The sequence below is a fragment of the Periophthalmus magnuspinnatus genome, chromosome 6 (genome assembly GCF_009829125.3).
Source record: "Periophthalmus magnuspinnatus isolate fPerMag1 chromosome 6, fPerMag1.2.pri, whole genome shotgun sequence".
NCBI classification, from domain to species: domain Eukaryota; kingdom Metazoa; phylum Chordata; class Actinopteri; order Gobiiformes; family Gobiidae; genus Periophthalmus; species Periophthalmus magnuspinnatus.
The window spans coordinates 8,539,001-8,682,027 of NC_047131.1; the positions used below are offsets into that span (position 1 = coordinate 8,539,001).

The 143,027-nt window shown below is 41.8% G+C and overlaps 7 protein-coding genes across 8 annotated transcripts; 5 read left to right on the top strand and 2 right to left on the bottom strand.

Annotated features, from left to right (window-relative positions):
- The first annotated feature begins 2,917 nt into the window (after window positions 1–2,917).
- On the top strand, window positions 2,918–10,324 carry cav2 (caveolin 2). Its single transcript, XM_033968568.2, has 3 exons — window positions 2,918–3,158; window positions 4,409–4,596; window positions 7,645–10,324. Exons 1-3 carry the CDS (start codon window positions 3,006–3,008, stop codon window positions 7,793–7,795), a joined length of 492 nt encoding a protein of 163 aa, XP_033824459.1. The 5' UTR covers window positions 2,918–3,005; the 3' UTR covers window positions 7,796–10,324.
- An 8,456-nt stretch (window positions 10,325–18,780) lies between these two features.
- Window positions 18,781–39,558, top strand: cav1 (caveolin 1). Its single transcript, XM_033968567.2, has 3 exons — window positions 18,781–19,126; window positions 23,448–23,615; window positions 35,984–39,558. The coding sequence occupies exons 1-3, from the start codon at window positions 19,094–19,096 to the stop codon at window positions 36,323–36,325; spliced, it is 543 nt and encodes a 180-aa protein (XP_033824458.1). The 5' UTR covers window positions 18,781–19,093; the 3' UTR covers window positions 36,326–39,558.
- Window positions 39,559–48,297: 8,739 nt separating this feature from the next.
- tes (testis derived transcript (3 LIM domains)) lies at window positions 48,298–66,712 on the bottom strand. The gene is made up of 8 exons (XM_033967834.2): window positions 66,530–66,712; window positions 62,706–62,791; window positions 58,536–58,642; window positions 57,070–57,845; window positions 55,371–55,772; window positions 52,345–52,560; window positions 51,031–51,189; window positions 48,298–49,038 (listed from the first exon to the last, which is right to left on the bottom strand). The coding sequence occupies exons 1-8, from the start codon at window positions 66,554–66,556 to the stop codon at window positions 48,847–48,849; spliced, it is 1,965 nt and encodes a 654-aa protein (XP_033823725.1). The 5' UTR covers window positions 66,557–66,712; the 3' UTR covers window positions 48,298–48,846.
- Window positions 66,713–71,139: 4,427 nt separating this feature from the next.
- On the top strand, window positions 71,140–79,676 carry cpa5 (carboxypeptidase A5). The gene is made up of 11 exons (XM_033967835.2): window positions 71,140–71,246; window positions 73,205–73,283; window positions 74,159–74,293; window positions 74,880–74,984; window positions 76,096–76,197; window positions 76,289–76,390; window positions 76,779–76,889; window positions 77,460–77,550; window positions 78,023–78,222; window positions 78,452–78,536; window positions 79,492–79,676. The coding sequence occupies exons 1-11, from the start codon at window positions 71,182–71,184 to the stop codon at window positions 79,674–79,676; spliced, it is 1,260 nt and encodes a 419-aa protein (XP_033823726.1). The 5' UTR covers window positions 71,140–71,181.
- Window positions 79,677–79,978: 302 nt separating this feature from the next.
- cep41 (centrosomal protein 41) lies at window positions 79,979–88,512 on the bottom strand. The gene is made up of 11 exons (XM_033968317.2): window positions 88,313–88,512; window positions 87,106–87,169; window positions 86,957–87,004; window positions 86,683–86,744; window positions 86,505–86,574; window positions 85,581–85,683; window positions 83,697–83,845; window positions 83,542–83,609; window positions 83,321–83,435; window positions 82,605–82,817; window positions 79,979–81,092 (listed from the first exon to the last, which is right to left on the bottom strand). Exons 1-11 carry the CDS (start codon window positions 88,343–88,345, stop codon window positions 81,001–81,003), a joined length of 1,017 nt encoding a protein of 338 aa, XP_033824208.1. The 5' UTR covers window positions 88,346–88,512; the 3' UTR covers window positions 79,979–81,000.
- A 243-nt stretch (window positions 88,513–88,755) lies between these two features.
- poc1b (POC1 centriolar protein B) lies at window positions 88,756–109,286 on the top strand. 2 transcript variants are annotated; one of them, XM_033968319.2, is made up of 12 exons: window positions 88,756–89,027; window positions 89,679–89,763; window positions 90,298–90,469; window positions 91,203–91,382; window positions 92,297–92,401; window positions 92,694–92,809; window positions 93,148–93,281; window positions 93,609–93,677; window positions 94,153–94,305; window positions 94,933–95,007; window positions 108,062–108,283; window positions 108,714–109,286. In XM_033968319.2, exons 1-12 carry the CDS (start codon window positions 89,013–89,015, stop codon window positions 109,113–109,115), a joined length of 1,728 nt encoding a protein of 575 aa, XP_033824210.2. In that variant the 5' UTR covers window positions 88,756–89,012; the 3' UTR covers window positions 109,116–109,286. The 2 variants fall into 2 exon arrangements, with proteins under 2 accessions (XP_033824210.2, XP_055078387.1); XM_055222412.1 differs by lacking the exon at window positions 90,298–90,469 and having other exon boundaries at window positions 108,714–109,239.
- A 22,947-nt stretch (window positions 109,287–132,233) lies between these two features.
- On the top strand, window positions 132,234–139,944 carry dusp6 (dual specificity phosphatase 6). Its single transcript, XM_033968087.2, has 4 exons — window positions 132,234–133,294; window positions 134,521–134,694; window positions 134,899–135,162; window positions 138,161–139,944. Exons 1-4 carry the CDS (start codon window positions 132,892–132,894, stop codon window positions 138,472–138,474), a joined length of 1,155 nt encoding a protein of 384 aa, XP_033823978.1. The 5' UTR covers window positions 132,234–132,891; the 3' UTR covers window positions 138,475–139,944.
- The last annotated feature ends 3,083 nt before the right edge of the window (window positions 139,945–143,027 follow it).

The window sequence follows — 143,027 nt, forward strand, 5'->3', positions numbered from 1 at the left end:
ATCTTCAGCTCCACCTTTGATGGTCCCCAAATGGAGACAACAGAGGAACCAGAATGTAACACAAAATAACAACTGTTTCTTTTATATTACAGTGTAGTTTTAAACTAGTTCTGATCTCAATCCAGACCACCCAAAAACGATTCAGATGAAATTGGTGCATGTGAGTGTTGGTGGTGACTTGCCCAAAAGCACAATGGCAGTATACTAAGGAATGCTTTGGATTAGATGGTGAACTCTCTTTTTATTCAGAGTGATAAAAACAAACTTGGGGTTTGAGACTGACTAGAGTCAAACTTTTATCTCCTATCTGTGCTCCTGAGGTTAGGTTTCCATGGTGACAGGTTGTTAATATGAAAGGTGTAATTAGATGCAATAACTAAATATGTCCTGGGTTTTTCCACAAGGGTAAAGGGAGAGTTCAAGAACAAATTTTTGTGGGTTAGAAAAGGGCCTGGAGTTATGGCCAAACAGGTCTAAACAAAGTGTAAACAAGGTCTAAACAAGGTCCAAACCAGGTCTAAACCAGGTCTAAACCAGGTCTAAACCAGATTTAAACCAGATCTAAACCAGGTCTAAACCAGGTCTAAACCAGATTTAAACCAGATCTAAACCAGGTCTAAACCAGGTCTAAACCAGATTTAAACCAGATCTAAACCAGATCTAAACCAGGTCTAAACCTGGTCTAAACCAGGTCTAAACCAAGTCTAAACCAGATTTAAACCAGGTCTAAACCAGGTCTAAACCAGATTTAAACCAGATCTAAACCAGATCTAAACCAGGTCTAAACCAGGTCTAAACCAGGTCTAAACCAGGTCTAAACCAAGTCTAAACCAGATCTAAACCAGGTCTAAACCAGGTCTAAACCAGGTCTAAACCAGGTCTAAACCAGATCTAAACCAGGTCTAAACCAGGTCTAAACCAGGTCTAAACCAGGTCTAAACCAGATCTAAACCAGGTCTAAACCAGGTCTAAACCAGGTCTAAACAAAGTATAAACCAGATCTTAAACAGCTTTAAACACAGTATAAGCACGGTATAAACAAGGTCTAAACCCAAGTATAAATCAGTTCTGAACCAGGTCTAAACCAGGTCTAAACAAGATCTAAACCTGGGCTGAACCAGTACTAAATGAGGACTATACAAGATCTAAACCAACTTTCCTGGTGGAAGATCCGGCAGCTGCTTGTTTCTATGGAGATGTTATGGATTTGCCTGCAATATTTCACAGTATGGCATTAAACAAATCTACCTCCATGGAGACAAGCAGGTGATCCTGACCCACACCTGAATAGAATAGATGACTCTGCCATACTGTGGAACATTCTGGACAAAGCCATTACATCTCCATGAATGCAAGGACTACAAATTTACAGTGTGGCAGAGTGGTTATCCTGTCTCCTCCCCCCGGTGAGGAGGTTGTGGGTTAGACTCCTGATCTCTCTGAGTGGAGTGTGAATGTTCCCCCTGTGTTACCGTGGCAGAGTGGTTATCTAGTTTCCTCCTCTCTGTATAAGGAGGTTGTGGGTTAGACTCCTGCTACCTTAAATGCACACCGTAGGCTGTTCCCAAAGAAAATAAGCCGTTCCTTCCTGGTACGAGCCCCGCCCTGGTCACTACTTTCCACAGGCGCTGCCCAAAAGCACAGAGGAAACAGTTATGGTTGGAAAGAAACAAATGACCTAATGCTTCAGCTAAACGTACAAATGAATTCTGTGTTTTATATTTGAAACGTAGGATTTTTACTACATTGAGCAGGAGGGTTACTCTACTGAAGATAGTAAAGGCGCTCGACCTGATTTTTACATCCTAATTACTCACCACAATGAGTTTATAAGCCAGCAAACTCATCTAGACCTTATGTGATATATCTGTACTGGGGCTAGTTTTGGTCAAATACATGCAAAAAAAGAAAGAAAAATAATCAGGTACAGGGCCTTTGATGAGAACAATATGAAACACAGCTCTTTTGGTGAAAACATGTGACATTTTTCCACCTCCCTAATCAGTGATAAAGAAAAACATTCCAAAAGGTTTTTATTCATTGCTCATATAATGAAAACTTTGTGAAAGTATTCAAAGTATCTGGAATACAGTACTTTGATTGGACCATGTCAGAATACTTTACAAAACTCATTTTAGTATTTTGTAACTAAATAGACTCAAGTATTATTAAAATTTCAATCTTTAGACACTAGAACAGGGGCCTCAAACACATTTTCACCAAGGGCCACATCAACAAAATGGCTGCTCTCAAAGGCCCAGATGTAAAATTTATCTAACAAATGTTTTAACTTGTTAGTTAACGTATGTATTACTTATTCAAGTTACAAATATTGCCTTTGCATCTGTCTAGATGTAAAAATATGGCTGTGTAACTGTGTATCTCCTGATAAAATGACATTTTAAGACCATCATACCTTTTGATTTACCCTGTCGAGGGCCACATAAAATGATGAGGAGGGCCACATTTGGAACGCGGGCCTTGAGTTTGTGAGAATGTGAATTTCAGCATTAAATAGTAGTACTTTCTTTTCTATTCCCATGTGTCCTTATATCTGTGTAATCCCTCAGTAGGTTCATAGTGGTCCATTGGTGTATATGTGTCTTATACGTCTGATGCCACTCAAGATCATTCTAAAGATATTCAGGAAAGATTCATTTCTGTCCTATGAATGTGACTTTTTTAGTATCAATACCAGCTCAAATGATTATCAGTATCGATATAGTAGTCCTATCTGATGTTCGATACTTCTGACAGCCCTATAGGTGTGAAGTCTCTCTCGTCTCATAACATGCTGCACTAGTCTCTTTATCCAAACATGACATCTATTCTTGGCGCAGCGCTAATGTGCGGGAGCTCCCTGAACAGTAGCGTCACTCATCACTGCGCGCCCCCCACGCTGCGTGCTTTCTGCTCTGTGGAGGCGGGAGCGCGCACGTCATCCATGAGCGCTGCGTCAGGGCTGAGCGGCGGCTGGACTCCTCGCCTCTGCCCGCTGCTTCACCATGGGTCTGGAGAAGGAGAAGCGGGATTCCAGCATCATTATGGACGAGGATGAGTTTAACCGCTCCATCGAGCCGATCCTGTCCGGGAAACAAGCGCTGTACGCGGACACGCCGGGCACACGCGACCCGCAGGACATCAACGCGCACCTCAAGGTAACAACAACAAAGTTTACAAAAACTCAAAGCGCGGCTGTCAGATACACTTGAATGATTTAAAACCCACTTGTAAACCCGCATTGTGTTCTGGTTATGATTTGTGCGCGCGGTGAATACCTGGAAGTGCCGCGCGTCAGGAGCGGAAAAGAGCGCGACGCGGCTCAAAGCGGCGTTGGACGGATCAAAACAAAGTCAATACAGTGAATCCAGAGAGTGGTGCGGCATAAACGACCAGTCATGCGTCAAATGTTTGGAGAAAGCGACCAGATACCCGTCAAAAAACTACGCGTCTCTGGTCTCGTAGTATCTGCAGTATCCGAGTACTTTAAGCCTATGGAAACAGTGACTATAATTGACACACAGTATATGTTCTTTGCATTGGTATGGTACTTCTCCAGTTCTGCTGCATGGAAATATTCAGTCACTTTGGCTTTTAAGAGTGAGAAAGCCAAGCGCCTGTAGCACACTGGCTGCTGCACCTTCATCATGATGTTGTAATGTAAAACCTGATTTGTTGAAGAGGCCATTAAAACTGTAAAATGCAAAGTAGCACTGAGAAATAATATTGTACTGGCCAAACTTTACACTCCCGATATGTTTGTTGACTCAGATCCAAGCTAAAAGAACAGGTTGTGCTCTGTAGGCCTGTACGATGCAGCTTCAAACTTGAAAAATCAAAACAAAATAGCAACTTCTGCCATAAAACTAAACGTCTATTTTGCTCGTTGGCTCAGTGTGGCACGATCCTACAGGCAATATATGCTCTCTTAGTGTCCTTGAGCAAGACACTTCTCCCACCTGCCCTGTATGAATGTGGAGTGTGTGCGTGTCGGTGGTGGGAGGGGCTGATGGTGCAGATTGGTGGCCTCACTTCTGTCAGTCTGTCCCAGGGCAGCTGTGGCCGCAATGGTAATTTACAAAGAACAAAACAGTGAATCAATGGAAAATGGTAAAAAGTTACTTTGAGCAACAACAACTGTTATTTGCAGCTAAAGGTAGGACCAAACCAGGACTAGACCAGGACAAGACCAGGACTAGACCAGGACAAGAATAGGTCTAAACCAAGTCTATGCCAGGACCAAACCGGCACTACACTAGAAATAAAGCAGCACAAAAACAGGACTAAACAAAGACTAAAATAGGATCAAACAAGGACCAAATCAGGACCAAACCAGGACCAAACCAGAACTAAACCAGGACCAAACCAGGACCAAACCCCAATAGTCTGACGTAGCCGCTGTTTGCAGGTGGTCTTTGAGGACGTGATCGCAGAGCCGCAGTCGTCTCACAGTTTTGATCGTGTTTGGATTTGGAGTCACGCCGGATTCGAACTCGTAAAGTTCCTGTTCTACCGCCTCCTGTCCACTCTGCTCGCGGTGCCCCTGGCCTTCATCCTGGGACTGCTCTTCGCCATCCTCAGCCTCATCCACATATGGTAACGACCGTGGCAGAGTGGTTTGCCTGTCTCCTCCTCTCTGGAAGGAGGTTGTGGGTTCAAATCCTAAAATCTGCTTAATCTGCAGCATTGTCAGCTTAACCTCCCATGCAGAAATTATTACATTACTATGACTAGAGTGTAAAAAGTGTCTTGCCCAGAGACACAAAAACATAATAGTAGTTTGGTTTGGGACAAAATCTGAACCGGCAACTCTTTAACAATAACTTATTTAACATTTTGCCATAACTGCAAATTCAGCTGGAGCTGTTCAAAATGAAATCATAACCATGGCTTTTGGGACAGTGTGTTTGACCTTATAAGGAGAATGAAAACAGTGCGTCGGAGTAAATATCGTGTTAGCGTGTGTTGCTAACGGTAACGGGTTTGAATGTGTTGTTGTTTCAAAGAGAAGTTGAAAAAAGCGAGATGAATACTTGGCCCTGTCTGAAAATCTGAAGAATTTGAAGAGTTTGTGTCAAAGTTGACGTCAAGAGCTGAACAGTAAAGAACAAGAACTGTAGACGAGATAAAGGGAGAGGGAGGAGGGAGGGAGAGGGATGAGGGAAAGAGAGAGGGAGCGAGGGAGGGAGGAGAGAGAGAAGAAGCAGGGAAAGAGAGAGGAAGGAGAAAGGGAGGAGAGGAGGAGAGAGGGAGAGCAAGAGGGCGAGAGAGGGAGAGCGAGAGGGAGAGAAAGAGGAGAAAGAGAGGGAGGAGAGAATGAGAGGGGAAGAGGGAGGGAGGAGAGAGGGTGCGGGAGGAGAAAGGGAGAGAGCGAGGGGGGAGAAGAGAGAGAAAGAGAAAGGAAAAGACGAGAGAGAAAAGGATGAGTTAACTGGGGAAAAGAGAGAAAGCAAGGAGGGTTAGACTCACAGCACTTATAGAAACATGGTCCATTTGACATTTGACCCATCCTTCAGTGTCTCTGGGTTAAACCTGTTAGGAGCAGTGGACCCGGGATCCAGGATATGAGAAGAGAGAGGGCTAACCACTCTGCCACTGTGACTCCAAACATGTTCTCCAACTTCATGCTTGTTTTTTAAAATCAGACCTATTGTGCAGAATGGACGTATCAGAGCTTTTTAGCATGTTATAGTTATTTCCTGTCAACATTTACTCACCTGAAGTTGTATTTGAGTGATTCATGTTTGAGCATTCTTTAATTTTTTTTTTAATGAATATTGTGATTTAAAATGTGTAAATTCTATCATAATGATCCACAGGTGTCATAGATTATAATTATAGAGCAGACACAAGCACAATAGGTCCGCTTTAAACACAAAATATTTTAACTTGACCTAACGTGAAGTTCTCCTCATTCATAAATCATAATTTTGTTGGAGTCAAAGGGTTAATTTACACCTGCGGCTCCTCCTCTGGCTCAGCTCTCAAAATGAATCATTAAAATGTCAAAAAACTGTCCAAATTTTTAAAACATGTCCAGTTGATTCTCAGGTGAAATCAGGAGTTTAACCCACAACCTCCTCACTGAAAGGAGGAGACAGGATAACCACTCTGCCACACTTCTGAAGTATAGACCTTTACTATTACTGCAGTTATGAAGTAATTTTTCCAGCCCAGTGGTGGAAAGTGTTTGGAATGTGTAGTCCCTGTGTGAAAATGAGAAAAAACCCTGTTAGTTTTCCAGAGTTTAGGAGCTGAGTGGAACATTTTTAAATAAAGTTTTGAGTTTGAACTCCAGGAAGTGGGGTCAAAGTGCACGGGTTCCTTCACAGATGTACATAAACATGGAGGGAGAGGTGTGGAAGAAACGTTTACTCAAGATTTGTTTGTTCCAGGGGTGATTTGAGGTAATGTCACGAAGGAAAAACAGCTCAGGGACTATAAATCAGGTCTTTTACAGTACGGAGGTTGTGGGTTAGATTCCTCTCTGTGTTGCTGTGGCAGAGTGGTTATCCTGTCTCCTCCTTTCACTCAGGGGGTTGGGATTAGTAGTAACTTTGTGCAGCAAGATGAATTCTCGTGATATGTGTGAGCGATCTGGCCTGGCTCCTGCTGTTGTGTTTGGGACCACCTGTGGTTTTGACCAATCACAGAGCAGCATTGTGGTTTGGGCGGAGCCGAAGTTGACGCGCCCAATGAACCAAAACAAACACGGTGACGCTGATGAGTACAATACAGACTGTTTAGTTTGTGAAAATGGCACAGAAAGAAGTGCTTTGTGCTTTTGTGGAGGAAAGACGTCTGTGCTTTTCTAAAACTGAGTTAGATTTTTTGTCTTAGTTTGCCTTTGTGACACTTTGACCAATCAGATTCAAATATCTGTCTGGATGTTTCACCTTTTCATGATCAATTTCTGTGAGAGTTGTTACAGTAAAATGTGTAAAACTCAACTCACAGAGCGTCACATCAGCCTCGTGTGAGCCAGATTCAGTAGCCATTGTAGTAGTAGAAGTAATACTACTAGTATTGAGTAGTTATTGTAATAGTTGTAGTTGCACTAGTAGCAGTAGTAGTAACCATTGTAGTAGTAGCAGTAACATCACTAGTAGCAGTAGTGGTAACTGTAGTAGTAATAGTAACAGTAGCAGTAGTAGAAATAGTCTTCTCCCTTCCGTCCATCCTGGTGGTTCCGTTTATACACAGTAGTTGTAACAGTAGTAGTAGTAGTAGTAGTAGTAGTAGTAGTAGTAGTAGTAGTATTAATAGTCCTCTCCTTCCCTCCAGGCTGGTGGTGCCGTGCATACACATTAGTAGTTGTAGTAGTAGTAGTAATAGTAGTAGTAGTAGTAGTAGTAGTAGTAGTAGTAGTAGTAGTATCAATAGTGTTCTCCTTCCCTCCAGGCTGGTGGTCCCGTGCATACACATTAGTAGTTGTAGTAGTAGTAGTAGTAGTAGTATTAATAGTCCTCTCCTTCCCTCCAGGCTGGTGGTCCCGTGCATACACATTAGTAGTTGTAGTAGTAGTAGTAGTAGTAGTATTAATAGTCCTCTCCTTCCCTCCAGGCTGGTGGTCCCGTGCATACACATTAGTAGTTGTAGTAGTAGTAGTAGTAGTAGTATTAATAGTCCTCTCCTTCCCTCCAGGCTGGTGGTCCCGTGCATACACAGTGTCCTCATGCTCCTTCCTTCACTGAAGATCATCTGGAGAAGTTTGATGGACTCATTCGTGTCTCCACTTTTCACCAGCGCTGGAAAAATCTTCTCCTCTGTCCGAGTCACGGCTGTGGAATACTGACCCGGATCAGATTAAACGAGCCAGGACTGGAGCTAAACTAACCCCACTGTTTCCACCACTGGGACCAGGACTCGAGAGCCAAACTAGGACCAGATCTGGACCAAAAACATATACTGTCAATTTAAAGTCTTAAATAAGTTAAAATAGCTTGAAGAGGAAGAGGTCAATGGTACAAGTTACATTTTACTGATATCTGATACTTAAAGCTTCACCATGTAACTTTTCTGGTTGGGGATCTGCAGTTCTCGTCTCCATGGAGATGTTTTTGCTAATTCCATTCAATTACAATTTTGTATTGTTCAAAAATACCTTAAAAACACACGCACCTTCACAGACCTGACTTGTAATCTGGTTTTCTTGTTCCATGGAGATATTTTAAGTGTAATGCTGTACTGTGGAAAATTCTATGCACAGCTGTGAAATGTCCATGGAGACGAGCTAAACTTACATAGTGTTCTTTTAAAATAATACTAATAAGTAAACATGTACAATTGAACTTCAACTCAATTCAAAGAAGATATAAGTCATTTTTTATTGGTAAATATAAAATCTACAAATAAAAATGGTTCTGGAGCCATTTGAACTTATTTAAGATTGCAGCTTTTCCAGTTTGATAATTTTGTACTGACCTTTTAACAACATTACTAACTCAAATACACGATATCGAGAAACATGGAAACATGACAAAAGTTTAAAAAATGGAGAATCGTTGTTGTAGTCACATGACCAGGTAATTTTATGTTTTTATTGACACTGCCGAACGCATGTTTTTATGACGAGGGATGGCGAGAGTATTGGTTTATCGATAATTGTTTTTGATAAATACTCCAAAAATGTCACCCAAATGTAAAGTACTTTTTATTTTATAATACTTTCATTAAGCTATAGTCACAATCTAGAGGATTTGACAATGAAAGTGAAATAAAGCTGAACTACGTAGCTTTTACAGTGCTGGGCCTGACACCTGCTTGTCTCCTTGGAGATGTTATTGCTTTGAATTGCGGAGAATGTTACACTGTATGGCATTAAACGTATCTATCTTATCCACGTTACAGTTCAGATTTGTGGAGAAGCGACACCCCTCACTGTACAAATACATGTTTTACAGGCAATAGGTGAATGCATCCTAGTTAGGTCAGTTTAATGCCATACTGTGGACTATTCCAGCAGAAAAGTTATGTAGTTTAAAGGTTTGGATGATTCTCAAAAATCATCCAAATTGGTGGGATAAAACCTGTTGTAAATATAAATTATAATTTTAAACCAATCAAGAAGCAATTTGTAAAGAAAATAAAAAAATATGTTGAAAATTACAGGAAGTGGAGAGTTCTGTTTTAGAGAGTCCCACATTGATGACATCACACCGGGAGAATTCTGTCTAAAAGTTTGGCACAATAAGCTTTGAGCACAACAGCGCCCCACAAACTCACTGTTAGCGTCACTACTTCCTGTCCAATTGTATTTTTATGGTGTTTTTTGCCGAGTCACCCTAAAATGAATAAGTAATTAAAGATGAAGCAGTGGACAGGATGCTGCGGATGTTAAACACTCGACAAGACAGACGTTTGTGTCTCAATGCTAACGCTAATGCTAATTTGAGCCATAATAAATATTTAAAAAACACCACAAACTCAAGTATTCTGCATATAAAATAATTGGGTAGTCTTTATTTTAATGAATTTGAATTGAATCTGTTATTTATTTTATGTATTTAATAAAATTTTAATAAAAGTGACTATTAGCTTTGGGACAAAGTAAGCTAGCTAGCGTGTTGCCGTGCACAGGTCCTAGTTACCTACAAGAAACACATTTTTTCTGATACTTAAACATTATTTCAACAAAATAAAGATATCCTCTAATATTTGTCTGATAAAAATGTCTGTGTACATTAGAGGAGTTTGGGCCCAGTGTTCTGTATGGTTGCTATGTGGTTGCTAGGTGACAGTTATGGAATCCTCAGTGTGATGTCATGATTTCCAACCAGGAAGTAAAATTTTAAACCAAAAAAATGACCAAAAAACTGGGAAAAGAACTGTACTTTTTTGTGTGAAATCTTAAATATTCTGATCTTAAGTGTGTTTTAGTAAAATGAGTAGTTTTACTGGTCATAGGCTCTTTAAATGTCATGTGACTATTGTTGGATCATAATGGTAAATCATGATGTTTTCTAATAGTTATACTAAAAGCTTGATTTGGTGACTTCCTGGTTCACATGAGACAGTTTGCTGTACACTCATATTTGCTTGAATCGAATGAAAATATTTGCTCCAACAAAATTATAATCTGTATATAACGGCTTTGCTTTGAATAGTTTGGAGGAATAACGTCTTAAACAGAGAGATTTATAATGTCAAAATGAACTGGTGTATTATATTTTTAAAGGGCTAAAATGTAAAATAAAAACCTGTTTATTGTTCTGTTAAAGCCAGAGTCACTTTAACATTTGCAACTGACAATGTAAAAAGATCCGTGACCCTCCTCATCCTGAGTGTTTCTGTGGAGCATTCAAATAAAACACATGGAAACTGTATTTGTCCTGGAAGTATTCACTAAACTATATTATAGTTTCTTTCCCTCTTTCTCTTCCTTCAACCCATATTCTTTCTCTCCTCTCTCCCTCCTCTCTCTCCCTCTGTCCTTACCTTACCTCCTCCTTGTCCCTCTCCTCTCTCTCCCTCCTCTTTCTCTTCCCTCGCTCTTTTTTATTCTCTCCCTCTTCCCCTCATTTTACCTCCTCCTCTCTCCCCCCTATTTCTCTTCCCTCCTTCTGTTCCATTCTCTCTCTCCTCTCCCTCTTCCCTTCACTTTACCTCCTCCTCTCTCCTCCATATTTCTTTTCCCTTCTTCTGTTCTATTCTCTCTCCTCTCCCTCTTCCCTTCACCTCACCATCTCCTCTCTCGTCCCTCTTTCTCTTCCCTCATTCTCTTATATTCTCTCTCTCCTCTCACCCTCCTCTCCCTCTTTCCTTTTCTATACTTCCTCCTCTGTCCTCCCTCTTTCTCTTCCCTCGCTCTCTTATATTCTCTCTCCTCCCTCCCTCATCTATCCCTTTCCTTCACTTTACCTCCTTCTCTCTCCTCCTCTCTTCCCTCATCCACTTATATTCTCTCTTCTCTCTCCTACTCCTATTTCACTTCTCTCTCATACCTCACCCCTCTACCGCCTCCTGTCTCTTTCTACCGCTACCTCTATCACTTCCTCATTTCCATTCTCTCCCTCCCCCCTCTCCCTATTCCTATCTTTCTATCCCTCGTCTTCCACTCTCTTTTCCCTCTGACACCTGCCTCCTTTCTCTCCGCACCCCTTACTCTCCCTCATTCTCTTCCTCACTCCTTTTATTTTTCTCTATCACTGCTCTTCTTCTCTATCCCTCTCATTCTCTCTCTTTGTCCCTCTCCCTCTCTCCTCCTCTTCCCTCTCTCCCCCTTCCCTTTCCTCTCCCTCACTCCTTTCATTTGTCTCTATCCCTCCTCTTCTTCCCTATCTTTCTCCTTTGCCTTCGCTCTCTCCTCCCCTCCATCTCCTCCCCTCCCTCTGTTCCCTCTCCCCTGCTCCGTCTCTCCTCCTCTCCACTCTCTTCCCTCCCTCTCCTCCCCCTCTCCTCCCTTTCCCCTGTTCCCTCTTTCCTCCCCCTCCCTCCCTCCCTCCCTCCCTCTCTTCACAAACGTACAGTACATCTCTCTTGTTGAGATGAATCACAGACTTGTTTCAGTGGAATAAACCTGGGGCTGAACAGCTGCAGGGTTCATCTGTGTTTAACTCATTTAAGAGTGACTTTATAAGAACTACACTGAGCACAAATCTGCTATTATCTTCTACTTGTAAAAAAATTTGTATTGGTTTATCAATTTCCTTTCATTTTTCTCATAGACTTTTGTAAAATTTCAAATATTAAGATTTCAAAAACATCGCAGAGGTTAACTAGCTACATGCTAACTAATATCCATAGCACCGTTGTTGTCCAAAAAGCTAATACAAAATGCAAGATTGGGCAAAATGTTAGTTAAGTTATTAAAACTTATCGGTTCATAAAGTTTCAGAAACAGATTTGAAGTAAAACGTCTTGTGGTCATGAGTTACCATGGAGCTGATCGGCCCTGAGCTTTCACACTTTTAATATTAATGTTTTTCAGAAAGTCTATGGAGAAAATGAATGAGACAATGAAGGTCACTGTCGAGCTCCATAACCTAAAGATGCATTATGTAACTTTTACTGATGGGTCTATCACCTGCTTGTCTCCATGGAGAAGTTATTGCTTTTCCGAGAATGTTCCACAGTATGGCATTAAACGTTCCTATATTCTTAGAGTTAAACAGCTGGCGCCACTAGGCCAAGTTACAGATCAGATCTGTGGAATGCATGTTTTTCTATGTATTTCTGCGCAATAAAACATCTATTCATGGGTTTCGTCTTCCAGTTATATGCAAGATTATGATGACTTTATCTCTCTCAGAAGATATATTTTGTTGTTGATCACTATAGCAACGGTTCTAATTTTACATCACTCTAGACCCATGAATAATTGAATAAAATGCAAAATAGATCAGTTTAATGCTATCCTCTGGAACATTCCACGCAAGCAATAACATCGCCATAGAGACAAGATGATGGTGTACGGTTCAATAATAGTGTTTTACCTAGAATGTTCCTCAGTATGGCATTACAGGATAAATGAACCCTTTTGCATTCTTGCTGAAAATATCATGAAAAACAAACATTCTTGCTGTGAGTGAGGCTGTTTCTCCACAGATCTGACCTGTAACTTTGCTTGATGGTTTTACCTGCCTCTCTGCATGAAGACAGACAAGGTTAATGCCATACTGTGGAGCATTCTAGGCAGGGCAACAACATCTCCAAGGAGAAGAGCAGGGACACTCCACCAGAAACGTTACATAGTGAATCTTTAAACCAATCAAAGTCATTCAAACATGAGTTTTGAAAACACAAAACACCATTGTATAGAGCAGAGGATGCAAAGCTGATTAAATAAGCTCTACACAAAAGCTGTTAGGCATGCAAGACATAAATGAAAGAAGATTTAGAGCAGAAATGAAGTGTTGTGAAGATGTTTGGGGCACCACCTTATGACATCACTGAGTGGAACAGAGTGTTTTTTAGCTCTGGAGAAAGAAACACTACATATGCAGGATTACTCAAACATGCTAAATAAAACAAAACAGAACTCGAGGTGTTTCAGCTTCTTGTAGGTGACATTTTGAGGACTTTTTACAGTTCAAAAGATAAGATTTAGTTTAACTTGCCAATTACTAAGGAAACTGTAGGCTACAAAATTCTCCTCATTCTGAAAGCCATGGATAGTGTTTGAGGATTTGCTTATTGTCTGCGTGTGCATTCAAAACAGAATGAATATCCCAGCTCTTCTGGTCCTGATCTGGTTTAAATCCCTGTGTAGACCTGGTTTCTGGTTGAGTCCATTGTTCCTGTGACACACCTCTCTCTGTTTTGCTCTTTGTGTAGTGCAGTCAGTGAGCCCTTAGGAAACGAAGAGACAGCTACAGCAGACAAAACTCTGCTCTTTTCACACACTGTCGAGAGCAAAATAAGACTTGAATTAAAGGTGTACATAAACAATGATCATAAAATTTGCTTTAAGAGAAGACTGCAGAATAAAAACCTTTCAGTCGTATGCACAGCTAAACAGAACTGTTTTGAGCCTGGATTTAAACATTGTCAAAGTAGAGTCCTGTCTCACATCTTCAGGAAGAATGTTCCAGGTTTTAGATGCAAAAAACTGAAACACTGATTCTCCATGTTTAGTCCTGACTCTGGGCAGCAGCAGGAGGCCGGTCCCTAAAGCCCTCAGAGTCTATTTTTTGAGCCACAGGAGCCAGTGCAAAGACCTGAGCACAGGACTTATGTGCTTGTACTTCCTGGTTCTAGTCAGGACCTGAGCAGCAGTGTTCTGGATGTACTGCAGCTGTGTTAAGGCTCGTTTGGAGAGGCCAGTGAGCAGGACGTTACAGTAGTCTAACCTACTGGAGACAAATGCATGGATAAGTCTCTCTAAGAATGGTTTTGAGTTCATTAATAGTTCTAGATTTCTCACCTGATTTGAAGGTTTTAGAGAGAGAGACTGGAGGTGACTGCTGACACTTTCTCTATGTTTCTGTGGGTCAAAGATGATGACTTCAGTCTTGTTTAAGTTTATCAGGAGAAAGTTGTTTTTCATCCACACACTGATCTGTTTAATGCAGTGGCGGAGTGAATCCACTGGTCCATATTCTCCTGCTGTAGTGAGACATAGATCTGAGTGTCATCTGCAGAGTTGTGGTAGGACACATTATTGCTGCGAATTAACTGACAGTATGGCAGCATGTAGAGATTGAACAACAGGGGTCCCAGGATTGACCCCTGGGGCACCCCATAGGTCAGAGACATTTTATCTGAGATAACAAAAGCTGAAGTTAAATCTGTCAACTGGACAAAATGTTTTGTCCTGTTGACAGATTTAACTTTGGCTTTTGTTATGGATCAGACCTGGATGACTGAAGGATTACGCAGACAGATTTTCCAGTTTCAACAATGTACTCCCCGTCTTTAGACATAACTTCAGAGTAAAAAGCAGGCAACACAATCGGGCCAAGTTATGGGTCCAATCTGTGGAGGGACAACCCCACTAACAATAAGAATGAATGTTGTTTAAAGTATTTTTCAGCAATAAAAACACCTGTGATTGAATAAATAGGTAGATGAGTTTAATGTGGAACATTCCAAGCAAATCATTCACATCTCCATGACAGTGCTCCCTCTAAAGAAAAAGTGACAATGTGCCTTGAGGAATAATTATACCTTGTGTGGTCTGAAGTTTTCTTGAGATCAGATACATTTACTCTATTAATATTATCAGATATGTTTGAGCAGGTATTTTTGATTGGTTCAAACATGAACGCATGAATCACTCAAAATACAACTCTGAGCAGGCTCACCATGGGAGCTGTCATCATAACATGGTTCAAAGCATTTGGTTTTTCATTTTAACAATGCTGAGATACAATTTATTGAAATGGTCAGCTTGGGTGTTTTTAATGGAGAGGTCTAGAGCCAATCCTCTGTCAGTAAAAACATGTGGTTTGAAGCACATGGAGCTTTGGAGGAAAACATTTGAATATTTTTGGTTTAAAATGGCGGCTATTCAAAGTCCGCCTGGTTAATGTTCAGGTCAGAAAACCAAAATTATAGTTCTTAATAATATCTAAACTTTAAATGTGTAATATGCGTTTTTTTCTGGTGGAGCATCAGCCACCTGCTTGTTTCCATGGAGACATTTGTTGCTTTGTTTAGTATATCGCATTAAACTTATCTGGAAACATTCAGGCCAAGTTACAGGTCAGATCTGTGGAGAGACACCCCACTCAAAGTAAGAATGCATGTTTTCATAGTGCATTTCTGAGCAATAAAACATCTGTAACTGATTGAATGTGAGATAGATCGGTTTAATGCCATACTAGGGAACATTTCAGGCAAGTAATCAAATCTCCATGGGAACAAGTAGGTAGGAGATTCTCCACCAGAAAAGTGCTTTAAATATGTGTGTGTTTGTCAGTGTCATATCTTCAGTTCTGTGGCACAGCTCCAGCTCCAGTCGTTTGAAACCAGTCCTGCTTCTCCTGAGTTCAAGCGATTCACAAACACTGACTTTGGTTAAACAATGAATGTAACATTATTAAACAGGTGAGGTAAGGCGTAGGTCAGAGGACAGGTGAGTGACGGGTGAGGTAAGGCATAGGTCAGAGGACAGGTGAGTGACGGGTGAGGTAAGGCATAGGTCAGAGGACAAGTGAGTGACAGGTGAGGTAAGGCATAGGTCAGAGGACAGGTGAGTGACAGGTGAGGTAAGGCATAGGTCAGAGGACAGGTGAGTGACGGGTGAGGTAAGGCATAGGTCAGAGGACAGGTGAGATAGTGACAGGTGAGGTAAGGCATAGGTCAGAGGACAGGTGAGTGACAGGTGAGGTAAGGCGTAGGTCAGAGGACAGGTGAGATAGTGACAGGTGAGGTAAGGCATAGGTCAGAGGACAAGTGAGTGACAGGTGAGGTAAGGCATAGGTCAGAGGACAGGTGAGTGACAGGTGAGGTAAGGCGTAGGTCAGAGGACAGGTGAGATAGTGACAGGTGAGGTAAGGCATAGGTCAGAGGACAAGTGAGTGACAGGTGAGGTAAGGCATAGGTCAGAGGACAAGTGAGTGACAGGTGAGGTAAGGCATAGGTCAGAGGACAGGTGAGTGACGGGTGAGGTAAGGCATAGGTCAGAGGACAAGTGAGTGACAGGTGAGGTAAGGCATAGGTCAGAGGACAGGTGAGTGACAGGTGAGGTAAGGCATAGGTCAGAGGACAGGTGAGTGACAGGTGAGGTAAGGCGTAGGTCAGAGGACAGGTGAGATAGTGACAGGTGAGGTAAGGCATAGGTCAGAGGACAGGTGAGTGACCGGTGAGGTAAGGCGTAAGTCAGAGGACAGGTGAGTGACAGGTGAGGTAAGGCCTAGGTCAGAGGACAGGTGAGATAGTGACAGGTGAGGTAAGGCATAGGTCAGAGGACAGGTGAGTGACAGGTGAGGTAAGGCGTAGGTCAGAGAACAGGTGAGTGACAGTTGAGGTAAGGCGTAGGTCAGAGGACAGGTGAGATAGTGACAGGTGAGGTAAGGCGTAGGTCAGAGGACAGGTGAGTGACGGGTGAGGTAAGGCGTAAGTCAGAGGACAGGTGAGTGACAGGTGAGGTAAGGCCTAGGTCAGAGGACAGGTGAGGACACGTGAGGTTAGGTATAGGTGAGTGACAGGTGAGGCAGTGCCAAGTGAAGGCAGGTGAAGTCAGGTATACCACGATGATTAAAAAAAAACCTCTTTTAGACAATAGAATGTGATTTTCAACATTAAATGGTAGTACTTTGTTTTCTATTCCCATGTGGCCTTATATCTGTGTAATCCCTCAGTGTGCAGATAGGTTCCATTGTGGTCCATGTGTGTATACTAGTCTATGTGTCTTATACTTGTACATAGTTAGCATTATACAAGTACACAAAGAGGTTTGAATCTACTCAAAAAAGTACAATTACCCCAAAATTATAGTAATAGCATTTGTATTTAGTTACTTCTGCCTCTGGGCACAAGCGGTAACAGGTGACAACAGGTGAGGACAGGTGAGGACAGGTGAGGACAGACGAGCTCTTCACACTATTACACTTTCAAACATATTTACAGTGAGACAACTTCAAAACAGCTCTCACCTCGAAATAGGGTCAAGGATCAAAACAAGTGTGTAAACACATTCTGCAAAATTTAAAGGCACTCTATGTCACTATTCTGGGAGGTGATCTGCTGCCTTCTTGTCTCCATAGAGATGTTATTGCTTTGCCTGGAATGTTCCACAGTATGGCATTATGGCATGGTGACAGGTGTTTTTATAGGTCAATATTGGGAGCGGGTAGATCTGGCCTGTATTTTGCCCTTGTGGCGTCACCAGTGTGTCTGCAGTAATGCGTTTAATAAAAATGCTTTAATCTTGTACAGCGTTTTTCCAGACGCTCAAAGTCGATTTACAGTTTTGTGCATTATTCATTCTCAGACTGACCACAACACTCAAACACACCACATTTATACTGGGGAATTTGGGTGAAGCGTCTTGCCTAGGGACACAACAGTTTTTGCCTCACTGTGGCTCCTGGTTTTCTCAGCAGTCTCTAGGCCCAGCCCTGCTTATCTTCAGAGATCTGATGAGATCAGGCTTTGACAAGGACAAGGAGGTTGTCAAAAATCATAACAAGATTTAAAGTTCTCACATCGATCTCTCTCCCCCTCTAATCTCTTCTCTCCTGAGTCTCTCTCACACTTTCTCTCCCTCCCTCCCTCCCTCCCTCCCTCAGTCTTGTATGAGTTCTATCACTTTCGCTGTGAAGGCTGCAGCTGGAGCAGAGTCAGAGGAATGTAAACAGACCAGACCCACCTGTGCTCACAACAACAGCCTTACTGAGACATTAACTTTACCGCACAATTGAACACAACAACTTTACAGAGACACAAACTATAGCTCACAGTCGACAGGAGAACTAAATAAAAACACAACAAACACAAGAGCTGACTGCGTATAAAGGTGTACTGTGTAACTTTTCAGGTAGGCGGTCTGCTGTCTTTTTGTCTCCATGGAGATGCAATTGCTTTGTCTGGACCACAGCATGACAACAGTGGGGTTGCCTCTCCACAGACCTAACCTGGAAGTTTAATGCCAAACTGTGGAACATTCCAGGCAAAGTAATATGATCTTCAGAGAGACAAGCAGGTGACACAACAGGAGTACTTAATATTCTGATTCAGTCCATGTAATATAGTGGTGGTAGAGAATGGCGTTTAGTCAATTAATTTATAAAATATATGAAATTTAAAATTCTCAATTCTTCTCCCCTCTTCGGCCAGACTCTGGTGGTGACCCCTCCCCTCGCCTGTCCCCTCCCTTGACCCCTCATCTGTCTCCCCTCTCCTCACCTGTCCCCTCCCTTGACCCCTCATCTGTCTCCCCTCTCCTCACCTGTCCCCTCCCTTGGCCCCTCCCCTCACCTGGCCTCTCACCTGTCCCCTCTTTGAACCCTCCCCTCACCTGTCCTTTATTCAGTGTCGCCTGTGCGCTCTGCTCTTCTTCTGTCAGGCCAAAGCTCACACATTATCAGTACTGTAGACAGCATCTAGTGGTGATACGTGAGAATACAACAATCTAATTACAAATAGGGACTAGCCTGGATTAGTGCAACACACGTCGACTTTAATTCTGACTGGAAATCTGCCACTGTTTGAATGAAGCTGCTTTTATTGATGGATGGTTCTGCAGTGGATGGATTTGTTCCAACTGTACTGTTCAAACCTCACATTCTCCTGCCCTGGGCGCGGATCTGTGCCATAGGAAAGAATGTGGTGATGTTCTGTTCCTTTCCTCGTGTCTCCCTCTCCTCTCTCTCACTCTCCTGTTCTCTCTGTTTACTCTGCGGTGCTTCCTTGCGGCTACGTATTTCCCCACACCGGCTTTCCATGCGCCTTTTACGCCCACTTTTCCCCGAACAACCCGCGCCCTGTGCCCGGTCCAAACCACCTCATCAGCCCCAACCATCACTGCCTTAGTACCGGCGCACTCTCCCTAAGCTCCCGGGTCTAACGCACTGCTCTTAACCCGACTCTCGCTTCCTGATTCCCGGCTGACAGAAGAGGAGTTGCCGGTGCCTCCCACTTCGCTCGGAGCGCTTATCCTGTCTCCTGTCGCCGTGTTTCTTCGCACTAAGCACAGTGGACTGGCAGTATGACAGGAGGGCTCAAGGATTCTGAACCCGAGGTAATTTTTAGCGCTTTTAAACTGGCTTTTTTTTCGCTCTCTCTGCGCTTTTTTCTTTCTTTGCGCTGTGGCACGCTTGTGAGGAATGTGTGAGCCCATTCAAAGCTGTTTAGAGGCGAGCTGAGAAATTGACCTGCGGGTTTACCAGCGCTTAATGATCGCTGAACTGTGCGCCTTTTACGCATGGGAGAGATGGTGATGGAGAGGTTTCGTGCGTAAAAGACGAGCGCACACAAGACGCGTTGTATTATAGGCACGATTACACCCACTTATGGCGCACTTTATTTAATAGCACCGTAGCCAGGGCAATATATTTACTTATTTAGACCAAACGTTTGGTCTTAAAGAGACAGGAACCCCATTTTTATCTTAGATTGGTTGCACACTTAGCGGTAAACTCAACATTGGGACGACTTTTAGTTAATACCTGCGTTACGATGTACTTTGTATAATATTTCAAAACTAATTAGAGTCCTGCATTACTACTACTTTCACTCTGAGTTTATATTAAGGTTAGAAAGACGCACTCCCACTCGCCAAATGATAAAGTAACCCTGCTCGTATTTTCATGTATTTGTAGATTTTATCTGGATTTGCCGTGTACTTTTGGGACAGTAGTTGCAGTTGGCGTTTACTTCCCAGACTCCCTTGGGAAAATGCCAGTTTTAGTCCATGGAAACCCGAATTTTCCAATGCTCTCATATAGTCCTCCATTCAGTCATTGGCTTTGGTTAATATAATGAATTCAGATGCAAAGCACACGCAAATTTAAACAGACACAATATGGAAAGTGATTTTACTACAAGCAGCATTTGGTGTTCAGCAAACACATGCAAACAAAATACTAATGCTTTGCCAATGTTCCGCAGTATAGCATTAAAGCTTAAAACTCTACTAATCTACTCTAATACTGCTCAAGAATACATGCGTTCTTACTGTGAGCCGGGTCGCCTCTCCACAGACGTGATCTGTAACTTAATAGATCTGGTGGTGTCACTTGTTTGTCTCCATGGAAGTAGATAAGTTTAATGCCATACTGAGGAACATTCTTAACAAAACAAAAACATCTACATTTTAGCAGTTTGCGTTCTACCCTCCAGTAAAAAGATTGCATACAGTGACCTTCAACTGTGTCAGATGCCCTCCCATCCTCTTATATCCCTGTAATGTCAGACTGAGATGGGGGAAGGTCAGATCTCTAGTTACTCTGCAGATATTGTGGTGTCGTTGGATAAATATAGCGAGAGAATCGACCTTGTCACTCATAAAAATGGGTTGTCAAAAGTATCAGAAACAGACATTAATCGATATTAAAACTAGTATCAAAACTAGACACTCGTTTGAGCAGGTATTGATACTGAAAAGTCACATTCACAGGACAGAAATGAGCCTTTTCTGAATATCTTTCGAATGATCTTGAGCTGTATCAGAGCAAGTATAAGATGCATAGACTAGTATACACCCACAGATATACACAGATATAAGACACATGGGAATAGAAAAGAAAGTACTACTATTTAAAATTGAAAATCACGTTCTATTGTCAAAAGAAAGTGTTTTTTTTTGTTGTTATCATCGTGGTATTGGAATCAGTATCGAGTCTATTCCTTAGTATTAAAATTGAGTTTGCATTGTTATTATCGTGACACAGTAGAGTGGACAGCTATGGGTTAAACAGCACATACACACTGACTGCTGTTTTCCATACTCAGGTATTGTGGTGATGTCATGCATTCTTCTTGTTGCCTGGTTTCCGACACTAACTGTAAAAAATGTACAAGGGGAGCCACATTCTTAGTTTAGTGTGTTGTTTTTTTCAGTGAATGTTAACAAACTTTTATTTCAAACCTGATTTATGAGCCCATCATTCTGCTGAGGGACATTTACGTAACCATGGATACACTCAGGATTGTACCATTTGTTTTAGTTTTATTTAAAAGGTGCTCTGCCTGATTTATATTGTTTTAAACACGTGAAAAACAGAACTAGTTTATTTTAAATGGTTTGCAGTGGTTCAGAGTCCAAAAGTTATTCTTCACTTGCCTTATGCATTCAGAGCATCCTAATTATTCACCATTATTCACCTTGTGCCTTGAGCTGTTAATAGACGATATCTGTACTTGGACAAGACACATTTTGCTCGAATGTATGGGGGAAAAAATCTGGTTCAGGGAGCAGGCTTTCAACAAATTCTCCAGTGTGTGAAAACGTTATATTCGCTATTTTAATCAATAAATATGCAAAATGAAAAATGTAAATATATGCATAATAAGAACATAGTCAAAATATGATCATGTTATATCAGTAAGTGACGCAACCGCTACTTCTGGTTCAGTCCTGGTTCAGTCCTGGTTTAGTTCTGGTTTAGTCCTAGTTTAGTTCTGGTTTAGTCCCGGTGCAGTTCCGGTCCAGCCCTGGTTCAAGTCTTGGTTCAGACTTGGTTTAGTGTTAGTCCTGGTCAGATACTGGTTCAGATCTGGTTCAGCCCAACTGTTCATAATCCTTTTTTGTTTTAAACTTGGAAATTTGAATTAGCAAGTAGTTGATGTGAGAGGTTTAATTTATCCAGATATTGATAACATAACATTTACTTTTACTTTTAATCTTGTAATCGTAACCAGCAAAGTTACACAGTGAACCTCTAAATTCACTTTTACTTCACGTGTTACAAATAAAAAATAAATATACTTTTTATCATTGAAATGACAAATTTTTCTCATATATTTGATTAAAATGTCCCAATACAGATATATTTTATAAACAGCTTTCAGCTCGTGAGGTCAAAATAAGTCTGCTGTGTGTTGTCTGCATCTCATTATAGTGTTTTCTTTTTTAAAATTGTCCAATTATTAGGAAGTGTGTAGCATCCTAGTTATTGTTAGCTCTACTGTGATCTCTGAAAGTTGTGAAAAAACCTTATAAACTCATTGTGTTGAATAATTGAGAGTTCTGTAAGCATAAGGTGAGTGAGGAATAACTGTGGACCAAACCATTTAAAGTGATCCAGTTCTGTTTTTCACATTCTGAAGAGTGTCTTTGATGAGCGTAACTGCTCCAAACTCCTCCCTCACTCTGTGACTGTGACCGTGACCGGGCATGTTCACTGTAACATTACACACAGAGATGGAACTCAGGCTTTGGCACAGAACGTCTCCAGCTCCACTCAAAGTTCAGTTCTGACTTGTCCTCCATTAAACCCAAAATACTCATATGAACAACTGTGGAAGAGAGCCATGTGGTAACTTTGGTAACTTTGGCAACAGTGACAACGCCTCAAGTAAAAAAAAAGGTGCACTGTGTTACCTATGCGTTGGAGGATCCGCCACCACCACCTGCTCCGTATCCATGGAGATCTTATTGCCTGGAATGTTCCACAATGCAACATTAAAGATCCTGTATTATGTAAAACGGACTCTTGTGAACTTTTGGCCATGTTATAATGTTACTACCTCCTCAAAAACATACCTGTAGTTGTGTTTTGTTTCATTCACACATGTTTGAGTAACACATTATTAGTCTGTCACATCTCCAAAACTCAAAATGCTCTGTTCCACCTTGTGATGTCATGAAGTGGTAGTTTTCCAGTTAGCAGCTCCTTTTAACTTTAGTTCAGTAGAGATTGGCAATTCCAGGTCTGAAATGATCCAAATGATTTTAGTGAAGGTGTGTGGAGTTTAAAAACACAGTGGAGCACTTCCTGTTTTACCACATGATGACATCACAAGGTGGAACAGAGTGTTTTCTGTTTGAGAGAAGAACTCAGCTGAAATATGCAGGATGTATGTGTTAAACATGTGTGAATGAAACAAAACACAACTCCAAGAGGGAACAACATTATAACACAGATCAGAAAATAGCATACATTTAGAACATTCCAAGCGATGCAAAGACTTCTCCATGGAAACAAACAGGTGGTAGAACCTACAGAAGAGTTACACAGTACACCTTTAATACTACGTTTTAAGAAATATCGGCGGTGTATGCATAAACTTTCATTTGCCAACTGTAGCTAATGCTTTGGCACATTTTTGGCACCGTTGCGCACTTGGCCTGCCTCCTCTCTGTTATCAAACTTCTCTCTGTTTGTGTGTGCGTGTGCGGTGACGCCCCCTGGTGGTGCATCTGAGGGCGTGTCTCCAGACCTGACCCATCCCTGCTCCTCCTCTGCGCTCGTGCTCTGTGCTTCTGTAACCGTTATGCACACTACCCCACGCGCTCGGGTCGGGTCCATCTCTCCCTCCTCTCTCTCTCCCTCCTCTTTCTCTCCTCTCGCTTCTCTCCTCTGTTCTGACTCTCCTCTCGCGTGTGCGCACTTTTCCAGGAGTTTCTGCATTCGCCGTTCATCCGAAAACAAGGAAATATTTACAAACCGAACAACAAAGACATGGACAACGAGAGTCTGAACGAGAAGACGATGGAGGACGTGCACACCAAAGAGATAGACCTGGTCAACCGGGACCCGAAGCACGTGAACGACGACGTGGTTAAGGTACGTAACCTGTTCCATTTCTGTGCGTAAAAGTGTATCCAAAACTCCAAAACTACGATCCTAAACACCTGTCCATCTTCTGATTGTCCTGTCCCGAGAGTCCCGCTTATTTTGAGTCTAAGTGTCTACTCTGAACTTGATGCTGTGAATTTTAAAAAGTGAATTTTTACATAGAAAACTTTTTTTTTTCTTATTTACAACAAAACGCACTGGCTCTCAGCGTTGTACTGTTGGCACATATTACTGTCCTGGTCCCTCTGTGCGTAACGACTGATAAAAACTAAACATTATAAAATCATGATGGTGGTATTAAATGTATGATCTATGAGCTTAAATTTCATGTTCCAATACAACGTGCCTATTTTATTGTACTATCTTCACGCTCTCCAAAACACTTTTACGCACAATCAAAATAGCGACTTAAACGCGCGTAATCGTGTTGGAATCGTGGTCTACTTTACAGTTGTGTTGCCCGGAGAGTTTTATTATAAATGAACGCGGGAGAGAGAGAGTGCACGCGAGTCCGAGCTGTCAGAGAGAGAGAGAGGGGAGTGCGCTTGGCTGGATTTGCCGTATTAGGAGAGGAGACAGGCGCGCGGGGAGAGGAGAGGGATTACAGGGATAGAGGCGCTTTGAAGACGACTCACGAGCTGTTGCTGGTTGTCATGGAAATGTTAGTCAAATTTAGTGAGTTGGTTCAAATATTTTGGAATATAAAATGCCTCATCTTAGTCATGGATGTGCAATCTGTACTTAAAGGAGCACTACGGAACTTTCAGTGGTAGAAGTACTCAGTTTTAAGAACAGATACCACAGCAAAAAAAAAAAATAAAATAAAATAAAATAAAATAATAATAAATTAATTAATTAAAAATGCTCAAATGTAAAAGTATCACATGAAAAATTACTTAAGTGAAAGTATTAAAGTACCAGTTTAAAAAAGTACTTAAAGAGTAAAAAGTATTTCTCGCAGGTTTTGAGGTCTTACAAAGCTTCAATTACATTACAATCAGTAAATTCCACCACCAGAAAAGTTACACAGTGCAGCTTTAAAGGTACAGTATGTAACTTTCTGGAGGTGGCACGTCACGTACATGGAGTTAAAATCATACTTTGGAACAGTCTCTATGGTGATAGAAATGCCATACACTGGAATATTACAGCCAAAGGAACAACATTTCCATAAAAACAAGCAGGAGAAAGCCAAAAGGAGTCAGGTTTGTGGAGATGCAAGCCCACTCAGTGTAAGGACGTATGTTTTTCAAAGCAATAAAAACAACCAAAATATTCAAACCAAATATGGTTTAGCTAAAAAGTTTCATAATTCATAAAGTTGTTTCAGAACAGAAACCTCACACGAGTCCATTTTGTGTGATATAAGACCGTTAAAGTTCCAGCGTTCATAATAAACCGTAGGAGGAGGTTAGATTTGAAGAGCATCCTGACAGTGCATTCTTTGGGACTCCCTGTAGACCGCTCGCCTCTCGCCTGATTTAGACTTGGCATATGACATCATGAGACTCGATGTATTCCCTGGCTACAAATATGTGTTTATCATAGAGAACATCATTGACATTCTCAGAGGTGGAGAGGCTAAATCATATCTGAAGGAGCTGCAAGAAACACAAATATTCAGATCGTTTCATATTGTAACATAAAGCTCATGTCACTTTAGACTCACTCACAGAGGGACGAGGAACCACAACTTTTACTTAAGTAAGAGTACTTTTACTCTGTACATCACATTACTCAAGTAAGAGTAAAAGTATGGGGTCTGAAAACTACTCTGAGAATGTAAAAAAAATGTAGCCTTGATTAAATATTTCATTTTTAGATTATTTTAAAACATTTGGAACCATTTGCAGAGGCAGACATTTGTAACCGTTGAGTCTAAAGGAAGTCGCCGTGGAGTTGGGGGGAAGTGGCTTTGATTTGGCTCGTAAAGCTCGTCTATTTCTGTGGCGTTCTGGTTACAAAGACGCTGGTAAGGGTGACTCATCCTAACTCTGGTATTTGGGGAATAAATTGTTAGTGAAATACATGTGTGCGTTTGATAAACTCCCCGAAAAGTGCTGGATGTTTGAAGTCAGCGGTGCCAAGTGGTACCGGCCTCACGCCCACAAACGCCTTAACTTTAAACAGGTGGACTCGATCTCTGTGTGTTTATCCCGTAATCTGTTTTATGATGGATTAGGCCCCAGATGGAGGCTAGATTAAAAGTGCACTATGTAACTTTTCTGGTGGAAGGTTCGCTAACTGCCTGTTTCCAAGGAAATGTTATTGCTCTGCCTACAAAGTATCGTATTAAACTTGTCTATCTTTTGTTTATTCATTCAGTTACAGTTCAGATTGCTAAAAAATACTTGGCGTCATGGCGTTAAATGCTTATTTCCATGGAGATTGACAGGTTTTATGTCATATTGTGGAACATTCCAGGCAAAGACATAATATCTCCATGGAGACAAGAAGGTGACAGATTCCCCCTGTACATGTGTGTGGAGATTTTTCATGTTTTGGACATTCTTTCCATGTTGCTGCAGAGCTCTTGTTTATTGTGCTTGAGGCTCCAGGGCAGGGCATCTGACTTTGGGATGGGCTGAGGAGGAGAAGGTGGTGTGAGTCAGGAGCAGCCCAGAGGAGGGAGCAGCCGAGGTCTAGGAGAGAGTGAGGGGGAATTTTAAGGTTTAAAGAATACATATTGTGCTTGTGTCTGCTCTTTAGCTATAATCTATTACACAGTGGATCATAATGTTATAATTTGGACATTTTAAATCACAATATTCACCTAAAACAACTTAATGAAAGCTCAGACATTCAGCTTCAGAGGGTCATTGAGAAGGAAACATCTATACCATGATTAAAAACCCTGAAAAGTCAATTTTGCAGAATGGGTCTGATTTAGTCTCTTATGCACAGACCTCTATTAATTTCAAATCTGAACAGTTTGGGCTACGCTCTCTTCCTGTGTCGTGTCTCCTCAGCTCATTTAAATAGATTTCGGCGCTTCCTACTTGAAGCAATAGGACAACAGCGCCATCTGCGATCCGACTTATTCACAACAGTATCCCAGGTGCGAGAGAATTGGTATGCCCCCTCGTCCCAATTCACAGTCTGATTGGCACGTTTCTGTATCTCGTTGGACTCCCTGATCCAATGGTGGGACTTGTTAGTGTTGTCCCAATCCATGAGATGGTTGTCTCTCTTCCAGTCGTCTGATATCATGAACTGAAGCTGTTCTTGGTGGTGGTGTTTCATTGTTGTGCAAAATATTAGTCTGTGTTCCATCAAATCAAACTTTTGGCTGTCAAACCACATTATAACGTTTAGTTGTTTAAGGAAATCAGATTCTAACAAATATAATTCACAATACTACTACTACTACTTCTCCATATTTTGCTCTCCTTTCTCTGAGATTTTCAGATTTGGATTTTGGATTTCAGCAGACAGTCCAAAACATGTTGAGCACAGATGTAGACGTAGATCTGGAGGTTTGGTTAAAAGAGGGGGCCTCAGAGCAAGGAGCGCCCCAGCCCAGGGTGCAGCTCTCTGGGACGAGCTCTTAGCCATTCCTGCTCCTTCTAGTGGTTGGTTTTGGAATTTATGTTCAGATGATTTAAAAGCTTTATATTGTAACTGTTTCAGCATTAATATAAAGATGTATATACAGTAATTTATGTTTAAAGACTAATATTGAAGAGTTTGCACGGATTTTTTTCTTATGCTAAACCTTTTGGCCTTGTTTGGACTTGTTTGTTCATGAGACCTTTGGATATTTTTGATTACATTACAACCCTTGACTTTTCAGTGTTGCTGTTTTATTGGTGTGGGAGTTGTTGAGTTTGTCTATGAAAGTTTTGGCTTGAGATTATGTCAGAAAGGGGGGTTTGGAGCAAGGAATACCCCAGTGAAGAGTGCATAAAGTTAGGATAAAGTGTGTGCAGGACGTTGTGTTGTTGTAGGGGGATTCAGAGCGGAAAACATCCCAGAAAAGAGTGTGTCAAGGTAGGGTAGGATGCGGGTTGGTCTGGGGGTGAGTCTGGAAGTTGGGTTGAGTTAAGGGGGGCTTAGACCAGGGAATACCCCAGTGAAGAGTCATAAAGCTGGGATAAAGTGTCTGCAGGATAGGGGGTCATTCTGGAGGTTGTGTCGTTGTAGGGGGATTCAGAGCAGAAAACATCCCAGAAAAGAGTGTTTCAAGGTACGGTAGGATGTGTGTTAGTCTGGTGGTGAGTCTGGAGGTTGGGTTGAGTTAAGGGGAGCTTAGATGAGGGAATACCCCAGTGAAAAGTGCATAAAGTTGGGATAAAATGTGTGCAGGATAGAGAGTCATTCTGGAGGTTGTGTCATAGTAGGGGGATCCAGAGCAGGAAACACCCCAGTGAAGTGTGGTATGCATCTGGTGGAATAAAATATGGGCTGGTCCGGAGGTGGGTCCGGAGGTTGGGTTGAGTTAAGTGGAGCTAAGAGCGGGGAACACCCTAGTTAAGAGTACTCAGCTCTGGGATAAAGTGTGTGCAGAATAGCATGTGGCTCTGGAAGTTCTGTCGTAGTAGGGGGATCCAGAGCAGGGAACACCGCAGTCAAGATTACATAAGCGTGGGATAAAGACTGTCCAGGATAGGGAATCATTCTGGAGGTTGAGTGAGAGAAGGGAGGGGGGGGGGCCTCTGGGTGGGATAGGATATGGGTTGGTCTGGAAGTCGTGACAGACAGAGAGGGGGGCTCGGACCAGGGAACACCCCAGCCGAGGGTGCGGTCCTGGGGATATCCCTCTCTCCTCTCCCTCCCCCCTCTGGCTCCAGAGGCAGACGGGACATTCCTCATATGATCTCACTATGCCCTCGTCTCCTCCCTCCCCTCTCCCTCTCTCCCTCCTCCCTCGCTCACACTCACACACAGAAAGGAGGAAAAAGCAACAGTTTCATCGCGTTCTATAAATAAAGACCGCTCTGTTCTCAATCTGCAGTATTTTCCATGTGAAGTGAAGCCAGCTCCTCTCTTCTGCTTTACGAGTTCTGGACCGGGTCTAGGGGTTGGAGGCTCGGGGCTGTTTGGGAGGAAAGATAACTGCGGAATCTGATATTGGCAAAGCTCTGGAAATTTCAGGGCACGATGAACTCAGTGTCTATGAGAATGTGGGGCCGTCTAAAATAATGATATCCACAGACTAACCGGTGCTGTGTGTAACTTTTGTGTCGTCTCCATGGTATTAAACCTGTTTATCTTGATGCATTTAAGCAAGGGAACAGAAGGCAGGTCAGGTCTGTGGAGAGGGGAACATGCTCACAGTAAGAATATGTGCTTCTTAAAGGTCCTATATTACGCAAAATTGACTTTTGTGAGATTTAAGTCATGTTATAATCTTGTTTCCTCATCAAAAACAGACCTGGAGTTGTGTTTTGTTTCAATTACACATGACTGACTAATCCTGCATTATTAGTCTGTGCGTTCAAAGCTCAAAATGCTCTGTTCCACCTTGTGATGTCATGAAGTTGTAGTTTTTAAGTTAACAGCTCCTTTTACTGTTGGGAATTCCAGAGCTGAAATCATCCAAATGATTCTAGTGAAGGTGTGTGGAGTTTAAAAACACAGTGGAGCACTCCCTGTATTACCACATGATGACATCACAAGGTGGAACTGAGTGTTTTCTGTTGTGTGAATGAAACAAAACACAACTCCAAGTCTGTTTGTGATGAGGAAACAAGATTGTAACACAGAAAAACAATACAAATAGTGTAATATGGACCCTTTAAGGTGTTTATGAGCAAAAAAAAAAATCTTTTGAACAAGAAACTATGAAACTCTTTGTTCTTGATAAAGTCTGACCTGAATTATGTGAGAGAGTTTGGGATCTCCTCTGTGTTGGGTTAGTTGTATTGGGTTGTGCATGTGATGCTGGGTCACATGATGCCTCCTCCTGTTTGGTCTTGAGTCTGCAGTGTGAGACTGAGTCAGAGCTGATTCTCTTTAATCATCTCCATAATGTCTCTGTTATTTCACATCACATGCGCTTTAAAATATGACCAGGACTAAATACACTAAATACTGAACAGGTCTGACGCAGTGAGTGCAACTGTGTGATGACGTCATACTCCCAGATGGAGACAAGAGACAGATGATGACACTGTACTTTATCATGAAATATCCAAAAAGGTAAATTCACAAATAGTGAACGCACAGACTGTATAAAGAAGTGGACTAAGTGAGAGTGACGTCACTGCGTTTGGCTCCAGTCAAATGAAGCTTTTGAAGAACATGGGGCCAAGTTGCATATTAGGAATTCAGACCGCAAGTATCATAGCAACCAAAGAGCCAATCATATTTTTTGAAGCATAAACATTTGCCATAAACTGTGCAAATAAAAACTGCTGAATAAATATATCCACACCCCTTTGGTTTCATAGTAATATCATGTCTTCAGTCAATATTTGATAATATAATAAGGATACATGTGCTGTCTCTTGCCACTGCAGTAAACATGGTGGTATTACATAATCATTTCCGGCGACAGTAGCTCAGTTGGTGGAGCTTTTGTTTACTGATCTAAAGGTTGGTGGTGCGATTCCAGCTGCCACAGATGAATGCTGTTCTTGAGCATTTAACTCCCATCGCCCCCAGTGTCTATGTACACTGATGTGTGAATGTGTGAGTGGTTCTTTCAGTTTCCTAATCCTGGTTTGGTCCTGGTTTAATCCTGGTTTATTCCTAGTTCAGTCTTGGTTTAGTCCTGGTTCAGGCCTGGTTTAGTTCTAGTTTAGTCCTGGTTTAGTCCTGGTTTAGCTCCTGTTTAGTTCCGGTTTAGTCCTGGTTTAATCCTGGCTGAGTTCTGGTTTAGTCCTGGTTCAGGCCTGGTTTAGTTCTAGTTTAGTCCTGGTTTAGCTCCTGTTTAGTTCTGGTTTAGTCCTGGTTTAATCCTGGCTGAGTTCTGGTTCAGTCCTGGTTCAGTCCTGGTTTAGTCCTGGTTCAGTCCTGGTTTAGTTCTAGTTTAGTCCTGGTTTAGTCCTTGTTTAGCTCTGGTTTAGTTCCGATTTAGTCCTGTTTAATCCTGGCTGAGTCCTGGTTTAGTTCTGGTTCAGTCTTGATTTAGTCGTGGTTCAGTCCTGGTTTAGTTCTAGTTTAGTCCTGGTTTAGTTCTGGTTCAGTTCAGTCCTGGTTTAGTCCTGGTTTAAATCTGGTTCTGTCTTGGTTTAGTCCTGGTTCAGTCCTGCTTTAGTCCTAGTTTAGTCCTAGTTTAGTTCTGGTTCAGTTCTAGTTTAGTCCTGGTTTAGTCCTAGTTTAGTCCTGGTTTAGTCCTGGTTCAGTCCTAGTTCAGTCCTGGTTTAGTCCTGGTTCAGTCCTGGTTTAGTCCTGGTTTAGTCCTGGTTTAGTCCTAGTTTAGTCCTGGTTTAGTCCTGGTTCAGTCCTGGTTTAGTCCTGGTTCAGTCCTGGTTTAGTCCTGGTTTAGTTCTGATGGTTCCTTGATGTAAAGTGCTTTGAGCCTTGAAGGAGGAAAAGTGCTTTATAAAAATATAACCATTTACTCAAGTAAATGTGTAAAATCTTTTACTTTTTCAGTGTATCCCGCTGTGATGAACCCAAACCAGTGTAAATGAAGCATGGTTAGCATTTATGGTTAGGGTTAGACAAATTCCTCTTCTGTCCTGTACTGATGGACCTTAATTATATCCAAACAGATATGGACAAAAGGCTTCTCATCCCTCGACCTCCCTGACACTATTACCAGCTCTTGAGTTATTTGCTGAGAACTATTAGGAGTAATCCAACTCATGTGAGCTCTGAGTCAGTGACTTCCTGGTGACAGTCGTCATGGGGATAATATTTATAAAGTAAACAAAGATATTATGGTCTGTATATCTGCTCTTTAACAGATTAAGGTCAAACTGAGACGTGTTAATGGTGCGATAACCACTCTGCCACAGTCACACAGAGAGATCAGGAGTCTAACACACAACCTCCGCACTGAGAGGAGGCAGGATAACAGAGTTCCCTCTTTCTAAATGTAGCTGTGGTTTTGGGGGAGTCTCCAGACCAGACAGGGTCCCTCCTGAGTCCTGCCTTAGTCCTGGTTCGGTTCCACACTGGATTCTTTGTGTTATATTTAACTCTTAATGAGAGTGTGCACTGAAGGGATTCCCTCAAACGCAGCCTTTTCCACTTGCACGTTTTCCAGACCTCTTCTGGTAGTCCTGGTCCTGTCCTGATTCCGTCCTGGTCCTGTCGTGGTCCTGTCCTGGTTCTGTCCTGGTCTAGCCCTGGTCTAGCCCTGGTCTAGTCCTGGTCTAGTCCTGGTTTAGTACTATAGTTTAGTCTTGGTCTAGTCCAAATTCCATTTTCTAGTTGTGGCTCCATTACCTGCTTGTCTCCATGGAGTTGTTATTGCTTTACATGTAATATTCCACAGCGAGACATTAAACTTTCCTATCTCCATGGAAACAATCAGAAGCAGATGTTACAGGTCATATCTGTAGAGAGGTGAAACAGCTCACAGTAAAAATGCATATGTTGCAAAATATTTTTAACACCTGTTATTGAATAAATGCAAGATAGAAAGATTCAATGCCATACTTTGGAACTTTCAAGGCAAAGTTCAACAGTATGGCATTAAACCTATAACATAAGAGTGGTCTAGTCCTGGTTTAGTCCTGGTTTAGTCCTGGTTTAGTCCCCTCTGGCCCTCCTCACCTCACAGCACCTCTGCATCTCACATTGAAACTATGTGAACCACGGAAAGTTTGTTTTTTCCTGAATTTAAACCAAACGTTGTAAACTTTAACAAGAGACAAACCGCAGAGCTGGCCCCACAGAGTGCCCCAGATGCCCTCCCTGTGCGTCAGAATCCCTCCCCATGTGTCAGATGCCTTCCCATCCTCCTATATCCCTGTGTGTCCAATGCCCTCTCATCTTCAGTCTGTGCCAGATGCCCTCCCATCCCCCATCAATTCAAAACATGCACAGTATGTCCTGCAGCTGAGGTCCTGACCAAGACGAGCTCAAGATCTGGAGATGTGTCCACTGCTCCTGACAGATTGGCCCTGCAGCATTGAAGGATGGCTCAAATCAAACCTTAACCATAAAAGTCCCGTTTCTCTCCAAGTGCGTCAGATGCCCTCCCATGCTCCAGGTTTAAGTGAGGTCTCTCATTTGTTCTGATCAGAAAAACAGTGGAAAGAGTTTTTAATGAGAGACTGGAAACTCTGCAGAGGTCTGACATAATCCACTACTCACGGCTACAGAGGCCTACAGTCTGGGTTAGTCCTGAGATGGACCTGGTTTAGTCCTGGTTTAGTCCTGGTTTGGTCTTGGTTTAGTCCTGGTTTAGTCCTTGTCTAGTCCTGGTTTATTCCTGGTTTAGTCCTGATTTAGCTCTGGTTCAGTCCTGTTTTAGTCCTGGTTTAGTCCCGGTTTAGTCCTAGTTTAGATCTGGTTTAGTCCCGGTTGAGTCCTAGTTTAGATCTGGTTTAGTCCTGGTTTAGTCCTGGTTTAGATCTGTTTAGTCCTGGTTTAGATCTGGAGGAGAAAGAGGGGGAGAGAGAGGGAGGGCGGGGGAGAATAGTCGATTGAGACTCATGTGCTTGTTTTATTGATAAATCATATATTGGGGAGAGAAAGGGAAGGAGAGAGAAGCTGCTACTGAGAGACAGACATAAAAGAGTAAAACAGTTACAAAGAGAAAGGAGAGAAAAAAGACAGGGCGTGGAGATAAAGAGTGACAAAAGACAAGAGCTGGCATTGAGGGATTGAAGAGAGAAAGGGGGGGGGCAGAGATAAGGAGGTGGAGGATATAGAGAGGGAGGGGCGAAAGAAAGAGATCATGGAGGAACAGAGGAGAGAGAGAGAAGTAAAGACGGTATAGAGTGTCTCGGTCACTTGACCCTCTTAAACTCTCTGGTTTTAATGCTGTCTGCTCTGTTTGAACAACCTGTGTCTGTACAACTGCAGAGTCAATATTAGAACAGAGAGAGAGAGGAGGAGAGGGAGGGAGGAGAGGGAGTGAGGAGACAAAGGCATAGTGAGAGAGAGAGAAAGAGAGAGAGAGAGAGGGGGGGCTAAGAAGGTGGGGGGAGGAGAGAGGAAAGAGACAGAGAAAAGAGTGGAAGAGAGAGGAAGGGAGAAAGACAAAGGTATGTAGAGAGAGAGAGCAAGAGATAGAGAGAAAGTGGGGCTGAGAGAGAGGCAAATGCAGGGAGAGAGAAAGAGAGTGAGATAATGAGGGAACTTTAAAAATATTGCAAAATAAATAACATTTATCAAACTGCAAATAGATCATTTCCAGAATGTTTTAATTAAGTGTAAACTCTTAAAGATGATGATGATTTATTTAAAGTGGGGGCATTATGTTAAATGGAGATATCTACCATGTTATAACGTTGTTCCCTCATCAAAAACATACCTGAAGAAGTTTAGATGTCACCCATGCATGTTTGAGTAATCTAGCGATCTCTCCCAGGTCGTATTCAATCCTCCTTAATGTCAGCTGAAAGATTCTGTTTGATGCTCCGCCCACAAACCTACATCACCCATGCTCCCACACAACAATCCTCTGTAACTATACAAAAACATGATACAAAAGTACAGTACGACTTCACAAACCTGATGTGATGTGCAGTTGTTTCATTAGTTAAAAGAACACTGATTATAATGTGATATTGCTCTGAAGGGGGAGCGACTTAGCACACGGAGCAAAGAGGGTGGACAGTCAAAAATGAAACTGAAGCTTATAAACATGTTAATGTGTTGTTTGGTAAATATATCATTTTCAAAACAATAAAATGAAAAATGGTGATCTGAATATGCTTCCCAGATGCCCTCCCAAATCTCTGCCCCTGTCTGCCCTAGTTCAACCTGAGTGCACTTTTGATCAGGGGAGGAAGAGGAGGAAGAGGAGGTGGAAGAGGAGGTTTGGGTGTGGTCCGTTTCTCGAACTGATAAAACCTGATGATTTATGATGAAAGGATGAGCTGATTCTGCAGATGGAGAGGTGGAGAAATGTGACATGATAAATCCATCTGTCATCAGGGGAGAGAGAGAGAGAGAGAGAGAGAGCGAAGGAGAGGTGTAAACATCCTAGTGTTGGTGATAATGTGTTCCATGTTTTGCAATTAAAAACAATGCCACAAACACTTCACGTTACAGTTTAATAATCGGTGAAGTGAATCTGTGGAACCTGTCTCCACCACAACAGCTCCCATATATCCACATATGTGACACACACGGGACTTTTGGACCAGCTCTCATATGAATGTCTGTGTAAATGTGGATACTAAATGTTGTGGCATCATTTCTTAATATGGAACTCAGCTCCAAATCCACCCCTATAAACTTCAGCCTCGATGAGCTTCATTTTACTGGAGCCGAACACTATGACGACGTCACACTCACTTAGTCCACTTCTTTATACAGTCTATGTGTGGCACTCAGGCCCCTCAACAAAAATTTGGGGGCTTGGGGCAACAGACCCCTTTGTCCTTCCCCTGTCGACTCCCCTGCACAGGCACAGGGCAGCATCACTTCTCTGATTACAATACTGTCATACCAATAATGAGTTATTATCATTATTATTAATCTAACCTCCCCCCCCCCTCTCTTTTTTCTCTCCCCTCTCTCTTTCTCTTGCCCCTCTTTCCCTTCTCTCTCCCCTCTCTTTCTCTCACTCACCCCCCTCTCTTTCTCTCTCCTCTCTCTTTCTCTCCCCCTCCCTTCTCTCTCTCACTCCCTCTCTCCCCTTTCTTTCTCTCCCCCCTGTCCTCCTCTCTTGCTCTGTCCCATCACTTTCCCTTGCCCCTCTCTACCCCCCTCCCTCTCTCCCCCTCCTCCCTCTCTCACTCCCTCCCTCTCTGTCTCCCTCCCCTCTCTCTCTCCCTTCTCTTTCTTTTGCCCCTCTCTCACCGCCCTCTCCCTCTCTCTCTCTCACTCCCCTCTCTCTTTCTCTTCCTTCCTCCTCTCTCTCTCATTCCCTATCTCTCTCCCCCGCCCCTCTCTTTCTGTCCCTCCCTCCTCTCTCTCTCTCTCCCCTCTCCTCCTCTCCCTCCCTCCTCTCTTTATCTCTCTCCCTCCTCCCTCCTCTCCCTCTCCCTCCCTCCTCTCCCTCCTCTCTCTCTGTCTCTCCCCTCTCCTCCCCCTCCCTCCCTCCTCTCTCTCTCCTCCCTCTCTCTCTCCCTCCTCTCACCCCCTCCCTCCTCTCTCCCTCCTCTCTCTCTCCCCTCTCTCTCTCTCTCTCTCTCTCTCCCTCCTCTCTCTCTGTCTCTCCCCTCTCCTCCCCCCTCCCTCCCTCCCTCCCTCCCTCCTCTCTCTCTCCCTCCCTCCCTCCCTCCCCTCTTTCTGTCTCTCTCCCTCTCCCTCCCTCCTCTCTCTCCTCTCTCTCTCTGCAGGTGGACTTTGAGGACGTGATCGCAGAGCCCGCTGGCACCTACAGCTTCGACGGCGTGTGGAAGGCCAGTTTCACCACCTTCACTGTGACCAAGTACTGGTGCTACCGGCTGCTGACGGCGCTGGTGGGGATCCCGCTCGCCCTGGTGTGGGGCATCTTCTTCGCCATCCTCTCCTTCATCCACATCTGGGCCGTGGTGCCGTGCGTGAAGTCCTACCTGATCGAGATCCACTGCGTCAGCCGTGTTTACTCCATCTGCGTGCACACCTTCTGCGACCCGCTGTTTGAGGCCATGGGGAAGTGCTTCAGCAACGTCCGCATCCGCACCACCAAAGAGATATAAACAGATCTGAGAATATCGCAAAATATCTGAAAAATATCATTACAAGTATGGGATACACTTTTGAATAACTACACCGTAATTAGCCAGTCATTAGCTAGAGACACCAAAACTCCGCCCACAATCACATTTCAAATAGAGCTGTCAAACTGGGCGGGGGCCTGGAGGACTAAAGGGGGGAGGAGGGGCGGGGCCTGGAGGTATAAGAAACAGTGTGATTGGTCGAACAGGTATCCACACTTCAAACTCCGCCCCCACAGCCAGGTGTTTGTCATCAGAAACACCTGGCTGTAATCAGGGCAGTCCTGCGTGATGTCACATAGTACTTGTAATCGTAGTGGCCACTGGGGGCAGCACACACACATTCTGTTCATTATGAATTAAGTATTTCTCCACGGTTTATTAAGGCTGATTAACGTGTAGTTATCATAAAGTGTTACCAAAATATGTTTAAATGTGTAATATGTAACTTTGTCTTTTGTTGTTTCCATGGAGATGTAATTGTTTTGTCTAGAAAGTTCCACAATATGGCATTAAACCTGTTTACCTCCAAGTTACAGGTCAGATCTATGGAGCAGTAAGATTATATGTTTTTGAGCGACAAAAACAGGTGTAATTAAATAAATGTAAAATAGATCAGTTTAATGCCATACTGTGGAACATTTCTGGCAAAAAATGATCATCTCTATGGATACAAGTAGTGGACCGCCAGCAGAAAAGTTACATAGTTCACCTTTAATAAAATATATCTGCAGAGAATATGTGGGAGGAGATTTTGGGGTTGAACACAAAGGAGAGATACAATTTTGAATTTTAATTTTGAAATTTATTTTTGAAAATTATTTTTGAATTTATTTCTGAATTTTATTTTTTATTTTATTTTTTTTATTTTTGGGGCTGTGTCGTCAGTCCTCTTTGGTGCTCGTTCGGTCCGGAGCTGTCTGTGGAGAGCTGGGTTAACAAAGCCGGGATTAAACTAACCCTGAGTCCACAAAACGCAAAACAAAGCCTGGATCAGGGCTGTCCCCGCTGTCCTGGGATGACCCGAGAGTTTAACCCAGATGCCCTCCCAAAAACTGCCCCTGTCCTCCTGGAGTTATGATGCCCTCCTGTGAACTGTCACCGTTGAGTTTAAACCTGATGCCCTCCCCAATATGCTCCAGATGCCCTTCCTTAAAGACCTCGCCATCTCCCTTGAGTTTAAACTGGATGCCCTCCCCTGACCTCATCTTTTCTGCTCTGGTTTGGCTCGATTTTAACCCAGGTGCCCTCCCACAAACTCCTATGTCCTGGTTTGGCCTCAGTGAAAGCTTGTTTAACCCGGATGCCCTCCCGAAACCGCCCCTGCCTGTTCTAGTTTTGTCCAGTTTCAACTCTGACGTTCTCCCTCCAAAAAAACAGCAGCTTCTCTCCTGTTTGAACACTTATTTTTAACCCGGATGCCCTCCCATAAACTGCCACCCAACCTTCCCCGGTTAGATCCATGTTTAACCCAGATGCCCTCCCCAAAACAGCTCCCGTGTGCCTTCAGTTGCCCTCCCACAACCTCCGCCCTCCCTAAATGTTGACTCACTGTGCCTTTGAGTTTGGATCTGCGTTTGTCCCGTACTCCTCCTCCCCCGTCTGCTCTGGTTACACCCTTTTTTTTTCTTTTTTTTTTTAACCCAGATGCCCTCCCTGAACTGTCTCTGCTCTGCTTCTGTCTGACACTGAACTTACGCCGCCCTATAGCCTGCATCGCCGCTTGAACGCATCTTTCATTTTGATACCGGAATATTTTAAGGACTAACACAAGCCGATGTGAACGAGAGACTTACGTGGACCAGCGGACTTCCCGGTTTCTTCAAGACCAAGCTGGAAAATTTTGGGAATTTTGGATACTTTAATCTACACACAATGCTAATTCTTACACTGGTTTAATAAGGTGTTACGTGAAAAGTGCTTTAGTTTGGAGATTTATTTCCAAAACTGCAAATGTCCCATAGCGTTCTACAGACCCCTCACGCCATCTGAAATTCCAGCATGAAATTCCCAGATGTCAGTGTATGATTCCATTGTATTTTTAATATGGAAAACCCAGTTGGCCTTGACAGGACAGGGGGAAACGGTCCTATTGTCCATTGTTTAAAGTCCATATTTGTGAAGTGGCTTTTCAAAATAAAACGTTAAAGTCTCCATGTGCCAAAGTGAAGTGGCTTTTCAAAATAAAATTTAAATCTTAAATCTGCTTGAACATGTAACGCTTTTCCGCACCTCGTCTTTATTTAACTGCAGCACTTGTTTGACACTGCCTATGTGTATTTGAGTTATTTCTGTTTTGGACCAGTTTAAAAAAGTATATTAATTTGTTTAGACCTTATATTTTAGTTTCTAAAGGTTCTCGTTCCAGTGCAATAATCTGGAGGAATAGTTTGGGATTTTTAATAGCACTAATGTCACCTTTGATTTACAGAAAATCCAACTTAAATTCTTAAAAGTGCCTTCAAATTCTGCTTAAAGAGGAATTATGCAACTTTGAATCATTCTGCATTGTTTTGAGATTTTAAAACAACTTCTGCACGCATTAAACTTGGAATTTTAGGTAGATTAAAGCCATAACAAGGTAACATTTCATCTCCATGGAAACAATAATATGCCGTACTACAAGAAAGAGAGGCAGGTCTATGGAGAGGCAAGCCCGCGCAATATAAGGATACTGCTTTTTTTTTTTTTTTTTTTTGCAGCTCTACTAAAATCATTAGGTTTACTTCGAAATGAAATGTTACACAGTGTAGCTTTAATGTAATTATGTATGTACAGTACAGAGAATATGCCAGATCACTAACCTTACAAAATCCTTACATTCGAATGGGAAAATTTGGATCTATGTTTGTGCCAGATGCCCTCCCCCACACTCCCCCGTCAGCTCGGGTTTGATTCTTTTTTTTAACCCGGATGCCCTCCCCGAAGATAAGCCAAGTTGCATACGTCCTCTTTAAACTCAGTTCCGTTTTTATGCCTTCAAATGTACCATGCCTTCTCTGTACGTGGTTTAGCGTCCATAAAGTTGTAATGTTTGATTCATTTTGTCTCGTAAAATGTTTAAAGTGGCTCTTACGCTGAGTTCTGGACTAAACCTGCTTCTCTCCACTGCTGTCCATGTTTTTGTTGAACTGAAATTTTAATTTTTGTATTTTATTTTGTGAGGATTTCCTGCTTTTGACTCACGCTGTGCACATTAAAGTTTGATATTGTCACTGGGATCTGGCCTCGTTTTGTTTACGTTTTTAATGAACATCCATGCATGTTTGAGTAATCTAGTGATCTTTCCCAGGCTCTGTTTGAACCCTCCTTATGGTTAGCTGTACGATCCTGTCCAAGACTCCTCCCACAAGCCCATGCTCCTGCACGATAATTCTCCATACATATACAAAAACATGATACAAACTGTACACTACAACTTCACAAATCCAATGCAATGTGCTGTAGCTTTATTAGCGTTAATATTGTTTTGGGTGAATATACTTTTTCCAGAATAATAAAAGGTAACATGGTGATCTAAATATGTTACGTGTTAGCAGCACAGACTGTATAACGAAGTGGACGAAGTGAGTGTGACGTCACTCACAGCGTTCAGCTTCAGTCAAATGAAGCTCATCAAGGCTAGAGCAGTTAGAATTTAGAGCCGAGTTTCGTATTGGGAATTCGAACTGCGAGTATCATAGCAACCAAAGAGCCAATCCAGAGCGAGGCTGTTGAAGATATCGCCCATTCCCGCCCACACTGCTGGTTTAGCAGGGAGCAGGTGCCTAGCAACGCTGTCAATCAAACCTATTGCTAACGCTAGTGAGAGCGACCTCGGGGAAAGAAGGCACCTGATTTGTCTGTTATTAATGTTCATATCATGATTTAAGGACACAATAGCAAAATAAAAATCATGTAGAGCGGGTTAATACGAACATTTATGTCCAAAATGACGAGTCTGACAGCAGCAGTTACAGAGAGAGGAGAGCCAATTTTTTAATGTAAAGTGAATTGGAGCCAGAGACGACACAGCCGGAAGCGCATCCAGGCTTACTTCCTATCCAGTATGCAGTGACTAGCGTGTTGGCTACGTCCAGTTATATACAGTCTATGGTCAGCAGTTAACACCCACAGAAGTAAAGTCCCTCCTGTTTAAACGTGTGGATGATCTGGAGCTACAGTGTCAGAGTGAGTCATGCTGCACTGGACCTGGTTTAATTCACTACTTTAGCCAGTTTATCCCATAAATGAAGACATTTTGCTGTTTGCATCTGGTTTCCTAGCAACTGACGGCAGATCTTCCACCAGAAAAGTTACACAGTGCAGCATTAACAGACTAAACATGAAAACTAAACATGGAACATTCACAAATCTCATCTTTAACCTGTTTCATTTGATTCATTCGTTTGTTTACAGTGGAGCAGTTTGCGTCCTTGTTTCCCCTCTGAACGTCTGCTCTGAAGAAAACAAACCAGGAAGTGTATTTATCTGAAGAGAAAGAAGAGAGAGAGGAGAAGGAGAGGGACAAAAAGACTGGGAGGAGGGAAGAAAGAGAGGGAGAAGGAGAGAGGGGGAGCAGAGAGAGAGAGGGAAAGACAGAGAGAAGAGAAGGAGACTGAGAGAGAAGGGGAAGGAGAAAGGGGGCAGAGAGAAGGAGTAGGTGAGAGAGAGAGGGCGAGAAGTAAACAATGTGAAAGAGAGAGAGAGAGAGAGAGAGAGAGACAGAAAAAAGAGCAAGAGAGAAAAAAAGAGGGAGAAGAAGAGAGGGGGAGCAGCTAGAAGAGGGAGTGAGAATGAGAGATGGTGGAAGTAAAGGAAAGAGAGAGGAGAGAGGGAGAGATAGACAGAAAGTTAGAAGAGAAGGACAGGGAGAAAAAGAGAGGGAGAAGGAGAGAGAGAGGCAGAGAAAAGAGGTGGAGAGAAGGAGAGATAGACAGAAAGAGGGAGGGAGATAAAGAGGAAAATAGAGACAAGAGAAGGAGAAAAAGAGAGGGAGGGGGAAGCAATGAGAGGGCAGAGAGAGAAGGGGGGAGAGGGAGAGAAAGCGAGAATGTGAATGAGAGAGGAGAGAGTGAGAGAGGCGCGTGCCCACAGCTCCACTGCAAGACGCATTTTTTCCGAACCCTGGCATTACGTCTCCAAGGCAACGAGAAACACAAATAAGAACTACCGAAAATACTACTGGAAATATACACACTGTGAGAGAGAGAGAAGGATGAGAAAAAGAGAGGGGGGGAAGAGAGAAGAGAGAGGGAATCCAGAGGGAGGGGGGGGGGGGGGGGTGAGAAAAGAAAAGGGGAGGAGAGGAGAGAGGGAGAATCTAAAGGGAGAGAGGGGGTGGGAAAATGGAGAGAAAAGGAGATTTTAAAAAATACATTGAAATGAATTAGTCGTCAGTGATGATATAAACTTAGCTGTGCAAAAGTTACAGGACCAAGACTGTACCGGGACTAAACCAGGACTTAACCAGGACTAAACTAGGACTGAACCAAGACTAAACCAGAACTAAACCAGGACTTAACCAGGACTAAACTAGGACTGAACCAGGACTAACCAGAACTAAACCGGAACTAAACCAGGACTAAATCAGAACTAAACCAGGACTAAATCAGAACTAAACCAGAACTAAACCAGGACTAAAGCAGGACCAAACCAGGATTAAAGCAGAACTAAACCAGGACTAAAGCAGAACTAAACCAGGAATAAAGCAGAACTAAACCAGAACTAAAGCAGAACTAAACCAGGATTATAAGAGGAGAAAGAGACGAACTGTCTTGGGTTATATCAGGTCTACACCAGACCTACCAGGACTAAACCAGGACTAAACCAGGACTAAACCAGGACTAAACCAGGACTAAACCAGGACTAAACCAGAACTAAACCAGGACAAGACTTGGATAAACAAGAGCAATATAATTAACCTTACCGAAATAGCCACTTTGTTTATTACAGCAGGATTACATTATAAAGATGTGCGCCCCCTACTGGACTACTCATCTAGTCCTGATCCAGTTCTGGTCTGGTCCTGGATTAGTCGTAGTCTGGTCCTGGTCTGGTCCACATTTGGTCCAACTCTGGTTTTATGCAGACCACGTGAGCTTTAAAACAGAGCCATGTGAAGTGGTTTCTGAAGCAAAACAAAGAAATCTGGTCTTAAAAGTCTAATTCTTTTATTCAGGCTTTGTAGAACTTAACTTTAGTTTTCACGTTATTTAAAGGGCCCATATTACACTATTATCTGATCTATGAGTTATTTCCTCATCACAAACAGACCTGGAGTTGTGTTTTGTTTCTTTCACACATGTTTAACACATAAATCCTCCATATTCTCAAAACACTCTGTTCCACCTTGTGATGTCATGTGGTAATACAGGAAGTGCTCCACTGTGTTTTTAAACTCCATAAAACTTCTCTACTGAATTAAAGGTAAATACCACTTCATGACATCACAAGGTGGAACAGAGCATTTTGAGCTTTGGAGATTTAGACAGACTAATAATAAAGGTATGTTTTTGTAGAAGTAACAGCATTATAACATGTCTTAAAGCTCATTAGAGTCTAATCACCATAACTATTGTGTAATTTATCCACATTTATACTTAACATTGTGGTTGCTACGTAAAGTACCTCGACAAATAATAAACTTCACCAACATTTTTAACAAAACTACAAAAGACTTGGCAAGATTCTTAGCACGCTCATTGTTGTTGGCACTAGTGTGAAGTCAAAACTCCGCTCTGGTCTCTGAGAGTTGTGAAAAGTGCTAATAAACTCATCATGGTGAGTAATTAGGATGTTCTGAATGCATCAGGTAAGTGAGGAATAACTTTGGACCACAGCAAACTGTATGAACTAGTTGTGTTTTTCAGACGGTAAAACTCTGATCTAGTCCTTGTACTATCCAAAAATACATTGAAGTGAGTGTAGTCTGTTTGTCGACATGTTCAGAATAAGCCTGTCCAGGTCTGTGTTTGTTTACTGAGAAAGTGTCAGAAAATGATATAAAAACGTTCTCTGTTTGCACACGCTCCACTTTTGCACATGCTCCACTTTTGCACACGGCCCTCTTAGTGTTACTGCACATATCAATAAAAAAAATGTAGTGATGGACACTCGATCAGGGCTGGGTCTATCAGAATGAGGAAGACATAAAAAACAGAGAAACAACAAGAAGCACTGATCTAATGTGAGTCTGAGGAGGGAGAGGGACACTGCTGCCTCTAGTGGACAAAATGATACAACACAACACGTTATACACAACTATAGAGAGATTACAGTCCTGGTTTAGTCCTGGTTTAGTGCTGGTTTAATCCTCATTAAGTACTGGCTTAGTCATGTTTTAGTCCTGGTTTAGTTCTGGCTTAGTCCTGGTTAAATCCCTGTAAACCCCTGGTTCAGTCATGATTTAGTCCAGGTTTATTTTTGGTGTAGTACTGGTTTAGATCCCATAGTTTAGCCCTAGTCCTGGCTCAGGCCTGCTTTACCCTGGTTTGGACCTTGGTTTTGACTCAGCTTTAGTCTTAGTTTAGTCCTGGTTTTGTCCTGGTTCAGAACTGTTTTAGTCCTGGTTCAGACTTGGTCCAGTCCTGGTTCAGTCCTGGTTTAGTCTTGTGTTAGTCATGGTTTAGTCCTGGTTCAGTTCTGGTTTAGTCCTGGTTTAGTCCTGGTTCAGTCCTGGTTTAGTCCAGGTTTAGTCCAGGTTTAGTCCAGGTTCAGTCCTGGTTTAGTCCAGGTTTAGTCCAGGTTTAGTCCAGGTTCAGTCCTGGTTTAGTCTTGTGTTAGTACTGGTTTAGTCCTGGTTTAGTCCTGGTTTAGTCCTGATTTAGTCCTGATTCAGTCCTGGGTTAGTCCCGGTTTAGTCCCGGTTTAGTCCCGGTTTAGTCCCGGTTTAGTCCCGATTCAGTCCTGGTTTAGTCCCGGTTTAATCCTGGTTTAGTCCTGGTTTAGTCCAGGTTTAGTCCTGGTTTAGTCCTGGTTTAGTCCAGGTTTAGTCCTGGTTTAGTCCTGATTCAGTCCTGGTTTAGTCCCGGTTTAGTCCCGGTTTAGTCCCGGTTTAGTCCTGGTTTAGTCCTGATTCAGTCCTGGTTTAGTCCCGGTTTAGTCCCGGTTTAGTCCTGGTTTAGTCCTGATTCAGTCCTGGTTTAGTCCCGGTTTAGTCCCGGTTTAGTCCCGGTTTAGTCCTGATTCAGTCCTGGTTTAGTCCTGATTCAGTCCTGGTTTAGTCCTGATTCAGTCCTGGTTTAGTCCCGGTTTAGTCCTGATTCAGTCCTGGTTTAGTCCTGATTCAGTCCTGGTTTAGTCCTGATTCAGTCCTGGTTTAGTCCCGGTTTAGTCCCGGTTTAGTCCCGGTTTAGTCCTGATTCAGTCCTGGTTCAGTCCTGGTTTAGTCTTGTGTTAGTCATGGTTTAGTCCTGGTTCAGTTCTGGTTTAGTCCCGGTTTAGTCCTGGTTTAGTCCCGGTTTAGTCCTGGTTTAGTCCCGCTGAAGTATATAATTGATATTGTTCTGTTTTGGCTGGAGGCTCTTCTCCTGTGTCTAATCACATGTGACACAGTGAAAACACAACTGTGATTGACATGGGACTTTTACTGTGATGTTCCTGAGTGTGGCATTAAACTTATTTGACAAGTGCACCACCAGGCCAAAGTACAGGTCACGTCTGTAGAGAGGGGTTCCAGTGCTCAGAATTAAAATACCTTTAACTGAATTATTACAGGGTTTATAACTTTAATGCCTCACTGAGGGACATTTTGGGAAAAGAAATAGAATGGATATGTGAGTTTTCATATTTGTGCTGTAGTTGATTCATTTTGTGCTGAGGGTTTTGGAGACAGAATTCTGGGGCTGTGGCAAATGTTTTATTTAATTTTGCACAGCTGAGAGAGAAAGATGGAGAGAGGGAGGGAGAAAGAGGGAAGAAGACAAAGGAGGGAGAGAAAGATATAGAGAGAAGACAGAGAAGCAGAGAGAATGAGGGAGAGGAGAAAGACAGACACATGAAGGAGAGAACAAAGAGGGATGGAGAGAGGGGAGGGAGATAAATGAAGGAGAGATAGAGAGAAGTGAGGAGGAGTGACAGAGAGAGGGAGAGAGAGACAGAGAGAGAGGGAAAAAGGAGAAAGAGATACAAAGGAGAGAGAGGGGAAGACAGGAGAGGTGAGAGAAAGAAGGAATGAAAGAAAGAAGGGAGAGAGAGAAAGTAAAAGGAGGGAGTGAGAGGGACAGAGAAAGTGAGAAAAGAAGAGGAGAGAGAAGGAGGGAGTGAAAAGTGAGAGTGTGGAGAGACACCCACAGAGACTGGGGAGATGAGAGAGAGACAGAGGGGAGAAGAGAGAAAGATGGAGAGAGGGAGGAAGTGAAAGAGAGGGGTGGGATAGGGCGATAGAGAGAGAAATGAAGGAGAAGGAGAGGAAGAGAAAGGAGAGAGAAAGGAGTAAAAAGAGAGAGAGGAGATGACAAATTGTTCTGCCACTGAATATTCACCAAACAAAAAACAGATTTAAATCAAATGGAAATGTGTCATTCAACAGGTCCACACCCTTCAGTTAATGTTGCCATAGTGATTATTAATTCAAAACAACATTCTATTTTTACCGTTTAAAAAGCCTACGTTATATTTTCTTATCTATGTTCTAATGTTTCCTCATCACAAACAGACCAGGAGTTGTGTTTTGTTTCATTCACACATGTTTAACACACAACCTCTGCAAATTTAGCCTGAGTTCTTCTTTCAGACAAACAACACTCTGTTCCACCTTGTGATGTCATCAAGTGGTAATACAGGAAGTGAAAAATAACAGAAAAATAATAAAGTGTTCTTTTTGTGGCGGTAACAGCATTTTAACATGACTTAAAGCTCACAAGAGTCAATTTTTTGCGTAATAGAGGATTGTAAATTATCCAAACAGAAAAAACACAAATATTAAACTTTATCATTATGTGAAGGAGTGTCTGTGGGTCTAAACTGGTTCAGTTACACAGAGAACTCCCCCCTCTCTCCCTCTTTCTCTCCCTCTCTCTCTATATATTCTCCATCTCTCCTTCCTCTAATTGTCCAACACTCACACAAACTTCCACTCTTTCCCACCGGGGACACACTTTCCATCCCCATGAACTCTCTCTCCTTCTGCCCCCCTCTCTCTGTCTCTTTCTCTCTCCCTCTCTTTTCCTCTTTTGGAAACCTGTTCCTTCATTTTTAATAATTCCTAGTTACATATTTTTAGATATAATTCCATGTGGCTGAAATAATCATGTAACAAATGCCATAGAAAGTCAAAGTCAAAGTGAAGTTCTCTCTCCCTCTCTCTTTCTCCCTCCTCCATCTCTCTTTCACCCTCTTCCCTCCTGTCTCTCACCCACTGTCTACACCCCTCCCCGTCTTTCTCTTGGCCTTTCTCTCTTTCTCTCTATTCCTCCACACCCCACTCCCTCTCCACCCGTCCTGCTCATTCTCTCTTCCTCCCCTCCCCTCTGTCTCTCGCTCTCTCTCCTCTCCCTTTCTCTCTGCCTGTCTCCCCTATGTTTTTCTCTCTCTGCCTCCCTCCTCTGTCTCTCTCTATGCCTCCCTCCCCTCTGTCTCTCTGTCTCCCTCCCCTCTGCCTCTCTCTCTGCCTCCCTCCCCTATCTTTCTCTTTGCCTCCCTTCCCTCTGTCTCTCTCTTTCTGCCACCCATCCCTCTGTCTCTCGCTTTCTCTCTGCCTCCCTCTGTTCTGTCTCTCTCTCTCTGCCTCCCTCCGCTCTGTCTCTCTCTCTGCCTCCCTCCGCTCTGTCTCTTTCTGCCTCCCTCCTGTCTCTCTCTCTGCCTTCCTACTCTGTGTCTCTCTCTCTGCCTCCCTGCTCTGTTTCTCTCTGTCTCCCTCCCCCCTCTCTCTCTGCCTCCCTCCCTCTGTCTCTCTCTCTGCCTACCTGCTGTCTCTGTTTCTCTCTGCCTCCCTCCCCTCTGTCTCTCTTTCTCTCTGCCTCCCTCCCCTCTGTCTCTCTTTCTCTCTGCCTCCCTCCCCTCTGTTTCCCTTCCCTCTCTCTCTCTCTCTCTCCCTGCCTCCCTTCCCTCTCTCTCTGCCTCCCTCCCTTTCTCTCTATCCCTCCTCCTCCTCCGTCTTCCTCCCGTTCTCTCTCTCTACAGATGTCATCAGTCGTACACAGGTGTAAAGTGGAGGTCATTATAAAAACAATGGGCAGGATCCACTGCAGGAAAAAGCATCAGCTCAAAGGTCAGACCAGGTGAACGAGTTTGTTTATTTAAAGGCACACTGTGGAACTTTTCTAGCGGAGGGTACACCACCTGCTCATCTCTATGAAGATATTATTGCTTTGCTTGGAATGTTCCACAGCAGCACAAGAAATCGGATATTTAACCAGTTGTACTTAATTAATGCAGAATATAAAAGTTTATTAAACGCCCTGTACCTATTTCCTCCATTTCAAACAAAAATATGAAGTAAAATATGTGCAATTATGTATGTATGATTTTTTTTTTTTTTTTTTTATTCACATCCTCAAAGTAGCCACACTTTACTTTGGCGAGAAATATTTAATTATTTTCCTTTACTGCATAAACCCATATATCTTACTTCATATATCTGACACCTTCTGTATGTGGATAAAAAGTATAAAGTAGTAAAAATAAAGAAAAGAAAAAAGTATAAGCAGCTCTTAAGGTCAAAATAAGTCCACTGCGTGCTGTCTGCATCTAATTATAAAGCGTTTTCTTGTCCGATAAACAGGAAGTGTGTGTTAGCATGCAAGTTATTGTTAGCTTCACAGTCATTGCAAAACCCCACTCTGGTCTCAGAGTTGTGAAAAGCACTTATAAACTCATCATGGTGAATAATCAGGATGTTCTGAATGGATAATGTAAGCGAGAAATAACTTTGGACCTCTGCAAACTGTTTTTCATGTTTTAAACCAGGTACAGCACCTTTAATGTGACAATCAAATGTGTTTTACAGTTACAAAAATCAGACTCATTTGGTTTAATTCCAAAGTGCAGTTTATTGGCTGTTTTTAGCACTACAGCAGTTTAGAAGAGACAATCATTTTAGTTTTATTTCTATGGAAAACGGTTCGGTTTTACATTCAACACTGATTTGGAAGAACTTGGAAGTCTTTTTTATTTAATACTGAGATCTTGTATTATTTCAGAAGTAAAAATGATAGAAAAATGATTTGAAACTGCAAAATATTATTGTAAAAAAACATAAAAATGCTAATCAATTATAAGTAGAAAACAGTGACTAGAAAGAGACCTGAGGAAAAGGCTGAAAATACAAAAGTGAACAAGAAACAGCGTTACCTGGTTCTACAGTACTAAATACGCACTAACAGAAGAATAGAGATGTGTTTTTGTTTGGGGATTGTATGAACTATTTTTTTCCTGCATTCAAGACGTTATTGCTCTGCTTCCCCAACACAACCCGCCTAATATGTGTCATCATCGTGTTTTAAAATCCTAAAGTCACCACTGCGCCCGATTCCAGTTTGGTCCTGATTCATTGTTGACGTTTATTTGTTTGTTGGTGATTTTTAGGTGATGATTTTCTTCTTGCATTCGACGGAGCAGAAGAGGTGGTTCTGAACGGCCATGAAGCGTTTTCCCATGAGGCACTGGGAGCAGCCGGAGCACTGGAAGCACTCGGGCTGAGCGTGCCAGCAGTGGGCGCCATAGGACACTCTCTGAGCCTCTGGTTCTATGGGGGACTGACACGAAGAGCATTTCTGAGAGAGGGAGGAGAGAGGGAGGAGAGAGGGAGGAGAGAGGGGAGAGAGAGGGAGGTGAGAGGGGAGAGAGAGGGGAGAGAGAGGGGAGAGAGAGGGAGGAGAGAGGGGAGAGAGGGAAGAGAGAGGGGAGAGAGAGGGAGGAGAGAGGGAGGAGAGAGGGGAGAGAGAGGGAGGAGAGAGGGAAGAGAGAGGGGAGAGAGAGGGAAGAGAGAGGGAGGAGAGAGGGAAGAGAGAGGGGAGAGAGAGGGAGGAGAGAGGGAGGAGAGAGGGAGGTGAGAGGGGAGAGAGAGGGGAGAGAGAGGGAGGAGAGAGGGAAGAGAGAGGGAAGAGAGAGGGGGGAGAGAGAGGGAGGTGAGAGGGAGGAGAGAGGGAAGAGAGAGGGGAGAGAGAGGGAGGAGAGAGGGAGGTGAGAGGGAGGTGAGAGGGGAGAGAGGGAAGAGAGAGGGGAGAGAGAGGGAAGAGAGAGGGGAGAGAGAGGGAGGTGAGAGGGAGGTGAGAGGGGAGAGAGAGGGGAGAGAGAGGGGAGAGAGAGGGAGGAGAGAGGGGAGAGAGAGGGGAGAGAGGGGAGAGAGAGGGAGGAGAGGGAGGAGAGAGGGAGGAGAGAGGGAGGAGAGAGGGGAGAGAGAGGGGAGAGAGAGGGAGGAGAGAGGGGAGAGAGAGGGAGGAGAGAGGGAGGAGAGAGGGAAGAGAGAGGGAAGAGAGAGGGGAGAGAGAGGGAGGAGAGAGGGAGGAGAGAGGGGAGAGAGAGGGAGGAGAGAGGGAAGAGAGAGGGGAGAGAGAGGGAAGAGAGAGGGGAGAGAGAGGGAGGAGAGAGGGAAGAGAGAGGGGAGAGAGAGGGGAGAGAGAGGGAGGAGAGAGGGGAGAGAGGGAGGAGAGAGGGAAGAGAGAGGGAGGAGAGGGGGAGGAGAGAGGGAAGAGAGAGGGAGGAGAGGGGGAGGAGAGAGGGGAGAGAGGGAGGAGAGAGGGAAGAGAGAGGGAGGAGAGAGGGGAGAGAGTTACAATATGTAACTTTAAACGTATCTTGGCCTGTGCACAACAGAGCAGTCATTTCCGCTCTAATGATATCTCAATACTAATGGCAGCTTTTATTAAAATGTAAAATCTAAAACAAAACAACAACATTTAAATAGTAGAAAAGAAGATTCCCCAATCATGTTCAGGTGTGGATCATTTCATCTTGTGGCTTTATTTTAATATTTGTTATGGTAAACGCCAAAAGGAAAATCTGTCAACTGGACAAAAAGTTGCAGGAGTGAAGACGTTTCACTGCTCATCCAAACCACTTCTTCAGTTCTGGTCAGATCACTGCTGGACATCGCCTTATAACTATCTGAAGGGAGGAGCTAACTGCACTGAAACTGTAAACAGCTTTTGTTTACAGTTTCTGTTTGTAGGCTAGGTCTATTGAGGTGCAATAAGTGCACTGTACCAGAGACATACTTGGCATATTCATACAGCTGGCATGCTAGCTCTATTGTTCTCCACAATAGAGCTAGCCAGGATGCTAGGTGTGAAAGCAGAACAGAAACTGTAAACAATAGCTGTTTAGAGTTTCAGTGTAGTTGGCTCCTTCCTTAAGATAAATATAAGGCAGTGTCCACCAGTAATCTGACCAGAACTAATGAAGCGGCTTGGATGAGCAGTGAAACGTCTTCACTTCTACAATGATTTGTCTATATAACTTTTAGCTTTTACTATGGATCAGACCCAGATGACTGAGAGATTACACTCTATTACACAGATTATGCTCTAAAAATGCCATTAGCCTTAGCACCGACACACAAAGACACAGTAGTAACAGTAGCAACAGCAGAACCAGTAGTAGCAGTAGCAGTAGCAGTAGCAGTAGCAGTAGCAGTAGCAGTAGTAGCAGTAGCAGTAGCAGCAGTAGCAGTAGCAGTAGCAGTAGTAGTAGTAGTAGTAGTAGTAGTAGTAGCAGTAGCAGTAGCAGTAGCAGTAGCAGTAGCAGTAGCAGTAGTATGTTCTTACCATAGCGTAGTTCTTCATGTAGCAGGGCTTACACACTGGTTTCTCCTCCTCCATCACGTACGTCTCTCCGGCTAAAACACAGTCGCATTCGAAGCAGCAGAAATGCTTCAGGTGCCAGTCATGCCCCTCGGCCTGAGTGTACTCGTTACTGAAGATCAGCTGAGAACAGGGAAGACACAGGTTTACATACAAAAGCATTTATGATCAGATACACTAAGAACAATGAAACAGGCAGTGAAAGATGAGCAGGTTAAAGGGACTGTATGTAGCCTGTGCTCTTAAGAGTTTAATAAAGGTACTACTGTCTCAACTGACACATACAAGTGAGTCTCATTCTCAGTTTATGGACAGGCCTCATGCGAAAAAACCTCCAGAATTCACTCACTGAGCTGCAGAGGCTGCACTAGCACTGAGTCATGATTGTCTGCAGGTGCTGAGGTTTAGGTAGAGGCCATTCAGATCAGAGAGACGAAGTTTAGGTTTAAATCAACTGGATTTCAGTGTTGAAACTGGCAATCCAACTCATGGCAACCCGTGTGAGGCTCATTCTGCTTTCTTTCTATATCTTTATTTATACAGGGGCACCCAGTGAGAGCACCCAGACGCTTTTTCACAGGTGCCCTGTTTAAATACAAATTCTTTTCTCATTGCATAATCGTCTTGAAGAACAAAACACCAAATTATAACATAAATGGGAATCAAAACATCCAATATTTGTGTAATTAAAAATAAATCAGCATTGGAATTGTTATCAGTAAAAGGATATATTTGATATGTCCCTTTAAAGGAACAGTCATTTCTAATCAGACTGAATAGTGTGATGTGGCAACTCAAACTTTAAAACAAAGAGACGACTGAGGAAAAGTAATACACATCATTTCTAAACCATGTGAACTAAACCAGGACCAAACCAGAACTAAACCAAGACTTTATCAGGACCCAAACTCTGCGTGTGTCAAAGCAAATTTACTCAGTGAGTCACTATTAGTTTTAAATTTAGGTTTTAGTTTGATTTGAGTCAAAGATTTAAAAACCCAGGATCTTCTAGCTTGAAAATATCGACAAATACAAGACCAAAACTCTATTAAATGGTTTCAGCTTTCAGCTATAGGACTTTTTCTCATTCAAAAGTTATAATATTGTTTTAAATTGTTAATCGCTATGGATACTGTCCTAATTTAAACCCATAGATCTGAAACCCATGGACTGGCTAAACATTATTTTGTGAATATTAGTAAATAATATATATTCTCGAAACATGTTAGAAACGAAATAATGACACACACATGCACTCGGCGCTCCTTGTGTTCGTACCTCGTCACAGCCGGCACAGCGCGGCTTCTCGCTGTCGCCATAGTGACGGCCGCAGAACATCTTCCCTTTCTTCCAGAAGTAGATCATGTCGACGAGCAGCTCCTGACAGGTGACGCAGACGAAACACGCTGGGTGCCACATTTTGTCGTAGCCCGCCCTCTCCGCGTACACGGCAGGGTCGCCCACTCTCATTGGCCCACGGCACTGATGACACGTCTGAGAGGACAGGGCAAATATAACAATAGTAAAAAAACATTCAATTTATGTATGGCTTTAAGTAGAGTACTAAGGCACAGACTTGATACTCAATGATAGTAAAAACACTTTATTTAGCCAATAGAATATGATTTTCCACATTACATGGTAGTACTTTTACTCCCTGTGTACTCCCTCAGTGTCCAGTAGGTTCATAGTGCTCCATGGATATATACCACCTTTTCTTCTACTACCTTTTTAAAGAAAGTGTACTTTCCAGGCTACTTTTCTAGCAGCATACCTTTACTCCTACTATAGTAATATTTGTTTTTACGTAACAGTACACATACTTGAGTAATATATTGTACAGTGAAACAGTACTCTTACTTGAGTACTATACCGTGTACAACTGACAAAAGCTTTATGTCGACAATATGAAATGATCTGAACATTTATGTTTCTTGCAGCTCCTTCAGATATGATTTAGTTTGGCTCATTTCTGTGTCTCTTCGAAAATACCAGATTAAATTTTTCTTAGTGATGCACTAATCTAACACTGTGGCAATGATACTGAAGAATTAGCTGGATCTAATATCGGCTTTAAGTGTAATGATGTTTGAATTTTCATTTACACAAAGCTGTTCTGCAGTTACTTGAGAGGTAAATAACAGCTAGATAACACATTTGGGTCATTTTTGTCTTATTTAATGTTTGTTTAAAGGAAACAAATGTTGATATTGGTTTATATTAGCAGATAAAATCCATAATATCAAAATCAGTATCAGAACTGAAAAAGCAGGATCCGTACAACACTAATAGTTAATGTTTTGTCTTTCCAATTACATCAACTTCAAATTATAAATCAGATGTTACGTCTCAACAGTTGCTCTTTAAGTTACTCTCACTTGAGTAGTACTTTTCCCAAATCCTTTTTTCTCCTCCTTGAGAAATGTCTTGGACTATCACTTTGTACTTCTACTCAAGTAATATTAAACTGAAGTTATAATGGCTTTACTTTGGTGCAGTTTCTGGCAACTTCTGGCACATTCTGAAGCACAATATATCACAGAGAAATATTGTGATGAACGATAATATTGAAACTGACACAAAGCAGGATAATCTCAGTAAACCAGTTTTTAAATAGACGGTGTCATTAAAAAGCCTGAGCTGCAACACAAACAGCGAAAAATGAACTAAAAATTAGCCACAGAAATCATGAATTCAACCTTCTGCAGCTCAAATCTTACCTTACATAAAAATGGCAAAAAATGACCCACTATTAAAAAAAAAAAAAACAGTGCACAGATAAATATTGAGTTGATATATAGAGATTGTGACAGACCTACCCCTGTCCAAACTGCTTCACAAAGAAAAGCAGTTTAGACTAAAAGGGCTGTACAATATTTAAAAAAACCCTCAGGATTCAGTTCACAGAGCACAGTTTGAGCATGAACTGAAGCCTCCGCTCAGTTCAAACATATTTATTGTCTCTATTTTTCCAAATCCCAGCATATTTCATGTTTGTTTCTTTGTTTCTCGAGCCCTTGTGTAAAATAAATCCACATTTAGCTGCAGCTGTTTCCCTTCTCTCAGATTTGACCCATTTTGGACAAACGATTTTTCCACTTTCAAACAAAAAACAATATTTCTCTGCTCCAAGAATCGCCGTCTTTGATCTCACAATAATACGACGTCTCAGACAAAGGTTTTTCTGGTCCCATTTTGCACGAGGTCAGACTGTGCTCCATCTATGGCTGCATAATTCTAGTTCTGAAGTTTGTTTGTTGTAAAAATTGTGGCATGAGTAAAATGAACAGGAGACTCTGAGTCATGGGGTAATTATTCTGTAAAAGGCTTGGGTTTAAATGTAGGTAAACTGCGCCACCTGGTGTTCACACAGTGGTGTTTACCCATTCATGTGTCATGATACTAAAATTTCAAACTCGATTTCTTAAACTTGATACTAGTTTTAGTATCGATTAGTATCTAATTATTGATTAGTGTCTGTCTTTTGATGTTTTTGAGAACCCTCAAACCTAATTTATACAGAATTTTGTGTCTCTTGCTTCAACTTCCAAGACCAATTTGCTACATCAACGGTGCACTATGTAACTTTTGTCGTGAGGTTTGGCCACCTGTGTCTCCATGGAGATGTTCCATAGTATGGCATTAAACTGTCTCCATGAAGACAAGCAGGTGACAAGTTACAGGTCAAATCCGTGGATAGGTGACACTACTAACAATCAGAAGACATGTCGGGGCATTTTTTAGCAATTAAAACATTGCAGGATACATAAGTTTAACGCCATACTGTGGAACATTACAGGCAATGCAAAGTCTTGATGGAGGCTAGCAGATGGTGTGCCCTACAACAGAAAAGTAACATAGTACATGTTTAAAAATAAGTAAGAAAACACGTCAGCAGACACATTCTCGTGGATTTGATCGTGGTTTTGACCGTCTCATAAGCGTTCTGTTCCTGTGTTCTCAAATCCTAGATAATGTTTTGTTAAAATCACAAGAAATTTTGAATATTCCACTTTTTCAACTGGTGATGGCGAACTATTGTAGTCACGTCACAGCTGCCCTGGGACAGACTGACAGAGGAGGCTGACAATCTGCACCATCAGCCCTTCTCACCACCTGCTGTTTATGAGCAATAGAAAAACCTGTAGTCGAATTAATGCTAGGGAGATAAGTTTAATGCTATACTGTGGAACATTCCAGGCAAAGTAATAACATCTCCATGGGGACAAGCAGGTGACAGAACCCCCACTAGAAAAGTTACATAGTCCATCTATTAAATAATAATATAAATCATGTGTACTTACAAAGTTTTGTTGTCCTCCAGCTCCGATTGCTCCTGCTGCGGCTGCTGTCCCCACACTCCCTCCTCCGAGCCCTTCCCCAGATCCTGGTCCAGATCCTGGTCCAGACCCAGCTCCAGCTCCAGCACCTCCAGGTCCGACCCCACCACCCAGCTCTCCTCTACCTGCGGCCTGTGCCACCTCTTGGGGCAGACACACATCGCCCACCCCCAGAGCCTCGTCCTTGTACTTCCGCACGTACTGCTGCATCTGCTTGACCTCGGCCGGGCTCAGATCGTGGCACTTGTTTGGATCCTGGTCGTGTTCCGGGAGCTGTTTGGCCATCTGCTGCCTCCGGTACGCCGCGCCTGGAGTACCTGCGATGGGGCGCCTCTCGGGGGGGAGGAGCTCGATGTAACGGATCGCCTGGAGGGATGAGGAAAGGTGAAAAAAATTTGACTTTCTGAACCCAAACAAGTAGTGTAAAGCGAGGAGGAGCAGAGGGAAAACCAAGGTGAAGTTATCAAGGGAATAAGGAAAACAATTTAACTAATGTCCTTCAGCAGTAAGCTTTGACTAAAATGTGCAGACAAAACAAGAACTTAGTAGTAAAAATGAGTGATAAGGCAGCATACACTTAGATTTAGACATTTTTTTTAACCAGAAAACTGCAAATTGACTTGTTTGCATTAAAGTTATTGAAAAAATTACTAGGAACAGTAGATTATAATAGTAAAAGACTATATACACAGTTTAATGATGAAAAAAGTGGATTTAGTGTTTAACTTTAAGACCTGACAGACCAAAATACATTAACAATCAAAAAGGGTTTTTTTGGTCCAGAAGCACATCACACATTTTTAGTGTCTGCTGCCCTCTTGAGGCAACAGTGGGAAAAAAATGTTGGCATGTTTAACAAGGCTACACTTTTGGAAAAGACGAAATATTAAGAATTTGAAAGTCGATATGATAAATGCTCAGAGAACACCATGGTACTTTTATCCACATGTTGTGGGATTGTCCAACATTTTAGTTGGATAAGAATGTACAGTTTTCGAAAATATATTGATATCTTTACAAAGACTTTTGTTTTACCACTCTTATCTCCACAACTGTTAAACTGGTCTTCATTATGGAGTAAAACCTTATTAGAACTGAACAATCTCAAATAAGCAACGTCCAACAACTTACAATAAGTGGAAGATTTATAATGTAAATATACTGTGAACTAAAAGGTAAATTGAGTAAGGAGTAACTGGATGGATATATGGATATATATATATATATATATATATATATATATATATACACACACACACACGCACACATATATAGTGTGTGTACATGAATATATATAATGTATGTGTATATGTATGTTTTATGGTATAGGTGTGTGTGCATATGTATATATATATATATTTAAAATGAATTTGCATCTATGTATTATGCTTTGGTTTTTGTAAGTGTGTGTATGTGGGCATGTGTACATACACTTGTGTTTGTGTACACATACTAACAAACGTGTGTCTTCATTTTGTTTATGTGGATGACACCAGGAGCTCAGGATTGGAGATTTTTATTTCACTGTATCTATTTATCCTGTAGGCGGTGGGGGAAGGGGGAAAATCTTGATTTTGTCATTAGTGGAGTGCAACGGTAAAGGAGCATTACACTAGATGAAATAATAAACCTTATCTAAAAATTATAGCTCATAATATCTCACCACGTGTTTGTTGGCGACGGGAGGAGCCCACTCGAAGGTCACAGACTTCATGGGAGTGTCTTTAGGAACCTGCTCCACAGAAGACGATGAAGAGGAGACAGAGACCGGCATCGCACTGGCCTTGACTGGGGTTAGATTCACTGAGACCCCCCCAGGACCAAGACCTGGACCCCCTGTGGAACCCGGACGTCCTGTAGACCCAAAACCTGGCCCGGATCCGGCAGCAGACCCTGGACCTCCTGAAGAACCGAAACTTGGCCCTCTTCCTCCTGTAGACCCAAAACCTGGCCCTGATCCTGATGTAGACCCTGGACCACCAGCAGACCCAAAACCTGGTCCAGATCCTCCTATAGATCCTGGACCTCCTGAAGATCCAAAACCTGGCTGAGATCCTCCAACAGACCCTGGACCTCCGGGAGACCCAAAACCTGGCCTAGATCCTGCTGTAGTCCCTGGACCTCCTGAAGACCCAAAACCTGGTTGAGATCCTCCAACAGACCCGGGACCGCCTGTAGACCCAAAACCTGGCCCAGATCCTGCACCAGACCCAGTACCAGCCACAGCCCCGGGGATGGAGCCCGTGGAGGAGCTGACGGAGGAGTAGCCAGAGCTGGAGGGAGAGGCGTTTGGGTGGAGCTGGGAGGGGGGCACCAGGGAGGAGGTGCCCAGGGAGGGGGGCACGATGTGGGCCATGGAGGAGGCTGGGACACTGATGGTCATAGACATCTTGGACTGCTGTCCTGGGATCCCGTCACGCTTTAGTTTGGCAATAAGACCTGGGAACACAAGGAGCAAAACAGATATTGGAGCTAACTATAGGCACTGCTCTGTCTGAAGTTACTCATTTAAACTTTATTCTGAGCTTTGTTTTCTTTGTTGACCATAAAGAAGTGATTTAGCTGAACTACAACAGGTGAGAGGATTTGTCCTGTTAAACAAGTGAAATAACATTACAGTCACGAGCTAGCTAGCATTAGCCAACAGTTTCTGAGTTACTCTCACCTTTTTGTTGAAAATCAAACTCCTAAACAGGACCATGAACACTCAGACTGATCACAGGCTCCTGAAAATGTGCTGTTTAAATCCATTTTGTATTTTTTGTTTTGAGTTTTAAGATAATCTAAAAATGTATTTGGCAGAGTTTGCTAATATGTGCATTGTGTCACCATGATAACTGCTGAACATTACACTATAGACATACATGAAAAATCCCCCAGCGTGATGTCCCTGCAGAGTATCAATAGGATGGCTGGTATGCACAAAACTAAATATTTCTTTTGGAGTTGCTCAATAATAATCTGATTATATTTTGAACACCAATAAGAACTGTGCAAAAGCCTGTGCCTGTAAATGTCCTGGTAAGAAGATGTTAGTAAGAAGGAAAATGAGGCCAACTGGGAATCAAACTTTTCCAGCACTGTTGCTAATGCTAATGCTAAAAGCTAATGCTAATGCTGAAGGCTGACCTGTGTACTTCGTGTCCTCGAATAGTTTTCCCACTTTCTTGTCTTCCTCTGACTCCATCTGGACGTCGTGCTCCGTCAGGCCGCACTTACAGTTACGACAGATCTTCCTACAGAACAAAGAGTTTTATTATTTTACTGCTAAAACAAAGTTATACCACAATCACATCATTAGAAAATCGATATTATGTCCAGAACAGGTCTGTTACAGTCAATAAATGTGTCTGCGGAACATTTCTGGTGGATGACTGCTGTTTGTCTCCATGGAGACCTTTGCTTTGCTCTGAATGTTCCACATATTTATTCATCTTTATGGAGACAAACATGCTCAGTGGTGGTAGAAGTACTCAACTTGTTACATAAGTAAAAGTACTGATACAGAAAGAAAAAAATACTCAAGTAAAAATCTACTTAAAGAGTAAAAAATAAAAGTATTTTGCGCATATTTTTAGATCTAATACAGCTTCGGATGTAGTGATTTTGATCAAGATTTGTGCTGAAGTTTGTTCAACACAAACACTTAAATACATTTTTTTCCAGCTGTTTCTAGATTATGTAGATTTTTCTTTGCTCAAACTATGAATGTGTCAATAATAGACCCTCAGACTTTTCTGCAGGTCTCAGACAATAATGAAAAATACTTTTACTTTTCAGACCTGTTCAAAAATGTAGTGAAGAAAGCACAGAAAAAAGTACTAGGTATCTATACTTTACTTAAGTACAGTACTTTACTACTTTTACTTTGTTGCATTCCACTACTTCACATGATGCGTGCCACCAGGCCAAGTTACAGATCAGATCTGTGGAAAGTCTACTCACTGGATGAATGCATGATTTTCAATGTTTTCACCCGTACATGGTTAAAGGCAGGAGAACTTTAATGTCGTACTGAGGAACATTCCAGGGAAAGTGACATCATGCAGACAAGTACATGGCAGACCCTCCACAGTGCACAGTGTAAATGTTACATAATGAGCCTTTATTTACATATGTCTTGTTGGTCATGATAAACACATACTGAAGCATGTGTGTTTCTGTAGTGTGTGTGTTTCTGTAGTGTGTGTGTGTGTTTTCTGTAGTGTGTGTGTGTGTGTCTGTAGTGTGTGTGTGAGTGTGTGTGGGGGTGTGTGTGTCTGTGTGTGTACTCGAGTGAGAGCAGAGTCATGTCCTGACACAGCGTTTTTGAACATGTGAGATCAGATTTATGACAGAGACGAGCTGAGGCAGGACCAGCCTCTGCACTGGGAACACAACACTAAACACTAAAGGAGGAAACTAAAGATACTGAGATTCATGATATTTGTCATTGTCGCCCACTGCTATTCCACCAGCTGATGTCATGAAGTGGTGCCCTCCTTTTCGGTTAGTTCTAGCTAGTTGAAGCGATGTCATTATAAACCAGATAACGTGTGTAACAGAAACAGGTCCGCTGACAAAACTGCAGAACTTGTCATTCTCAACATAACCGTGAGAAACACTTTTAATTGGACACCTTCACATTTGAGCCAGATGTTTGAAACTCGTTGACGTGCTGTGAATTTTGGCAAAAAGTTCACATTTTTCCACTCTGGTGTCTGACGTCTGTGGTCTCAACACCATAGACTGTACAAAGAAGTGGAATAAGTGAGTGTGACGTCACCCACAGCGTTTAGCTTCACTCAAATGAAGCTCATCGAGACTAGAGTGGTTATAGGGACCAATTTGGAGCCCAGTTCCATATTAGGAAGTCTGCCTGTGAATATCATAGCAACCAAAGAGCCAATCAGGAGCGAGGCTGTTGAAGGTACTGTATATTCCGGACTATAAGTCGCAACAGAGTCTAAGTCGTACCAGCCAAAAATGCATAATAATGAAGAAAATAAACATTTCATATAGAAAATCGCATCTGAGTATAAGTCGCACCTTCAGCAAAACTATGAAAAAAGTGCGCCTTATACTTCAGGAAATACGGTAATCAAACCTGTTGCTAATGCTAGCAGGAGCAATCTCAGAGAAAGAAGACATCTGATTTGTCTGTTATTAATGTTCATATCTTGAGGTACAGACATAATAGCAAAATAAAAATGAGTCTGACAGCAGCAGTTACAGAGAGAGGAGCTACAGTTTGCCAATGTAAAGTGAATTGGAGCCAGAGTCAACGAAGCCAGAAGCCTGCCCATGGTCACTTCCTATTTGGAACGCGGCGGCTAACACGTTAGCTACGTCCATTTATATATACAGTCTATGGCTGACACTCAAGGAACAGCAGAAACAATGGACAAGCAACAGACTTTACATGTAAACCCAGTACATCAATGCAACTTCTTAAACCCTACGATCGAAAGCAGAGGTGTTAAACACATTTTCACCAAGGGCCACATCAGCAAAATGGCTGTTCTCAAAGGGGAAATTGTAAAATAAATCTAAGTACTTTTGAAACTTGTTAATTAACCATTTCTGTGTTTATTACTGATTCAAGTTACAAATGTTGTCTATACATTTGCCTAGATGTAAAAATATGGCTGTTTAACTATGCATCTCCTGATAAAATGACATTTTAAGACCTTCATACCTTTTTAATTTACCCTGTTGAGGGCCACATAAAATGATGTGGACGGCCACATTTGACCCGCAGGCCTTCAGTTTGACACGTGATCTAGAGTGTTTTTTGAATGATCTCAAGTAAGTAGAGAGTTGTGGGGGGTAGGTGAAAATAGAAATTTTCTGAGCACTCAAGCCTCAATTACAAGACATTTCATGATGACTCAAACATGCACGAATCAATCAAAATACAAGTTCGAGTAAGATAATGATGAGGGAACAGTTATACCATGTGTAAAGCTCACATAAGATCATTTTATATAATACATCCCCTTTAAATCCTGTTTAAATCCACCAGGACGTGTCAGACTTCCTGTGGTCACGAGGGGCAGGCCTGTGGAGTTTGTTCTGGTTCGTTTACATGCATTTTTCCTTTTCATGTTCATCTGTGAAACCACATCACATGAAGTTAATCCGTTTAAAAAGACATCGGCTCCACTCTTGTGTTCTTTACATCAGTGATTTCAAAATTTTCAGGATAAGAATGTGAATGAAATGTGATTAACTGTTGAGCTGGAGTGGAGCAGATCACAAAATGCCTCTGCTGGGTCCTCTGTGTTTAAAGAGGGGGTATTTTACTTCTATGGGGTATTAAAGAGGGGTATTTTACTTCTATGGGGTATTAAAGAGGGGTATTTTACTTCTATGGGGTATTCAAGAGGGGGTATTTTACTTCTATGGGGTATTAAAGAGGGGTATTTTACTTCTATGGGGTATAAAGAGGGGGTATTTTACTTCTATGGGGTATTCAAGAGGGGGTATTTTACTTCTATGGGGTATTAAAGAGGGGTATTTTACTTCTATGGGGTATAAAGAGGGGGTATTTTACTTCTATGGGGTATTAAAGTGGGGGTATTTTACTTCTATGGGGTATTAAAGAGGGGGTGTTTTACTTCTATGGGGTATAAAGAGGGGGTATTTTACTTCTATGGGGTATTAAAGAGGGGTATTTTACTTCTATGGGGTATAACTAACACATATCATATTTAGATCACCATGTTTCCTTTTATTATTTTCAAAATGCTATATTAGTCAAAAAATATTAACATGTTTTATAAGTTTCACTTTCGTTTTTGAGTCTAACCTCCCTTTGCTCTCTGTACTAAGCCTCTACCCCTTCAGAGCACTATCACAACACAATCCACCCCCACTAATGAAACTACTGCACATCACATCGGGTTTGTGAAGTTGTAGTGTACAGTTTTGTATCATGTTTTTGTATATTTATGAAGAATTGTCATGTGGGAGCCTGGGTGACGTAGGCTTGTGGGCGGAGCTTTATACAAGATCGCACCACTAACCGACGGTTCCACAGTACGACTTATTTTTTTCCCGTTTAATCTATCACAGTTTTTTATTGCTCAGAAATACCTATAAATACATGCATTCTTACTGTGAGCAGAGGGTCATGGTCGTGTCATGTGCTTGTTTCCATGGAGATAAATCATTTTACTGTTATATTTTTGAAACTTCTAGGCAAAGAAATAACATCTCCATGCAGACAAGCAGGTGGTGCACCCTCTACCAGAAAGGCTGCATAGTGCTGCTTTAAATATGAAGTTAGCATTAGCATTAGCATTAGCATATACAGACCTCCAGAAGTGCAGCTCGAAGCCTTCACATTTGTCTTTACATTTAAGACACAAAGCTCCAGCCCCGAACTCATGTCCCAGCGTCATCTGAAACAACAAGAGAGAGAAAGAGGTGATACCCCCCCTGTGTCAGATGCCCTCCCATCCCCATATATCCCTGTAGTGTTAGACTGAGAAGAATGGAGCTCATCTCTTATGGAAATGATCAGAGAAAACATTTGAGGATTTATGTCTTGAACACAGAAGATCTGACTTAATATGGACTGGAGATTTGAAATGCCTCTGGTGATGTATTTAATAGTAGTAGTCGGAGAGTTCGGTCAGTTCCTTCAGAAACAGATGTGAGGAGTCTATGATCAGAGGTCTGCGTCCAATTTGTCACTCGTCTCCTCGCACTGCCTCCTCGTTTCCTTCACCATTACCTCATCTTCAGAGTACAGACACATATTGGTGTTGTTGAGCGCCGTCTCCTGCTCCCCCCTCCTTCCTCCTACATCCCCCATAATGCTCCACTCCCCACACCTGCTATGACTATGTTCCAGCCCAGTGTTTTTGTTTTTTTTATCTGATCCGATACCGGTACTTGGCCTTATTGTGCTCGCCGATATCGATACCAGTCTGATACCGCATAGTGTGAAGAAGTGAACAAAAGACAATATCTAAATAACATCTACAAAAATAAAAGACACTTTAAGGACTAAAGTGTTAGAGTCAAATGTATAACGGTCTCTGGAAATACAAAGTGGTATCGGATCAGTGATTTCTTCTGAGTATTCACTGATACCTGAAAAATGTGCAGTATCTGAGTTTTTATCGGTATCAGAACAACTCTAGGTCTAAATGTAAAACTGGTTGTCACAATGAACCCTTGAATCTAAGAGTGACTCTCCTCGACGGGTGTGTAGGGTCGAGGAGGCGAGGAAACGAGGAAGAGACGTGTTTAGAAATGTGACACAGCCCAAGGTTTACTCAGCTCTGACTCAGAGAGCGTGTTTGAGTGAGGTCCATAATTATAACGGAGGGGGAGAAAGAAAGAAAGAGTAAAAGAAAAACGGTTGGAGGGTAAGGAGAGAGAGCGAGGGAGAGAGAAAGCGGGGGGGAGACAGAGAGAGAAAGAGAGAGAAGGGATACAGAAGAGAGAGAGGAGGAGAGGGGGTAGGGAGCAAGGGAGGGAGGGAGGGAGAGAGAGAGAGAAAGAGATGAGGGATATAGAGGAGAGAAGAGAGGGGATGGGAGGTAAGGGGAGAGAGAGACAGACCGAGAGAGATAAAGAGAGAGAAGGGATATAGAAGACAGAGAGGAGGAGAGGGGGTAGGGTGCAAGGGAGAGAGAGGGAGAGATGAGGGATATAGAGAGAGAAGAGAGGGGGTGGGAGGTAAGGGGAGAGAGAGAGACAGAGCGAGAAGGGATATAGAAGACAGAGAGGAAGAGAGGGGGTAGGGGGCAAGGGAGAGAGACTGAGAGATGAGGGATATAGAAGAGAGAAGAGAGGGGGTGGGAGGTAAGGGGAGAGAGAGACAGAGCAAGAGAGAGAGATAAAGAGAGAGAAGGGATATAGAAGACAGAGAGGAGGAGAGGGGGTAGGGGGCAAGGGAGAGAGAGGGAGAGAAAGAGAGAGATAAGGGATATAGAAGAGAGAAGAGAGGGGGTGGGGGGAGAGGGGAGAGACAGACAGAAAAAGCAAGAGAGAAAGAGAGCGAAGGGATATAGAAAAGAGAGTAGAGGGGGGTAAGGGAGGGAAAAGGAAGGAGGAAAGAGGAGGAAAGGAAAGAAAGAGAGAAAGAAAGAGAGAGAAAGGGAGAAGGAGAGTAGACAGTGAGAGTGAAAAAAAATAAAAACTGTGGAGAGTAAGGGGAGAGAGAGAGCTACAGAGAGAGAAAGAGTGACAGGAAAGAGAAGGGAGACAAGAGAGAGAGATGGATGAAGAGAAAGGGGATGGAAAGGAGAGATGGAAGATGATAGAGGAGAGAGAAAGAGGGCAGACATAAAGATATAATAAAGACATAAAATGGAGGAAGAGAGAGAATAGGAGGAGAGAAAGGGAGGACAGGACAGAGAGAGGGGTTGCAAGAGAAAGAAGACTAGAGAAGAAGGGAGAGCGATGACAAGAGAGAAAGATAGGAAAGGAGATAAAGGAGAGGAGAGAGGGGGAGTGGAGGAGCGAGTGGAAAGAGAGAGAGGATAGGGAAAAGAGGTAGCAGGGGATGAAAAACGATGAGACAGAGGAGGGAGTTAGGAGAGAACAAGGGACAGAGCGGGGGAGGAGGAAAGAAAGGAGGATAAAGAGAGAGAAGGAGAGCAAAGGGGGGGTAGGAGAGAGGGGAGGGATTTGAGAATAAAGGAGAGAGTGAAAGGCAGAAAAGCAGGGAGAGGAGAAAAGGAGAGAGGGGCAGCTGTTTGCGACCTCTCACACAGACACATTCTCAGCTGGTGTGGTCATTTTCTTCATTTAGACAGTATTTACAAACGCTTGTCCTCCGTTATTCACTCTTTCATTTTTACTCATTTATCGGACTTAAGTGTAGCCCTTCATTCGAGTTTCAGTCCTGATTATAAACCACTTCAGATCGCTCCTGTTTGAATCAGGTCGGTTTTATTACAGACTATTCTCAGTATAATCTTTGGTTCTGTTTATTTTGTCAGATAATTATAAAAATGGTCTATTATTTCTTTAAGTCCATAATTGACCCCCATCTAGTTTAACTGTACTCTGTGTAAATAAACACGTTTAAATGATGCTTTTCTCTCATTACCAGATTAAAACCAGATGTTATTCTTAGATACAGTTCAAAGACAGGAGCAGACAGGAGCAGACAGGAGCAGAGTAGAACACATCTAAATACAGTTAAAACACAGAAAAAACACAAATAAGCAAAACACAAATCAGTCTTAATGGAGCAGAATTTGGAAGTTGTTGTTTTTTTTTGTTTTTTTTAATTATTATTATTATTATTTTTTAACAAACCAACACAACAATGAAATATATAGACCGAATACAAATTTGATTTGTGTTATTTCAATTGTTTGGAGTGTAAATTTCATTAAGGGTCTGGTTTATGTGGTAATATTGAGACCAGTGCAGATTTATGGTCGGGCAGAGCCTAACAAATAGACTCTTGTCCAACAGTACTGTGGGGTAGTACAGGATAACAGCACATCCTGGACTACACTGAGGAGTTTAGTCCTGGCTTAGTCCTGGTTTAGACCCCTGGTATAGAAGCCCGTCCTAGTTTAGCTTAATCTTGACATAGAGGCCTAATTATGGATTAGTCTTTGATTGATCCATGTTAGTCCCTGGTCTGGTCTGGTCTGGTCTAGTCCCCGGTCCCTGGTCTTATAGTCCAGAACTTTGTGCAGAACACGTCAATGGCTCAAACGGTTGTTCCAAAATAATGTTCAAGTTAAAACCATGTGAGTCATTAAATGAAAGTTGTAGTTTAAACATCTTAGTTGCTGTGATATGCGTTTATAACACCGACTTTGGCACTTTAGACTCGAAAAGGAGAAGTTGGCAAAGCGTTAAAATCCAACACTTTATAACAATGTAGCTTAGTGCTAAAAGCAGCTACCCGTTACATCTGTCAGGACGCAACAAAACCAGAACAAAACGCGGGTCTCCAAAATTACGCACGACATTTACGCCTTTCTTTCATTACAAATGGTCTGACACTAAACATCTACATAAACTACGCTTAAAGTACCGTAAAAGTGAAAGCAAAACACCCGTATTCTGCTGCCACCTGCCCCGGGATCGCTGCACCTTTCAGGGCGTTCCCTCTCCACCGCGGGACAAGTGGAGCACCAGACCCAGACACACGGCCGTACCTTTTTCACTTCTTTTTCGATGTCCATCTTGTTTCACAGTGTTGTATCCGCTCCACACGCCGCTGTCAAGAGAAGAACAAGCGGGGGAAAGTGCACTGGAGCCCGGGACAGACGCAGACGAAGCCCCCACTGGACGCGCACTCCGCTCGGGACAGGACCAGCCCCGCGCACCGCTCTGATCCCGGGAAATGACAAGACAAAGTCCAGGTAAAGATACTGGATCCGGTTTGACCCTTCAAAATAAAACACCACTGCATTTTACTGCTCTCACTGCATCAGTTTACAAACTAATATAATGAAATAAACTGTAGAAAAAATAAAGGACTATGCATCAATAGACAGTGCAACAAGAGTACACAAGTTTTAATAATAATAATAACAATAACAATAATAATAATAATAATAATAATAATAATAATAATAATAATAATAATAATAATAATAATAATAATAATAACAATAACAATAACAATAATAATAATAACAATAATAATAATAATGTATTTTTAATGCAGACATTTTTAAAAATTGCATTTTCTTGTTTTTGTTTTTTACTCCTTTTTGTATCTTAACTCTAGTCAAAAGATATTCTAATATTCTAGTTAATTATAGGTAGATCATAGGTTTAAATAAGTTTATAATTATCTTGGTTTTGACTACACAGTTTGTTCTTATCCTGTTGTTATTGAACTTTGCGCTGCATGAGGCAAATAAAGGTTCTCAAATTTTATTTTTTATGACTGCAAAGAATACATGTCAGTAGATACAATGATAGCATAAAAGCCAAAAGTAAAATCTGTGAACAACTGGACAAAAAAGTCCTTTTTTTAGACTCAACAATGCATCTGTTGAGTCTATCTGGACTTTTAATCAAAATACTATGTACTGTGTAGGTTATAGCTTAAGCCATAAACTCTCTAAACTAGGGGTGTCCAAACTTTTTTTTCCCAGAGGGCCTCATACTGAAACACATTTGACCAGACCAGTGTCGATACAGGGAGTTAAATGGTACAGGTTTGTTTATTTTTAGGTCTGTGTCACAATGCAATGTGATGTTATTCAGGTTAAAGAGGTAGAATCTCTTCAATTTGTAGTACAAAAAATACTTCCTGATCAATTGGGCCAGTTTAGGAGGAGGCATAAGGGCCAACAAAAATTGGTCTGAGGGCCGCATTTGGCCCCTGGACCGTAGTTTGGACAGCCCTGTTCTAAACTCTTTGTGAACTTAATCTGATGATGATGATGAAACTTATGATGACATCTTTTTTACACTATTTGTAATAAACCAGAAGTAAGAAAAAGTCAGTAAGAGAAGTGTGCATGCTCTTGAAGCAAGATATAGACAGGCTAGTTACAGTTAATTCTTTAAATAACAACAGCAAAGTACAGAAACAGCAGCAAAATGTAGCTATTAAAACCATAAGGTAATAGGCTCTAATTATGCACGATCATGTATCAACATGACATTGCTGGACTTGAGATGACATCAGTTCATAACCTCTACAGCCAAATGCAGGGAGCTGGTTTGTTCTAAAATGTTGTCTATAAATCTATCTTTTACTTTGACGCCTTCTCCTTCCCTCGCTGAGTCTCTCCCTCTCCTCCAGCTTCACTCGTGCGTCTACTCTGGCCCCGTTCACTTCTCTTTGAACCCAGACACGCCCCCTCTTTAACGTACGCCTGTCAGCCAATCAGATCACAGCACCGAGGCGCAACAGCCAATCAGCGCGCAGCGGGGGCGGGCTTTACCGTAACAAAGGGTTTTATGGCGATGACACATATCAGCCGCTGCCCCTCACACACAGAAGCCTTCAGACATTTAAAGAGACCTTTAGCTACGCCTCCAGCTAGGTACTCCCGGCCATAAACCAGGACAAAAGTGTAGAGATGGGCCCTGGGTGCACAACAGAGACAATAAAAGCTGACAAAATACTACTCTAGGCATGAGAAACAACATCCTAAATACAAATTGAAACATGAAATATGGAGATTATAAAAGCTCCACTATGTAACTTTATTTATCTCCATGGAGACAAGCAAGTAGCACCAGGCCAAGTGACAGATCTGTGGAGAGGTGACCCTGCTCGTAGTAAGAATGAATGTTTTTCCAAGTTATCTTTTATTGTTTTAAAAGATAAACTAATTGAATGCAAGATTTGAACGTTATACTGTGGGACATTCCAGACAAAACAATGACATCTCCATGGAGACAAGCAGGTGGAGGACCTCTTACTAGAGCAGTTGTTGTTTAGTGATAAGTGCATAACCTTGTGGTGTGGCTCATTATGGTGAAATATTATAAGATCTGACAGGAAACCGCATTTTTAGGAACTTCCCTTTACCACGGAAACAAGACTGACTCCACCTTCTCAGTATAATGCATAAAGTGCTCCTTATATTTCACATTTATTTGAATTGTATAATATTTCCTGAAGCAACATCACTGACCCACAGGTTGAATTAGATGAATGCTGTTGCTGTGTCCTTGAGCAAGACACTTAACCCACCTCGCCCCCAGTGTCTGTGTCATTGCATTTTGTGTGGAGTTTGCATGTTCTGCCTGTGTCTCCTCTGGTTTCCTCCATTAATCTGAACGTGTGCATGAAAGCCTCCATAGTTGCTCCTGAACTGGAACCAGGCCCAGAACTGGCCCAGAGCTCCTGACAGGTTTAACCCTGAAGAATGGGTCAAATGTAAAGGACAAATACTACAGAGACAATACAGCAATACACTGTAACTTATATTTTAGACTTTAAAACAAGCCACACAAGGTAAAAATACATTTCTAGACAGTGACTTCTTCTTGAAAAAGTTTGTGATATTAATTTAGTTCCATCTGGTGGTGACACTGGAGATTGCAGAGCTCTGGACCTCATTGTCCTAACATCTTTCAGACTGTTCAAAATGTACAACACACTGATTAAGGATGCACTGTCCTCACACCTGTGCACAACTGAACGTAAGAATTTTACAGAGAATTAAAGAAAAAAAATCTAAAGTAGTTCATTAAAAGTTTTTCAAAGCTACAAAATGTTTGACTCCTCCTCATGACATCATTAGGTGGCAATCCAAAAGAGCAAAAGTGTTTTTCACTTTCCACTTTTACGTAATGGTGTATTATGTAACTTTTCTGCTGGAGCCAGGAGGGTTTGTCTCCACAAAAATTGCCTTGAATGTCCTGCAGTATGGCATTAAGCTTATTTATCTCCATGGAGACCAGCAGGTGACACAACAAGACCAGTTACAGCTCAGATCAGATTGTGTGAGGAGGTGACCCCTCACAGAAAGACTGTGCTTTTAATGTGATTATTGTGCAATAAACACATATAACATAATATATGCAAGATGGATACTGTGGAGAATTTTAAACAAAGCAATAACATCTCCATGGAGATAAGTGTAGACAAAAGTTACACAGTGCATCTTTAAGCTAAACATTTTCTTATCCTCAGATCTTGTCACATTTAGTTTCCTGGTTTTGTAGATCAAGGAACTGCTTGTCACTACAAAAGTCTGAGCAGTAAATAACAGACGTTTTGCCAAACGAAACCAGATCCAAGTTTACGGTAAGTTTTTGAGAATATTTGATCTGTACACAGCTGTTTTACACTCGACCTCCTTTTTGACTTTTCCCAGGAACGCTCTTATCGTTCATTATACAACTCTACCCCAATATGACCAACTGCTACAATGGAACAAAATATAAAATGTAATGTAGTGTGGTTAAAATTATGTAAAAATGTTTTTGAGGATTTAAAGCCACAGGTACATGCCTTTTTTTGGGGCAAAAAATAGAATATGAGCGTCCCTACATCTCCACAAACCTGACTCTCATTTGACCTCCTCCTGCTTGTTTCCATGGGAATGTTGTCCCTTTGGCTATAATATTCCACATTAGGGCATAAAATGTATCTATCTCCATAAAGTACGTTCCAAAATCTGGTTTTAACTTTTTGTTTCCATTGAATCATGCAGTTAACTTGAGGTGCTTGGCTGCAGAAGTTATTGCCTTTTTGGAATTTCAATGGCCTTATACTTGTCTGTCTCCATGGAGACAAACAAGTGATGCAACCAGGTCAAGTTACAGGTCAGAACTGCGGAGAGGCAAGCCTGACTGTGTAAGAATGCATGTTTTTCAATGTGTTTTGGAGCAATAAAAACACCTGTAATTGAATACAAACTAGATATATAAGTATAATGCCATACAGTGGAACATTCCAGGTAAAGCACAACCAGCAGACAAGAAGGTGACAAGCCCTCCACCAGAAAAGTTATAGTGAAGAATTTAAAGCAGCACTATGTAACTTTCTGGACATGGCACGTCACCTGGAAACAGACAGAAGGAGGAGTCAGGTCTGTGGAGGTGCAAGCCCATTCACAGCAGGATGCATGGTTTTATAACTTTTAACAATGAAACAAAAACATCTACAATGAAAAGGATTTTATTTGAGTCTATTTTATGTCTAAAACATGACATATTGTGGCTTTAAACTAAAATATAAACCCTGATATCTCTACTTCTCCTTTGTGGGAATGAAGCAGCCGGGTCTGATCACATGACCTGTCTGTAGTCACATGACCCAGCCTCAGGTATAAAGGCGACCCCTCAGTGTGCACCTGTCTGCTCCTGTTGGCACCTGTCTGCTCCTGCCATGAGGACTGTGCTGTTTCTTACTGCGCTGGTGTGCGCCGCTCTGGCCAAAGACACCTTCCACGGGTAAGACTGTACTGCCGGAAAACTAGTACTCAGTGCTCTTACTTAAGATACAGGTACAGAGGGAAAAAGTTACTCAAGTAAAAGTAAAAGTATCTAGGTACCTCTTTAAAAATGTACTTTAAGAGTAAAAAGTACAAATATTGTTGTTAATTTGTTAAAGTATAAAAGTATAAAGCTCAAAAACTTAAGTCATGATGTTTCCACAAACGTGGTCAAATAATCCCTTAAATCATATGAAAAGTACTTTTTACTTTTCAGTCCAGTTCAAAATGTCGTGAAGTAGAAAGTACAGATACTGCTCTCAAATGTACACTGTAAAATCTACTTAAGTACATATACCTAAAACTTTAAACACAGTACTTTACTACTTTTACTTCTTTACCTTCCACCGCTGATAATTACAAATGTTTTTATTTCACACACACTTAGTAAAGCACAAAATAACACAAGAAAAATACATTTGTTTAATTGATTTATTTAATATTTGAACATCATGGATCTGAATGAGGCTGGAAGTGTAACAAATAACTAGAGTAAAACTTAAGTAGATCTCACCAACCAGGTTTAAAAGTCAATTCAGTAAAATGTAAAATGATTTGAAATGAAATTGTGTTGTTATTTTTAATGTTGTTGTGTGTCGTCTTTAAAATCCAGTCTGTTTAATTCAGTCGTTAAAGGGGCACTATGTTCAGTTTTAGGTGTAGAGTCTGTCACCTTCTGTCCTACAAGCAGATGTTGTTTTGCTCTTGAATGTTCCACAAAATGGCATTAAACTTGAAAATCTCCATGGAGACAAGCAGATGACTCCACTAAACCAACATTTTAGCAAAAAAAAACAACCAAAAAACAAAACAAACTGCTGTATTTTAACGAGTGAAAGATAGACACGTTTAATGCCATACTGCGGAACATTTCAAGCAAAGCAATAACATTTTCACGGGATGATGAGAGGTGACGGACCACCCCACCTGAAAAGTTCCATAGTGCGCCTTTAGTTGAATGTAATAAACGCATTCTAATCTAATACAATTTGTAATATCAGTTTTATATTTCGGTGTTTTTAAAGCTAAACGGTGGATGTCAAAATGGTGACAAATTAGGACTGTTGCCGTAGTGATAAACCGGACCCCGTAAACAGACTGTGTAAATGGATTTATTATTTATTTTATTTAATTAGCTTTTTGAATTAAATTAAAGGACGGCATTTACAGCGGTCCAAAGTGCGCTCAATCTGTCGTCGTGTTGACACAGATTTGGCAGGACGCACTTGGCTGTTTGCTTTTTAGATTAAGTTGTTTTTTTTATTGGCTCTTTGTGAAACAGGAAACAGGAAGTGTGTGGAAATGAACGCGTGTGGTTTCATACACACGACCAGCACTGTATTCTGTGGTTGTGTCCTTGGGCAAGACATTTCACAAACACTGTGTCAATGTGCAAATAATAGTAGTAGCAGTAGTATTCATAGCAGCAGTAGTGGTAGTAGTAGAAGTAGCGTAGCACTAGTAGTCATAGTAGTAGTAGTAGTAGTAGTAGTAGTAGTAGTAGTAGTAGTAGTAGTAGTAGTGGTGGTGGTGGTAGCACTAGTAGTCATAGTAGTAGTTGTAGTAGTAGTAGTAGTAGTAGTGGTGGTGGTGGTAGCACTAGTAGTAGTAGTACAAGCAATAGTAGCAGTAGTAGTCATTATAGTACTCATAGTAGTAGTCATAGTAGTAGTAGTAGTCATAGCAGTGGTAGTAGCAGTAGTACTAGTCGTAGTAGTAGTCATAGTAGCAGTAGTAGTAGTAGTAGTAGCTGTAACAGTGGTACTAGTCATAGTAGTAATCATAGTAGTAGTAATAGTAGTAGCAGTAGTAGTTGCAGTAGTACTGGTCATAGTAGTAAGTAGTAGTAGTAGCAGTAACAGTGGTAGTACTAGTTGCAGTAGTAGTAGTAACATACTTTTCCTTGTGTTTTTGCAGTCACCAGGTTCTAAGAATCCAGGCCAAAGATGAGACTCAGTTGTCTCTGATCAAGGAGCTGGAGCAGATGTTTGAACAGGTACAGACACGGTTTAAAGCTGCACTATGGAACTTTTCTGAGGGTGCATCTGAGATTTAAAGGAGTGCAAAAACAATACTTCTCCATTATTTTACACTGTCAACATGAGGGTGCAAACACTTTTACCTGAGGGGGAAATAGAGCCGTTTGCCCCTGTCGACCCGGGCCTGGGTGGAGGAGGTGGAGGAGATGGAGGAGGTGGAGGAGGTGGAGGCTCTCGTCTCATGACTTTATAGAAAATTCCTCGTCATGATTTAAACTCATCCAGCTTTCATTTATTTAATTACAGACACACATTTATTCATTCTTCTTGATGGAGTCACCTGCTCGTCTCCATGGAGATTTCTAACGTTTAAGCAATTTTTGGAACATTCCTGAAGCACTCGGCGATACTAACACTTCTAGTAAAGGGTCACTGCCTGTTAGAGATGTTATTGCTTTGCCTGGAATGTTCCACAGTAGGGCATTATATTCAATTCTACAAACGCATGTGCTGTTGTTGCTCAAAAATAAACAAACATAAAAGAACTCTCCACAGATCTGACGTGTAACTTGGCCTGGTGGCATCTCCTGCTTGTCTCCATGGAGATATATGTGTTTAATGCCATACTGTGGACTATTACAGGCAAAGCAATAACATTTCTTCGACGACTCTCTACCAGAAAAGCTACATAAGACTTGTTTCCATTATTTGCTATGGAGGGAGGTTCATTTGAGGGGTCTTGAGCGCCCCCTTCTGTACTTATCTCATCAATACGTTTAAGAATGGTTTAAAACTATGAGTAAACATTTCCACAGGACTTATTCCACCAAACTGAAAAAAAAAACCCTGACAACCAATGTGAAAGTCTTAAGTCTTGTATTTCCTGTCACAGCTGGACTTCTGGAGAGACGTGAGCGATGTGTCCACCCCCGTCGACATCCGAGTCCCCGCTGAGACCCTGGACCAGGTCAAAGAGTATCTGGACTCCTGGGAAATCGGCTTTGAGACCATGATTGAGGATCTGCAGGTACTGAAACAACAACAACACATAAACTACTTTTTACTACACGAGTTTAGCTATTTTTGTGTTCCAGCCCAACACCATGTTATACAGAAACATGGTGATTTTGATTTGATACTGATACCAATTTTATATGAAAGAAGACACAATGTTTTTTCTTAATAAACTATAACATGAGCGGATACATACATACATTTTGTTCACTGCACACCACAAAAGTGATATGAACGGGATCTTTGAGAAGAATTTATAGTGAAGTGTTACTGTAGCAAGCGCCAACCATCTGTACTGTGGCTAAGCATTTTCAAACCCCACGTGTACGACGCAGAATCAACACGCAAGTAAGTACAAGGCTGTGGGCGGACATAGGGGGTAGGTGAAAGCACATTTTCTAAACGCTCAAGCCTCAAACGTGCACCCATTAATTTAAATACAGCTTCATGAGTACTGCCAAAACTAAACCCAGGAGACATTATAACATGGACGAAACACCTCCTTTAAGTCCTGTTCTTCTGTGTGTGTGTGTGTGTCTGTGCATGTGTGTCTGTGTCTATGTGTGTTTCTGTGTGTCTGTCTGTGTGTGTGTCTCTAGGCCATGCTGGATGAGGAGCAGGAGGAGATGGAGTCCGCTGCTCGTTTTGGTGAAGCCAGGAACACCGACAGCTTCGACTACGCCAGATACCACCCCATCTCTGATGTAAACAACATGTAAACAACAACATGTAAACAACAACATGTAAACAACAACATGCAAACAACAACATGCAAACAACAACATGTAAACAACAACATATAAACAACAACATGTAAACAACAACATGTAAACAACAACATGCAAGCAACAACATGTAAGCAACAACATATAAACAACAACATGTAAACAACAACATATAAACAACAACATGTAAACAACAACATCTAAACAACAACATCTAAACAACAACATCTAAACAACAACATGCAAACAACAACATCTAAACAACAACATGTAAACAACAACATATAAACAACAACATGCAAACAACAACATCTAAACAACAACATGTAAACAACAACATATAAACAACAACATGTAAACAACAACATATAAACAACAACATGTAAACAACAACAAAAACAGGGCAGATATCACACCCTCTCTGATGTAAACAACGTGTAAACAAGGCAAGGCAAGGCAAGTTTATTTATACAGCACAATTCCTACACAAAGTAATTCAAAGTACTTTACAGAATAAGAACGAAATAAACAAACATAAACACTATTCCATCTCTGAGGTAAACAACATGCAAACAACAACAAAAACAGAAGATATACAACAACATCTCTGAGTTAAACAACATGCGAACAACAAAACAACATATAGACAACAAAAACAGATATCAGTCCTTCTCTGAGGTAAACAACATGTAAACATAAACAAAAATAAACAATACCATTTCATCTCTGAGGTAAACAACAACATTTCTGCACCATCAGCCCCAAAGAAGGCTTTGAGTCACCACATTGAGGCTGTTTATTCACTGTTTTATTATCTGATTTTATATTCAAGCGAGCCCAAAGCTTCTGCACGTTTTTTAAACATTTCATGACGTGTGTCTTGAGTGCACGACAGAGTTAGGAAATTTGACTTTTAGTAAAATTTGCGGCGCCTCATCGTGTTTCAAACATCTGCCCCAAAATGCAAAAGCTCCAACTTGAGGTGTTTGTCCCGAGTTTGACGCTGCGCTCTGAGCTCAACATAAGGCTTGAAATCAGGTTCACGTGTTATTTATCATTTTAATCCTTCTTGTTTTGTCTCCGTGTGCAGCTGTACAATTTCCAGGACATGTTGGTCGCTGAGAACCCAAACCTCGTCAGCAAGATCGTGATCGGACAGAGCTACGAGGGACGTCCTCTCAACGTGCTCAAGGTGACAAACACACACTCAAACAAACTAAACTGATAAACTCACATCCAAATGGAACAATCACTCAAATATGAGGGGTTTTATTTTTGTTCAGTTCAGCACCGGAGGAACCAACCGCCCGGCCATCTGGATCGACACCGGGATCCACTCCAGAGAATGGGTCACTCAGGCCAGCGGCACCTGGTTCGCCAAGAAGGTAAATCAAATGAGTTCAAATGGAAATACTTTTATCTATATTTTGACATTTGAACTGTCCCCCAAGTCCCCAAAATGTCGGCATTAACAGGAAGTTGAAAGAAGTGACGGCATTATTAGTTTTCGTAAAAGAAAAGTGAGTAGCTTCTTTGTTTCTGACAGGGTTCTGCAAGTCACTACCTCAAATATGTGTTCAGGTAGTTTCAGTGTAGTTAGCTCCTCCCTTCAGACAAATATATAGCAGATTTACCTCCAGTAGCGCCTCCCTGGACGACCGAGGGATTACACGCACATTACTGATACAATACTGATTAAAGTTCTACTGTAATAGCTAAGTATTTTTCACATCCCGTTTCCCGTTTCACCGTCTTGTCCTCTTCTCCTCTCAGATTGTGGAGGATTACGGAAAGGAACCCGTCCTCACCTCCATCCTGAACAAAATGGACATCCTCCTGGAGATCGTCACCAACCCCGACGGATACGCCTACACCCACTCCTCTGTCAGTACCTTCGTTTAACATTACCTACACCCACTCCTTTGTCAGTTACTACATTTTACATAACCTACACCCTTATAACCTTACATAACCTACAGACACTTGTAACGCATTACCCACACCCACATTATCTACTCCCTCTTCTCCGTCAGTAACACAATTTTACATTACCTACTTTACATAACATACACCCACTCCTCTGTCAGTACCTCCATTTTACATAACCTACACCCTTAACCTACAGACACTTGTAACTACACCTGGCATTACCCACACCCACATTATCTACTCCCTCTTCTCCGTCAGTAACACAATTTTACATTACCTCTGCTTTACATAACCCACACCCACTCCTCTGTCTGTACCTCCATTTTACATAACCTACACCCTTATAACCTTACATAACCTACACCAACTCCATCAGTACCTCCATATTACATAACCTACACCCTCATAATCTACTCTAGTCTAATCACAATCTAACCCAGGCTAAACCCTTAAAGAACACACACCCAGGGCCATTCACTGTAAAACTCAGAGATTAAGTTTTGCACTTTTGTTCATTTTGTGCAGAACCGCATGTGGCGTAAGACCAGGAAGCCCAACCCCGGCTCCAGCTGTGTGGGAGTTGACCCCAACAGGAACTGGGATGCTGGATTTGGAGGTGAACTCATTTCATTCTTGTGGCCACACCTTCCTGTCAAAGCCCAATCTTATTTCATTTCTGAAGCTAATCATGGCAGGACCTGGTGGGGACTTGGACGGGAGACAGCTGGGAATACCAGGTGTCACAGCGGGGCAGCAGTGGCAAAACTGTTGTTGTTGTGTCCTTAGACAGGACACTTCACCCACATTGCCTCGTGTGAATGTGGAGTGTGTAATAATGCTATGTGAAGTGGTCTGGGTGTCTTTAGCTCAGTTTAGTCCTTATACAGACCTTGTTTGTTGTAGTTTGAGTCCTGGTCTAGTTCTTTTCCAGTCCATGTTTAGTTCTAAGTTTAGTTCTGTCTGTGATTTCTCTCTGGATCCTGGTCTAAACTAGTCTAAACCAGGTCTATTTTGTCTTTGGTCTGTGGTCCTAGTCTCTAGTCTCTGGTCTCTGGTCTGATCTTTGGTCTGGTCTCTCTCTGGTCCAGGTCCCGGGGCCAGCGCCAATCCCTGCTCTGAGACTTACCGTGGTCCCAGCGCTCACTCTGAGTCCGAGGTGAAGGCCATCGTGGATTACGTCCAGAAACACGGAAACATCAAAGAGTTTATCTCCATCCACGCCTACTCCCAGATGCTCATGTACCCCTACGGATACACCTATACCCCTGTGAAGGACCAGGCCGAGCTGGTGAGTAGTACTACTACTACTACTACTACTTTTCATGGTAAAGTACTTGTACTTGTCCCTCATCTGGGAGTAAGACATCATCACAGTCTAGAATCAGAAAACTGTCCAATCACAGCCTCTCGTTTGTGGCACATGTCTCGTAACATTAAGAATCAAACGCAGAACTTGCTGTAGCTCCTCCCCCTCGTGGTGTAGTGGCTCCTCTGTGACCTCACTCTGTTGTCCTCAGCACGCTCTGGCTGAGAAGGCTGTCTCCGCTCTGACCGCCGTCTATGGAACCAGGTACCGCTACGGCAGCATCATCAACGTCATCTGTGAGTACTACACAAAACACTCTCTGCTCTCTTTAGTTTGTTTTAAACTGTTAATTGTCACGGTAACGCTCATAGTTTAGAGTCATTCTGAGATCCATGGATTGAATTATTTTTGATCACTCCATTTTCTAAGTCCAGCTCTTGTTTCTCGACATTTTAAACATTTTATTGAATTTATTTAAATGTGTATTGAATGGCAATAAATAAATAGAAAAATTAAAAAAAACTTTTACCCCTCCTACTGACTCCCTCTTTCTTACCCCTCCTTATTTCTCTCCTCCTCCCTCCATCTCTCTTCTCATTCTCTCCCCTTTCCTCTTCTCTTTCCTTTCCTCTCCTTCCTCCCTCCATTCTCCCATCCTCTCCTCTCTTTCTCCCTCTTTCACCCTTTTACTCCTCCTGCTCTCCCTTTTCTCTCTCACTCTCTCCCACCCCCCTCTTTCCTCTCCCTCTCTTCTCATTCTCTTCCCTTTCCTCTCTCTTTTCTCCCCCTTTCCCTCTCCCTGAACTCGCCCTCTTCTCCGCACCTTTTCACCCCTCCTGCTGATTCCTGCTCTCCCTTTCTCTCTTACCCACTCTCTCCTCTTTCTTTCTCTCCCCCTCTTTTCCCTTCTCTCCTCTTTCTCTCTTCATTTCTTACTACATTCTTACTGTGAGCGGGCTCGCCTTTCCAAAGATCTGACTTGTAACTTGGCCTGATGGTGTCACCTGGAAACAGATCATTTTAATACCATACTCTGGAACATACCAGGCAATAAGCAATAACATCTCCATGGAAACAAGCAGGTGGCAGAACCTCTACTAGAGAAATTACATAGTGCACCTTTAACTGAAAATAAAATACATGAAATACAAAATAAATAAATGAATAAACTTCAGACTAAATTGTTCTCTCCCAAACTAAACCTTGGTCTGAAAAAAGAATCTATCTAAATTCATTCTTGTGTCATTTCAGACCAAGCGAGCGGCGGCACCATCGACTGGACCTATAACCAGGGCATTAAGTACTCGTACACGTTTGAGCTGAGAGACACCGGCAGGTACGGCTTCATCCTCCCGGCCAATCAGATCATCCCCACGGCCGTGGAGACCTGGGAGGCTCTGCTCGTCCTCATGAGCCACGCCAAAAACAACTCCTGAGCAAACAAGGGTTAAAATGATGAATAAAAGACTGTACAATCAGAATACTGCATCCTGTTTAATGATCACACACTCATACATGCACACACACATACACACACACCCCCACATGCACACACACATACACACACACCCCTACATACACAAACACACACACACATACTCATACATGCGCACACACATACATACACACATACACACACACACACACCCCTACACAACCTCATACATACACACACATACACACATGACCTGGATCTTTACCTCGTATCTGGAGACAAGGACAAAAAAAAGTTTTAAAATACAACTATTAATTTATTCACATTAAATCACTGTAAAATATTTTGAACTTGTCGAATAAAGCACACGCTGATAAAATCACTTCAAACTTTTTCAAAACAAATACTGACCATGGAAATATCACAATATAAAACCAAGAAGTACAGCTGATTTTGATTAAAAGTTTCAGTCAAATGGAAACGGACATGAAAAAGTTGGTCTAAAAAAAACAAACAAAAAAAACAAAACACAAAAAAGCATCAGATTAATGTGAAACATGCTGCATAAATTACAAAAATACAGGTTCTGGCAACAACAGAAACCATGATTTTGTAGTTTTTACAGCTCCTTTTGAAACTTTTATGTGAAATGACAAGGCTGTGATATAAGAAACTGTATTGTTCAAAATGTGCAAAAAAACGTGTCAGAGTTCATGAGGTACCATTTCTGCTTCTGTACTTTTTTCATTATAATTAGATTTAAATAAAAGCTAAAAGTGAAATCAGGTTTAATTCCCGTTTTATGTGAAATCTGAAATCCTAAGCAATTGTGTAACATTCTTTCTGCTTTGTAACAATAGAATCTAGAGATACTTTTTGCTCAAACACATGGGGTAAAAAAATCAGGTACAGGCCCTTTAAAGCAGACATACTTTAGTTTTAGTGTTGATTTCTAACATATAGATCATTATTCAGCATTTTGTTCATTGTAAACGACAATATTGATCTTACACACCTTCATAACAGAAACAGGACCATTGATTTACTGTTTGCTCAGCTCTTCATTGCGGCATTTCACTGTAACACGCAGTGAAGAATTGTTTTGGTTTTTTTTAAATTGGCTTAACAACATTTTTTAACGTTACTCAGTGCCAACATTTTTATTAAGAACATATTATGCTAAAGTGACATTATACTGTTGTCCCTTTGTCAGAAACGTATCTGGATTTGTTTGTTTCATTGTAAACGTAGTACACATCCCAAGGTGAACAGAAGCATTAAACATGGACACAGCTAAGTTCCATGTTACTGACGGAGGGGGGGGTTCATCTCCATGGTCGACTGCTGCAGGAGGAGGAGCTCTGGCGACTGCGAGCACTCTGAGAACTGACAGAGGAGATACGGCTGGACATCCGACCTGGACAAACAAGCGACACATTTATAAACCAAGATGAGTTTGGCCCACTTACAAAATTGGTATTGGCACTGTGCAACAACATCACGCATGTATCTTTATTGACAGTTACCATGGTGACATAATGCACACATTAGCAAGCAAAGACAAGAAAGTTTAAAGATTCTCTGAAAATTCATGAAAAAATACAAAATGGATTTAAACAACACATCTTCATGAGCCTGTGATCAATACGAGTGTTCACGGTCCTGTTTAGAAGTTTGATTTTCAACAAAAATGTTAGCAAAACTAACTAAAAAACTGTTGGCTAATGCTAGCTAGCATGTGGCTATAATTTTATGTACAAGAGTTTTTGTTCCAACAGCACAAATTAGGTCTTCTATTGTAGTTCAACTAAACCAGCTCTTTCTGGTCAGATTGTGTTAAAATAAAGTTCAGATTAATGTTTAACTTGAGTAACAGAGCTGCAGACAGAGTAGTGCTTTCAGTTAGCATCACAGTCCCAGGGAATGTGGATGACATCAGTTGCAAAGTATCAATAATTTCAGATGGAGGAAAATGGCCTGTATAACTAACTGGGAGATTCACTGTTTTTGAAAGAAATCTCCAAACTTAAGGTCAGAATCCTGTGGTGGGATTTATGGTGTAACTGTGGTGGTGGAGTCATTATTCAGCACAAAGACATGAGTGTCGTCAGCTGAATGAACTTTAAGACATAAGATTAATCACCGGGTTCCAGATGAGATCACAACATTCCATTGACCCATAATATTTAATACAGATGAGGGCAGTTAAAAATAATATGGTGCAAATGCAGATTTGTGTTGTAACACAGTGAGTTCTTGGGTCTAGTCACAGATAGAAATGATCAGGTTCAACATTTGTGCATTTACCTTTAGGATATTTCATGGTAAAGTAAAATATCAACAACAGGGAAAACTGACTGTTGCCTCCATCTGGGAGTACGACATCATCACATTCTGGAGTCTGAAAACCACACAGCTGCACAACTGACGTGATCAACATTCCCTTAGAGTGTGATGCTAACTGGAGGCACTGCTTTGTCTGAAGCTCTGTTGCTCATGAGACTTTAACCTGAGCTTTGTTTTAACACAGTCGGACCAGAAAGAAGAGGCTTAGTTGGAACTAAAACAGGTGAGATGATTTGTGCTGTTATACAAGTGTGTCAGACATCAAATTACAATCACAAGCTAGAAAGTATTAGCCAACAGTTTTTCAGTTAGTCACTGACACTTTTTTGTTGAAAATCAAACTCCTAAACAGGACCATGAATGCTTGGATCGATCACAGGCTCATGAAAATGAGCTGTTTAAATACACTTAGAATTTTGAGTTTTCAGACAATCTTAAAACTTATCAGGCTGAGTTTGCCAATGTGTGCATTGGGTCACCATGGTAACTGCTGAACATTTCTCCATAGAATACATGGAGAACAACTCCAGTGCGATGCCATTTGAAAGTGCCAGTAGATTGGAAAGATAGATCTTAAACTCACTCGAGTTGTTGCTGGGCAATAACACCTCCTCCAGCTGGACTGTGAGGTGGTTGAGTTCATCTGCGGTGAACCTCCAGCGCTGCTCCGCCCGTGTGTGACCAGAGGGGGGCGATACTCTCCTGCCCCTCACAGAGTCTGAAGAAGAGACGCAGACAGGAGGGAGAGGGCCAGAGACCAGGGACCCGGGGAACTTCTGGGACAACACCTTTAGACCTGAGAAAAAGAGGAAGGTAAAGAGAGAGAGAGGGGAGGAAAAGAGAGAGAGGGAAGGTAAAGAGAGAAGGAGGGGAAGTAAAGAGAGAGGGAGAGGCGGTACAAAGAGAGGGAGGGGAGGTAAAGAAAGAGGGAGGGGAGGTAAAGAGAGACAAAGGAGAGAGGAGGATATAGACAAGGTTATAGAAAGGAAAGTGGGGAAGAGGGTGTTTGGGAGGAGACAGAAAGGAGAGAGAGGGAGAGAAAGGACAAAAAGAGACAGAGAGGGAGACAGTGAAAGAGAGAGAGAGAGAGGAAGAAAGATGAAGAGAAACAGAAGGATGGGAGGGAGAAAGAAGGAAGATGAGAGAGGGGGGGAAAGAGAGAGAAGAGAATAAAAGAAGGGGGAGAGGAGAAAGAGGGAGGGAGAGAAAGATGACAGAGAGGAGAGGAAAAAAACAGGAGAGTGTGAGAGAGATGTAGAAACATAAATCAGGACTAAACCAGGACTGAGACCACAGTACCTCCAGATAACATGAAGAGGTTCTCGAAGCCCCTCTGACACATGATGGTGGCGGCTTGGCTGGCGATATGCTCGTCTTCGTCGTAAACTATAATGATTTTACCAGGAGCGTTTTTCTGCACGACACCGGGTCAAGGTGAATATATTTCTCACAGATGACTCACTGAACAGTAAACTCTTTAAAATCAACACATTTGGGTGAAAAGTCTAGAGAAAGGATACATATTCCAGCACTTCTTTGGTGTAGGGGTTCATGGTCCGATGCAGAAACGTGGCAGGGAAACTGTGAGCTGAAAACAGTCACAAACAACAACAATAAACATGCGTGTCAGATGCTCTCTCCTCCTCTGTGTGTCAGATGCCCTCCCGTGCCTCACCGCTGATGATGTGACAGGAGTCGTACTGATCTCTGTGCCTCACGTCCAGCAGCAGATAGGGACAGTCTGGGTATGGTCTGTCAGAGTCCAGACTGGATTCTGGATCAGGACTCTGTTCCACACTCAGCTCCCCCGTTCCATTGATCACACTGAGGAAACAGATGTCATCCATGCATGTTTGAGTAATTTAGCGATCTCTCCCGGGCACTATAAGAATCCTCCTTATGAACAGCTGTACAATTCTGTCCAATGCTCAACCCACAAGCCTACGTCGCCCATGCTCTCAGTTGTGTTTTGTTTTAATTCACATATTTAAAACACAAACCCTGCATATTTAGTAGTTCTTCTCTCAAACTGAAAAGACTCTGCTCCATCTAGTGATGTCATTTGGTAATAAAAGAAGTGCTCCACTGTGTTTTTAAACTCCATACATCTTCACTAGAATCATTTGGATAATTTCACCTCTGGAATTGCCAATCTCTACTGAACTAAAGGTAAAAGGAGCTGTTAACTTGAAAACAACCACTTCAGGACATCACAAAGTGGAACAGAGCATTTTGAGCTTTGGAGATGTAACAGACTAATAATAAAGACTTACTCAAACATGTGTGAATGAAACAAAACACAACTCCAGATATGTTTTTGAGGTGGTAACAACATTATAACACGGATTAAAGCTCATAAGAGTCAGTTTTGTGTAACATAGGGCCTTTAATCATATTTAGGTTAAAGTGCGTATGACAGTTTTCCCATGTTTTTTTTCTAATTCTGCCTTGGTTTTGTAAATGTATCATAGTTTTATATCAGTCAAGTGACAATCTGAAAAACAGTTGAACTCAAAAAGTTGGAAAATGCAGGAATTAGCACCAACTTCTAAAACAGAATCCCTCAACTAATGCCATCAACTGTCAAAATCTCCATCCAAAATACAGGAACAATTTATGCACAAGGAAGACATTTTCTGACAGTTTGAACCTTCATTTAACAAAATAAATGTGTTATTATTATTTTTTTCTATTAGTCTAATAATCACTTATGTGTAATTTAGACAAGTTTTGGCCTTTATTGCTGGGCAGGAAGTAAAGAGGAAGTAAAATGATAAACTTCTCTAAAGTTAAACATCCATTCAAAATTAGGCAAGATTTTTTAGTAAAACCTCAATATAACAACAACAACAAATGATGTATCAGTGAAATGAGTAGTTTAACCTGGCAAATACAGATAAGTAGGTGTGGGTGTTACACTGTACTGCAAAATATTTTTCAGTTTCCAGAGTTTCCAGTTAGTGCAAAGATAAAGTACCCACAATAAAAGTTGAACCCTAAAAAAAACAGTTCTGTCTATCATTTATTTAGCAGCAACTTGATATAGTAATTATTGTGTCAGGCGTAGCTAGAAACCCAATCCATTTTATGATCATGAGCTAGGCCTAGTCCGGAGCAGGGTTGTCAAAGTACTGAAAATCAGATACTAATCGATACAAAAACTAGTACTGAAACTAGACACTCATTTGATCAGTATCAATACTAAAAAAATTCACATTCACAGGACAGAAATGAATCTTTCCTGAATATCTTTAGCATGATCTTGAGCTGTATCTTTCACAAGTATAAGACACACAGACTAATATACACCCATGGACCACTATGAACCTACTGGACACTGATGGATTACACACATGAGAATAAAAAAGAAAGTACTACCATTTAATGTTGAAAATCACATTCTGTTGTCTAAATAGAGAATGATTTTACTATCATCATGGTATCAGAATCAGCACTGAGTATCGAGCCTATTCCTTAGTGTCACGATACCACAATTTCAAACTCGATTTCAATACTAACGTGGAGTACTTGGCTGGAGACACTGCTGTAGTTTTCATACCTGAGCAGAGTGGAGCGTGCTGTGTGGATGTCCCTTGCGTCCTGTCTCTCTGCAGATCGAACTGTGAGAGACTCCAGCTCCTCTGACGCCACTGACAAGGCATCTGGTATAAACACAACATCAACTCAAATTATTACAATATGAAGGTGAACAGCATCAGAAATCAGAAAGGTTTTATTGCCAGTATTGTCAGTGATCAAAATTCACAAATTAAGAATATGCTTTTGAATAATAATAGAACAAGTACAATATAAAATGAGATCAAATAAAAAGTTGTGTAATGCCTCATTCGTCCAAGAAAAAGGTTCCAGAGACATCCACAAGCCATTTTCAGGTTCAAAATCCTCACTTTAGGGCAGGACTTATTTAGCTCAGTACAAAACATATATGTATAAATCCTTGTGTCTCAAGCCAGTACCATCACACTCAAAATTACTTCAGGATCGGAGCTGAAACATCTTCTGCCTTATAAGCGTCCAATCAAAAGCTTTGACGCACCACCGTTAATTTTTTTTTTTTTTTTTTAAATGACTTTCTACATTTTATATACACAAAGAAAACATCAAATATATGAAGTAAGATAAATGGAATTATGTAGTAAAAAGGTTAAAGAACTCTACTATATATTTTTTATATTCATTCCACCCTTTGCTTTGTTGAAAAATATATTCTAGAGTTATTTCACTTTTTTTCTTTACTACATAATTCCATATATCTTGCTTCATATATTTGATGTCTTCTGTGTGTATCTAAAATGTACAAAATAGTAAAAAGAAAGACAAAAAAATAAACATAGAATGAAAGGGTCTGTCCAAACTTTTGACTGGTAGTACATTACATTTTTTTTTTTTAAATAAAACATGTATAAAACATCTAAACAAAATCAAACTTAAAATAACTACAAACTAAATAAACAGTTTGTACCTTCTGGTGTGTTCAGTTCACATTCACTCAGACTTAAGTTATGTTCTGAAACAGAGGCCACTTGTAGAATCTGGGGTGAAAAGCAACATTTTTAAATAAAAAGCACAAAGCCGTGTAAAGACATAGATTAGATAGATACTAATAGTTAGAAAAATGAAATAAGAACATTTTGACTTACCAGTTGTGCAAATGTTGTCACTTTTAACCGCTTAAATATCTCATCTTTTTTGTATCTGTAATCTGGAAAAGAAAAAGCATCTAAACGTGAAACTTAATTTGAACTTGACACTGTATAACTTGTAACTTGTACAATTGTGCATTTGTAATGAAAAACAACTAAAGGCTCCAGTGATCTGAGTTTTACAACTAAAAGACTTCAATTGTTGGTGCACTGAAAAGGCTGAAGCAGTTTAAACTACACCACCTTTCTTTTTTTCTTTCAAATCACTTACTGCTCTTCATGTACTCCACTTTCTCCATGTACTTTGTCAAACTGCATCCTAAACACATGAATTAAACATTATTATTATTATTTTTTTAATTATTATTATGTAAACGTGTTTATTCAGATCAGAAGTCAAATATTTATTAAAGAACAGACCTGTGTCCAGTTTGGATTTGATGTGCTGATACTTGACATTCTTTGGGACTCTTTTCACCAAATACTACAGGAGGAAAACAGCATTGTGAATCAAACATATTATTTAAATGATAAAATGGTAAATAATCACATTTTCATATGGCAGTTTTCCACCTTCGAGGCACTCACAAGAGCTTTACATCAAGGAACCACTCACCCAGTCACACACACACATTCATACACCAGTGCACACGGACACTGGTCCATGGACAACGCTAACCTGTGGGTCAGTGGATTTGACCACTCAACCAATAATGTTTATATCAAGAGCAGGATTTGAACCACCAACCCTCGGATCAGTGGACAAAAGCTCTACCAACTAAGATGCTCTCACCCCCATTTACTATTACATATGTATTATAAACAAACAAATTAGTCAAATAAAATAGACAAAATAGAACGCGCAGGGTATAAAGGTAATTCATTAATAATTACAGCTGACATAATGTAAATAAAACTGTAAAAAGGTCAGAACATTCTAGCAAAACTAAACAGAGCAGGAGTGTGTTAAATCAAAATCCTTATGAAAGTGCACTATGTAACATTTATTACGTTGCATAGAATGTGACACAGTATGGCAGTAACTATATCTTCCTGGAGACAAGCAGGTGGCAACTAGGCCAAGTTACAAGTCAGATCTGTGAAAAGGTGACCCTCGCCCCACTCACAGTAAAAACGCATGCTTTTTCAAGGTATATTACTTATAATTGAATAAAGATAGATTCAGTTTATTGCCATACAGTGGATAATTCAAGGCAAAGCAATGGCATCTCCATGGAGACAAGCAGGCGGCGGTCCCTTCACTAGAAACGTTACACAGTTTAAATAAAGCTGGTTAACCATTATCAAACCTAATAGCAATCACTTATTTTACAATGATATATTACTCTCAGACAGTAACAGCGTTTAAGTTATTTACGTTTAAATTACTACATTTTATGGGCACTAAGGGAACATGCCATTCTCTCAGGTGCAGCTCTGTTGACATATAAACAGGCTAACATGCTAAGCGGCTAGGCTAACGGGCTAACCTCGTATCTTTTATACATTCTCCGCTTACTTCTCTTCTTTTACACATTCTCCGCTTACTTCTCATCACATAACACATTTGAACACACGGATACTCTTCGTAGTTTTATATATTTTAGTGTCATTTGTCAGAATTCACCTCGGCGCTGCCAATCCCCTGCTTCAACGACATCTTTTCAAAACGTAATATCAAACTTTCAGACACTGCACCTCAGCGCTGATTTGAACAGTTTTTCAGAGCAGCCAATCGGAAAAGAAGATGCTTCGATGGGACGCAATTCCAGTTCAACCTACAGTGTTTTCATTTGATAAGCTTAGCGTGTTGCTAAGTGACAGGACACATTCACGTGTAGCACATTTCAGGAAAATACAGTTTTATAATCTAATAAACGTGGTGTTGTTCAAGTAATTTAAGAAATTTTAAATAATAAAAACACAAATAATATATTATTAATACAGATTCATATAGTTTTAGATCATTAAATGATTATCTAAAACATTTCAGCCACAAAATCATAGTTAGCTGCGTGTAGATTGTGACTTGTACATTTTTTTTTACATGTCAGTCAACGTCGCATCACGTCCCATTTCCCTCAACACGCAAAACACGAGCTCCTCGAGTATTTTAGATCAAAATATGAACTTTCTACCAGTGAAAATGTTATACTTAAACCGATTAATTTTATATTTAGTGGAGGAATAACGCACGCATTCAGCAAAAAGTGACGAAATAGTGGATTTCCGTGTTTTCGGGGCTCGATAGCTTCGGTCTGATCAGAAGGCGGATTGTTTGACAGAAATGGGGAAAGTTTAGCTTCGTAACAGCAAAAACAAACACCATGGCCTCAGTTCTGGTGAGTAAAACTGATTCAAATGGTAATAGAGTGAGTTATTCGTAGGTGACGGTGGTGCTGTTGTAGTTTGGGAGGAAACGCTGAGTCCGGAGGCTTTTGTTAAGTAGATTTCCTGAAGGAGCTGTCAGATGGGTTTACCTGGAGCTGGTCATCTGTGCAGAGGATAAATGCAGAGAAAGCTGTGGAAAAAATGGCATACGCTCTGATACATTTAAATAGTCATCTTTTATATGTTTAGTACTGGAGAGTGAATCTGCTGTACATATATTTAACACATTAATCATCATAAACAAAATGAAAGTCCAGATCAAACAGTAAGGCTGGCTCTAAAATAAGTCCTGAACATAAACAATCACAGATCTTCACTCTAAAACTATCGTAATGCATTTGTGTGCTAACTTATTTATTACTTATTATTACTTATTAACTGGCCTCTTCTGTTATTCTTTTACCGTAGTTTACATGTCATGGAAATGTGAAAGTTATTATTTTTCATTTGTAGAACTTTTGGCTGTATGTAATAATGCAATAAATGTTTTGTTTTTTGTTTTGTTTTGTTTTTCATCATAGGAAAAAACATACAGAATTTAGAGTCCTGATTTGTGCTGTTTGTTTAAAATGCTGTACCTAAAATCTGCTTTTATCTTTAAGGAGGACCCTGCTCTGGAGAGGCACTTCAGAGGCCACAAAGACACAGTGACATGTTTAGACTTCAGCCCAAATGGCAAACAGCTCGGTAAAAGACAATCCTCTGCTCCATCTGACTGTCTCCTCTGCATCCTTTGCTCCATTTGACCCTCTCCTCGGCATCACTCTCCCTCTGTACCATATTCTTTGTCCTTAACTAACATTTAATGCGCAATGTGAGTTGTGTTAAGGCACTGCAGGCTTTTTGTTTAAATGTCTTGCTGCATTTTATTGACATATCAGATACAAAAATGCCTAAAAGTGATTTCTTACATTTAATTTAGTATCTGAGTAAACTAAATCTAACTGAAGTTTGGCCTCATTTAAATGTTTGTTGTTGTTTTTTTTTTGTTAAATATGTAATAAATGGGGCTTTCAATTGAATATCAACAAATCCTTCTGTGTGATCTGTCAAGATCTTATTAAGGACAAGACTGGAAAGTTTGGTGTATGTAGGCGCTACTTTATGAAAATGAAATGTTAAAAAAAACTGAGAGAGCAAACTGACCAAAAAAACAAAAACAGAAAAAAAAGAGTTTTGCTTAAATTCTGTCTCATCCATGGTCTCCTCTCCCTCGTTCAGCATCTGGTTCGGTGGATAAGAGTTTGATCGTGTGGAACCTGCCGCATAAATCCAGGGCATACAGATTCTTGGGACACAATGACATCGTCACTGCTCTACAGTTCTGTCCTTTTGGGAGGTTGGTCGCCTCCTGCTCCAAAGACAGAACCGTGCGACTGTGGACACCCTGCATGTAAGTGTTGTTTTTGCTGACCTATAGCTGACCTGTAGTTGTTTTTGTTGACCTGTAAGTTTCATCGTGGGGCTTTGTAGAGCTTAAAGCCCCACCATGTAACTTTTAGCCAAAAATTAGGATGTTTTCTTTCTTAAATGTTTTTGTAATCAAACGTAAACAAACATGTGACCTTACTGTGACTGGGCTTGCATCTCCACAAACCTGACAGGAAGAGGGCTTTTTCCTGCTTGTTTCCATAGAACTGTTGTTCCTATGGTTATAATATGCCACAGTATGGCATAAAACATATCTATCCCCATGGAGAATGTTCCAAAATATCATTTTAACTTTTTGTTTTCATAGAAACATGGGGGTGACATACCTCAGGACCTCAGAAAGTTACATAGTGTTCATTTAATGCATTGAATTGTCTTATATTACCTTTTAGCTCTCTATAGTGTAGTGTAGTCTCATAAGTATAACAGTGTCATACTGTGGAACATGCCAGGTAAAGCTGGACAACTCCATGGAGACAAGTAGAAAACTTAGTGCATCTTTAAACATGAATCACAATTATCTATTCTTCTTCTACAGGTTAACTTTTGGGTTAAAGTTAGACACAAATACTTGTTTCAAATTATTGTGAGTTGAATTTTTACTTGTAGAATGTTAATATAAATATTCTTCTTTCCATATTCCAAAGGCTGAACAGAAGTAACATCAGATTTGCATATATTTTTGTGTTTTTCAGGAAAGGGGAGTCGACAGTGTTCAAAGCTCACTCAGCCGCGGTGCGCAGTGTGTCTTTCTCCCATGATGCTTTGCGACTGGTCACGTCATCAGACGACCGATCCGTTAAAGTCTGGAGCGTTCCGAGGCGCTGCTTCCTGTTTTCCCTCAACCAGCACACCAACTGGGTCCGCTGTGCTCGGTAACCCCAGGATACGACACTTTTAATCCATTAGGGGTCAGAATTATGAAAAATTCCTTTCAGCTGACAACAATCATGTCTTTGGGGTTGAATAATGGCACCACTTTCTGTTATGAAAGAATTTCTGTTAAGAGAAGACGCAGAACTTTGTGCCAGTTTTTTGTTTCATGTGGATAGACCTAGGAATTAGTGTAAATTTCAGACTTTAGAGCACACCTGAATATAGGCCCAACACTTGCTTTTTAAAAAACAGCAGTACAGCACTAACACGACAGTAACATGGGATGAACATGTCTGCATGTTTAGAAAATAAAACAGCATCAGCATGGACCATCTGCTTTCATTTCCTCTGAAAGCTTTTGTTGTCTGTTTACATTGACTGAGTTCTTCCCGCTGCCCCTGCCAACATCGCCCCATCGATTAATTGATGCCAAACTTACATGCAGTGGCTCTATTTCCTTCTTTGATGCCAGATCCATTGCCTTTAACTTAAAATCTGCATAATTTGCATTTCTTTGCGTGTTTTCCATGATGAGGATGTGTGCATGATTCACAAAATGACAGTTCAAAATCAAAACTAATGTGTTCCCCACGTCTGTCTCACTTTTTGCATTTACAGCTATAGGCCTCAGGGTTCAAAGTGTGGGGAAAAAGGAGCGGCTTATACTCCGAAATTTACATACAGAGATATTAAGCTTAAAGCAATTAACAATTTATACCAAAATATTATATCTTTTGGATGGGTAAGAGTCCTCAAAATATCACATCTAACAGGAAGCTGAAACCCACAGATAGTTAGTTTACAACAGTACAAATGATCCCAACCTCTTGAATGAATTTCACACAGTTTTTTTTTTTTTTTTTTGGTAAATGCTTTTAAATGCATATAGTGATCCTGATATTCCCTGGTTTAGATTCTCTCCTGACGGGCGGCTGGTGGCTTCCTGTGGAGATGATCGTTCAGTTCGAGTCTGGGACACAAACTCCAAACTCTGCATCAACGTCTTCAGCTGCTCTGGGTCAGAAACAGGACTGACTTGGAGGAAACCCACCCAGACACAGGGAGAGCATGCAAACTCCACACAGAAAGACCTGGGTGGCCTGGGAGTTTAACCCCCAACCCTCTTGTCAACCCAAATGCCAAACACTTCACTGTGCCACCCAGTAATGATAATATACATGACAAAAGCAGTGTGCTTGACTGACACACAAATACATGAATATAACATAAAAGAACAGTGTGTTGTTTGAGGGAGTTTCTTGTGAGTACATTGACAGTGAACTTGCTCTCTCCTCTTGTTCCTGCCGCAGTCCCGTCTCCTCTGTGGACTTTAACTCCAGTGGGACGTGTCTGGCCTCCTCAGGCTCTGACAGCATCATAAGGATCTGGGACCTGAGGACCAACAAACTGCTGCAGCACTACCAGGGTACAGGACATCACTGTGTTTACAGGACATCACTGTCTTTATGTACAGGCTGAGCTCATGATGCTCTGGGTACTACTTCTACTACGACTACTTCTACTATGCCTACTTCTACTACTAATAATAATTCCTTACACAATGACTGAACTGTCCGAACGGGAATCACTCCCTCAACCGTCAAGTTTCGTAGACAGGGGCGCATAGTAAAAATAATTGTACTTGCATTAAACTTTGTCAAAATGTTAGATCTATAAACAGGACACTGCAAATCGATCACCTTTCAGAAAACATAAAACCCTTATGTTCTTATAATGTTAGTGTTTGTATCCCTCTTGTCCCAGTGCACTCTGCAGAGGTCCACAGCGTCGCGTTCCACCCATCAAACCACTTCCTGATCAGTGCATCAGCCGACAGGACGGTCAAGATCATGGATCTGCTGGAGGGACGTCTCATCTACACCCTCCATGGACACAAGGTGGCACCACAGCTCAGGCTTTTTTGCACAGTTACTTTACCCAAATCAGGTTTAGCATCAAAATTTGTCGTTTTCTAGATAAGCTAAGTTTGATCACTAAGTACTTTGCCTTTTAGTAAGAAAAGTGCCAAAAATATAAAAGATGTCATAAGGAAAAAAAAGTCCAAAATGGCTAAAAACTAAGGACAAGGCATGTTTTATTGTGTTTATATTATTTTCTTTAAAGGAGCGCTATGTTCAGAGTCTAACCCCCGCTTGTTTCCATGGAGATGATATACGATGTCATATCACCTAAAACTGATTTTTGTTTTTTTTGTTTTTTTGCAGGAAGCCGTTCTCTCTGTGGCTTTTTCTAGAACCGGGGAGATGTTTGCCTCAGGAGGAGCTGATGCTCAGGTGAGACATGAATCATGTCAAAGCGAACCAAAGAAATTAGATTAAAATATGAAATCATACTTTTAGTCATCAAAATTAGCAAATAACGAAGTATGGTTTAGCATGTTAATATAACGTCTTGAAGAACTAGCATGCTAGGGCTAAACTGGGACCAACCCGGGACCAACCCGGGACCAAACCGGGACCAAACCGGGACCAAACCGGGACCAAACCGGGACCAAACCGGGACCAAACCGGGACCAAACCGGGACATGTTTACTTGGCTCTCTCCAGATTGGTACGTTCAGCACTCTGAACAGAGTTCTACATATCAATCTGGGATGCCTCTCACTGAAAGCATTCAGATTGGAGCGCTCAAACAAATACTTTTCATTGATTGATTGAAAAACGTTAGAATTCGTCTTGCTGGCAAAGATCAGAACATGTGTTATTGCATAAGAATCGTTAATTTCTCACTTGTTTTTGTCATTTCCAGGTGCTGTTGTGGAGGACAAACTTTGACCGTGTGTGTTACCAGGAGATGCTCCAGGGACACATGAGAAGAACCACTCCAGACCCTCCTCCACACCTCAGCGACATCCACCCACGGAGCCCCCACCTGCACAGGCCTGAGTCTGCTGATATACAGGTGAGACCAAGAAGTATACTATACCAGAGTCTGCTAATATACAGGTCAGTTCAGCAAATATACTGTACCAGACCACTTGAGTCTAATACAGGTAGGACCAGCCCCCGACCAGCACAAGCCTGAGTCTGCTGATATACAGGTGAGTCCAGGAAATATACTGCACCCATCTCAATATACAGCTGACTCCAGGAAATGTAATGTACCAGGCTCAGTGACTCTATTTTCTAATCTGCCCATTAACAAAAGCTTCAGGGCAGATGAGAATTCTCAGGTGGAATTTGCTGTTTAACTGTCACATTACAATTTTCTTAACCTGGTTTATGGTTAACATCTCTGTAATTACTCGTCCTATCCACATGAAACTGGAATTGGGTATATTTTTTTATACCTGTACTTTCTAAAGAAAAATCTGTTCCTTTTCCTTGTGTTAATCATTAATCATATAGGACCAAAAAAATATTAATTATATTTGATAATAGCATATAAAGAAAAACTGTAGATTTGAATCACTCCTTTGGGGTGACACTGCCCTAGAACTTTTTAATGAAGCTCTCACAAGACCCACCAGAAGTCAAAAGAAATCGATTTTTTGGAACAAATCTGACAATGTCGTCTTTTGTTTTACAGATCTGTCAGTCGGTGGCAGACACACAGACCGCAGACCCACATGTGGTCGAGATGGGACAGACTTTCTCCTCAAAGGTCAGAACCTGTTTAATACTTACTTTTATAGTGGTCACGCTTCAGCATGTGTCCAGCAGGTGGCAGTGTTCACCAACATCCTTTTCAAAGAGCTTAGAAAGTAGCATTTTAACATCAGCAGTCAAAAGTTTGGACACACTTTTTCATTTATGTTTCTTCTTTTTTCCATGATTATTTACACTATATTCTCAGTGAAGCATCAAAACTCTGACTGACACATGTGGAACGTAGCAAACTGAGCAAATGCAGCTCGATGCTCAAACAAAGACACTCCTCTTATTGGTCAGTGTCAGCGAGACTCATCATGACTGGCTCCTGTTTTATAATAATGAAGCCATCCTGTCCGAAAACATGTCCCAACCAGCTCCAGCTCCTTTTCATTATAGGCGTTTGACGTTCAGAACTGTGGGCGGAGATAGGTGATGGGTGCAAACAGAAATTTTCGGAGCACTCAAGGCTCAAATACAGGACAATACTGGATTACTGAAATATGACTTGATGTGTTTGAGGGAAGACCTTTACTACAGGGTTAAGAGTAAAGTTTAATCTGCAAATGTTAATAGGTTAATAGCACACATGCACACTCTCTCACACACACATACACACCCCCGCACACACACACACACGCACACACACCTAAGCTTTAGTCTGGGATCAGGGCTGTGACTCAGGACGTTCCTTTGATCACCCACATGGAGCCTCAGGACATCCGAGTGCTCCTCTGAGTGTGTGTCTGAGTGTGTGGAACAGAGGGAGGGGAGAGGAAAGAAAGAGAGGAGGAACATGGTAGAGGGAGAGGAGAGAAAGTGAGGAAAGATAAAGCGGTAAAGAAAGACAGACAGAGAGAAGAAGTGGGAAAGAAAGGAGAGAGGGAGGTTTCAGCGGGGAGAGGGAGCAAGGGAGGTAACATAAGGGGGTGGAGAGGAGAGAAACATGGAAGAGGGAGACAGAGGGAGTGAAAAGGGAGAGAGATGGGAGGGAGAGAGGGGCGAATGAGAGAGAGAGGAGGAGAAAGAAGAGGGGGTTGTGGAGGGGAGGGAGAAGGGGGATTCAAGGGGAAGGAGGAGGAGAACGTGGAGGAGAGAGAGGGGAGAGGGGATGAAACATGGCCCAAGGATAGAGGGATGATGGTGGATGGGGAGAGAGAGGTAGAAATATAGGGGGTGGGAGAGAGATTAAGAGATGAAAGACAGAAAAGTGGAGGAGAGAAGAGGAAGAAAGGCATCAGAGAGAGAGAGGGGGGAGAGAGGGACGGGAGAGAATGAGAGAAAGAGGGAAAGAGGACAGAGAGAGAGGCGGGTTGTGGAAAAGAGAGAGGGGATTTAGGCGGACGGAGGAGGAGAACGTGGAGGCGAGAGAGAGAGGGAGGGTATTCAGAAGGCGAGAAAGAGGGGATGAAACATGGCCCAGGGATAGAGAGATGATGGAGGATGGGGAGAGAGAGGTAGAAATGTAGGGGATGAGAGGGCGATTAAGAGATGAAAGACAGAAAAGTGGAGGAGAGAAGAGGAAGAAAGGAGGGAGAGACGGAGGTGAGGGAACGAGATAAAGAAGGAAAGAGACAAAGAGAGAGGCGGCGAGGCGTCAGTAACAGAATTATTCAGACGAGCTCACAGACAAACAGCTTCAGTCATGTGACCTCTGCTCACACCAGTGCAAGGCCCGACGGCACGACGGCAGAATGACCCCAGACTGTGGACTGTTTTTAGACGGTTTATTTTAAAAGAACATTTATTACTCCAATGAGAAGGAGGTAACAATATACACGAGTAGTATATGGAATTATGTAGGAAAGAAAAAACATGTAATAACTCTACTAAAAATGTGTTTCTTTTTTATATTCAAGTATCCACACAAACAGGAGCAGATCAGAGCAATGACGTGTTGAATACAGCAGAATAAAGATTACTCAAACATGAATCACTAGAACTACAACTTTGAGTGGGAGCTGTAACATGGCTAAAAGCTCTTTAAAAAGTGTAATTGTAGTAAAATGCCAAACGTTGCTAAGATCGTACAAGACCGTCCCTCCTCCTTAGGGTCATTAATTATATTTTTCACCATGTTGACGATGTTCTGCTATATGGTATTACTTATGCATCTTTCATTAATTCAATTTCATATGTTTTTATTGTCAGAAAATACTTGGTTTGCTGTAGGTACCTGCTTGTTTCCATGGAGACTGCTAAGTTTAATGCCATGTGGATCATTCCAGGCAAAACAACAACAACAACAACATCTCCATTTGCACCTTTTAATATCGTTAATTAGGGATGTATGATCTGATTCTGGTATCGGATATCGGCTTCCAAATATTGGTTCAGTCGATATCTTGGCTGGACATAAGAATCGATGTAATAAGACGATTTACTGGTCGTACTTTGCCCGGAAAGTCTCAGTTTGTTTGAATTGTTCTGTAGTTACGTGAGGTATAAATAGCAGCTTCATAACACATTTGGATCAGTTTTGTCTTATTTTATTTTTGTTCAAAGTAAAAAAGTGTAGTTTTCAGTCTCTGCAATGGTATCGGTTGATATTGGGATATTGGGTATCGGTATCGAAACTGAAAAAAAGCTGTTAATCACTAATATCAGTTAATTGTAGGAAATGTGTTAGTCTTTTTTTTTTACATTTTATTGTTCTTTTTGTATTTTATATTCTATTTCTCTACTGTTCATTTGCAGTATAGTGTTAGTAAGAGTCTGTAGTTAGCAGAAGTACTAGTATTTTGGATGGTAGTATGAAGTACAAAGTGATAGTGACAGTGACCACAGGCCTGAATGAGTTTAATTTGACATTCACGTTTCTATTTAAAGTAAAGTGAGTATTTTTAGCCCTGCGTGTGCTGACGGTTACATCACATCTGTGGACATGGGGTGTATATGTCAGGGGCTTGGCAGTGGTGCATTGTGGGAGGAAAATGGCGGCGCGTGGCTCTATTTTTAGTTTTGGTGGATGTCCCAGGGGGCGCCGCGGAGCACGTGAGTTTAGCCTCGTTTCTGCTCGGTTCATTTCTCCTCCTCAATGAACTCACATGGTTCTGTTTACTCTGAACACAGGCGACAACACGGCACTTTATGTGAATGGGAAAAAAATAGTAAATATTCAAACCTTTATGTAGACTGTTTTGGGAGGTGATGTCATGACGATTAAAAAAAAAAAAAAAGTGTTTAAATATTACATTGGCTCTAAATCATAAATCTGATGTTCCGTTTAAACATGGGTGACAGTATCTCCATTGGTAGAGTGTTTGTGCACTGATCTGAGGGTCGCAACGTAAACATTATTGGTTGAGCAGTTGTCGGTTTCTGTTCTGTTGCATGAAGAACAGGCGCAGGTTCTGTAGATCTTTATTGTTGTTACAGCAATCTGATTAAAGGCAGTGTCCAGCAAAATTCCAAGGAAAGTCTAAAGGAGAGTCTAATGTAGGGTCTAAAGTGGGGTCTAAAGGAGAGTCTAAAGGAGAGTCTAAAGGAGAGTCTAATGTAGGGTCTAATGTAGGGTCTAATGTAGGGTCTAATGTAAGGTCTAAAGTGGGGTCTAAAGCAGAGTCTAACGCAGTGAGATTGCACCAGTGTTTTAAATCTTCCCTTCGTTGGAGTCATCTACTTCTGTATGAAAAGAGGCTACAGAGAAGAAATGCAGCCTTGACCAAAATGACTGAAATGTAGCTCCTGTGATTATGAGAAATGACAACTGTTACATGGGAAACAGAACGTTTTGTACCTTTGTAAGAAAGTAAGCAGTGTATTATATTTGTATATTCTTCACACGGTCCACTGACACACTGACACTGGTTGGCGATGCGATTCCAGCTCCCACAGTTGAATGCTGTCGTTGTGTCCTTGGGCAAGACACTCGCACCCAGTGTCTGTGAATGTGTGTGTGAATGTGTGTGTGAATGTGTGTGTGAATGTGTGAGTGGTTCCTTGATGTAAAGTGCTTTGAGCCTTGAAGGTGGAAAAGCACGATATAAAATCATTATCCAATTTCACAAGTTGTCAGGTCAGAACTGTTTAGTTTCATCTGTTAACAAAGTCCGATGAGAGTAATCTGAACTACTTTTGATCCTTTCCCACCTCTCTTCAGGTTACAGGTTAGACCGGGGGAATGGTGACCCCGCTCACATTAAGAATGCTCAACAAAACCTCAAAAAACATCTGCAATTGTGCAAATGTAAGATTAATGCTGTACTGTGGAACATTCCAGACAAAGTAATAACATCTCCACGGAGACAAGCAGGTGGCAGACTCAGGGGTATGCTCAGTGTTTTATTTGGGTTATTCTTGGTTCATTTTGAAGTCACCGTCCTCTTGCTTAAGTACACTGTTGGCTGAGTGTTCTGCTTGTGTGTCTGGAGATGTTTCCGAGGATTGAGTTTCCCAAAGTGAGACGGGTTTAAACCAGAGAAGGTCAGAGACAGAGACAGAAGAGACCAAGAGACAAACTTAGAATCACACAAACATCAAACTACATGGAGCTTATTTTAAAGAGGGGATATTACGCTAAATCAACTTTTTGGAGCTTTCTACCTTAATTAATACCATAGTTATAATATTCCTCATCAAAAACATGCCTGGAGAGGTTTTAGATGTCATCCATACATGTTTGAGTAATATAGTGATCTCTCCCGGGCCTATCCGAACCCTCCTAACGGTTAACTGTACGAGCCAAAACTCCGCCCACAACCCTACGTCGCCCATGCTCCCTCAATTCTCGATAAATACATAAAAATATGATTCAAAACTATAAACTACAACTTCACAAACCTGATGTGATGTGCAGTGGTTTCATTAGTGGGTTACATGCCGATTGTGGTGTGATGGCGCTCTGCAGGGGGAGCAAAATAGAAGACTCAGGACGTCACAAACTAAAATGAAACTAATTAAACATGTTGATATGTTGTTTTCAGTGAAGGTGCAATATGTAACTTTTCTGGAGAAGGGTCTACCACCTGCTTGCCTCCATGGAGATGTTATTGCTTTGCCTGTAATGTTCCTCAGTATGACATTAAACTGATCAATTGTATATTTATTCAGTTACACACGGTTGGAATTCCAAATATGTGCCTTGACCGCAGATTAGCCCCTATAACTGACTTTGACTGGAGCTGAACGCTGTGGGTGACGTCACACTCACTTAGTCCACTTCTTTACACAGTCTATAGTTGCCCCTTTTTCTCCCCTTTCTCTGTCTTTTTCACTCCCCCTCTCGCTCCTTTGCCTTGCCCTCTCCCTCTCTCTCCCCTCTCATCTCTCCATCCTCTCTAGCTCTCTCCCCTCATCTTCCCCTCTCTCCTCTTTCTCTGTCCCTTCTGTTTCCCTCTCCTCCCTCTCTCTCTTCCCCCTGCATCTCCCCTCTTCCTCCCTCTTTTAAGCTCTCTTTCCCCCTGTTGTCTCCCCCTTCCCCCTATCTCTCTCGTTCCCCCCCCAATATCTCCCCTTTGTCTCCCCGCTCCCATCCTCTTTCACTTTCCTCTCTCCCATCCTCCTTTTCCCTCCTTTTCCCTCCCTTTCGCTCTGTTCTCGTGCCTCGTCTCCTTTGGGGTTTCAAACGTGCGCCGTTTCCAGAGATGTTAAAAATAAACTCAGGTCTGTCCCGGTTTGCTCCAGAAATGCCTGAAGCCTTCAGTCTCCGTTCTTCAGTTTAAAACACCTGAAGCCTTTTGTCCCTGTGCTTCAGTTTAAAACACCTGAAGCCTTCTGTCCCTGTGCTTCAGTTTAAAACACCTGAAGCCTTCTGTCCCTGTGCTTCAGTTTAAAACACCTGAAGCTTTCTGTCCCTGTGCTTCAGTTTAAAACACCTGAAGCCTTTCGTCCCTGTGCTTCAGTTTAAAACACCTGAAGCCTTTCGTCCCTGTGCTTCAGTTTAAAACACCTGAAGCTTTCTGTCCCTGTGCTTCAGTTTAAAACACCTGAAGCTTTCTGTCCCTGTGCTTCAGTTTAAAACACCTGAAGCCTTTCGTCCCTGTGCTTCAGTTTAAAACACCTGAAGCCTTCAGTCCCTGTGCTTCAGTTTAAAACACCTGAAGCCTTCAGTCCCTGTGCTTCAGTTTAAAACAAATTGAATTGTTATTTGCCTTTGAAATGGTCCTGATTTCTTATCATTTTAGCTGTTGTGATCTCTGCTTTGTCTAAATCTGGCTGTATAACGCCATGGCTCAGGTCCATCAGGTGAAAGTGGTCTTTGAGTCCTCTTCATCGCGCTGAGGAGGAGGAGAGAATCAATCCGCCCACACAGTTCAATATTCACATCCTCCTCTTCATCCTCTGCAGCTCAAAATATCACAGACCAAACCACACGGCACCGCTGAAAAGTGGAAGTAAAAGGAATTTGTACAAAAACAGGGTTGAAAAAATTATTTAAAAAACATCAAACATCAGAAATCATTTTTACTTTAATTAGATTAGATTCAAGTTTAACATCATGACATTGTACAGTTTAATACACTGACGTTTAGCATGAAGTGCAATGAAGCTATTGTACTAGATAAAGAAAACACATTAAATAGGACAGAACACTAACAGGCTCTGTGCACAGCAGCGCCCGGCAACCCCACTGTTAGCGTCACTACTTCCTGTCCAATTGTATCACTCTGAGGTTTTTGCAGAGTCACACTAAAATGAATACATATTTTAAGAATGAATATGTCAGCGGAGGACAAATCTGTGTTTAGAAAGACAGATGATTGTGTCTCAGTGCTAATGCTCATGCTAATTTTGAAGCATAAAAATATTAAAACAGTGCCATGAACTGAAGCCCTCTGCACTTAAAACAAATTGGGTAGTCTTTATTTTCATTAATTTTAATTATAATATGTTGTTAGCATAAGCTTTGAGATACAGCGAGCCAGCTAGCATGCTGCTGTGCTCAGAGCCAATTAAGTTTAAAAATGTGATTTTCTATAATTTGAGTTTTTCTCCCATAACAGATGCTAGCAAAACTGTAATCTCTTTGTTGACTGTTTAGCTGTTTTGCCCACAGTAAAATGAGTTTGCTAAACACAAAATCCTTCCAAAACCTCATGTGAGTTTGTCATCATCCCTGGTCCAGCGTCACAAATTCACGTTAGCTGCTCAGAAATGCCCAGTTTGTGCCAATAACCGCAGTTAAACCTGTGTTTGTCCTCTCCTCGTCCAAATTGCGCTCGCTAATGCCTCTTTCCTGTATTACAAATGTATTCTGTTTTCATGTTTGTCCGATTTGCAGAGCTAAAGTTTTACACTAATCTTTACTCGTGGGAAACGTTAGCGAAAGTCTGCTAGCCGGATTTGGGCCACGGTTTGAAGTCATACATGGGACAGAGGTGCGATTGTTGTGAATGAACAAGAGGTGGACAGGTTTCCCACAGTGCTTTGCGGTTTTCTCTGGGGAATTAGCTTAAGTGCTACAAAGCTGATTAGCGTTTGTGTAGCAACGCGGCTAAGTAGCCAAGCGGATTTGTAGGACGCACACCTGCCCCTGGGACGCTTCCAGGAACATCAAACTCACTTCCTCCTCAGGGAACGGACAAGTGAGTGTTGCCCTTTCACCGAATTATAAACAACCCTGAAGATAATGTTTATTCAGATTAGAAGAACTCTAGAACTAGATACTCATTTGAACAGGTATCGATACTAAAACAGTCCCATTCACAGGACACAAATGAACGTTTCCTGAACAAAGACACATAGACCAGTATACACCATTGGACCACTTGTATTGTCTAAAGTAAGAGTGTTCTTTTTTATTATTACTATTGTGGGATTGGAATCGATATCGAGTCTATTCCTTAGTATCAAAATCGAGTTAGAAATTTTAATATCATCAAGTTTGTAGCCTGCTCATCTCAAATTATTATTCATCTAAATACATTTAAATAAAACAGAATATCAAACATTGTATTTCAACATTTTTTGGTTAGTAATGTCAGAAATGTGTACTTTTATATACAGTACGGTACATGTTTTCTTACTCTGTTGGCAATAAATTTGGTTAACATAAAACTTAAAAGAAAATAATGAGGGTACTTCTACAGTTACTACCTGCTCGTCTCATGAAAATGTTACTGCTTTGCTTAAAATGTTCCACAGTGGTACAACCTTATAGAATCCGTCTTTCATTTATTAATTACATTCAGTTACCTGTGTTTCTGTGACAAAGACACCCCCCCCTGTTGTGACCTTTGACCTCCCCAGAGCTCCCCTGTCAATCAAACCCACTGTAGACCGTATAGCTGCCACGTTCCAAATGGGAAGTGAACACGGGCGTACTTTCGGCTCCATCGACTCCTGACAAATTTAACCCAGAGAAACTGAAGATTGGGTCAAATGCACAGGATACGTTTCCCATAGAGACAATAAACTTAATTACACACAATCACAGACTAAATGTGGACCATGTTTCTAGTCCAGATTTTTTTGTCCCGTCAGCTGTACAGTAACAGTGCACCCATAACCTCATTACATTTGGATCAGATGAAAAAGTATTGAGTTCATACCAAGAACATCTCATAATCTGCTGATGTGTACTTGCTTTTCGAGTTGTTTACGTCAATGTCATCACTAATTAAAATCTTGGGACCAGGACTAAACGAATGTCCACCTTGCTGATCTAATTTGGTGTTTTTGGCTATAAATATTTGAATGCACCGCCTCATCTCTGGGCTGTAGATCCTGAGCTGAAGTGAGCGTTTCAGGTCAAAGATAACTGAGTCAAAGAAGGAGCAGTGAAAGGGGGCTTCTTCTCATTAGGTCCAATTTGAGAGGGAAAAAAGAGGGATAAAAATAGATGCAACTGGAGAGAGAGACCTTTGTATTGAAACCATGAGGATAACACATATTTGTTTGTCTACAAATCTCTCTACAAAAGTCTCTCGTTAGCTTCGAAAAGTGCTAATTAAAGGCTCTGTACCAGATTTTTTTTTTTTTTTTGCAAAATTGGTTCTGCTCCAGTACAGATATATTGTAATTAAGCAGCTCCAGAATGAGTCCACTGTGTGCTGTCTGTATCTACTGAAGCATTTTCTTGTCCAATAATCAGGAAGTACCCATTAGCATCCTAGTTGTTGTTAGCTTTACAACAGCAAAACTCCTTTTAAGCCTATAATGCCTCTCTCTGATCTGAATGGTCTCTATCTAAACCCCTTCTACCTCCAGGTTAACTTTACAAATTATTTTATCCTCAAAGGTTTCCTTGGTGATCTTTTCTTGACTAGTCGGCCATTTTGTTTCCTCTCACTTCGCTATGTGTTTGGTTTGCTCAGTTTCCTCATTGATTTGCATTGATCTCTAGGAAGCGATAGAGCTAGCTAGCATTGTTAGAAGGATTAGCCCATTTTAAAGCCCCTTACCTGGATTTAGCCGGATTATTAACATTTTAATGAACTTTCCCACAGACAAACACAAAACACTAAACTCAAACTCGCCAAAGGGATTATCGGCGGCAGCAGGCTTCAAATGACCTGCAACAAATTACAATAGACAATTTACTGCAGAAGTGAAAAGATAAGGAGTCAGTTAACACGATACAAAAATAAGATTTGAAAATAATGTTTAGGTTGAGAAATGTTCATGTTTGGACAACTGCTCTGGTTTAGTCCTGGTTTAGACCTAGTTTAGTCCTGGTTTAGAACAGCTCTTATGAGGTGTTCCAGGTCTTGGGGATGTTTAGTCCTGGTTGTACTGTTTTAGTTCAGACTTAGTCCGAGTTTAGACCTTTAGTCCTGGTTAAATTCTGGTTTAGTCCTGGTTTAGGGAACGTGTTCTTGGTCTCTAGTGGTCAGTAACCATCAGAGGTATTTTGGTTCTGGTTTAGTTCTGGGTTTGTCATGGGTTAAACCTGGGTTAGACCTTGGTTAGAATTGGGCGAGTCCTGGTTTAGACCTTTTTTAGTCCTTGGTTAGAATAGCAGTCCCGAGTTAGACCTGGTTAGACCTCCTTCTCTGCCTCTGTCACACCCTCTTTCTCTCTGTCTTCTCTCCCTCCCTCTTTGTAATTTTCTAGTCCTGGTTTAGACCTGGTTTGGATCTAGGTTAGACCCCTCTCTTCTCTCCTCTTTCCTCTCTCTAAATGTAATTTCCTAGTCCTGACTTAGTCCTGGTTTAGTTCTGGGTTAGACCTCGCTGTCTCTTCTCTCCTCTCCATCTTAAATGTATTTAACCCACACGAGCCTCAGCCCCCTGACCTCTGCCTTATCTACATCCATTCATACAGAGCGAGATCGCCTCTCCACAGAACTAACCGGTGACGTAAATCTATTTGTCTACATGAAAATAGATGCGGGTAACGCCATACAGAGGAACATTCCAGGCACTGACAACCACAACAAGGCAACAATGTAAAAATGGCCTAATATTGAACTGTCTTTTTTATCATTGTGAAATTAGACAATATGTTTTATTCATATTTCTTGTGTTATTTCTTGCAGTGTGTTTTGTACAGGCCACATCAAAGCTTATGAAAAACCCGGGTCCATTAAAACCTTTGGGGATTCCCTGTTCTGTTTACTGCCCCTGGTCACAACTCTCTCCTCATCTTAATCCTCCGCTCCTCTTTAAAAAGCGCTAAACAATCGCACCAAAACAAACCACTTTTCTGGACAATGGCGTTACCCGGGGAGACGGCTAACACTTGAAGCGCTTACAGACATGTTAGCTTTGAACTCCTAACGCTACCTCCATTTTTAGCTCCAGTGGGCGTCTCAAAAGCCATTGACCACAACAAGAGAGAGCGCGCACGAGCTAATTAGCCCTAGCGGCTAACAGCACACCTGAACTTTAGATAAAGGAAGGTTAGAAATAGATTATGAAATGAGTTGTGTAAGAGGCGACACTGACCTCATTCTTGTCCACAGCTTTGGACAAAATGTTGTTTTCAGTTTCTTCAATTGGTTCAATCAGTTCAACATTACATAAACCAACTATTTCTGTAGGTTTATAATGTGGACGACTATTTTAGGTGAGTCTTTCATTGTTTTAACACATAAGTCACGATTGACCCGTAGAGTTCTTCTCTTTGTTTGAGAACAGCGTCATACAGATCATGGGGTCAAACACAGATTAATAAAAAACTAAACACTGAGCTGGAATAGGGATGACGCCAGTATTGATATTTTAGATATATCAGATATCAGTCTCAAGATCGGTTCAGTCGATATCCCGCTTTGCTCTATATATCGTTGTAATAAGAGGATTTACTTACCAACATTGGCCCAAAACACCTTGTAATGTTGAACTTGTATTTTTTTCAAAGCTGTTCATATATTTCGATCTCTGCACTGGTATCGGGTGTCGACAGATACCTAAAGCCATAATATCGACGTCTGGGCTGGACCAGTTACAGGGCAGAGCCAAAGGTGACGCGCCCAAACAGACCAAATCAAACATGGCGACGCAGACAGACGTACTATTTTAGCAGAAATACAGACTTTAGTTGAACGGATTTAACTAAAGTTTAATTTTTCAATCTGACTGGAATGCGTCAATATTTTCCTATCGTTTTGAGTGAGAGCCGTCCCAGATAAACCATGCGTAGAGCTCAGTTTTACGGCGACACATATATCTGTCTGGGGCTATGGTGAATTGCCACTACTGTCAGAAAAAGAGATATTAGTTTTAGTATCCATGAGTATCTGCTTGTCGATACTTTCTTAATAACTATATCGTCTCATGGTGCAGTTTATACTTTTATTGAGTAACCCCTGAACATCAGACGTTTGAAACAACCCTCTGGTATTTATCAATGCAAGGGACTCAGATCAACAGTCTCTGGGTCAATGTCGCTGAAAGATGTTATTTTTCATTAATAAAAACATAGCAGAATTAATGTATTTCGGTTAAATCTACTCTCCAAAAACTAACCAAAATGTGAAGCTCCTGTTTCACCTTAACTTTACTTAAGCATTAATCATCAAATTTCCTTTCACTAAAATGTAATATTGACCTGTGTGATAATAAAACATACAATAAAAATCAGTTATTTTACTTGTGTGATGACATCGTTTTAAAGTAGTTTGAAATGTGAGTTTGGTAGAATCACATTTCTCACTTCTCGGCGCTTTACTCTGGACTGTGGCGTGTGGCTTTTGGTCTCTGGTCTCTGGACTGTCGTGTCTACACTTATACACACGCACTTGTATTGTGAATGTGTGTGTGTGTTTGTGCGTGTGTGCGTGTGTGTGTGTGTGTGTGGTCAGGAAGCTCTGGGCTTTTATGTGTCCTCTGCTCCTCTGAGGCAGGAAGTGTGAGCTCCTCTGTGGGCGGACGAGGCTGACCACAACAGCTGCAGGGTGAGAGAGAGGGATGGAGGGAGAGAAACATGGAGGGAGAGAAAGAATAAGGGGGAGAAGAAAAGAAAGAGAGAGACAGGGTTAGGTGCAGGAGAGAGGGGGGGCTAGTCTCGGGAAAATGTTAACGTGATTATACAGCGATCTGTTATTTATTCAATGTTTTTTATCACCAAATAAAACACCTGCTTGTCTCCATGGATACTGAAAAAGCTGCCCTAACCGTGCAGGGGGTCTGGGTGTTCTCCCCCAGGAAAAAACTGACAAAAATTGCGTACATTCCTATTCTCTGCTGCAATGTATTTGTTATTTTTGTCAATAATAATGAGCCTTTCTGGCCTAATATCAAAACCTTACATCAAACCATAGGCCTGAGTTCTGTTCTTTTAAACGCGTGCATAGTTATTTCATCTTTTGCATAAGCGTTGGTGTGTTTATCGTTTTGAACACATTTTTCTCACTTCTGCAGCAGCTCAGTTCAGATGGCTTTATTGTGAAAGGTGTGAACGGTGTTAAAAAAAACAGGAAATATCCACATAGCTGAATCTCCTTACTGCCACTCTGTCGTATTTGTCCTATGCAAAACACTAACTCCATTGAGAGAAAAAAGTTTCAGAAGCTTCCGTAAATAATTGAAGACAGCATTTGTCCAACAGTTTTTGTACTGATTCAAAGAAGCGTAAACACTTTATGATATTTATACTTTTATTTATTGTTGATGTACAGGGACAATATTTGCTTTTTTATTGGCCTTTGCTCCGGCCTAACCTCTCTCTCTCTTTGAATACAGTTCCTAAACGGGCGCTCGAAGTCTCGTGGCTCTGTGGTTAAAGCTAACGGACGGAGCAGAGGCGGAGCTAGCAGGAGGGCGGAGTCTGCGGCAGCCAATCAGAGAGGAGCAGAACAGGAAGAGCAAGCGGAGACTCATCGTTTGGACGTTCTGTCAGGGCATCCGGCTGCTCTCACATCTACACTCAAACACATCGTCACACAGCTGGATGTACTCACACAGGTACGGCTTAAAACTTTATGAAAACTCAGTGTGCGACATATTGAGCTTGTGATGGAACTTTATATAAACACTGTTACCATGGAGATCTGCAAAGTTTAAAACAGCGGCGCCAAATGCCCATAGAGATAGCTACAGGAAGTATTACAATAAACAATAACTCTGAAGACCACTTTTAAGGCCACTTTGAAGAAACCTTTTAGTCTCCATGGAGATGTTCTTGTTTTGCCGAGAATGTTCCAAAGTATGACATTAAACTTATCTATCTTCATGGAGACAAGCAACAGGTCAAGTATTTTATTTAGCAATGAAAACACAGAGTACTGAGTAAATGGAAGATACGTTTAGCATTTCCATGGAGACAAGCAGGTGTCAGATCCTCCACCAGAAAAGTTACGTATTGCATCTTTAATTCTTTTTTTCTTCCTCACAGACGGTGTCAGTTCTGGAGGAGCGTCTGACTCTGACTGAGGACAGACTGAAGGAGTGCCTCATAAACCAGTCTCATCTTTTGAGAAGCTTCCAGGATTTACAGACCAGACCAGCTCCAGAGACCGGACCAGCTCCAGAGACCGGACCAGCTCCAGAGACCGGACCAGCTCCAGAGACCGGACCAGCTCCAGAGACCGGACCAGACACTAGACCACATCCCAGGCCTAGACCACATCCCAGGACTAGACCAGATCCTGGGACCAGACCACATCCAGAGATCAGACTAGATCCCAGGATCAGTCCATATCTGGAGTCCAAAATGGATCCAAAATTTAGACCAGATTCAGGGACCAGACTTAAACCCAGAGAACAGCAGTGGGACAGTGATGACAGCAGCACGTGACCATTGACCTTTGACCCCACTGTGCAAAGCCTGGACCAAAGAGTGTGCTTTCCATTTGCGACTTCTCCATTTGGGATGTTTTTAGTTCATTTTAAATCCACCTGAGCTTCTCCTGATGAACCTGAATAAGTAAAAAATATATTTAAAAGTGCGAATAAATGTGACATGATCAAATGGACAATCTTTTTTTTATTTATTTTTGTAAATTTGTGCTGAGAGAAGTAAATCTATCTCTAATGTGTTCAATTGCATGTGAAACAACCTTAAAAACATGGATTCTGGCAAAGCAATAACATCTCTGTGGAAACAAGCAGATGGTAGGTCCTCCGCCAGAAAAAGTTACTTATTGTACTTTTTATATGTAAAATCCATTTTTCTTGTACATTTCTTTTACATTCAAACTGGTGTTATTGTTTGTGAGATAATTATGTAGAGAGAAAGATCAGGAATCTAACCCACAACCTCCTCACAGACGGGAGGAGACAGGATAACCACTCTGCCACATAAGTATTACTTTTCAAACTTTTGTGGGCCATAAAACTTGTTCCTAACCGCTTCTGTGTCAGCGTGACCTTCTCTTCCCCTCATTCGTGAATCAAACGCTTCATAAATTGCTTGAGAATCGTGTATTTAAATTGAACACTGAACATTCCTTTTCGATAGAATTGTTTGGGTTGCCGGGTCATTGCGCCTTTTTCATTTTTTTTAGCAATAACTTAAGTGAAGCCAGACTGAAATATATAACTTTCCCTTGTGGTTTATTGCTGATCTAAAAGTCACAGTTTTTAGTCCCTCGTGAATGTGCAGTGCTTTTTATGAATCGTTTTGAAAGCTTAGACATATTCGGATCAGTTGTTTTAGAAGGAGCAGATCTGGCTGACAAAAAGTGACAAAAGCATAACTTATGATTGATAAATTTAAATTACACCACAATCAGTGAGAATGCTAATGCTAACAGCTGTGTATTATTTTTGTATTGATAACGTGGAGCTGATGTCACGTTCTCTGGGGGTGTGATTATACCAACAACAACCTCACATGTAGTTTCAGCAACAACAGTTAATCACTGTTCTGTATCACTACACTGTGAGCATCACCATAGCAACGGGTAAACAAATGAACTACAGTTAGGAGGGACTAGCTTCAGCTAAAACAAATATGATAGAATCTTATTTTTACTACCAAGCTCTACTACTGCTACTACTGCAACTATTACTATTACAACTAATACTACTGCTCCTACTACTGCAACTACTGCAACTATTACTATTACAACTAATACTACTGCTCCTACTACTGCTACTACTGCAACTATTACTATTACAACTAATACTACTGCTCCTACTACTGCTACTACTGCAACTATTACTATTACAACTAATACTACTGCTCCTACTACTGCTACTACTGCAACTATTACTATTACAACTAATACTACTGCTCCTACTACTGCTACTACTGCAACTATTACTATTACAACTAATACTACTGCTCCTACTACTGCTACTACTGCAACTATTACTATTACAACTAATACTACTGCTCAGTACCGTTAGTACAAGTACCGCTACTACTATTACTGCTACTACTACTGTGCTACTACTACTGTGCTACTACTACTACTACTACTGCTGCTATTACATCTACCGTATTGCTACTTCTAATAATACTGCTACTACTGCAACTATTACTATTACAACTAATACTACTGCTACTACTGTTACTGCTACTACTACTATTACAACTAATACTACTGTTACTACTGTTACTGCTACAACCGCTGCTACTACTACAACTACCGCTACTACTATTACTGCTACTACTACTTTGCTACTACTACTGTGCTGCTACTACTACTACTACTGCTGCTGCTACATCTACCGTATTGCTACTTCTAATAATACTGCTACTACTACTTCTACTGGTATTACTTCTACTATTACTAAAGCTTCTACTGTCATCCATGCATGCTTGAGTAATTCGGCGATCTTCTCCCTACAATTCTCCATAAATATACAAAAACATGATACAAAACTGCGCACTACAACTTCACAAACCTGACGTGATGTGCAGTAGTTTCATTAGCAGGATGCACATTGTGTTGTGATAGTGCTCTGAAGGGGGAGTGGCTTAGTGTGTAGAGCAAAGGGCTGTTCTGCGGTTCATGGCGCTGAGTTCATTATAATTTCATGTTTTGAATGTTTTATGTTTCTGTGGTTTTGAACAGAAATCGTCCAGCACCACATCCTTCCTCTGCCTCACCTCTCACTCTGACCTCAAAATGTGATTCATAATGTTCTCAGTGCAGCTGTCCTTTGACCACAGGGTTAGAGGTTCAAATCCCACGCTCCCTCATTCAGTTTTCACACCAGAAACCACAAGGACTAACCCAGGACTGAATCTGGACTGAATCAGGCCTAAACGATGCTTCATTCAGACTGGACCAGATCTTGGGCCTCAGTCCAGGTCTAGTCCAGGTTTAGTTTGGGTCAAATCCAGGTATTGTCAAGTTCTGAGCACAGTTTTCATTTTGGGTCGCAGGTCGTAGCTCAAATCTTAGTCCAAGTCCAGCCCTGGTCTAGTCCCAGTTTTAGTCCTGGTGTTAATCCAGGTCTTTGTTCAGATTTTAATCTAGTTCAGTCTGAGTTTAATCCAGGTTTTATCTTCACGGCCCCTTCCTGTGCTGCAGGACAAACATGTCTGAGTCTGAGTCCAGGTCTTAGTCCAGGTCCTTGTCTAGGTCTATTCCAGATCTTAGTTCAGTTTTTAGTTGGGGCCTTATCTAGTCCAGGTCTATTTCTGGTCTAGTTTAGCGTCTAGTCCAGGTTTAGTCCAGGCCTTAGCACAGGTCTCAGCACAAGTCTTAGTCCAGGTCTTAGTCCAGGTCTTAGTCCAGGTCTTAGTCCACATTTTAGTCCAGGTCTTAGTCCATGTCTCACTCTAGGTCTTGGTTTGGATCTAGGTCCACATTTTCATCCAGGTCACAGTCTTGGTTGAGATCTTGGTCCAGTCCAGGTCTTAGTCCAGGTCTTAGTCCAGGTCTTAGTCCAGGCCTTAGCACAGGTCTCAGCACAAGTCTTAGTCCAGGTCTTAGGTCAGGTCTTAGTCCATGTCTCACTCTAGGTCTTGGTTTGGATCTAGGTCCACGTTTTAGTCCAGGTCTTCATCCAGGTCACAGTCTTGGTTGAGATCTTGGTCCAGTCCAGGTCTTAGTCCAGGTCTTAGTCCAGGTCTTAGTCCAGGTCTTAGTCCAGGTCTTAGTCCAGGCCTTAGCACAGGTCTCAGCACAAGTCTTAGTCCAGGTCTTAGGTCAGGTCTTAGTCCATGTCTCACTCTAGGTCTTGGTTTGGATCTAGGTCCACGTTTTAGTCCAGGTCTTCATCCAGGTCAAGTCTTGGTTGAGATCTTGGTCCAGTCCAGGTCTTAGTCCAGGTCTGAGGAGGATTCTCAGGTCTTAATCCTCTTTCACATCTGCCTCAGGGGGAGCTTCACTCAGAGGTCACTTTAGACTTTAGACTTTAGATTTATGTTCAGACCGGACACAGTCTCTGCGTCACAGGAGCGTCCAGCGTTTCCATGGCGTTTGAGCGCTCACCTCCAGACGCCAAACGCCACAGCTGTAAAATCTGAACTTTTGGACAAATTCATCAAATGCAAAGACGTTCAGCTGGTGTTTGCCTCAGTGTCACTTTCACCAGGAGAACAGCAGTGTCCAGTGTTCACCTAAAGAACTTTTACTGTTTCATTTCATCATAGTTTCATATTTATGTGGGACAAGGTCATTTTCCCACAATGCATTTGTCTGTCATAAGGAAATAAAGATCACTCCTTAAAGTGTCACCTACACACACTTTACTAAAGTCTACAATCTGGTACTTAACAAGACGACTGAACACAAGGGTTTGTTTAGAGCTAATTCTAAGCCTGATTTCCAACGAATGAGGCCAAAATAAAAAAAAGCCTCCTCTCTCTCTCTCCACTCCATGTGTTCTCTCCATCAGGTTGTTCCTCTGTCCCTCTCTCTTCTTTCTCCTCTCTTTCCTCTGTCTTTCCATCTTTCCACTCCCTTCTCTCTCTCCTCTTCTTTCCCTCCTCCCCTCTCTCTCCCTGCTTTCTCTTTTCCTTCACTCTATCCATGTTTTCTGTCCATCAGGTGCCTGCTCTCTCTCTCCTCTCTCTTTTCTCTTTTCTCCCTCTCTCTCTCTTTCCCTCTCTCTCTCCCTCTCTATCGCTCCCTTTCTCTCACTCTCTCTCGCTCCCTATCCCCCTCTTTCTCTCTATCCTCTTTCTCTAATAACCTCTTTAACCTTTAATCTCATTCACAGATTTCTAAACTTCACTTTGACTTGATCCGATCGACAATCTGCTCTCTCTCTCCTTTCCTCTCCTCCACCTCCCTTGTTCCTTTCTCCTCATCCTCCCTTTTCTCCTGGTCTGCCTCACCTGCCCCGGGACATTAACAAATCTATATAGAGAGAGATAGAAAGCGGGAATGAAAAATGATGGACAAGAGAAAAAAAAGAGAGAGGAGTTACGGCAAGAGAAAGGGTGAATGAAACGATATGAAGAGAAAGAAAGAGAGAGAGCAAAAGAAAGGAGGAACAGGGAGCAAAAGAGAGAGACAAATAGGAGACAAAAATTGGGAAGAACGCAAAGAGAGAGAGAGAGATGGAGAAGATGGAAAGTGAAGGGAGGATAGAATGAAACAAAGAAATATGGAAGATAGATGGATAGACAGAAGAGAGGGAAAGACTAGGAGAGAGAGTAAAAAATATGAAAACACTGAAAGAGGGAGAGAAAGGGGAGCATAGGCATATAATTGTGAGGGAAGAGAGAGATGAGACAGATAGAACAAGAGAGAGAGAGAGAGAAAGGAGAGAGTGGCTCATAGAATGAGATGGAGAGAGAGGATAGAAACATAGAGGAGATAGAGAGAGCAGGCAGGAGGAGAGGAAAGGGTGCGAGAGATGTGAAGAAAGAGAAGAGAGACAGATAAATTGAAAAGGAGAGAGAGAATATGCACTTTAAGTAAAAGAAACTCAACACAAATGCCCACCTTCTCCTCCCTCTCCTCCTCCTTCTCCTCTCTATCTCCTCCCTCTCCTCCCCATCTCCTCTCCATCTCCACCCTCTCCTCCTCCTCTCTTCTCCTCTCTCTTTTATTGTGGCAGTTTCTTCCTGTGAGTGACAAAAACACAGGGTAGTTTTCAGGAAAGTCCCTCCTCCAAGCGCCGCCAAAAAGAACAAAGGATCCAGACGAGGTCAGGTTCAGACCAGAGAGAGAGGGAGGAGAGGAAGAGACAGAGACAAAGGAAGAGGAGGAAGAGACAAAGAGAGAGGGAGGGGAGGAAGAGACAGAGACAAAGGGAGAGGAGCAAGAGAGAGGGAGGGAGTGAGGGGAGGAAGAGACAGAGACAAAGGGAGAGGAGGAAGAGACAAAGACAAAGGGAGAGGAGCAAGAGAGAGGGAGGGAGGGAGGGAGGGAGGGAAGGAGGAAGAGACAGAGACAAAGGGAGAGGAGGAAGAGACAGAGAGAGAGGGAGGGGAGGAAGAGACAGAGACAAAGGGAGAGGAGCAAGAGAGAGGGAGGGAGGGGAGGAAGAGACAGAGACAAAGGGAGAGGAGGAAGAGACAAAGACAAATGGAGAGAAGGAAGAGACAGAGGGAGGGGAGGAAGAGACAGAGACAGAGACAAAGGGAGAGGAGCAAGAGGGAGGGAGGGAGAGAGAGAGGGAGGGAGGGAGGGAGGGAGGGAGGGGAGGAAGAGACAGAGACAAAGGGAGAGGAGCAAGAGGGAGGGAGGGAGGGAGGGGAGGAAGAGACAGAGACAAAGGGAGAGGAGGAAGAGACAGGGGCAGAGGGAGGGGAGGAAAGACAGAGAGAGAAGGAGGAGAGGAAGAGATATAGAAAAAGAGGAAGGGAGGAGGAGAGAGAGATGAAGAGGATGTGAGGGAGAGAGAAGAGGGGGGAGGAAGAGAGTGGAGAGGGAGCAACAAGGGGTGGCAGAGGAGGTACAAGGAGGGAGAGAAGAAGGGGGCAGAGGAGAGGGGGAGTGGGAGAGAAAAGGAGAGAAAAGAAAGAGAAGGGGGAGGAGGACAAAGAGAGAAGAAAGGTGACAGAGAGACCGGGTAGAACGAAAGAGGGTAATGGCGAAAGAGAGGAAGAAGAGAGACAGACGAGTGAAAGACAATATAAGGGACCAAGCTGTGACTAAACACAGTGCAAACCTGACAGGCTTTAAAGCTGCACTGTGTAATTTTTCTGCTTGAATGTCCACCACCTGACTGTCTGTAATGTAACACTGTGATGTTCCACAGTATGGCATTACAGTTAGTCCCCGCCCCTTCTCTCCTCTTTCTCTTCTCTCCCTCTCTCTTCTCTGTATTTCATAAAACTTTTCGCCCGCTTTGATGTAAACTCAGCCGTGACCTCTGACCTCTGCAGCCGGAGGAAACAGGAAGTGAGGCCGGAGTCGTGTGGCGCCAGGAAACAGGAAGTAACAGTCTTTTACAAAAACATGACAAATTCAGCTCTGGTTCTCAAACTTCTAATATCAGTGCTATGGCTTCATTCAACCACAACCCCACGTCTAAGACGGAGCAGAGACGCCACGTTTTGGACCTAATCTGAGAAAAACATTTAGATTTTTAAAATTTAAACTGACAAAACACGTTGAACTTTGTGCCAGTTTTTGTTTCATGTAGATAGGCCCAGGAATTACAGAGATATTAGCGTTTCTGTAAAGTCAAGGCTCTATGAAAATATGACAGTATATGCACTATGTAAGTGTTCTCGTTGGGTTCTGCCACCTTCTTGTCTCCATGGAGATGTTATTGCTTTACCTGGAATGTTCCACAGTATAGTATTAAAGAGCTAATATTCAAAATGGACTTTCCAGAGATTTTAATAATATTATAGTTGTTCCTTCCTTCCGGTGAAGTTGTATTTGAAGTGATTCATGTTTGAGTAATCTTTAATCTCCTGTATTCAAAACGTCACTGCTCTGATCTACCCACGTTTTCACCGTCACCGGTCGACGCCCACTGTGATGTGTGCACTTCCTTCTCCAGTTTTATTTTATTAATTAGTGATACATGTAAGATTCTGCTTTTTTTTTTTTTTTTTTTTAATCTATGGTTCGCTAGTGTGATGTGCTGCTATCCATAGGAAGGGCCGTCAACTCCACGGCGCTTTGTTGTGATGATGATCTCCCTTTGGGCACCTCAGTTTTTGTGGATTTCTTTTGTATTAGATGAATGTTGTGATTTAAAATGGCCAAATTATAACATAAAGATCCAGGGGTCTATCCATCGACATAACAGACAAATGCACAATATGTCTGCTTTAAACAAATACCATAAAAAAACCTGTTTGTCGTCCTGGTTACATGTCACACTGTGGAACATTCAGCCAAAGCAACCTCACCTCCGCCGCCTACTTTATCCCCAACACAAATGCTACATAATACTTCTTTAAATGATCTTTTTTTCCTACTGTTGAAGTTGGAAAATGGTTTACTCCTGTCTCTCCGCTGTTGTAAAGGAAACATTTAATCTGTCTAATCACCTCTCCGTAGCACAGATGCCCTGCCATGACTTGTAAACACAAGCTGTGACAGAGGAAGTGAGGGATCAGACTGATCATGAATGACGTTAGCTAACAGGTTTAGCGGCTGCACGTGCCACCGAGCATCATGGGAGACGGCTGTGTTTAAGTGCTTTAGGCTTCAGTGAGATCAGGGCACTTTCAGGGAATCATAAGTGAAGTTATTTATTTGTCTTTGTACAGGCAAGTTGTACAACAAGTATCACAAAGAACACATAAGAGTATTTATGGTGCGTTTAAGGACATTAGGGTCGTCTTTATTTTGGCCTCTTGTTAAATATCTGTCCTGTATTCTGTTCTTATTTAGCTTGGTCCAAAAGAGTTTGTGAGAGCTGGGGTTAGTAAAGGTTTAAAGCAGAGATTTTTATTTTCAACTTGGAACAGGTAGACTTGTATAGAGCTAGGATTGTGACGTCATAGCCCATAAAATATTCAGTGAGTTTAATTTTAAATCAATGGAGGTTTTAAGATGCTAAATACTAGCCTTGTTCATTCAAAGTAATAGATGTATTTACCAGTAGTGATCCAACAGTTTATCAGGTTTAAATTTAAATATTTTCAGGAGTTTTTCACTACTGCCACAAATATGTCAAATTTCCATGGAAACAGATGTTTTTTGAGCTTTCTTCCTGAATTCTCTATACTCCAAAATGTAGATTAGCAAAACAAAAGCATCTTGGCTAGGTGGGCAGGGGGACAGGGGGACAGGAGGGCAGGTAGACAGGTAAGCAGGGGGACAGGGGGGCAGGTGGACAGGTAAGCAGGGGGACAGGGGGGCAGGTGGACAGGTGGACAGGGGGGCAGGGGGGCAGGTGGACAGGTAAGCAGGGGGACAGGCGGGCAGGTGGACAGGTGGACAGGGGGACAAGTAGGCAGGGGGAAAGGGGGGCAGGTGGACAGGTAATCAGGGGGACAGGGGGGCAGGTGGACAGGTGGACAGGGGGGCAGGGGGACAGGTGGGCAGGTAGGCAGGGGGACAGGGGGGCAGGTAGACAGGTGGGCAGGTGGACAGTTGGGCAGGGGAACAGACCGGAAGGTGGACAGAGGGACAGGTGGACAGAGTGACAGAGGGACAGGTGGACAGAGTGACAGGTGGACAGAGGGACAGGTGGACAGAGTGACAGGTGGACAGAGTGACAGGTGGACAGAGGGACAGGTGGACAGAGGGACAGGTGGACAGAGGGACAGGTGGACAGGCGCTGCCTTCACTGAGCACAGTAATCCTGGACGTCAGAGCTGGATTAGACCTGGACTGTGTCACTGTCACAGCTGCTCACTAATACTGTGTAATCCCACTGCAAGGTTTCTCTCACTGACCTGGTGAAACTTTTACTATGTTTACATGAATATATACAACTAATACTACCACTACTAATACTACTACTGCTGCTAGTGCTGCTACTAGTTAGTTTTTCTTTTATACATGCAACATTTTGAGTTTTTTTCCTATTCAGAATATAAACAAATTGATTTTAAATTGTTAATCACTATGGCGACAGTTCTAATTTCATATAGGTATAGGTTAAAATGGATTACCTTAAAAATAAAAAGTTGCTATAATCTCCATGAAGACTTTATATGCTTTGTATGAAATGTTCCAAAATAGGGCATTAAACTCATTCATCTCCATGGAGACAAGCAGGTTACACCACAAGGCCAGTGCCGTACTGTGGAACATTTTAGGTAAAGCAATAACATCTCCATGGTAACAAGCAGGTGGTGTATAAAAAACACTTCACCAAAAAAGTTACAGAGTGCATCTTTAAAGCCTACATGATTGTATCCGGACTTCCAAAGGATCCTGGATTATCCCGTCTCCTCCAAGTCCTGTCTTTGATCTTAAATGCCCCACTTGTCCCTAAATCCTGGTTTTGTTCAGGTCTGGTCCTGGTTTAGTCCTGGTTCAGTCCTGGTTGAGTCCGGCCTTTGTATGTTCTCTGACGGGGGTTCAGAGGTCACGCCCGGGGTTAATTGGAGCATGTGGTTTGAATCCAGGAAAGACCAAAGACCCTTCACAGACTAAAGGAGGTCTGGGTGGTCCGTGCGCTAACCCTCGAGCTAAAGGCTAAAGGCTAGCACAATGATGCTAACACAAGGGTCAAGGAGAGGAGACCAGTTTAGAGAAGAGCTTTAAGAATTATTATTCAAGACTGAGACAAAGGTAAGATAAAAGTACTTACATAGAACAAAAACATGAAAATAAATAAAAAAGTGAAAGTTAAAGCCCTGTAGCAGATTTTCTCCCATGTATTTGAGCAAAATGTGTCTCGCCCTGTGCACATATATTAAAAATAAATCCATTGTCTGGTAATCTTGAAGTGCACTGTTAGCATGTTAGTTGTTAGCTTTACAGTCGCAGCAAAACGGCACTTGTCTTCTGAAGCGTGCTTATAAACTCATCATGGTGAATAATGAGGATGTTCTGAATGCATAAGGTGAGTGAGGAATAACTGCAAAATGTTTGAAATGAACTAGTTCTGTTTTTCACGTTTTAAGAGGTACAGCGACTTTAACTGCTGTAACTGAGTGAAAGTGGTTAAATTAACAAGATTAAACAACATGCGCTTGCACCACATGTTTTCTGATCCAGAGGTTGGTGGTTCAAATCCCGCTCTCGACATAAACATCACTGGTAGAGCGGTGGCGAAAGGTCAAAAAGCGCTATATAAAAATGTAACTGTTTACCATGTATTTATTCTGCTTTGAAATTTGGTTTATCAGATTTTTTTTTCATACTAGTCTTTGTTTTTAAATGATTGCTGTTTTTGTGTGGGGATTACCACATAAAAAATACAAACTTGTTGTCTTAAACAGGCTCCCCCTCCCTGCTCCTGTCCTCAGACTTGCTCCCTGTTTCTCTCCATATTTACTGTTATTAAGTCTTTCCGGACCATCTGCCAATCAGCTTCCAGCTTCCAGGTCCCATTACCCACAATGCTCCAGGCTGCTTCCTCTCCATCTGTTTGCCACATTTCTGATTTTAAGGAATGTACCAAATTCCTGGTTCCTGGTTTTAAGATAAAAAATAAAAAAAATAATCTAAAATGACAAAAATAAAATGCCTTAAACACCTTTCTATAACTTACAAGATTTGAAAATGTCACATTTTTGGGGTTAATTTAGCTAAAAATAATCTACTTAATATGTGATATGTTAATTATCTCCTCCTCCCTCTCCTCCTTCTCTACTCCTGCTCTGCTCATCTCACCCTCCTTCCCGTCCCTCTCCTTCTCTCCTTCCCCTCTTCTCCTCCTTCTCCCTCTCCTCCTTCTTCTCTCTTTACCTCCTTCTTCTCTCCTCACCCTCTCCTCCTTCTCTCCTCCCCTTCTTCTTCTCTCCTCCTTCTCTTCTCCTCATCCTCCCTCTCCTCCCCCTCCTTCTTCTCTTCACGTCCTCTACCCTTCCTTCTCCCTCTTCCTTCTCCCTCTTCCTTCCTCTCTCTCCCCCTCCTCCTTGTCTCCTTCTCCCTCTCCTCCTCCTTCCTCTCTCTTCCCCTCCTTCATCTCTCATCACCATCTCTTCCCTTTCCCTCCCCCTCCTCCTTCTCCCCCCTTCTCCTCATCCTTCTTCTCTCCCTCTCATCCTCTTCTCCTCCTCCTCCCTCTCTCCCCCTCCTTCTTCTCTCCTCCTCCCTCTTCCCTGCTCCTTCTCTCTCTTCTCATCCTCCTCCCTCTCTCCCTCTCCTCCCTTTCTCCTCTCCCCCTACTCCTCATTCTCCCTCTCTCCCATCCTCCTCCATCTCCCTCCCTCCCCCTCATCTCCTCCCCTCCCCCTCCTCTTCCTCCCTCACTCCTCCTTCTTCCTCGCTCCTTCCCCCTCTTCGCCTTCTCCTCCCCCTTTCCTCCTCCTCTCTTTCTTCCCTCTTATTCTCTAATTATAAAGTGTAAGTTAAGTGAAGAATAACTTTGGACCACTGCAAACTGTTTAAAATGGACTATTAAGACGTTAATCTTTAAAACAATATAACTTTCATAAATACATCTGAACACACTTAAACCTGCCGTTCATTTACCAGGGCTTGAGTTTTTTCTTTACAATTTAAAACTCCATAAATCGTACCTGAAGTCGATGTGAGGTCGTAAAGATCTTGCCTTGGCACACACTGTCTGTCTGTTTAATGTTGTTTCTGATGTTATCTTCAGTTAAATGAATGGTTTGGCTCAGTTAGTATTAGCATTAGCATGTTAGCATTAGCATCATAAAGAGTCAGGACAAAGACAGGAAGTCATAAACCCTCCACAGAACAATCACTCACTGCAATATAATGGAGCACAGACACTGGAACAGATCTGGGCCTGGGCTGGCCTAGTCCTAATCTAGTCCTGGTCTAGTCATAACCTAATGCTGGTCTAGTCCTGGTCTAGTCCTGGTTTAGTGCGGGTTCGGTCCTGGTTTAACCTAGCCTAATCCTGCTCTAGTACTGACTTTAGTCCTGGTTTAGTCTCTGTTTAGTCCTGGTTTGACCTGGTCTAGTCTCAGTCTATAGTCCTGGTCTAGTTCTGGTTTAGTCCTCCTGGTGTAGTCCTGGTTTGACCCAGCCTTGCCCTGTTCTACCCTATTGATTTTGTCTTGGTTTGAACTGGTCTAGTCCTGGCTGTAGTCCTGGTCTAGTCCTGATTTAGTCTTGTCTTTTGTCCTGGTCTGGTGCTGGTTTGGTCTTGTTTTGTTTCATAGTGCTTAAGCTGTTTAGCTGTTTAGTTTAGCTGTTTAGCACTTTATAATATCTGCACTAAACTGGACACTTTATAACACCGGTCACTTTAATAAGCCACTTTGCACTGTTGTTCTGATGCTGCTGTTGTATATATTTTCTCCCTTTAAGTATTTCATTTGATTTTTTTAAGCATATCTTTTTAACTTTGTGCATGCCCTTATTTGTATTTGTATTTGTATTTATTCAGTATGTTTATGTTGCACTTTTTCACCGTATCAAGTTCCTAGTTTGTGAACTGTGTTCACAGACTATGGCAATAAAAGTCTTCTGATTCTGATTCTGATTCTGTGTATAGGTCTTATTTAATGTAATTCTGACCATAAATATATCTAAAGTCACTCTCGTTTCAAAAACATACTGTCAGTTTGAAGGACCGTCCTGTTTGTGAAGTAAAATGATCTTGAGTTCGACTGGTCCAGACCTGCTCCTTGGCTCCAGATGTTCCGTGTCCATCACTGCGTTCTTCTCATATTTCTCAAACACTTTTTATTTGACAGATTTGGGTTGTGTTCAGGTCTCAGTCTGTATCTCTGACACTCTGTACTGCTGCCTCCACTCATGAACTATGTTAAAACACATTTACAATATGAATCATTATTTAAAGTTTACTATGTTGTTTTTCTGGTTCACCTGTTTGTCTCCATGGAGATGTTATTGCTTTGCCTGGAACCTTTCACAATATGTTTCACAATATAGTAAAGTCATGTAGAATCTTGTATGTGTTCAATTACATGTGTTTTTATTGCTTTAAAATATCTTGACATACATGTACTGTTACTGTGATGTACATGTACTGTTTACTGTTACTGCGATATACATGTACTGTTACTGTGATATACATGTACTGTTTACTGTGATATACATGTACTGTTTACTGTTACTGCGATATACATGTACTGTTTACTGTTACTGCGATATACATGTACTGTTTACTGTTACTGTGATATACATGTACTGTTACTGTGATATACATGTACTGTTTACTGTGATATACATGTACTGTTTACTGTTACTGCGATATACATGTACTGTTACTGTGATATACATGTACTGTTACTGTGATATACATGTACTGTTACTGTGATATACATGTAGTGTTACTGCGATATACATGCACTGTTACTGCGATATACATGTACTGTTACTGTGATATACATGTACTCTTACTTAAGTCACCTCTGACCTGTCTCACACCATGTGATGTGTTCTTTAAATCTGATTGGTCGAAGCGTCACAACAGCAGAACAAGATGAAAAACAAACTTTTGTTCCATCCAGTTGAGAGAGAAGCTCAGACATTTGTCTACAAACGCTCACAGCTCTGACCGTCTGTATGTTCTTCACAAACTAAATATTCTGTATTTTTGCTCAAATATCCTGAGGTAGGTCTGTGGGCGTCGTCATATTTTTGGGCCTAAATGCTGCTCTGTGATTGGTCTGCCTCTCTCAGCACTGATTCTCATGAGGTTGTGAACTCACAGATATGGCTGTGCGAGGTTAGGCCCCTCTCCACAGAGCGCTGTCACATACCTGTCCACACATAGATAAGTTTAATGCCAGGCTGTGGAACATTCTAGATGAGAGAATAACTTTTCCATGAAAACAACATATGGCTGAAAAGTTACATAGTGAACCTTTAATATCATGTTTTTGCTAATAAATACCTGTATTAAACCTTAAAAATGATGTTGAAACAATCCAACCTTTCTTAGGCCTTTGCATGAATGTAAAATACAAACCTCAGTCACTCCAGTATTGTGTCTTTGGCCCATTTCATCAACATCCTGCTGTTCCATAACCTCTTCCTTTAACAGGCTGAGCCGTTGTGCCGTTGAGCCGAGCGTCTGGGCCCAGCATTCCCTGTCACTTCAGGACTTCCTGTTTCCTGGAGAACTGAACAATTTGTGAGAAAGACTTCCTGGGCAAAGAACAAGGTCAAAGTTCAAAGCAACAAAACAACATTCCACAAAACCTGGGATACATCTGTAGATTCAAGTTTAGTCCTGGTTTAATCCTGGTTTAGTCCTGGTTTAGTCCTGGTTTAGTCCTAGTTTAGTCCAGGTTTAGTCCACTAATCCTATTTATGTTATTGTAAACTTTATCCTGGTTTAGAAATGATTTAGTCCTGTTTAAAGCCTCGGCTCCCAGTTCATATTTGGGTGATTAGTACATTTTAGAACAACATAAACTAGGCATATTTTACCAGGTCTGAACCAGGCTTAAACTAGGACTAAAACAGGTCTGAACCAGATCAGAACCAGGTTTGAACCAGGTTTGACTAAGGTCACTTGAAACCACAATTAATCAGTAGTTGAAGCTGTTTGACTTGTTGGGGTTTATTCATTATAGGAGCAGAGGATGAAGAGGAGAGGGTCAGAGGAGCAGAGGATGAAGAGGAGAGGGTCAGAGGAGCAGAGGATGAAGAGGAGATTGTCAGAGGAGCAGAGGAAGCAGAAGATCAGGATGCCTGTACATTGTAGGACTGGACAACAATAGCATTTCACAGGTACAGTGTGTTTTACATCACAGATTTATCAACTTTTAAAATTAGCACCTTTTTGTCCAACGCTAATGACAAACACTGCATACATGAAGAGTTAGCGTTGGCACAACAAAACATCTGTACTGTTGTGTGCCATTTAGACAAAGAATAGTTAACCTTGGGAACGTTAACAACTTTTGTGAGATGTGTTCTTAAAATATGTTTAATCACAGGGATACAGGAGGACGGGAGGGCATCTGACACACAGGGGTATAGGATGGGAGGGCATCTGACACTGTAGTTTTCCGTTCTTGCATAACTCTTCAGGATAAACTTCTACTTTCTGTTTCCTCAACAGTCTTCCTCTGTTTATATCCACAACAGGATCAGAGCCGAGGGCGTGTGCTCCAGAAGGCTCTAGATTTTAGACTTAATTTAACGTTTCACAATGAAATGTTCCAGAGTATAGCGTTAAACTTATCTATCTTGCATTTATCCGGGAGATAAAGAGGAGACACTGGGAGAGAGAAGAATTATGAGTGAGTGTGAGGGAGTCAGATGTATCAGATAAAGTGGAGCCACCTCTGTCTCTGCGTGTCTCTGTGTCTCTGAGGGACAGAATCTTGCGTTGGCTGATTTGGACCCCTCAAACGGGCCGATAGGGTTCACTTTAGACAAAGAAACACCTTTGCACCGTACAGATCTGCTCCAAAATGAACCAATCAAAACAAGCCTTCTGTTTCTGTGTCCTCTCGTGCACAGGGGATAACTGTCTCTCCCTGAGGTCACATGACACATTTACATCCTAAACTACAGAGAAACACATTTACGTCCTCACAAGTCTGAACATTTAGTCTGCATAATGAGTCTGCATAATGAGTGTTAATCCTCTCGTCTGCGGTCGTCTCCTGCACCACACAAGCCTGTTCTGATGCAAATGAAACACTGATCTGCTCCTGTCTGCTCCTCTGGCTCTGCTCCTCTGGTTTTGCTCCTGTCTGCTCCTCTGGCTCTGCTCCTCTGGTTTTGCTCCTGTCTGCTCCTCTGGCTCTGCTCCTCTGGTTTTGCTCCTGTCTGCTCCTCTGTCCGTGCTTCTGTCTGCTCCAGTCTTAACAGCAGTAGTTTTAGTGATTGTAGCAGTAATAGTCTGAGTGACATTAAATAACCCCCTTTAATCCAACATGTTTCATTTCCAGGTTCAAATGAACAACGGCTTCTTGTGAAGCTAAACTTTACCCAGAATTCTCTGAAACATGAATGTTTTACTGATGTTTCCACTGATCAGGTTTGAACCAGTACAAGATGTATTATTTTCCATTTGTAAAGCAGGACTAAACCAAGACTACACCAGGACAACACAAGACTGCACTAGGACTAAACGGAGACTAAACCAGAACTAAACCAGGACTAAACCAGGACAAAACAAGACTGCACTAGGACTAAACTGAGACTAAACCGGGACTACACCAGAAATTCAATCAGAACTAAACCAGGACTAATTAATCCAGGAATAAACCAAGACTAAACCCAAACTAAACCAGGACTCCACAGCTCGTGTCCAGACCTGACAGGAGGCATGTGTGATGTGTTTGTGTTGAGGAGGTGTGAATGTGGAAATGCCTCATAATGAGAGTGTTATCTGTCCCTCTGAATTTGAAAGGAAGACATAGGTTAAAGCTGCAGTGTGTAACTTTTCTGGTGGAGGGTCTGCTCCCTGCTTATCTCCATGGAGATATTATTGCTTTGCCTGGATTGCCCCACAGTATGACATTAAACTAATCTATCTAGTCAAGTAGGTGACATGACCAGGTGAACCAGCTCAACGTCACAATGAATGTTTTGTTTTGTTTATTATTATTATTATTTTTATTTTAGTGATAGAAAACACCAGTAGTAGTAGTGGTAGTAGTTGTTGTCCTTCTTTCACATGTGTTTGTGGAAGGAAACTTTTGGGCCAAAAGGCTGAGAGTGAGAGGCCAAGTCCAGGGCACCAGCAGGACCAGAGGATTAGGGGGGAGAGCGAGGCGAGGAAGCCCAGCGGGAGTGCTCTTTCTGGGACAGCAGGGGGCAGGATGAGGGGGTGGGCTGGAGGTCACCCCCTGGAGGTAATAGTGGATGTTTCTTGATTATATAAGGAAATTACAAATATGAATGACATATTTTTCAATGTTGTTGTTGGACTTAAAGTTCGCACATGTTTTAAAACAGTCAGAAAAAAACAAGGTTGTAAATTATGAAAAACAGACGTTCCCAGGGGTCAAAGTTCACTTCACTAATTGCATGTTTTGAATGTTTTTTTTTGTTTGTTTTTTTTTTCAACTACAGCGGGAGAGGGGGTGGGGGAGAAACAGATCCATAGTAGTAGTAGCAGCAGTAGTTTTGGTAGTAGTAGCAGTAGTAGTAGTAGTAATGGTGGAAGTAGAAGTAGTAGCAGCAGAAGTAGTAATAGTAGTCGTAGCCATAGTAGTCGTAGTAGTAGTAGTGGTAGTGGTTGTAGAGCATGTAGGTTAATAGTAGAACTTGCAGTAATAGTAACAGTAACCGAATCAATAGTTGCAGCAGAAGTAGTTATTAATACCCTATAGAAGAAATAGTAGCAGTAGTAGTCGCAGTAGCAGTAGTACTACCAGTAGTAGCAGTAGTAGTAGTAGCAGCAGAACTGGGCCTGCTCTTCATATGCTAACACAGTGGTGGAGACGAGGCGACTAGACACAGATTTGGCGCTATTCAAATGGATTTCAGCCATTTGAAATGAGATCACATGTGTGTATTGTCCTCATGAATCCTTTAACATGAACACAACAGCCAATCAGAGGAGGGCTTACTGCAACGTAGGACTGATAGCACTTTTGATACTTCCTCCTCGGCTCCTTTCATTTGGAGTTTAACTGTGTTCACGATGATGTCATACTTTCAGTTGGAGGGCAGGGGCCTATGTAACACTAAAAATACACTTCAGTTAGCCTTAACAAAGCATGAACAGAGACTTAAATCATAATGAACTAACAGAGAATTACTGAGAATCTTGTACTTTATTTTTACCGTCTTAAAAATGTGAAAAAAAACAGAGCTAGTTCATTTTTCAACAGTTTGCAGTGGTTCAAAGTTATTCCTCACTTACCTTATGCATTCAGAGCATCCTAATTACTCACGATGATGAAGTTATAAGTGCTTTTCACAACTCTCAGAGACCAGAATGGAGTTTTGCAGTCACGGTAAAAGTACAACTAGCATGCAAACTGTGCACTTCTTGATGACCTGACAATAAAATTAGATGCAGACAGTACACAGTGGACCTCAGGAGCTGCTTATACTTTATATCTGTACTAAGGGAAGATACATTTTACTCAAATCCAGGGCTTGTCTGATGCTAAACAGCCAATAGAACCATATAAACACATTGAATTTTGCGTGTTTGGTTAGTGATTTGTTTATTCTGTGTCGTGTTTTCAGTTGACACATTTAAAGTTTTGTCGCGGTGTAAACAGCATCACGTTTGGGATTCATCCTGACAAAAGATTGTTTTGGTTCAGAGGGTAATTAGATCTAGTTAATTAAACCAGGACCAAAAGGCGATGCAAGGAAACCAAACAGACAACACTGACTTAGCATTAGCAGCTAATAGTTTTTGTTTAAAGTGTTTTAGGATGTGATGATGTCGTAGTTTGAGACGGAGGGCAAGGCCTGTGTAACTCTATGAGACATTCACTGTTTATGAAGGAAATAGACAAACTGTAGATAAACAAATGTTCAGCTGGGTCATTTTTGTTAGAGATTGGATCCACAAATATCCTTTGGTTATAAATTTAAAAATAAACTGACAAGGATTATGCTTTTTGTGTTTGAAGCCCCAGTACTTAACGTTTTAGCAAACAATAAATTTAAATAAAAGCATGTTTTTTCAGTTTGGTTCATTATATTGAAAATGCATCCTTACTCTGAGTGGGCTTGCATCTCCACAAACCTGACTCTTGTTTCACGTCTTCCTGCTTGTGTCCATGGAAATGTTGTTCCTTTGGCTATAATATTTCACAGTATGACATAAAACGTGCCTATCTTCACGGAGAATGATCCGAAATATGGTTTTAACTTTCAATTTCTATAGAATCATGCAGGTGCCGCTTCACCTCCAGAAAGTTCCATAGTGTTGCTTTAAATAATTACGCTACTTTTATTCTCAAAATCACCTTAATTCATTTAAACTTAGTTCGGAGATACTGACAGTTTTTGTTTCATGTGGATAGACTCAGTAATTACAGAGATATTAACCATAATCTGCAGTGTGACAGTTACAGAACTCCTGTCTCCAGCTCAGGATAAACAATGGACAGTCTAGCATTTAGCAGCCAAAGCTAATATGAATAAACAGTAGGTACTCACACACTCAGTATACATCTATACCTTGAGTTCTGGTGTGGCCCTCCCTCCCTCGGTCTGTGTCCTGTTTACAGTAAAAGTGCCGTCAAACAACATTCATTAGCTGTAACAGAGAGTCACTTTGTATTTCCAGACACTTCCTGTTTGTGATCAAAGCCTGAGTTTCAGTTCAGTCTAACTTAAGTCTAGACTGCCTCATTAAAGCCCATTATCACACCTTTGGACTGTCATTTATGTATTTGTTTTGTTCAGCCTTGCATTCCTGTAGTTCACACTATTTTATTTTACTCAAAAAAGCTATTTTGACCCTAAACAAAAATGTTATCTCTCTCATTTTTATATATATATTTTGCTGTTTTTTTTTAAAGTTTATATGTTTTTTACCATCTTAAAAACATGAAAAACTACTACTTCACTTACCTTATGCATTCTGAGCACCCTAATTATTCACCATGATGAGGTTTTAAGTGCATTTCCAGCAACCAGAGCAGAGTTTTGACTGTACAGTAAAACTAACAACAGCTAGCATCCTAATGTGCACTTCCTGATTCTCAGATAATAAAACGCTTTATAATCAGATGCAAATAATGTATGTGTAATGTTTAAATCCATGGACAGGCACTGAGCTTTGAAATAAAAAAAGATGAGATAACATGCAAAAAAAAAAAAAAAAAAGCTTAAACAAAATAAATGAGTAAATAAATAATTAAAATAAAAAAACATTGTTCTGGTCTAAATGGGTGAATTAGTTTCACTGCTTTTAGATATATAAAAAAAACCTTTAATGACAGAATATGATGTAAAACTGACCTACTTTCTGTTGTTTTCATAACACCTTATCACTCATAAACTTTCTTCTTCGTTACCGGCGTCTTTGTAACCTCCCTGTGCGTAATTCCATGTATTTTTATCCTGCTGTATTTCAAATCGCCCCCATATGAAGCTGTGAAGATGATCAAAGTACTGTATGAAGCCTTTCCGCTCACTGTTTAATAAATGTTCTACAGTCACATCTGAGCCTGTGTCCAGAGCCTTCAGCTGCAGATAGAGACACATACAAGCCTCATGTGAAAGAACCTCCAAAATTCACTCACTGAGTCATGATCTGCTGCAGGTTCTGGTGTTTAGGTAAAGGCCATTCAGATCAGAGAGAATTTTAGGTTTAAAATAACTGGATTTCAGCTTTGAAACTGGCAACACAAATGAGAGCGTCTGACTGGATAAACGTCATGAGAACCAAAACACCAAATCTTTTTTTTTTGCCACACAGACTTTAATGGGAAAAGACGGTTATTAATCTAACACAGGAAACATGGAATGCTCCTAAAAACTGGTTTAATCCTGATATTTGGGCAGTTAATGGATGTTTCCCTTAGAGTTTACATTTGTTCACGTTAGTCACTAGAACCAATATGGCGGCAAGTGGCAAAAAAACCCCAATTAAAACATAAACAACTTGAACATCAGGTCCAGCGTTTTTACAATTAAGAATAAATGAGCATTAGGTCAAGTTTATGGAATTTAAAGTAAAAATCTTACATCCAGTTCCTTTAATATTCGAGTTCCTGTCATGAAGTCCTGTTTCCTGAAACCGTTAGCTTAAAAGTCGCTAATTTTGATGTTTCCCATTTCAGTGTGAACGACCCCCTCCCCCACTCGCCCGCGTTAAAGCTGCACTGTGTCACTTTTCTGGTGGAGAGAGATGTTAATGCTTTGTCTCTCTGTTTTTTTCAAGACAGGCAGGTGACGCCACAAGTTACAGGTCAGATCTATGGAAAGGCCATGTCAGTTCACAGTTAGAATGCTTTTTTTTTTTTTTTTAGCAATATTAACATCTGTATTTGAACAAATGCAAAAAAAAAAAAAAAGTAATGCCATATTGCGGAACATTCCAGGCAAAGCGATAACATGGATAACACAGACTTTAAATTTCAGAAATCAAGCGAGTTTTATAGTGTGAATTAGACTAAAACAATATGTCATTGTTTTGAATAGAATGTTCCGCAGTATGGCTTTACAGTTACAGGTGTCATGCCATACTGCGGAACATTCCGGTAGTCCATTTGAGCCTGTAGTCTGGTCCGTTTTGTGTGTACACTTGTGGTAGCTCCTCACCCACGCTCAGGCAGAGGAACGATTCAAGAATAGAAACAACAGGAGAGAGAGAAAAAGATAGAGGAGAGGGGAGAAAGAGAGACGGAGGTAGAGAGGGTGAGAAGGGAGCGGCATGGAGAGAGGGATGGAGAGAGGAGAGAGAAAAAGAACATAGAGGGAAGGGAGAGAAGGGAGGAACAGAGAGAAGACAGAAAAAGAGAAAGAGAGAGGGAGAAAGAGAGGAGAGAGAAAAAGAACATAGAGGGAAGTGAAAGAAGGGAGGAACACAGACAAAAGACAGAAAAAGAGAGAAAGATAGAGAGGGAGAGCGAGGGAGGGTGGGAGGGAAAGAGGAAAGAGAGGAGGAGGGAATAAAAGAGACAGGGAGAGAATGAGGGGGGAGAGAGAGAGAGAAAAAGAGTGGAAAGGGAGGATGTAGGAAGAGGTAGGAAGTATATCTTGCGTCATATATATGATGTTGGGAGAGAGAGGAGGACAGAAGAGGAGAGATGAGAAGGAGGACAAGGAGACAGGCGAAGAGAGAATCAGAGAGGAGGCGTGAAGGGGAGTGAGGAAAAAGGGGGAGAGAGGAAGAAGCAGAGAGGGGAGAGAGAAGGACAGAGGAGGAGAGAGGAGGAGAGGACAGATGAAGAGAGAGGAAGAGAGACGAGGAGGGAACAAGGAGAGAGAAGAAGAGAGGAGGAATGAAGGGGAGACAGGAGGAGAAAGAAGAAGAGAGGGGAAGAGAAGAGTAGAGACGAGAGACGAGGAAAGACACAAACAAAACATTTAACCAAAGGGCAAACGTGTTATCAATGATTTACATCTTAAAGTCACTACAGTTTATTTGTACTGGAGAACAGATTAGATTTTTTCATTTTAGTTTGTTATTTATTGCACAGAAAAATGTCTAAAAAAACATGTGGCCTTGCATCTCCACAAACCTAACTCTTATTTAACCTGGAGGAACTTGTTTCCATGAAAATATTCTTCCTTTGGCAATAACGTTCTGAAGTACTGGTTTAGTCCTGGTTTGGATATGACTCAGATCGACTTCAGGTCCTGCTTCAGGTCAGTTCCAACTTAGTCCTGGTTTAGTTCTGGTTTAGTCCTGACTTAGTCCTGATTAGTCCTGGTTTAGATCATGTGTAATCCTGATATAGTCCTGCTTTAGTTCTAACTTAGTCCTGGTTTATCTTTGGTGTATTCCTATAGCCCTTTGGTCCTGGTTTAGTTCCGGTGCAGTGTGGGTTCATAGTTTAGTCCTGGTCTAGTCCTGGTTTAGTTCCAGTAGATACTATCAGAGATCTGTCAGCCCTGTGTGGTGTTTGGGGCTTGGAGAGTGCATAGTACAGAATGTTTTGCCCTGAGTGAAGAATGCAAGTCTGTAACTGAGCCTCTCATGTGACCTCGCTTCCTTCCTCTCCCCCCTCTCCTCCTCCCCGCTCCTCTTCTCCCTCTCTCCTCCTCCTCCCCTTCTTCTCCTCATCCTCTCCTTCCTCTCCTCTGTATCAGCCCCTCTTCCTCCTCTCCTCTATCTCTCCCCTCCTCCCCCCTTCAGTTCCTCTCTCCTCTGTTTGTTTGCTTCACTTGATCCGGAGCGGAAATTCCTCTCTCCTCTCTTTTCGCCCCCTCCTCCTCCTCCCTCCCTCTGTCTTTCTCTCTCTCTCTCTCTCTCTCTCTCTCTCTCTCTCTCTTCTTTTTTGTGAATGACAAACTCATTAACAATACGCCCAGCCCCCCGTCTCCACAGCGACCTCGTCCGTGCACGCCTCTGATTGGCTGAGCGCTTTGCCCCGTGACCAATGGGGAGGCGAGTGGAGAGAGACCATTCAGACGCACAGTGCCGCAAAGACCCGATTCACTGCGAAACCGCGGACACGAGAGGAGCTGTGCGCTATTACGCACGGTTAACCTCTCCATAACGGCACAAGAGCGCATTTGGATTGTCTATTACGCATAAACCGGCCCATACAAGACAGCTGATATCTTGTACTTGGACATTTGTGGACTTATATAAAAAAAAAAATCCAACGAGGAGTGAAACCATTGAGAAAACTGCAGAATCGCATGAATGAGCCGCTCGGATCTCCTTTCGCAGCTCAAATCACTTCTAGCTCGGACTATTTTTGCTCAACACAACGAGGAGCATTGCCTCTTCAGTTTTACGCATTATATTTGTAGTATTTTGTGTCGGGCCCTGGTCTCGTTGCATTGCTTCAGTCTCTGACGCGATCGCAGCGCAGACGTCGATCTTCTATGAATCATTTTTAACCCAAAACGTCCCGGATTCAAGGCGCATTTACGCAGAATCCAACTGGAGCTCGCGATTTCTTTCCTTATTGGATTTGTTTAACGTGTTTTTTTCTCACATTACGTTTGTTTTTTACACGCCACTGGACTTGAATGTTTTGTTTATGAACCTATCTCAACCTCTCGTGTAACATTGCATTCGTGGTTTCTTTTCGCTCCGGAGAAGACCCAGTCGCTCGCACATTCTTCACGATGTTGGACAAACTACGGCCCGCGGGTCAGATCGAGTCGTCGGTGGCGCACGGGCGGACGGTCGCGTGGCTCCGGGAGCAGATGGACTCCCGGCGCGAGGGCCTGCTCCTCATGGACTGCAGAGCGCAAGAACTGTACGAGTCCTCTCACGTACAGAGCGCGATCAACGTGGCCATCCCGAGTCTCATGCTGCGGCGGCTGAAGAAGGGAAACCTGCCCGTGCGCGCGCTTCTGTCCAACGGGGAAGACCGGGAGAAGTTCGTGCGCCGGTGCAAAACGGACACGATCGTTTTGTATGATGAGTACAGCCGCGAGTTTAACGAGAACACGGACGGAGGCTCGGTGCTGGGGCTGCTGCTCAAGAGAATGAAAGATGAGGGATACAAGGCGTTCTACCTGGAAGGTGAGATATTAACCCGTGTGTTACATTCATACTGCCTCAACGTGACTGTAGTAAAGTGTTTTTGTGGGAAATTCTACTTGTACTTCTTAAAACAGGTTGTAACACTCAAACTGCACATTTGTCACACTGATACATAAATATAGATCCATGCGCGCTTTGGGGAGCTAATCAAGATGAACTTTGTTGCACTTTTGCGCAACAGGAAGCTGCTCTCTGCAAACATTTCCAGCCGCAGATAACAATAGACTTCTCAAACAACCGATATTATAGAGATGTAATAACTTCAGTCAAAATACAATACTGGAGCTGTGTATGTGGCCTACAGATTTAAAACCTAAAACTTGAATATAGATCCATGTGAGCTTTTGGGACTTGTCAGGTTGGAGTTTGTTGACCTGCATTTTTGCGCAACAGGAAGTTACTTTGTGCAAACGATTTCAGGGGCAGATAACTGGGCCACTCAAATAATCAATGTGATCACATTAGGATCAGTTGCCACGTCTCCCTGTGTAAAATGCATCACATACAGATGGACAGCTAAAATATTCAATGCTATTTTCATGCTATTATTATATTTTTCTATTTAAACCTACAGTATGTAACCTTCTATCCAAAAACTTGACCAAAATGAAAGCATGTGTTTATTGCCCTGAAGAAAATAAGGTTTTAACTTTGTCTGTCAATAGAATCATGTAGATGATGTGCCATCTAAAGAAAGTTCCATACTGTACCTTTATTAACTTCTAAATATAGATTCACGTTTAGTTCCAGTATCGTGTTGGTTTAGTCCTAGTTTGGATGCGGCTCAAATCTAATTCAGGCCATGTTCCTGTTTGTTTCCATGGAAATGTTGTTCCTTTGGCTGTAATCTTCCACAGTACAGCATTAAATCTGTTGTAAATCTGTTTCCAAGGAGAATGTTCCAAAGTATGTTTTTATCTCCTGTTGCACCCAAGCCAAGCCCATATAATGTAAGCCTTAAGAACACTATTGGACAGTTTTGCATGTTGATTACACTTTATCCAGACGGGTAAATTCAGTATATTATTATTTCTATTCACAGAAATCTGCATTTTAACAACATTCATTTAAACTTTTCCCATCTGTATTAAATATGATTGGTCTATGGAATGTCGTGGTATCTTCTCAATCCCAGTACTTCCAAACGACGCTGTGTTGTTGCTCGCACGTGCTCTGGACTCACAGTTGTGGTTCTGTTGCTGCAGGAGGCTTCAGTAAGTTCCATGCCGAGTACCCGTCCCTGTGTGAGACTAACCTGGAAGGCTGCCCTCCCTGCGGCTCCCCCTCGGCTCCCGTCCTGGGGCTGTGCGGACTCAGGATCAGCTCGGATTCTTCGGACATCGAGTCGGATATAGACCCCAGCAGCGCCACAGACAGAGGTGGGTAGAGGAAGTTCTGGTCTTGGTTTGGTACAAGTTCTGTTCTAGTCCTGGTTTAGTTCTGACTCCTCCCACTCTCCCGTATCCCTGTGTGTCAGATGCCCTCCCATCCTGTTATATCCCTGTAGAGAACGAACCATATCGCTAACAGCAATGATCAGGGAAAACTTCAAAATTGTCTATAATGTAACTCATTTTTTGCAGAATCCACAGACTGCAGCCCATTGTCGAACCCTCCTTCTTCCTTCCCGGTGGAGATCTTGCCTCACCTGTACCTGGGCTGCGCTAAAGACGCTACAAACCTAGACGTTCTAGAGGAGCACGGCATCAGATACATCCTGAACGTGACCCCGAACCTTCCCAACCTGTTTGAGAACGCGGGCCAGTTCAAGTACAAGCAGATCCCCATCTCTGACCACTGGAGCCAAAACCTGTCCCAGTTCTTCCCAGAGGCCATCAGCTTCATCGGTGAGTGTGTACAAATACCATGTACTTTCACTGTTAGATTTAAAGGTGTATTACGTAACTTTTTTGGTGTCAGTTCTTTGCTTTGAAATGTTCCGCAGTATGGTAAACTAATCCAAGAGTCCCAGGCATTTCAGTACATGTTTGTAGAGATCTAAAGTACAGGGTTATCAGCTTTTACGCAGAATAAGACTCCATGGAGACACAGGGAGGGCATCTGACACACAGGGACAATTCAGAACATGTTTGAAGTACAAGGCGGCAACAACCCAGTGGCTATGAGCATTTTAATATTAGCATTAGAGCGGCACGATCCAAATAGGAAGACTTGGTGATGCTAAACGGCTAACAGACAAAGCTAGTGGAAAAACAACTGTGAAGGCCTACTATTACTACTATTACTACTACTACTACTACGCCAACACAAAATGTAAAAATGTAAAATATTCTGAAACAAAAATTTAAATTGTTATCTCGAATCCTGGTTTTAAAATAGCCTCACTAAGTTTGAACTGTATCATTACTTAACAGAGACTCTGACATGAGCTGATATGAGCGTTGTAATCTTATCAATGTAATGCTTCTTATCTGTAACAGGAAGTTCGGATTATGCGGTTCAGATTGGCCAAGTGAACTGTATAGCTTTTACGCACAATAAAACCCCATGGGAGGGCATCTGACACACAGAGATATGTCAGACTGCATTTATAGAGGTCTAAGCTACAGGGTTAGCAGCTTTTACACAGAATAAGACCCTATAGAGACAAAGGGAGGGCATCTGACACACTGGGACATTTCAGAACATGAGGTTTTCAGGGAGGTTTTGGTGATATATTACCAAAACAACTGAGGTTTTGCTAATAATGAATGTGTGAGTAGTGAAGGGGGGACCAGGGCGGTGTGCAAATCCACTGGGTTAAAGTGTGTGTGTGCAGGAGGTGAAAGAGGAGCACGGCAAACCAAAATAACAGTGTAACCTGACGCCAACAGGAAGTCAGTGAAAGTGACCCAGGACTGTCAAAGAGCTAAACACTCCCCACCACGTTTTAGAAGAGAAACAAGATATTATCCGCTAACTACAACTAGCATGCTAACGCGCACTTCCTTACTCTGTGATATTGAAACGCTTTATAATAATGCAGTACAGTACACACCAGACTTATTTTCACCTCAAGAGCTGCTCATACAATAAATCTGTACAGGGGAAAGACACATTTTGCAACTTTAGCAGCTTACAATCTAAAGTTTTAATATGTAACTTTTCTGGTGGGGGTCTGTCACCTTCTTGTCTCCATGGAGATCTTATTAGTTTGCCCGGATGCCACCAGATCGAGTGCATTATCAGGAATAAAAGCAATAAATAAATGTTAGATGAATAAGTTTAATGCTGTACTGTGGAACATTCAAGGTCAAGCAATGACATCTCCATGGAGACGAGGTACACTGTGCACTTTTTAAAAACAGGAATTGTTCCAACAGGACTTTCAGAAATGTAAATATTTCAGAAAAAAAGCATCTTGTATACAAGTGGCAGGTTTATATCAAGTTTATATTGTTGTGTCCTTTGGCAAGACACTGTACGACAAATCATGCTTCATATTTTCAATTTAACAGCTACTTTTCAAAATATAAATTATATCTGAAATCATGTCTGCAACTTCCTTTAAGATTTTGAAGTACTTTTTTAGTACTTAGCATGAATTAGCTAATAAAATAAATGTTGTTAAGACTATTTTTCATAGTCTTTTTACTTAATATCACCTGAAACGTGATGGAACGAGTGCGTTTCTGCCCCTCTCCTCCTCTGACCCCTCCCCTCTGACCCCTCCCCTCTGACCCCTCTCACTCCTGTCGCTTTAAACGCTTGTGTAATCTTTAACAAAAGCCAGTGTGGAAACTCGAAACGCTCCGTGCTTCAGAGAAAAGAGCCAGAGCCGCACGTCCGGTGGAGAGAGGGAGGAGGGAGGGGGAGAAAGAGGGGAAGAGAGGAGTGAGAAAGAAGGGAGGGGAGACAGAGAGAGAGGATGGAGCAGGGGAGAGGAGAAAAACAGGAGGAGAAGGGGGAGGGACAGGAGAACAGAGAAAGCCGCATGTCCTGTGTTGAGGAGAGATAGAAAGAGGTAGAAAGGTAGAGCAGGGAAAGGAGGCAAAGAGAGGAGGAAGGAGAGAGAGAGAAGGCTGCATGTCCGGAGGAGAGGGGGAGGAGGAGAGAGAAGTGAAAACGAGTGGAAGGGGGCAGATAGGGAGAAGGCGGCATGAGTGGGAGAGAGACAGGAAGGAGATTAAAAGGAGAAGTGAGAAAGAGAAGAAGAGAGAAAAGAAGGAGTGATAGAGGAGAAAGAGAGAAGGGGGCCACACATCCGGCGGAGGGAGGGGGGGGGGGGGGTGTAACTCGAGCCGCACACAGGAAGGAAGCCCCATTCATGAGGATCTGGGACAGTCTTTACAAAAGCGCTCATTTAGAAAGAAGAGAAGAAAGAGAGAGAAGAGAGGGATGGAGAAGGAGAGAGGGAGGGAGCGAGGTTCAAATTGAACAAAAAATATGTTACAAAAATTTGACAAATATGTTTTTTCTAAGTGAATAATCATATAAATTTAAAGCGGAATGAATTTCAATGCAACACCAACCCAGTGGGCTATTAGCATTTTGACGTTAGCATTAGAGCAGTGTGATTTAAATAGGAAAAGACGCTAAGATGCTAAAACATGATAACAGACATGCTAACAGACAAAGCGAGATCCAAGTAATAACATTTCTATAAGAATTACACAAAAAAGTCCTCAAAATGGCGTCCGTCCAAAAGCCATGGAACTAAATTAATCTCATGTCAACAAACTGTTTACCATTACGTTAGCATTAGCATTTTTATTTTTTTTTAGCTCATTAGACAAACAAATAAATACAGTTTATCATCAGTTAGCATTAGCATGTTCTCCTTTTTCTCAGTCTTTAAACATTAGCCACCATGCTAACCTTTTGCCTCTCTTTTCTCCATTGCAGACGAAGCTCGTGGCCAGAAGTGTGGCGTCCTGGTTCACTGTTTGGCCGGGATCAGTCGCTCGGTAACTGTTACCGTGGCGTACCTGATGCAGAAGCTCCACCTCTCCATGAACGACGCCTACGACATCGTCAAAACCAAAAAGTCCAACATTTCGCCCAATTTCAACTTCATGGGACAGCTCCTGGACTTTGAACGCACGCTCGGAGTAAACAGCCCCTGCGACAACAGGATAACAACAGCCAATCAGCAGCTGTATTTCACCACGCCGACCAATCACAACGTCTTCCAGCTGGACCCCATCCAGTCCACGTGAAATTCACACTGGAAATTTTGAAATTCTCTGAAAATCGGCAGAAATTTTCACTTTTTGAGTCGTCTGTTGTCACGGCGATTTTTCGGCAGTTTGGGGCGAAGTTTAGTTTGAAAGCCACCACTCGGTTTTGCAAAACTAAACTAAGAATTTGGAGAAGTTGCTATGGACAATTTGAGACTTTTGCTGCGAAGTTGCTACAGTTGGGCGTGCCAAAGACATGCGGACTTAAATCACAAAAATCTACTTCTGGATTTTGACATTTTGGGGTGAAAATCCTCCAGAACTTGACACGTGTCTTCCGTGAAGACTTGCCTCAGCTTTACTTTAGCACCAATGAACTTTTTCCTTAAGTGGAGTGTTTGAATCATTTGTACATTGTCTATAAATCATATTCTTAGACATTAAAGCCTTCTGGGAACTTTATATTATAGCCTCTGTGATGATCAGTATGTTGAGATTATTATGCCAAAAATCAAATCGGCTTTCGTTAAAGGGCCCGTATTACACTATTATCTGTTGTCTGTTATAAAGCTGTTTCCTCATCACAAACCTGGAGTTCTTCTCTTAAACTGAAAACACTCTGTTCCACCTTGTGATGTCATCAAGTGGTAATACAGGAAGTGCTCCACTGTGTTTTTAAACTCCACACACCTTCACTAGAATCATTTGGATAATTTCAGTCCTGGAATTGCCAATCTCTACTGAACTAAAGGTAAAAAGAGCTGTTAATGTGAAAACTACCACATTATGACATCACAAGGTGGAACAGAGCATTTTGAGCTTTGGAGATGTAACAGACTAATAATAAAGTGTTACTCAAACATGTGAATGAAATAAAGACAACTCCAGGTCTGTTTTTGATGAAGTAACAACTTTATAACATGACTTAAAGCTCAGAAGAGTCAGTTTTCTGTAATATAGGGCCTTTAAAGGTGCACTGCGGAACTTAACTGGTGGACGGTGCGCTTCCTTGCTCGTATTCCACAGTATGGCATTCAACCTATCCAAGGGTTCAAGGGTTCATACTGCGGAACATTCCAGACAAAACAATAACCGTGGAGACAAGCAGGTGGCCAGAAAAGTTCCACAGTGCAGCTTTGAACTTGTGTATTCTGTATTATTATGTAATATATTTGCTTTATATGGACCTGGGTCTATTTGGCATAGTTTCTTTCTTCTTTCACAAAATCATGTTGGAAAAGCCAGAAACTCAGAAATTTGGCACCAGATTTTAAATCATATTCAACAATTGTTTGAAATTTTGAAACTATAATTTGAAGTTTTTGGTGCAGATTTCTGTGTTTTAGTTTTGGATGTGTGGATGACAAAAGCCTTTCAGGGATTATGTCTGTTTTTTTTGGGAGATTTTGAAAAAGAAAGATTTTGAATGGGTTTTCTATGGCGTCCCCTCACTCTCCTGAATGTACAAAGATGATAACTTATTAATAAATTGCTATTTTGATTACATAATTCTACTGTTGTCTCTTTGTTTTGTTGGAAGAACTTTAAGAGCACTGATTTTTACTGTCTTAAAAACATGAAAAACAGAACTAGTTCATTTTAAACAGTTTGCAGTGGTCCAGAGTTATTCCTCACTTACTTATGCATTCAGAACATCCTAATTAGTCACCATGATGAGTTTATAAGCGCTTCCACAACTATCAGAGACCAGAGCGGTGTTTTGACTAGCATGCTAATGTGTACTTCCTGATTATTGGACAGTAAAATATGAGAGAAGAGAAGAGAGAGGGAGAGGAGAGAAAAATAACATAATTTACCTGACATTTTATGGAAAAATCTGTCAAATTTGTTGAAGCTGAATAAATTCCAGTGCAGCAATAGCCCAGTGGCACGTTAGCATTTTAAAATTAGCATTAAAGTAGCACAATCTAAATAGGAAAAGACTTTGCAATGCTAAAACATGCTAACAGACAAAGCATTAAAACTTGAAAAGCAAAACTAGTTCATTTTAAACAGTTTGCAGTGGAACAAAGTTTATACCTCACTTATTTTATGGATTCAGAACATCCTAATTACTCACCATGATGAGTTTATAAGTGCTTTTCACAACTTTTAGAGACCAGAGCGGGTTTGCGAGGTAATGATGAAGTTACCAACTAGCATGCTAACACGCACTTTCTGATTTTCAGTCAATAAAACTGTTTCTAATTAGATGCAGGCAGCACACAGCACACTTATTTTGACCTCCAGAGCTGCTTATACAATACATCTGCTCTGGGATAAGTCACATTTTGTTCTAATAAATCACATCAGGTACAGTGTTGTTGGCAGCTGCTCATCCAGAGACTCAAAAGACAAAATGTTTTCAATACAATATCAGTGTTTCAAGTTCTTAAAAGAATAGTTTGAATTGGTTTACATATTGCACAATAACGTAAAACAAACTGTGTCACTGTGTAGTAGTGGTTTGTTTTTTGTTTTTCTGAATGCTGTGACAGAAAATAATACTTGGACCTACTGTCCCAGCTACAAGTGCACAACCACGTATCCATGGAAAGTCAAGTTCAGCTTTTGTGCTTTATAAGTTTGAATATTTCATGTATATTCAGACTTATTTCAAACTTATAAAGCACAAAAACTGAACTTTTCTTTAGGACTGACTCCAAAACAGACTTAATCATATGGTGTGGACATGGACAACATTCCTGTCTTTGAATAATGGCATAAACGCCTAAATGATGATAATAATAATACAAATAATAATAATAATTTCACTTCTGTTTATTTACAGAAAAGATGTTGAACTTTGTGCCAGTTTTTGTTTCATGTGGATGGGTTGGTTAAGGAGAAAATTCCACCATATAATTGTGGCCGATCGGCCAGAATCTATGGTTGAATTTTCCATAGAACAGACCACAGAGATGTTCTAGAATGTTACGTAAAGGCAACTTATTCTGTTCTGTCGTCATGGCTCCATCGTCATGGCTCCATCGTCATGGCTCCATCGTCATGGCTCCATCGTCATGACGACGAGAATGTTGCTTTGTGATGTCACACTGACTTTCCACTGAATTTTAGTAAGTGTGACCCAGCGGTAGATTTTAGTCATTTAACAGAAAGCACTTGTGGACAAGAGCAAACAGAGAATCACAGATCTCAAACCTCAAACTCACAAATCTTAAGTGAACAAATCTATCACATTTATTGATAATACTATCAACATGGGAAAAAGGAAAGGAAAGAACCAGAAACCTTCCAACGTTACAGTGAGGGCGTACCATGTAACGAGACAGCCTTTTGAGGCTTCTGAAGTGGTCACTGAACCTGACAACAGACCAAATGGATATGCCAACCGACGCCGTAACAACCACCGCAGAACAGACTCATCAAAGGCTCCTAGAACCTGGGTCCAACATGAGACAAGACCTGGGAATCAAGGAACCAATGATGAGACTCAAAATCAGGCTCCATGTTCTTCACTGGACAAGACAATGAAAGAGGACAGGAAAGAGAGTCCAACTTCAGAAAAACACCAAGGTCATGTTCAGATGCCTCAACCAACCCAGGCCCCAACAGCAGAGCCTGAGACGATGGAGCTGAGAGGAGAGAAGACCAGGAAACCAAAGCGTGCTGGTTCAAAGGCTGGAGAGAACTTTGTGTTGGACTTCCCAGGACAAAAACCACAGTTCAATGTCTGCTTTGGACAAGTGGACAAGTCCCTGTTCAAGTTTCCTTTGAACAAGTCTTCAACGGGCAACACAAATGCTGATAAGACCCAAACAGTGCAAGCTAAATCTAACAAAGCAAAGCACAATGCGAAAAAGGGCGGAGATCACGTTTTGTTTGAGATCCCGGGTGAAGAACCAGAATTTAAGGTCTATTTTGGAGAAGTCGATGAGTCCCTCTTCAAGCTTTCTTTGAACAACACAAAGGACAGCAAAGAGAGTCAGGTTTCTGAAAATTCTCCAGTTTGTGTTGATGCACCGCCAGCAGCTCAGGTGCCAACAGAGCCTGAGCCAGTGAGGAGACCAAAGAAAGATGAGAAAAAGGCTGGAGAATGCTTTTCGTTTCCAGACGGCAAACCGGAATTCAAGGTCTGCTTTGGACAAGTTGATGAGTCCCTCTTCCAGCTTTCTAGGAACAACTCTTCAACTGAAAATACAAAAAATAGAGACAAGACCCCAACAGGTGACAGCAGGAGCAATCAAGTTCCTGAAATTGACAAAGTTCAGATCCCTCCAGCAGCTGTGGGGCCCACACCAGAGCCCGAGCCAGAGGAGGAGAAACTGACGTCGAAACAGAGGAGAAATCGTAACCGGAGGAGCAAGCAGACATTAAGGTTACAAGCTCTCCTGATCAATTTCCAGTCACAACAAAATGAAGCTCTCCAAGGATCATCAGCGGCGACATTTGAGTCAGAAGACCCTCCACCAAGTGTCCGGTTTTATTGCGACATTCCAGATGAACCGGAGGCTAATGGCCCTTCCACTGGCCAGAGGGTATCCCAACGAAAGAAGAAAAAACGAAAACGACCAAAAGCGGGATTTCAGTTCTGCTTTGACATGCCAGATGACAGCTCAGATGACGAAATC

Coding starts and splice junctions, on each gene's coding strand:
- cep41 (XM_033968317.2), bottom strand. CDS start 88,345: ATGTCGTTGAAGCAGGGGATTGGCAGCGCCGAG. Junction 86,745..86,956: donor AGTGGAGTACATGAAGAGCA/GTAAGTGATTTG, acceptor TTTCTTTTCCAG/ATTACAGATACAAAAAAGAT. Junction 83,846..85,580: donor GCACGCTCCACTCTGCTCAG/GTATGAAAACTA, acceptor CTGTTTCCTCAG/TGTGATCAATGGAACGGGGG.
- poc1b (XM_033968319.2), top strand. Junction 89,764..90,297: donor CCCAAATGGCAAACAGCTCG/GTAAAAGACAAT, acceptor TCCCTCGTTCAG/CATCTGGTTCGGTGGATAAG. Junction 93,678..94,152: donor CAGGAGGAGCTGATGCTCAG/GTGAGACATGAA, acceptor TGTCATTTCCAG/GTGCTGTTGTGGAGGACAAA.
- tes (XM_033967834.2), bottom strand. CDS start 66,556: ATGGACATCGAAAAAGAAGTGAAAAAG. Junction 52,561..55,370: donor CTGGAGGACAACAAAACTTT/GTAAGTACACAT, acceptor CTGTCCTCTCAG/ACGTGTCATCAGTGCCGTGG. Junction 49,039..51,030: donor ACATGAAGAACTACGCTATG/GTAAGAACATAC, acceptor TCCCTCTCTCAG/AAATGCTCTTCGTGTCAGTC.
- dusp6 (XM_033968087.2), top strand. CDS start 132,892: ATGTTGGACAAACTACGGCCCGCGGGTCAGATCGAGTCGTCGGTGGCG. Junction 133,295..134,520: donor CAAGGCGTTCTACCTGGAAG/GTGAGATATTAA, acceptor CTGTTGCTGCAG/GAGGCTTCAGTAAGTTCCAT. Junction 134,695..134,898: donor CAGCAGCGCCACAGACAGAG/GTGGGTAGAGGA, acceptor CATTTTTTGCAG/AATCCACAGACTGCAGCCCA.
- cav1 (XM_033968567.2), top strand. CDS start 19,094: ATGACAGGAGGGCTCAAGGATTCTGAACCCGAG. Junction 19,127..23,447: donor TCAAGGATTCTGAACCCGAG/GTAATTTTTAGC, acceptor GCACTTTTCCAG/GAGTTTCTGCATTCGCCGTT. Junction 23,616..35,983: donor TGAACGACGACGTGGTTAAG/GTACGTAACCTG, acceptor CTCTCTCTGCAG/GTGGACTTTGAGGACGTGAT.
- cav2 (XM_033968568.2), top strand. CDS start 3,006: ATGGGTCTGGAGAAGGAGAAGCGGGATTCCAGCATCATTATGGACGAG. Junction 3,159..4,408: donor ACATCAACGCGCACCTCAAG/GTAACAACAACA, acceptor CGCTGTTTGCAG/GTGGTCTTTGAGGACGTGAT. Junction 4,597..7,644: donor CTCAGCCTCATCCACATATG/GTAACGACCGTG, acceptor CCTTCCCTCCAG/GCTGGTGGTCCCGTGCATAC.
- cpa5 (XM_033967835.2), top strand. CDS start 71,182: ATGAGGACTGTGCTGTTTCTTACTGCGCTGGTGTGCGCCGCTCTGGCC. Junction 73,284..74,158: donor TGGAGCAGATGTTTGAACAG/GTACAGACACGG, acceptor TTCCTGTCACAG/CTGGACTTCTGGAGAGACGT. Junction 77,551..78,022: donor CTGGGATGCTGGATTTGGAG/GTGAACTCATTT, acceptor TCTCTGGTCCAG/GTCCCGGGGCCAGCGCCAAT.